Below are 143,147 nucleotides of genomic sequence, written 5' to 3'. Positions count from 1 at the left end.
CTGTTCGCAATTGGCTTGAAGAACATTCTGGACAAATGGACCGAATGATTTGGTCACCCATATCGCCCAACATGAATCCCATCGAACATTTGTGGGACATAATCGAGACGTCAGTTGGTTCACAAAATCCTGCACCGGAAACACTTTCGCAGTTATGGACGGCTATAGAGGCAGCACGGCTCAATATCTCTAGAGCGGCCTTGTTCAGTCCAGCCACGTCGAGCTGCTGTCCTACGCCGGGCAAAAGAAGGGCCGACACGGTATTAGGAGGTATCCCATGAGTGTTATCACCTCAGCGTAATCCTAGCAAACATAGATCCGAAAACCAATGATTTCTCCGATACGGTGTATGTACAAGTGCAGTCATGCCACGGTTACAACACTGTTAACGTATTAGGCTACGTTAATGCTGATGATTTGATGGATAATTGGTACATTCGTGATTGTGCAGTGGCGCACTTTCATGTGACTTTTCAGGGATAGGTAGCACGAACCCTCAAAAACAAATGGTAGAGTGTGACTTTCCAGTACTATTTCCTCACAGTCCTAACAAAATTTTTGAAAATACTTTATCTCAGCGGCAGTTTCCATTCAAGAAAAAGAGTGAGAGACATTATCTACTAACTTCCGTTATGGTACAGGTATCGAGAATACTTTGAAATTTCGTAGTCCATACGCTTCGGCAAAACAGGAGGGTTGGGTCTCTCGACGTGGCAGCTGCCTTCAGGGCGCTACTTGGGTACCTCAACAGTGGTCTCAAGAATGGCTGCGGTCGTACGAGTGCTACGTTCCTCACTACAGCTATTTAAACTATAATCGAACAAGTCCCTGCAAAGAAAAGCCGCTTGGTGGCGATGTGCTTAAAAAAGCACTCCGTCTGCAGGCCACGAGTGGCCTACCGGGACCATCGGACAGTCGTGTCACCCTCAGTGGAGGATGCGGATAGGAGGGGCGTGGGGTCAGCACACCGCTCTCCCGCTCGTTATGATGGTATTCTTGACCGAAGCAGCTACTATTCGGTCGAGTAGCTCCTCAATTGGCATCACGAGGCTGAGTGCACCCCGAAAAATGGCAACAGCGCATGGCGGCACGGATGGTCACCCATCCAAGTGCCGACCACGCCCGACAGCGCTTAACTTCGGTGATCTCACAGGAACAGGCGTATCCACTACGGCAAGGCCGTTGCCCTGTCGCAATGTGCTTGCCGCAACAAATTCTCACATTATGCTTGTATGGATATGGTCTCTGTTCTTTCGGACATGCCCTCGGTGGCTCAGATGGATAGAGCGTCTGCCATGTAAGCAGGAGATCCCGGGTTCGAGTTCCGATCGGGGCACACATTTTCACCTGTCCCCGTTGATATATATCAACGCCCGTCAGCAGCTGAAGGTATTAATATAATTCTAAATTAATTCTCACATTTGTAACCAACGAATTCACCAACACATGAGAGGGGATTATGTCTTGAAAGCGCTACACGACATCGTGGTGCTAAAATTACCATCCAGGACATAATAAATGCCTGTCTTCTGAAGCTGTCTACCTCTAAAGCTCTCGAAAGCGTAACGAGCCGCATATTGTGAAAGGATACAAAAGAAACGCCCCTCGCAACTCGCGGCGCATTTTCTCATGCCGTCTGGGTCTCTCCACCGTGCCTGGTGTGGCCACACTGATTTAGCTATCAATTGGAAGCTCACATTCTGTCATGACCATTAAATAATTGCTCATACCTTGCCTCTACCGAGAAATGTATCTACATTACTACGATACTGAAGTGTCTGTGTTGTTCAGTAGTAGGATGCAATGTTCCTTCACACATGCATGCATGTTGTGACATGTGGACGACGACATATGGAAGTTTTAGTCTGGCCATGATTCGTGCCAAAGTGGTTCAGTCTGCTTTCAGTAGCGGCAGGGGGAGGATGTCTACTGCGTTCCGCCAGTGGGGCCTCACGCGAGTAGTTTATGTTTATGCCCTTGTTGCTCAGGGGTTAGTTTTGTTCTTACGTTCACCGCTCTATGGCAGATCCCTATAGGCAGCACATGATAAAGATCAGTTTTCAACTGGACCACGCCCAGGAGGGCAGGACACCACAGCGCCAGAGCTTTCGATGACCCTGATGACATCTACTGCAAACCACAGACCACCAACAGTCCATGGTTGTATCTCAGAAGGACATGAATGTATACATTATTGTCATGCCAACATGGCCTTCCTTATGGATAACGAGGTACCAACGGAATGTCCACCACACACCAATGCAGAAGTTCATTTCAATAAACAATGATCACCTTGTTGACACAAGGAATGGCAGCGTGCTCCATCTGACGAATTCTTCCTCTGGCTTGGAAGAGGGCGATGATATTGATGGTTATTTGGTACATGCGCTGGATGACGATACTAGAAAACCGGTACTCCACCTTTATCACGTTACTGGTATCGCATCACTCCCCAGCCAGACACCGCAGTATTTGGGCCCAGGACGACGATCCCATGGCGCTGACCAATGACACAGCAGTCTGTGACGAAAGAAACAGCGAGTGACCGCTCAGACCAAGACCAGCTCTTGTCCTGTGGGCTGATGATGTTGAAGTTGTAGTGATGGGGGATGTAGAGGGCCGTGGCACGTCGCGTGCCACCTCTGATCACCAGCCCTGTTAATCGAGGTTGTAAGCTGTGATGTTCAGGGAATTTCTCTCTCCAAGTTATCTGCTGCGGCGACACGTCCAACCGGCGGGCCTAGACAACAGACCTTCCATCTAGCCACTATTGACTTCAATGCAATCCAGATGCAACCTAAGCTGTCCTTTCTTCGACAAATGTTCACTGCAGCAGATGTCGACGTTACCTTCTTAGAAGAAGTCTATGTAGCAAGCTTCCCCGACTTATTTGGATATACATGTTGTTCTCTCATGTGTCCCCCACAGACAGCGGGGTTGCTATTCTTCTCTGTGAGGGTTTGGCTGCCACCGACGTAAGATACCCCCCTAATGCGAGGAGCATGGCCGTTACCGTCATGCCATGCTCCTTCTGGCTCGGGACAATGGAGAGAACGCTTACATTTTTTCGCAAACGATGTAGTGCAACTCTGTCAGGATCGGCTGGATTGCGTGTTGACTTCAGTTGGACGCAGGCAGCCCCATTCACCTTGTTTGGAACTCGAGACCATTATATGAGACCGTCACCTGGTCGACACGTGGCGACACACACATGGTGGCACCTCCGAAATCAGCAAACTTACCAGTAACCTTCGAGAAGTGTAGTGGCGTAGCAAGACAGCCAAGCCACTCGGAGGTAGCCGAAAGGCACGCGTTAAGCTCACGCAGATTGGCGTGAGGTACTGAATATAAACTGGTAATGGCGCCTTGCTAGGTCGTAGCAAATGACGTAGCTGAAGACTATGCTAACTATCGTCTCGGCAAATGAGAGCGTAATTGTCAGTGAACCATTCCTAGCAACGTCGGCTGTACAACTGGGGCGAGTGCAAGGACGTCTCTCTAGACCTGCCGTGTGGCGGCGCTCGGTCTGCGATCACTGAAACAGTGGCGACACGCGGGTCCGACGTATACTAATGGACCGCGGCCGATTTAAAGGCTACCACCTAGCAAGTGTGGTGTCTGGCGGTGACACCACAAGAAGGATAGATCAGTTTTGCATCACAAATGCGCCAGTGGAGGCGATAAGTGGTGCAGAAGTATGGCCACGGCCTTCGCCGACCACATGGCATATATCTGTGTAATTACCCTCCTTCCCCTCCACGTACGGAGAAGTGTACTCCCCTGAAAGATGAACACCGACCATTTCGCCTCATCAGTATGCAGGGACGCAGAGCAGACCACGTGGCACCAAGCTGTCAGCCATCGCTCTCTCTTCAGGTCAGCATTAACTTGGTGGATCAAATCATTCAAGCCTGCTCTCTGGCGGACACTGATGGCATATGGTTGGAACGTAACTACATGGAGACGAAACACAGGGGACTTTTACTATGCCACCCTACGAAAATGTTCCACTGTGCCACATTCACCAGATCACAAGATGCTGATCAACTGCGCTAAAGCTAAGATCGTCACCCTGATGAGGCTTCAGCTACACAATTCCACTAGAAGGGCGCGAGCTCATCAAGAGGTACCTCAGGAACGACCTTCGCTGCGCCACGTTAACGTGATGACAGCCAACTTGTAGAGGTATAACAGGACATTGTTGGAGCCTTCTATGCGCATTACTAGCACCTCTTCATGGAAGAGTGCGCGGATCCTGTGATGGTAGACACCTTTTCCAGATTACCCTGTGGTGCAGTTTCCCTATAGGTAGCAACAGACTTCTTGCAGGAGCTGACGGAACGATGAAGTTCATAATGCTGTCTGTAAGGGGCCAGCTTACAAATCGCCAGGAGCCAATGGGCTCCCACAGGAGTTTTACACATGACTTTTCAATGGCTGTTTGATAGCATGTAGGACTAAGATTTCTAAAAACTCTAGTCTTGTTTTGAAGAGAGATTCGCACGCCACCATTTTCCAGCCACCACGATTGATGAACTCTGGCACAAAGTTGAAGCAGCATGGAATCATGAAGCGGTACCCATCATACAAGCTCAATTCGGCTTGATGTTCAGCGGCATTAAGGTCATTGTTGCTGCCAGGGGTGGCAGCTTTGTCCACTATATTTCGACCCTGTATGCCCAAAATCATGTACATATTTAGTGATGTATTTTACGTACAATACTCTACATGTATTTTAAATAGAGTTTCATTGTCTTTGTATCTTTCTGGTGCTGCAGTTTTAAGGGTTAGCAATGTACGAGTGCTTCCATTTTCACATTAACTACATTTAATAAAATATACCGAGCTATTATGCCATGGTCGAATGTATTTTACATTAAAATCCGACGTTTCGTCCCCATATGCGGAGGGCACTTTCAAGGTGGATCGTAGCATCTTTGAGTGTTTAATTCACACCCTGGCTCACTACTGGCTGCAGCAAAATCCCGTTTACAAGTTCTTCCACGCTTCTAAGCACCGGTATCCAGATATCATTCAATTTCATGTCCTACTCCTTCCCATTTAAATTCTTGCGGTGTTTAACGAACTCAACCACCTCTCTATAAAGGCTTTCTTGATACCCGCTTGTGACTTGTTAAATTTTTATTTTGGGTAATGCCATGGCATTTAATTTAATATATCTGTCTGGGTAACTTCGTAATTTCTTATTCTTTTGTGTATTTATTGTTCATTCTTGTCTACGTGTCTGGCGTTCACATACAAGTTAGGTTAGGTTAGTGTTGTTTAACGTCCCGTCGACAACGAGGTCATTAGAGACGGAGCACAAGCTCGGGTTAGGGAAGGATGGGGAAGGAAATCGGCCGTGCCCTTTCAAAGGAACCATCTCGGCATTTGCCTGAAACGATTTAGGGAAATCACGGAAAACCTGAATCAGGATGGCTGGAGACGGGATTGAACCGTCGTCCTCCCGAATACGAGTCCAGTGTGCTAACCACTGCGCCACCTCGCTCGGTCACATGTAAGTGTTTGGCTTAGGGTTCATAGAATCAATTTCAAATTACTATTCCATTCTCGAATAGTAAGTGGGAAAAATAAGCACCTAACTCTATCCTTGATAGCTTTGCTTTGTCTTCTTTTATTATAATGATCATTTCTCCCCATGTAGGTAGCAGTCAATAAAATATTACGGCATTCGGAGGAGAAAATTGCTGATTGATTGATATTTCGTGAAAAGGTCTCGCGCAAGGACTAACGCCTTTGTTTTGATGGTTGACATCCCAAATTCCTTATCGTATACGTGACGCTCACTGACTGTTCCGCTATAATACAAAACGAGCTGCCCTTCTTTGAAAGTTTTCGATGTCCTTTTTCAGTCCTGTCAGGTAATCAGTATTCCAGACGAGGAGAGACAAACATTGTGCGCAGTCTCTTTTGAGATTTGTCGCACCTTCTAAGGATTCTGCAAATGGAACGCAGTCTTTGGTTCATCCTCCCCACAACATTTTCTACGTGATGGTCCTAATTAAAGTTGTTGGTATTGTAATCCCTAGATATTTAATTTAATCGACAAGCATTGTAATCCGTAGATATTTAGTTGAATCGGAAACCTTTCTATTTGTGTGACTTACCGTGTAATCGAAATGTAACAGAATTTTTTTTTAGTGCTCATGTGGAAGATATCACATTTTTTTATTGCTCCGGGTTATTTGCCAATTTGAGGAGCCCAGTTTGATTGTAAGCAGATGATGCTTTCATTTACCGTCTTGTAAAGTCATGAGAAAATCAAAATCAATTGCAAAATAATTTAGACAAGATATTTGCGTGGTGCGGAAAGTGGCAATTGTCTCTAAGTAATGAAAAGTGTGAAGTCATCGACGTGAGTACTAAAAGTAATCCGCTAAATTTCGGTTACAGGAGAAAACACACAAATCTGAAGGCTGTAAATTCGACAAAATACTTAGGGATTATAGTTATGAATAACTTCAATTAGAACGATCACATAGATAATGTTGAGCAAACCAAAGACTGCGATTTATTGGCTGGACACTTACAGAACGCAGCAGGTCTACTAAAGAGACTGCCTACACCACTCATGTCCGGCCTCTTCTGGAGTAATGCTGTGCAGTGTACGATCCGCTTCAGACAGAATTGACAGAGAGCATCGAAAAAGTTCAAAGCTGGGAAGCTCGTTTCGTATTATTGCGAAACAGGAGCGAAACAGGAGAGAGAGGACCACGGATATGATACGTGAATTGGGTTGCCAGTCTTTAAAACAAAGGCGTTTTCCTTTGCGACAGGATTTTCTTATGAAATTTCAATCATCAATTTTCTCCTCAGAGTGCGAAAATATTTCGTTGGTGTCCACTTTCAAAATGGCTCTAAGCACTATGGAACTTAATATTTTAGGTCATTAGTCCCCTAGACTTAGAACTACTTAAACCTAACATCACACACATCCATGCCCGAGGCAGGAATCGAACCTGCGACCGTAGCAGCAGCGTGGTTCAGGACTGAAGCGCCTAGAACCGCTAGGACACAGCGGCCGGTTGTCCACTTACACATGGAGGAAAGATCATAATAATAAAATAACAGGAATCAGAGCTCACGCGGAAATATTTAAGTGTTTGTTTTTCCCGCGCGCTGTTCAATAGTGGAACGATAGAGAAATAGCCTGAAGGTGGTTTAGTGAACCTTCTCTTAATTATGAATTGCAGAGTAATCACGCAGATGCACACGTAGAAATCATTTTTGAAGAATAGTGCTGTCACAGCCTCATCCTAAATTATAGGAAGACTTAACAACAGATTCAAAACGTTTTTCTGGCATTAAAATATATGTTTACCGAGAATGTCATTTATATATCGACGGAGGAGGAGTGAACATTTCAGTCCAGTACACTTGTTTGGTAATACTGTCGAGAACCTGTACATTTGCCTCGTCAAAGAACGCTCGCGAATGCTCCTGTGTGAATTTTTAATGCTGCTTTTGGGATCGTCGTGCCCAATGCCACCATTTGGCAATGTCTGCTTCTTGGAAACACTTAGATTCGAAAACAAATTCTAGTTTCAGAGTGCGATCTGCAGAAATGAAGAGTGCGCCATTATGGAGGTGCTTAGCAATTTTTCTCTGAAAGATCCGCCGTAAGCAGCTTGCCTTTACAGCACTCCTCTTACAGGTTCCCCGCATGACCAGGCCGACATTTAGACACTGCTGCGGCCCGCACGCGGCTCCTACGCATAAACGTTGGCTCGTTCATGTTGTACAGGCGTTACCTTGCATCCGCACCGCAAGATGAGAACGGAGGGTCTTAGTCTACGCATCATTTCAAACCAAACAGCAATTTGAAGCAAACTCAAGATCTGCTACAAAGAAAGACACAGTAGAACAAAAGGGTCGCTGGGTTAAAGAAGTATACTTGTAACACCAAATGTATTTCTAGATATACAAATCTTTCCAGGAGACCGCGCCTACTGGCCATCATCGACTTCGGCCAAATTTATGGTATGTGCAGGGCTTCGCCGGAAATCAAAGTGGCAGAGGTGAAGCCCCAGCGTTTAGAAAAGAAAGCATTTTTTGCGTGAGTCGTGCGCGACTTGAGCCATTTCTGTTTCCACATTTCCCAGGCAGCGGTTCGTGCAGCGGAAAGAGTACAGAACGTAATACGATGCACGTGGGATTGAGTCCCTACACGTCAACTTCTGTTCCCTTCTCAATTTTTACTTTACTTACACTCCAAAGAAACCGAAATAATGCTTAACACATTGTATTTATTAAATTAAATTACATGGTTCCAGAGGCGTTTTCATGTCTCAGTTATCTACGATGTGTCTACACTGAAGTGCCAAAGAAACTGGTACAGGCATGGTATTCAAATACTGAGATATGTAAACAGGTAGAATACGGCGCTGCGGTCGGCAACGCCTGTATAAGACAACAAGTGTCTGGCGCAGTTGTTAGGTCGGTTACCGCTGCTACAATGGCAGTTTATCACGATTTAAGTGAGTTTGAACGTGGTGTTACAGTCGGCGAACGAGCGATGGCACACAGCATCTCCGAGGTAGCGATGAAGTGGGGATTTTCCCGTACGACCATTTCACGAGTGTACCGTTAATATCGGGAATCCGGTAAAACATCAAATCTCCGATATTGCTGCAGCCGGAGAAAGATCCTAAAGAACGGGACCAACGACGATTGAAGAGAATCGTTCAATGTGCCAGAAGTGCAACACTTCCGCAAAATGCTGCAGATTTCAATTGCGGGCCATCAACAAGAGTCAGCGTGCGAACCATTCAACGAAACATCATTGATATCGGCTTTCGGAACCAAAGGCTCTTTCTTCTACCCTTGATGACTGCACGACACAAAGCTTTACTCCTCGCCTGGAACCCTCAACACCTACAATGGACTCTTGATGAGTGGAAACATGATCTGCGGTCGAACGAGTCTCGTTTCAAATTGTATCGAGCGGATGGACGTGTACGGGTACGGAAACAACCTCATCAATCCGTGGACGCTGTATATAATGGTGAAGGCTCTGTAATGGTGTGGGGCGTGTGCAGTTGGAATGATATAGGACCCGTGATACGTCTAAATACGACTCTGACAGGTGACACGTACTCAAGCATCCTGTCTGATCACATGCATCCATTCATGTCCATTGTGCATTCCCACGGAACTGGGGAATTCCAGCAGGACAGTGCGACACTCCGCCGGCCGATGTGGCCGAGCGGTTCTAGGCGCTTCAGCCCGGAACCATGGGGCTACTACGGTCGTAGGTTCGAAACCTGCCTCGGGCATGGATGTGTATGATGTCCTTAGGTTAGTTAGGTTTACTTAGTTATAAGTCTAGGGGACTGATAACCTCAGCTGTTAAGTCCCATAGTGCTTAGAGCCATTTGAACCACGTGAAGTGCGACACTCCACACGTCCAGTATGGCTACAGAGTGGCTCCACGAACTGTCTTCTGAGTTTAAACTCTTCCGCTGACGACCAAACTCCCCAGACGTGAACAGTATTGATGCCTTGTAACTCACTGTTCAGAAGAGATCTATGGACAGTCCTGCATGATTCATGGTGTCAATACCCTCCAGCACTTCTTCAGATATTAGTCGAGTCCATGCCTCGTCGTGTTGCGGCACTTCTGCGTGCTCGCTGGGGCCCTACACGATATTAGGCAGGTGTACCAGTTTCTTTGGCTCTTCATTGTGTAAGTAGGCTGTTTAGGTTTTTATGTTGGCAACGCCACGTAGCGCTCTGTATGAAAATCACTGACTGTGCTGTGTGCAGTCTGTGGCTAGTTGGACTCATTGTTGGGATATTTGTTTGTGTAGTGTTGGGCAGTTGGATGAAAACAGCGCATAGCGTTGTGCAGTTGAATGTGAGCGGCCAGCAGTGGTGGATGTGGGGAGGGAGATGGCAGAGTTTTGAGAGCGGACGATCTGGACGTGTGTCCGTCAGAAAAAGGAAATTTGTAAGACTGGATGTCATGAACTGATATATATATATATATTATGACTTTTGAACAATATTAAGGTAAATACATTGTTTGTTCTCTATCAAAATCTTTCATTTGCTAACTATGCCTATCAGTTCAAAATGGTTCAAATGGCTCTGAGCACTATGGGACTTAGAACTACTTAAACCTAACTAACCTAAAGACATCACACACATCCATGCCCGAGGCAGGATTCGAACCTGCGACCGTAGCGGTCACGCGGTTCCAGACTGAAGTGCCTAGAACCGCTCTATAGGGGACAAATCTGGCAGGCACTTCAAGGATCGGTACGTTCCCCAAGTCATTGGTGATGTAACTGCAGAGTGGCGTCTTGCGTCACCCTGCTGCAATAAAGGGGAGGGAGTGGCACGTTGCTACAAAAAAGTATTTTATTTTATTTTTTACTTTAAACTGATTACATTTGAAAATGATATTGAGAAATTATATACTTTTACACAGGAAAATCACAATTTCAATTCCAATTCAACCATTAGAATGGCTACACAGAACGTAGAAGAGAGGTTGACATGTGTTCCAAGTTACCGCACCAAAAGGGCACATTGCAACATTACAAAATTTCACTCAAAAAGCCTACTCGGTTTGAAATGTCTGACGTGTCAGAAGTATGTTCATTGTGTCCACAGTCTGCACACAAGCCGAATGGATCATTATTCGCACATGACCAATGAGGCCATAATTTGCATTTAGTACACTGTACCCATTCCTCTCACTTTCTATAAACATCCCCACAGATCAAACAATAACTTTCTTCTTCGTTTTCTTCTTCGGAAGAAGGATGGAATCGTAATTTTCTTTTGCTGCTAGTTGCTGCTTTCTTCTTTTCTTTTTGTGTTCCCATTCTTCGGTTCCTTCGTACCATTTTTTCCTCTCTTTCTTGTTTCTAGGGCCTATTTTTTCAGGCGTATCTGTTAAGATAGCACACTTCCTCTTCTTTCTTCCACGTTGCTTTATTTTATTGGTCCAGCTTTAGGGAAAGGGCGAATATTCTCAGGGGAAAAACGTTTCTCTGCTAAAGTTTCTGGAACAACATTAACAGCATTCGTCACATTCTCGGACTTAGAGGATCTGGAAGTTTTGCTTATGGAACAGACCTATCGCTCACAAAATATGCAGAAAAATCACTTTCTTGGAACTTGTCAGGTTCAAGTGGGAATATCCTGTTGCTGAGAAACCTGAAGTGATGTTTTCTGGTGTGAAAGTGGTGAAAAGTAGCGCCTTACACGTTTATAACTAGTGGCTATAATTTGTGAGAAAGTGGGCAGCAGTTGATACAAGCATTACACCATTGTTCTTACAATTCGTAAGAACTTCTATGGTGAGATAGGAGGAATGATTGTCCAGCAATAGTAGGACAGGTTCTCCTTTTGTTAGTATGGTTTGCCTAATAAAATGATAGAGAAATGTTAAAGAAGATTGATCTACCTTGCCCTGAGAACCCGCGGCAGCATCTATGCATCCAATGGGCCCACCACGAATAAAATAATCTTTAAATTTTTTTCTTAGAAAAATTATGATGGGTGGAATGAAAGCCCTTGAGCACAAATAGCAGCTGCTACTGTTGCCATTTCTCCTCATTAAACACAATTCCAACTTGTTTCACATCTTTCTGTGCAACTATCCTGTCTGGCTTTAACACTGTAGCTACACCCGTTTCATACACGTTCAGATTCTGAAAAGAGAAACAGGTTTACGAAAAGAAATATCTCCTAATTTTTGGAAAAACTCTCCAACTTTTTTAATTAATTCCTGTAATTCTTCCTAGACGGGTGATTTCGGGTTGTCCGATGGAAAGTCATTGTTTCTCTCGAAAAATCCTCAAGGCCAATTGGTTCGAGATATTTCCTTTCATGCCCTAGATGATGTCGCTTCCAATGTCAGATATTTTGCACAAAGATATCCCATTTTTTATACTTCTTCTTTGGTCAACCTGAACATAATTTCGCTGCATCTCACGGCATAATCCCTGAGTATTATTTCCTGACTCTCTGAAAATACTTTCACATGTTTGGGGTACCCAGAAATAACTTTTCTGTCTGTTTCCTTTTACTTTTTGTTGAATTCAGAGATGGTACAGTAACAAATATAAAATTCTTCTGCAATTTTTCTAATAGAATAATCTTCCGTTCCTCCATTTTCCACAACCAAGAAGCCTGCTCTCTGCATTACCTCTAAAGGTGTCAAAAATTCTTCTGCTTTGCGTTTGTATTGGCGCATTTTGTTTATCTGAAAGTAGAAATTTAGACTGAGTAAACGTAAAATACAAGAAGAAGGAAAATGAAAGCATTACATTATCCAGCAGACACAAAAAGTCTACCTAAGCAGGAGCGAAGTACGTTGCCACACTGTGTTGCAAAATGCCTCACTTCGCTCCGCCATCATCAGGTATGATTGTATGTGATTGTATGTTACATGATTTCACAGAAGCAAAGGTAAATGTGACAACAAACCGAAAAATTATAATTACGTTATTGCTCTGTAATGAGCCACCGGAGCCCACAAGTCGCTTCTATCAAAATACTCAGAAAATATTCCTGAACAACGAAATTTTCGAGGAGGAGTTCTTTTTCATTCTGTGGACATTTTCCCCTTTATCGATATACGAGTGAAATAGTACAGAAAATCACTAACACTGTGACGAGTTACTCTTCCGCTACGCAATGCACAGTGGCTTGCAAACAGTGTATGCAAATGTAGAACAGATATTTAGTTGATGAATGAGAAAGTAGAAAGTTTACGAAGAACATGGTTTCTGGACCAGTCACAAAGACCTGTTTCGGCATTCCTCTCTACACTTCTCTTCCAGAAAAGGTTTAGTTTATTACTACGTTCAATTTTTTTCTGGTTGTAAAAAGGAAGTAGCTTCTTTTATGCAGTGTGTGAAGAAAATAAAAAAAAATGCAAAGACGTTTAGCTTTTGGGTGTGAAAAATCTTCGCTAGGAACAGTAGGAAATTGTAGGTTTCATCGTTTCACGGCTCGTAAAGTGCTGTGAAGAAAGAAAGAAGGGGAAGACGGGGACGCCATTTTTCTTCGCCTGAAGTACCAGGGCATGGAAAGCGTGGTCGTTACTTCGTATCAGCTTGTCTTTAAGCCTCCCCTCCCCTGCCGTTATTAATCTCCTGATAGTCCGTCACACACGTTATCTCAGTTGTGAAATCCACGTAGAAACAGTGCGGCAGGGCGAAGACTAGAGGTACAAACAGGCAGATGAAAGGAAAATGACGTACCTCCTCTTAACTCTCCAGTTATTGAAGATAGTGTCATTTGCGGTTTGGGACAGCGAGAGTGTTGTTATTTTACTTTCGGGAGGAAAAAGTTAAAATTTAGTTTATTAGTATCAAGATATTCTCCAAGGATAGTCATAAGGTTTCAAATAGCACCACGAAAAAAACAAAGTTACATAAATAATTTTTTGTTTATTTGAGGTAAATATAGATGGGTATTGTGGGGTTTTCGTTTTCGGCGGGCACGGAAATGTTATAGCTGCGTCGGGCCATATATCATTATTTATTTTGATAGACTACAACTTTAGAAGATAATGGGACAGATGACAAAGACCTCCGGACCACAATTAATCTATATTGGAATCTATATGCTACTGTGAAAATAGAAAAAGAGATATCCGACATATTTAAGATATTCTGAGGAATGAGACAAACTGTATTCAGTCACCACTGAGATTCAGTCTTTGTTCGGAATACATCCACTAAGAACCCCTTGAAAATGACGAAGAAGGAATCGTCTTGAATTGAGAGACGCTGAACAATATCCGCTGCGTTGATGATTTGCAATATTGGCTGACAGCTTGAACAGTCTTTAGTACCTCGTACAACGAATCAACGAAAATAGTGGGCGTTAAGGCCTAGAAATCAACATAAGTAAAACAAAATTAATGGTCATCAACACGAAGCTTATACCAAACAGTCATTTAAACATTAATGGCAAACTGATTAAACAAGTAAACAAATATACACATCTGGGAACGGACATTAAAACCAGTGTGATAATTCGCAAGAAATGGAAGTCTGTATTGAGAAAGTCAGAGCCGTGTATTTTAAAATGACTAATGTCTTCAAGAGCCCTCAGTCGAAGAAAAGTTAAGATTTCTGCGTTGCTACATATTTCCCATCATTTTACGTGGGGCTGAGACCTGGACTCTGACCGAGACGATGTCAAACGACTTTACGCATTTGCGATGTGGCTGTACACGAGAAAGCTAGGTGTGCCATGGACAGACGTTCTCTGCAGAATGAAACAAGAAGTCCTAAACACAGTAAAATGCAGAAAACAACAGCATCTCGACCATGTACTGAGAAAGGGAAACACGAATAAACTGTCGCAGAACACTCTCAAGGAAAGATACCGTGTGAAAGAGGACGAGTAAGAAGAACATCATGGCTCGGAAACTTAAGGACGTGGACTTCACACACGAGTCATGAACATTTTCGAACAAGCGAAACTTATATAGCCACAATGAACATCAGCATCCAGAAGGGGTAGGCAGTAGATGAAAAAGATTTTATGTGATAAAACTGTAAGACTTGCGCTACTACCGGAAACGGATTGCCACACAGTGCTCAATTTTTTCAGTTGGCTGTGGAATTTTGTTTTGGCTAATCTAGTGGTGTGCTGTGGCACCATGGTGTGCAGCTTTTAATGTGTACCGTCACTGCAGACATGTACCTGCAAATAAACAAGTGATAATTAAAACTTTATGACTGCGCCTCATAGCGATGTTCAAAAAAGAAGAAGAAGAAAGATGGTGAGGGTGGACTACACATTTAAACATTAGCAGACACTTGTGTGGCTGCTATAGCCAAAGGCTACACCTTGAAAATGCACTGTTGAGCTTTCCTTAAGTCTATGAGTATCTCTCTAATCTCCCTGCAGCTTCACGAATACTCCATTCGTGTTTCTTGGTCTATAGGTTCTATCTGCTAGGTGTTGCAGGTGCGCATTAATCGGAGAATAGTGAGTTGGAAGACAGTATTCTGGAAGTGCAGGTACTAAGAGCAGAAATTACCCAGAATCCTATCTGCATTTCAGAAGAAGACGCCATTTCAATCCGTTGAAAGCTGGCAGGTCATGTTAATGAGGATGATTCAATGAAGTAACCTCGCTGTATAGGAAGACAAATCATATGGCTCTCACCTATATTGAGATTAAAAATTCCTAGGAAAACAAACTGATAAATTCGGCACTATTAATTTGACTTCATACCTCCAGTTCACCTGTGAGAAACTTCATTGAAATGCTGAATTGCTGAACAGCTGTTACTGGAGATGGGAAAAGTTGTTCATCTTTGGGAACCAGCTCACTGGTGATCGTTAGTTTCTGGGAACCGTTCATTCTCTATCGTTTTTCATCTGATTGCGTCCTATATGGATTTTAGATAAATTTCCAGAAAAATATCAAGTATGAACAAGTAATACTTCTGCATAGCAAGTTCATTAATTAACTAATGTAGTCGGGTTGTTCGCTTTGATTTCCTTAACTGAATGTGTTCTCAGAAAGCATCAGGTTGGCTGGGCGATGTGACAGACAAGTGATCGCTATCCAATCAGAGAGAGGTCAGGACAAACTGAACGGAAGTAAGGACTGCGGAACCTGTTTACGACACAGCGCGGACAACCTCAATCGTTATTCACTTCCGAGGAAGCTCGTAATCGTAGAAAGTATTTCTTGGTTTTTACTTTCCTTACTGAAAATTATATATATTCATGTGGGCATTACTAGCATGAAATAAATGGAAGTAAACTACTATCTGTCAAACCAACATTAATGATTTATTTTTACACACTGTGTGGGAAGTGAATATTTATTTAACAAACTAACGACTTCCGACACAGAAGCTGAACTGCATACAAAAATTAGAAGGTTTGTATCAGCAACGGCGGCGACTACATAAATATGCAGGGAGAACGTCGAAACTGAACAACTGAAAACGTTGACAACATAGCACACGTCATTGCTTTGAAGATCATTTACCATCCCCCTCACCACAGAAGTAACACAGGCGCCACAACCTCTGTCACAAAGCACAAATGCCGCTCCTAACAACACGCCAATACCCGCACAAGCGGCCGCTAACTCCACAACAGCACCTCAGGCTACCACACCCAACACCAACACACCACCTCGGGGAATACTGGAAACACTATTCCCCCGACACACGACCGTTCAAATCCTTACCAAGGTGCTGACGGCCGTCGCTACACTCATCACTCAGCTCATGAGCGCCGAACCCGGGCAATACTGGGCTGTCATACACACTGCCCTCACAACACTCTTTCACACTCTTACATGAATAATATGCCACACCCGGCCCATAACGCAGACCCGCACACACTATCACAGATCCTGTTCTGGAATGCAGACTCGATCCACAACAAAAGGGCAGAATTTGCCGCGTTCATGGAGCGCAAGGGAATCCTTGTCGCGCTACTGAGCGAGACTAAACTTAAACCCCACAAACAATTAAACTTTCCTGGCTATTGTGTCTATCGTACCGACCGACCGGGCGACGCCGTGGCAGGTGGAACTGCAATCGTCATACACAAAGACATTGAGCACACAAACATAGAGCTCCCTGAACTGGAAAAAATCGAGGCTACGGCCGTCAGAGTCAAGTTCAACGGAGCCTACATCACACTGATATCGGTATACAACAGCCCTGTAGGCATCTCAACACGCGATATCAGCACATTACTCAACAGTTCACCGCGAGTAATAGTCGCTGGAGATCTGAACGCAAAACACCCAGAATGGAATTCACGCATACGAAATCCCATCGGCAAAAAACTGTACGAACATTCACTAGGCAGAAACTACATTATACTAGCGCCGACTGAACCGACGCACATTCCCTATCAGAGGGGACACAGGCCAGACGTGATAGACATGGCCCTCATCAAGGGCATTACAGCGCCACTCAACGTCGCCGTTGAAAACGATCTGCCCTCAAACCACCAACCTGTAATACTATACATTGAGGAAACACTGCAGCACACGGAACAACGCAAGATGTTGTACTACGGGCGTGCGAATTGGACATTGTTCAAGCAAACGCTTGATAGCCACATCCCGCCTATACACGAAATTAACGAAACAGCACAAATTGACGTGGCAGTAGAAACCCTCACCAACGCCGTCCAGGACGCAATGGCAGGCACCATACCTGATCGCACCTCACAACAACGCAGTGCGGCCCTGGCCCAGGAAACCCTGGGCCTAATCTCAATGAGGAATCGCCTCAGGAGACAATGGCAGCGCACCAGGCGCCCGTACTTCAAACGGCACATTAACAGACTACAGGGCATCATACACGATAAAATACAAACACACAGAACACAACAGTGGAACCAAAAACTCGAAGGGCTGGACACCACACGACCTGGCGTGTGGCAACTAGCCCGACACTTCACCAGGGAGAAAATATACACCCCAACGCTTCAAGGGCCTGACGGACCAGCATACTCAGCGGAAGAGAAAGCAGAACTAATGGCCCGAACACTCGCAGCGTCATTCACACCGAACCTGGTACCATCAGATCCAGCGTTCACACTTGCTACTGACCAAGAGGTTACACGCATTCTATCCCAACCATCGCGCGACGACATTGGACATGCTAGCACAACCGAAGTCTCCTGGGCTATAATGCATTCTACTGCTAGGAAAGCCCCTGGTCATGATGGCATTCAAAACCGTGTCCTCCAGGAGTTCACGGATAAAGCAACTGAGTACCTAACACACATAACGAATGCCATACTAAAACACCAACACTTCCCCGCCTTTTGGAAGACGGCCAAGGTCCTGATGTTCAGGAAGCCGGGGAAAGACCACAGCCTCCCACAAAATTACCGACCCATCAGCCTTCTGAGCTCGCTCAGTAAGGTTGTTGAGAAGGTGATTCTCAAACGCATCACTAGGCACTGCATAACAAATGACATCCTGAGACCGGAGCAATTCGGCTTTAGGAATCACCACAACAACTCCTACGGGTCGTTGAACATATAACACATGGCTTCAACATAAACAAAGCTACAGGGGCAGTGTTCCTGGACATCGAAAAGGCTTTCGACCGTCTATGGCACAACGGCCTCATCCGCAAACTCAGCGACGCGGGATTCCCCGACGGGCTGCAGCGTCTAATCCACTCATACCTCACAGACAGGAGTTTCAACACTGACGTGCAGGGAAAACAATCAACACGACACGGTATACACGCGGGAGTACCCCAGGGAAGCATCCTAGGGCCCCTACTGTTTAACCTCTACATAAACGATCTCCCAACCACACACAACACAATGATGGCAATCTACGCGGATGACACAGCCATCCTTGCGCAAGATTGGAAACCATCAACATTACGTCACGCCTACAGACTGCACTCAGAGTGGGCGAGCCTTGGTTGGAGAAATGGCGTGTTAGAGTAAACGTCGACAAGTGCGAAGCCGTTCTGTTCACTAAAAGACCGAAGCAACTGCGCAAACACCGCTACTGCAGACCAATAACTCTACATGCACGTCCAATACGTTTCCGCGAGAAAGTCAAATACCTCGGTGTCTGGCTGGACCGGAAATTACTCTGGGGGGACCACATACAACACATGACCAACCGAGCTAGCGCGAGGCTCAAACAGCTCTATCCTATGCCCAACAGGCGTAGCACACTGAACAGAAGGGTGTCGAGGTCCATGTACATGACACTTATCCGACCCCTGATGTACGCAGCTCCCGTCTGGGGATACGCTGCGCCTACACGCCTGCACCGTCTGCAGCTCATACAAAACAAAGTACTCAAAATCATAAGCAATGCTCCACGATACACACGCATCGCGGACCTTCACCGGGAATACCGACTTGAGACTCTCACGGAGGTAATCCACAAACTCACCACAAGACTATACAGAAACTCCAGACATTCGCTGAACCCGTTTATTCTGAATCTGGGGAACTACGACCACAACCATAGATGGAAACATAAAAGACCAAAAGACATACTTGCAAGGACATAACATCTATGGCCAAGCATACGCAAACATAACGGCACAGGCGAGCCCCTGTTAATCAGACGCATTTACCGGATATCCAGCTGAAATACACTGCCGAATAACTGGCACCACACAGGGAAGCCGTACCGTACACTGCATGCAAACAAGCTCCACACATCCCCCACACCGTGAGATGATCTATGGCCGATCTCCCACTACTGCATAACGATCTTGATTGTTCCAGGAATGTAGCAGCTGCAGCAACTGGGACACATCGCCATCGCTTGTCACGGTAATGATGCATGATACCTATACTAACAAATCCAACCTTGCATGAGCTATCGCGGCTAGTAAGCCACTACTGCTCTTACTACCCATCCCACTATCGCAGAGGTTTTTTTTTCCCACGGCACGAGCCATGGCACTTTTTTCCCTCTGCTCTTCAAATCGCTACCCACACTCGCGTTTCGTCCACTATCTATCACCTGATGGACCGTGTTAATGCGTAGCCTTACCCAGACGCACGGACAACATCACAGCCCAGCATCCTGTGATCCACTTACTAGATAACTAACATGTTTACGGAGGTGACAGTAGAACTTTTGGTTTGGTCACCACGTTGGTGCGGGCGTGGAGGGGCCCCCATCTCTTTTTTACAATCGGAAAAGATAACCAGTTTTTGAGTAACTGAAAATTGCTCGAGGTACATGCATGAAATCAATAACCAGTTATTTGAAAAAGAGAACTGCTGAGCGAGCTTAGGCAGCCATTAACAGACCATTATGAAACGAATATAAAAATCAATAGAACAATAATTATGTACTAATGTACTTAAAATATAAATTTTTGTGCACAAATGTATTTGAAAATAAAGGATAAATCTACTACTAGTTCAATGGTGATAATTTTTCGCACATTTCGGTCGTTTAATTTACTACGGAAAAGGGCAGGAGAAAGTTCTCCATGAAACTTGCGCTGAATCGCTTTTCTCTTAAACCATTAGTTTCTGTCTAAATGGCATAAAGTACGATCACTTTTAGAGGTCCGTGCGTTTTGATTGAAAACATTTTGGAAAAAGGTCTCACGTATTTACCTTGCAGCGATGAGATATATGAGACGAAATTATTGATAGTTCTTGAAATAAATGCGCATTCTCTTCTCGACGAACCATCTCATGGAGCATATCTCCGTTCTGCAAAGGGATCCGTCATGCAAGGTGGATGGCGAAAGCCATTTACGTTTTGAAAAAGTTATTTTCCTCGACGAAGTTGAATCACGGCCACAATAACAAAAATGATTCAAATGGCTCTGAGCACTATGGGACTCAACTGCTGAGGTTATTAGTCCCCTAGAACTTAGAACTAGTTAAACCTAACTAACCTAAGGACATCACAAACATCCATGCCCGAGGCAGGATTCGAACCTGCGACCGTAGCGGTCTTGCGGTTCCAGACTGCAGCGCCTTTAACCGCACGGCCACTTCGGCCGGCCCACAAGAACAGATTTCAATTTGTTCTGCTTGTATTTTCCTTACCGCTATATATGTGCAAGCATTATCTTGTGCCGCTTCAGAATCCGAAGCTCTGTTTGGACTTCAGAATTCTTCCGCAACTTTATTTTTGTATATCAGGTCGTCGAAAGTGATATCCCGTGTGTGGGTTTACGTAAACTGAAATATTCCTATTCTGTCGCCTTCACCATCAGAAATTAAAATAGTAACTACATTGAATCGTGAATCAGAACCAACAGACGAAGTTGCACGATTCAAGAAGAAACCGATTAAATCCCAAACATCAGGACTAGTGACACTGAACTGCTCGTTTCTAATAAAGTAGGAGTATATTCAAACAATTTGATCTGAGTGACAAGTTCTTTATGACAGGTTCTTCACAGTGGCCTATATATGAAGATGTCAATTCTCTATACCCAGTGACTAAACTAAACGTTGTAAATTATCGGACTGAGACAGGCCTCAAGTCCGTGTAACACTGTAATAAATAATTAAAAAAGAGAGAGGGCAGAGTCTTATGCATTGATCAGCCGGAACATTATGCCCAGCGACCTACTATCGGTGTGAACCCGTCAAGGCGATAGCAGCGTCACCTGGCGAAGAATGACTTGTAGTCAGACGCACGCACAGTGCGTGCAGTATCAGTGAGTGTGCTGTGCGTGTGCGCCATCTATCTGACAAGGGGAGGCCGCCAATTGTGAAATTCAGATTCGATTCATGCTGCGCATAATAAAAGCTCATGGCCAGAGGTGTACTGTGGCAAAGCACCAAGATGCACTTCTCAGCCGTTGTCGAGAAAATCGACAGTTAAAATAAACCGTTGCGGTGAAATACTCTCTACGATTAGTAATTTTCTACAGCGTCGTGGTGCAGCGGTAAGCGCTCGGGTTCGTAATCCGAAGGTCGCCTGATCGAATCTCACGCCATTCAACCTTTTTTTTTTATTTAGTATTTAATAAGTTGTTGAAAGTCGTTTGTCGTGGAAAAACTGGCGACTTCGAACATCATTATGTTTTCCGCAAACAAAGTTGTATTTCACAAATGTTATTAATTGTCTTCATAATGTTAACCACGTATAGTTAACGGAGGACGTAGAAACGATATTCCGAAACGAATACGTATAGCGTAAGTCAAACGTTCGAATTAGAATAGAGACCCCACGAACACAAACTTGCTGTGGCAGGTATAAAATATAAACTCCGTTACTAGCTCGTTACACTTGAAGGACAGATGTTGAATGGGCCGAAACGAGCCGCCGCATAACAGCGTAGTTGCGTGCTAACTTCGAAAGAAGGTAGATGCGGTCCCTAGCGCAACTTATACCATCGTCGAAAATCAGTGCGGACGGGAGAGCTTTGGTACACCCTGTTAAACAAACGGAAAAATGGAGGCGGTACGATTGGAGAGCGATCCGCCTTCACCAACATGCATAAGCAATTCATTAATAGTTTATAGTTTATATATATATATATATATATATATATATATATATATATATATATATATATATATATTTGAATTACAAAAAAATAATGATAAAAAAAATTGCATGGCGCGAGATTAGATCCGGTGACCTTCGGATTACGAACTCCAGCGCTTACCGCTGCGCCACGACGCTGTAGAAAAATCATTACTCGTAGAGACTATTTCACCGCAACGGTTTCTTTTAACTGTCGATTTTCTCGACAAGGGCTGAGAAGTGCATCTTGGTGCTTTGCCACATTACACCTCTGGCCATGAGCTTTTATTATGCGCAGTATGAATGGAATCTGAATTTCACAATTGGCGGCCTCCCCTTGTGAGCTTGACCGAGGGCAGATTGTGATGGCCCGGAGGGTCGGCTCGAGCATTTCGGAAACAGGACGACTTGTCGGGTGTTCTAAGGCTGCTGCGATGAGTGTCTTCAACAAGTGGCGAAACCAAGGTGAAACCACGTCCAGACGTCTTGGGGTGGGTGGCTACCCATCATTACAGATTTCTGACGTTGTAGTTTGTGCAGACTGGTAAAACTGTGGTGGAACTAACACAAGACTTTAATTCTGGGCAGAGTACAAGTATCTCTGAACGGACAATGCACCGAACACTCCCAACAATTGGCCTCTGCAACCGACGACCCAAGCACGTGGCAATGTTAACACCACGGCATTGGCCACTACGGCTGAAATTGGCACGTGACCATCGGCACTGGACGTTGGCGCAGTGGCAGAGAATCGTATGGTTTGATTAATCCCGATACCTTCATCATACCGATGGCACGGCGTGAATCGGTCGAATTCCAGGGGAACAGTTCCTTGACGTCTGTACTGCGGGACGGAAACGAGCTGGTGGTGGCTCCATTATGCTCTGGGGAACATTCACGGGGGAGTCCACGGGTCCTGTGGAGCTCATGCAAGGCACAGCGACGGCCAGGGAGTATCGCACATTTGTTGCAGACTACGTACACCCCTTCATGACGAACATGTTTCCCGGCGGCGGTGGCATTTTTCAGCAAGATAATGCGCTGTGTCACAAGGCCAGAAGTGTGATGGAGTGGTTCGAGGAACATTGTGGAGAGCTCCAATTGATGTGCTGGCCCCTCAACTCGTCAGATCTGAACCCTATCGAAGACGTATGGGATGCGACTGAACGTGGCGTCAGAGCTCATAGCCCCCCTCGCCGGAATTTACGGAAATTAGGTGACTTCTGTGCAGATGTGGTGCCAACTTACTCCAGTGACCTACCAAGGTCTTATTGCTTCCATACCACGACTAGACACCGCTGTTATCTGTGCCAGAGGTGGTATTAGGTAGATGGTGATAATGTTCTGGCCGATCAGAGTATACATTTAGTTTTGTCTAAGTATCCCCATAAAGTTGCCGGAGAAAAAAATGGTTCAAATGGCTCTGAGCACTATGGGACTTAACATCTGAGGTCGTCAGCCCCCTGCACTTGTTGTTGTTGTGGTCTTCAGTCCCGAGACTGGTTTGATGCAGCTCTCCATGCTACTCTATCATGTGCAAGCTTCTTCATCTCCCAGTACCTACTGCAACCTACATCCTTTTCCCCTACACTTAGAACTACTTAAACCTAACTAACCTAAGGACATCACTCACATCCATGCCCGAGGCAGGATTCGAACCTGCGACCGTAGAAGCCACGCGGTTTCGGACTGAAGCGCCTAGAACCGCTCGGTCACACGGGGCCGGCCAGTCGGAGATGAAATGACTGTCGAAGAATAAGTATGTTTAAAATAAAACGTCATACTCGCGTCAGATTTATTTCGCACACTTAGTAAATAGTAACTTTCTAGGTTGTACTATTAAAGTGAGAGTGAAAAGTGTGTGAATTCCTAAGGGACCAAACTGCTGAGGTCATCGGTCCAAGACTTACACACTACTTAAACTAGCTTAACGCTAAGTCAACACTCACAGCCGGCCAGTGTGGCCGAGCGATTCTAGGCGCTACCGTCTGGAACCGCGCGACCGATACGGTCGCAGGTTCGAATCCTGCCTCGGGCATGGATGTGTCTGATGTCAATAGGTTAGTTAGGTTTAAATAGTTCTAGGGGACTGATGACCTTAGAATGTAAGTCCCATAGTGCTTAGAACCATTTTTGAACACTCACACCCATGCCCGATGGAGGACTCGAACCTCCGGCTGGAGGATCTGCCCGATTCGTGACATGCCGCCTCTAACCGCGCAGCCACTCCGCGAGGCTGTATTATTAAAGTTAATGCTACAATACAGTATGAATAACTAACCTGAAAGTAATAATTTTTTTCGCCTAAACTGTACTTCTTTACGAATAAACTTTAAAGACATGTTATTGAAATCTTCGCCTTTTCTCTTAACAGAACTATATTATATTCTCGTGTGTAATCAATATTCTGGAGATAGTGTGTGGTCATGGCCGTCTTCAAAACTTGAAAATAAGTTGCAGCTGCCTCCAGTAAATAAATTAAATTAGCACCGCAAATTCTTACCACAGCATCTCCTTAGTACTTCAGACTGCATAACGCTTTTCATTGCAAATTAAATGTACATTACCACGACCATTAAATACGCTGCAAAATGTATCTCTGCTACAATTCTACTTTAAATGGCTAACTTAGACAACGAAACACTACGTAATCTTGCGCAGATGACTAACTATTGGAGGTTGAATCGCCCTGCCACCTGAGGAGAAAGTTTTCCAAACTCGAGCGAGGGATTAACTAATCGGTTTCGGCAGAACTGTTGCGGTGCTATCCAGATCTGTGATCAGAAGTGACGTTCGAATTTTTTTTTATGTACAGAAAATGTGTCCCTCATTATTGCAGTTGTCTCATAAACTACTATCAATACAGAAAACATCAATAGGGGCGTCTGTATTTCTTTCCGAAATTCTGCAGGACTAATCAAATTTTGTATAGAGAACTCTAGAACTACAGCATACGTATCAGATTCTCTCAAAAATGTGTATTTCTCGAAAGTCGAGTGCCAACTTTACAGATATACAGCTATTCAAAATTGTGATCATAAATTTTTTTCGTGAAATTCTGAGGAACTATTCAAATTTTGTAAAGAGGCTCTAGAGCTATAGCACATCTATCAAGTACCCCGAAAAAAATTTTATTTCTTTATTTCTCGAAGGTGAGGAGCCTACTTCACAGCCATTCAGCTATTCAGAATTTTGATTCCAATTTTTTTTTCGCGAGATTCTACAGAACTGTTTAAATTTTGTACAGAGAACTCTAGAGCCGTAGCACATCTATCAAGAACGCTGCGTCGAAATTCGACTGTCAGCTTCACAGGTGGTGAAAATGGGTCCCGCATTATTACAGCAGTTACCTCACAGACTATTATCTGCAGAATAAAATGTCATTTGGTTTTCCTGTAGAACCCTTTGGGAGTTATTCAGAATTTTTTTTTTCGTCACTAACCACTCCCACTTCGAGATAGCCCTTTAATTCGTTCATTGCCTTTCCAATATTAAACATTAAATACGAGCCTTCCTTATTTTGGCCTTCTGTACCATTGCATCAATGGTGACAACTACAGGTTGCATTGTTTAAAGAAAATGCATTGTCTTTTATACATGTAGTTGATTTAATCCCCAACGATGTCCAATCAACTCTCACCAAAATGAAAAAATATCCTTTCAGTGTCCTAAATTTCTATCTCCTGCTGATAGCATGAGTGTTTTCTTCTTACTTACTGTGACTGGCACAGTAGAAAATGAAAGACGGGTTGGGGAATCGGTTCAAGTATAGGGAAGAGGCCACCACGAATGTGAAAGTTTGCCGTTTCTGGGGTCACCGCTCGCCTGTGTAATGCAGTGCCTTCCGCTAGCCTTGTGCATCCTCGCGCCGTTTGTCACTGTTGATTCATTCGCTCGGGTGAGAGTTCTCCACCCCAAGGACAATGTCGCCCTCCACCACTCTCCACTCTACCCTCTCCTTCAACAGCCCCACAGCAGACAAAGGGACCATTCTCATACCGAAGGTCATTTTCGCAGGAAACAGCACAACAGCACATCAGCCAGCTTAAATTGGCATGCAGTTGTACGAAAAGTTTACGTTTCTCATCTGCTTCTCGTATTTCTTCTCTGTATAACATCGTTAGTTTATGTTTTCATAATTTCATCTTGAAACAAATTGTATCTAAAGAATATCACAGTTTTTAAATCTCGACATCGATTCTTTTTTCTCCATCTGTGCGTATGTGGTGACCCGCTCATATAGCGTAACACACAGTGCTCTATCTTGCGAATTACGCAGGAGGGCACGACACGTATCGGATCAGCGCGGAGGGTTAATGACCGCAGCTGGTGCATTGACCACACTGAATGTGGTTTTTAGTTAGTTTCCCACTCTCGTTTAGGCAAATGCTGGGTTGGTCCCTAAATTCAGACTCAGAAAATACGACACACAACTAGTTAGAATGCCATCACACACAGAATAAAGTATACACAATTCGCAGACAGATGGTTCACCCGACTTCCTTCCATTGTGTGACGAACGATTGCAGTGACAGTAGGGGCTTCTGGTCGGAAAGTTAGGAGAAAAAATATTGAGTACAACGAACACTGTACCAGAAGGGATTAATGCTAGAAGAAGAAGATCCACGCCTTTGTGTTATGCTTTGTTGGGCCTACTTTTAACTGACGTTCTGGAAATCTCCAGCATTGCTACATACTAAATCACAGTATTGATTCCTCTTCTATATATGTTCCATCTCGTGGTTAGAAATGCTGGTGCTGCAAGTTTTTTCATCTTCGTTTCTTTTTCTGTATCTTTTCTCTTCACATCCGGAAATCTGTCTTTATCTCTCTCTCTCTCTCTCTCTCTCTCTCTCTCTCTTTTCCACTTCTTCATATACACACACACTCTCACACAAGCACACACACACACACACACACACACATATTTTTCAAGCATCTTTTATTTCTTTCTGGACTTTTTACTATTACACTATTGAAATTTGTTGCTCCACTGACACTGAAATAACGAGGCAACGTAATGAATGTCCGATCAGAAGTGCCGTTATCTTTTTTTTTTTTTCAATTACTGATTTAAGTCGCATGAATTTTGAAGAAATGTTTGAAACAGTGGCGCCATTACTGAAAAAAGTTTTGCATTCGTAAGCCAACTGCCTTCGTATCTGACTTTCGTACCTGATAATTGACTTCCACAGCCTGCAATTGAAAGAAATGTCCTCTTTATCTCCAAATGATGTTTGACGTTCTTTTAGACCGCAAGCTTAGAAGAGTATCCTCCTTCCAGCAGGAGAAGCCATCGCTTTCGGTGACTCTGCAATCGGCCGTGCGTTTTAATATTAATGCATTGTTTGTTTGTCAGTACATTACTACTGTATGTCTGTCAATCTAATGCAGTGGCTCTTTACCAGGGGACAGCCGATTCGAATCCCGATGTTGGGACAAATTTTCATCAGTAGGATTTGATCATCAGAGATGTGTCTACATAAAATTCCGCCAATATCATGAATTACATCCCAGCCTTCTCCTTAGCTTAACATGGACTGACAGCTGACTGTTGACAGTGATTAGACCATGGTAGCCGGCCTTAATTTCAATGACCCTTTCGATTATATTGGAGGAGAATCGAACGTGGGAGCACGCCGAGATTTCCCCTCTTCACTTCCTTCATTTTCTTACTCACCCATAACATCAGAAACAAGAACGCACTGCAGAAATTCCCCATTATAGTCACTAAGGTATATAACATAAGGTGTTTCGCAGGTTGTATTACAGGATTCTATGCATTGTAGAGGGGACCTAGTGCATAAAGTTTTGCTGAGGAACACATGTCTAGAAATGTACCATTTGGATATAAAATAAGTTTGAAGATGGAATCACTTTCGAATTTCCCGTTTCACGGTTCGCACACAAACTGACAGGAGTCAGTCAGCGTCAGTCGTTGTAATAATGACGCCACATAGCATTGTAGTACAACTACAAGAACGGCTGCCAGAAATTCGTAGGTTCGCAAGTAGGACGTTTATCACTGATGCTGCATGGACGGTTATCCTCTGGTGCTTCATGGACGCTTGGCATCTTGACCTTGAAGATGACATCCTCCATCACGTAGAAGAAAACCCAACGACAGATATAGAGCACACAGAACAGAGTTCGTTGTGTCCGCTGGGTGTAAGCGTCAAGAGAGAGATTTGAAAGTGATCCGATTTTCAAACTTACTTCACATCCAAACGGGGAGTTCGTGTTGACCTGGATCTCACCAATACTCGCTTAAACACTGAATAGGTCGATGTGATAAGATTACATTTTTATGACAGTTTTTAAAGAGAAGTTATTGTAGAGGCTATCGATTCCTTCAGAATAAGTGTCGCTTAGAACTGGAGAACGCTCAACAACTCTACTGTATTGATTCTACTGTCAAAGAGTTTTCATCAGCTAGGAGAGTCCCTAAGAAATACCATTAGCCTAACGCCGAAGGCTAATCCTATCTAGCACAAGAAACGTTTTTAATTTGCTATACGACAATATGGGAAACGTTGAGATTATTACGGCAAATTGGAGCAACTTAAAGACTCTTTTAATGTCCTCACCATCACACTTCCCTTTTCTTTTCTTTTTTTTAAAAAAATATGATCATCATAATTAGTAAAGACGGAAACAACCTCCCTTTCCAGGGAAAGTTCCACGTACATAAAGCATTAACACAAAATGAACAGTTGCTCAATGATCACATAAAATTGGAAACCAGACACTATATAAAATAAATGAAAAAATTGTGTTAAAAAGAGAAGAGCCTTTTCCATCCTTCACCCTCTCCCACTTAACCCCCTCCTCCCACCCCCGCCCCACTGCCGGCCTGAGTGGCCGAGCGGTTCTAGGCGCTACAGACTGGAACCGTGCGACCGCTACGGTCGCAGGTTCGAATCCTGCCTCGGGCATGAATGTGTGTGATGTCCTTAGGTTAGTTAGGTTTAAGTACACTACTGGCCATTACAATTTTTACACCAAGAAGAAATGCAGATGATAAACGGGTATTCATTGTACAAATACATTATTCTAGAACTGACATGTGATTACATTTTCATGCAATTTGGGTGCATAGATCCTGAGAAATCAGTACCCACAACAACCACCTCTGGCCGTAATAACGGCCTTGATACGCCTGGGCATTGAGTCAAACAGACCTTGGGTAGCGTGTACAGGTACAGCTGCCCATGCAGCTTCAACACGATACCACAGTTCATCAAGACTAGTGACCGGTGTATTGTGACGGGCCAGTTTCTCGGCCACCATTGACCAGACGTTTTCAATTGGTGAGAGATCTGGAGAATGTGCTGGCCAGGGCAACAGCCGAGCATTTTCTTTATCCAGAAAGGTCCGTACAGGACCTGCAACATGCGGTCGTGCATTATCCTGCTAAAATGTAGGGTTTCGAATGAAGGGTAGAGCCACGGGTCGTAACACATCTGAAATTTAACGTCCACTGTTCAAAGTGCCGTCAGTGCGAACAAGAGGTGACCGAGACGTGTAACCAATGGCACCCCATACCATCACGACGGCTGATACGCCAGTATGGCGATGACGAATACACCCTTCCAATGTGCGTTCACCACGAGGTCGCCAAACACGGATGCGACCATCATGTTGCTGTAAATAGAACCTGGGTTCATCCGAAAAAATGGCGTTTTGTCATTCGTGCACCAAGGTGCGTCGTTGAGTACACCATCGCAGGCGCTCCTGCCTGTGATGCAGCGTTAAGGGTAACCGCAGCCTTGGTCTCCGAGCTGATAGTACATGCTGCTGCAAACGTCGTCGAACCGTTCGCGCAGATGGTTGTTGTCTTGCAAACGTCCCCATCTGTTGACTCAGGGATCGAGACGTGGCTGTACAATCCGTTACAGCCATGCGGATAAGATGCCTGTCATCTCGGATGTTAGTTATACGAGGCCGTTTCGATCCATCACGGCGTTCCGTATTACCCTCCTGAACCCACCGATTCCATATTCTGCTAACAGTCATTGGATCTCGACCAACGCGAGCAACAGTGTCGCGATACGATAAACCGCAATCGCGATAGGCTACAATCCGACCTTTGCCAAAGTCGGAAACGTGATGGTACGCATTTCTTCTCCTTACACGTGACATCACAACAACGTTTCACCAGGTAACACCGGTCAACTGCTGTTTGTGTATGAGAAATCGGTTCGAAACTTTCCTCATGTCAGCACGTTGTAGGATTCGCCACCGGCGCCAACCTTGTGGAATGCTCTGAAAATCATTTGCATATCACAGCATCTCCTTCCTGTCGGTTAAATTCCACGTCTGTAGCACATCATCTTCGTGGTGTAGCAATTTTAATGGCCAGTAGAGTAGTTCTAAGTTCTAGGGGACTGATAACCACAGCAGGTAAGTCCCATATTGCTCAGAGCCATTTGAACCCCGCCCCACACATTTTCATTTCACTTCTTGCTCCTCATATTTTCCTACAACCAAAACTCCATTACACTACTATACATTTATGTCCACTCATTACTCCTTCTCCCTCCCCCACCTAAAAAAAGATAAAAAGCACTGTATAATTATTTCTTCATTACTCTTACGCAGTATGTAAATAAACAGTAACATAATAAATAGAATAATACACATATAATTAAGTAAAAGAAAGTATAGGTCAAAGATAAAATAGTGGTAATGTTATGTTGGCAACACTACCAAACACATCACACACTTAGAAGCATAAAAATAAACAGTAAGCAGAGATATGAGAAAAACTATGCTGTGTAAAAAGCAAGAAATGCATAGTTCTGCAGAGAAGCGAAAAAATAGACTACAAGCTTCAGTGTCCAACGAAGAAAAACACCAAAGATGTGCTAGCAGACGGCATTTCCCGATGTAGGCGAGAAACAAAGCATAAATTACCGTAATTTAAAAACGATATATTGTTAACGAACTATTTTTAGACCTTAAAAACAAATCAAATCACCACTGATGATGCTTTATCTCAGTAAAGCGAAACGCGCAGGGCGAACAAAAAGACGCGCGTTTCTTGTAGCCGTAGCGACGGAACGAAATTTAGATTTGCATAGTCCTCCGTCATACTATCGTGACCACCTCCATGTGCTCTTTGTGAACGAGTCGAGTCTATCGCGTTATCATCCCTTAAGATCATCTCTATCCAACATCAATAAACCCTTTACTCATCGTTGAGTAGTTCTGTGTCTAACATCAACATAGCACTTTACCTTGCAGAACAGTAGATAAATCCTTTAGCTCCTTTAGCACTGGTAAGTATTTTCTGTGAACGATCCAAGGCATTTGATTGTGTGAATCATAGTATACTCCTAGGTAGATTGAAGTTTTATGGGACTGATGGTATAGCCGACCAACGGATCTTGTCATATCTAACCAAAAGAATGCAGAAAGTTGTACTTAGAATCCAGGTACAGAATTCTGACTGGGAAGGAATCACGTTTGGGGTTTCCCAAGGCTCAATCTTAGGTCCACTACTGTGCCTCATATATGTAAATGATCTACCGTCTAATGTACAATAAGCAGAATTAGTTCTTTTTGCAGACGACACCAGTGTTGTAATCACTCCCAGAATACCTACAGAAATGGAAGAAATGGTTAACAAAGATCTCGAAAGTGTCATTGACTGGCTTTCTGCGAATGGTCTCACCCTGAATTTCACAAAGACACATCATATTCAGTTCTGAACCTCTAGGGGTACTGCACCAGTGATAAGTGTAATACATGGTGATGAAATAATACATAGGGTGGAAACTTTAAAATTCTTAGGTGTCCATATTGATAAGACTTTAAATTGGAAAAACACATTCTGGAACTCCTAAAACAACTTAGTTGAGCTACATTTGCACTTAGAATCATAGCAAATTTTGGGGAGACAGAAATCAGTAAGTTGACATATTTTGCTTATTTTCATTCAGTAATGTCACACGGAATAATGTTCTGGGGTAACTCATCTTTACGAAAGAAGGTCTTCATTGCCCAAAAACGTGCTGCAAGAATAATATGTGGTGCTCACCCGCGATCATCTTGTAGACATCTGTTTAAGGAGTTGGCCATTCTGACTACTGCTTCACCGTATATTAATTCCCTCATGAAGTTTGTTGTAAATAATCCTCTACAGTTCAAAAGGAACAATGAGCTACATAATTGCAATACTAGAACAAAAAATGACATTCATTACCCAACATTAATGTTGTCTTTAGCACAGAAAGGGATGCACAACGCTGCAACAAAAATTTTTGACCACTTACCCAGTGATATAAAATGTCCAACTGACAGCAAGGTAAAATTTGAAAATAAATTGAAAACATTTCTCCTTGACAACTCCTTCTATTCTGTAGTAGAATTTCTATGTTTGTAATGTGTAAAAGGTGGTGGGAAAAATAATAATAATTATACGGTGAGGTTTAGAGAACAAATAGATGTACAAATTAATTTGCCATATGAATGTAAAATGACTCGTTCCACATCACGACGATTTATCGTGCAAAATGATCCATGGAAGATGACAGTAACTAACTAACACTAATTTTCTGGCGGTTGATACACCAGCATACATAACGGCGTAGTTATACTTAAAAGCCACGCGGGATTAGCCGAGCGGTCTTAGGCGCTGCAGTCATGGACTGTGCGGTTGGTCCCGGCGGAGGTTCGAGTCCTCCCTCGGGCATGGGTGTGTGTGTTTGTCCTTAGGATAATTTAGGTTAAGTAGTGTGTAAGCTTAGGGACTGATGACCTTAGCAGTTAAGTCCCATAAGATTTCACACACATTTGAACTTTTTTTTTATACTTGAAATGTTATACTCTCCGGGTGAAATCCTCTTCCTAATGCAAGTCAGATGTTTTCTGGAGCGCTACATCGCTAACCTGAAAAACTTTACACTGCACAATGACTTTCCCAAGATATTCTACAATCAGATTTCACTCCTAGGGCGTTACAGAACTCACCGTGAAACACGTTAAGTGCCGTCTTCACAAAGTGCCGTGTTTCAGACCAGACCGAAGAGTCGACACGAGCGATGTGATGCTCCCATTGCAAGTATAGCGCTTTACTGTCACAAATAGCTTAGTCGCCTATTTCTGACAGCAACAGTTTCGCGTAGTAAAATATTTCAGTGCTTCGCCGTTTCCTGATTCATGACGTAGAATTATTTGGTTCAAATGGCTCTGAGCACTATGGGACTCAACTGCTGAGGTCATTAGTCCCCTAGAACTTAGAACTAGTTAAACCTAACTAACCTAAGTACATCACAAACATCCATGCCCGAGACAGGATTCGAACCTGCGACCGTAGCGGTCTTGCGGTTCCAGACTGCAGCGCCTTTAACCGCACGGCCACTTCGGCCGGCTAGAATTATTTGTATGCTAATCATCTGAATGGTATGCTATGCTTTAACGTGGCAACATTTTGGGTTTACTGCTCTAGTTTGCAGTACCTTTAACCCGGGCGCTACATCAACTTACGTTGCTCCTGATGTATATGGAACAGCATTGCCAAGAAATATCGCTTCAAACAGGATGACGGACCCATGAATCAAATAATTCAATCAAAGACACACAACATAGTTAGTGAACCACTGGTAGAATTCAGCTGACTTCTATGTCCTTTACTTAACGTAAAACTTAGCCTTGTGAAAATTTTGTTTAGAGGAAGCAGAAGTGAGTCTCACATCATAGCAAAGCGAAATATTACGAACAAGTTTTCATTGGGACGCAGATATGCATCTCGAAAACGTTTACACAGATCATGAGAAGGTTTCGTGTACTACTTATTCAAGTGTCCACTTACTTCGTTGGAAACAAAAAGCCAAAGAACCGTAGGGAACCAACTGAAAGGTTTCTACAGCACTATGAGAAATTAAGGGTCCTTAAAATTAAGGTTTTTACATTCTCACCTGTTCCTTTTTATTGAACATTGTAGTGCTTGTAGAAAAAGCGGTGCTTAACTTTAACTAACCTCATAGCTTGTTTGACTGACCGTGGTCTAGGCGCCAGTTGTAGTTTCCTAATGGCAGACATAATCAAGCCCAAACTTCTGCTTAATCACAATTAACATGATTAAAAAAACCATCAAAAAGTAACATGTGGGGAGGTTACAAAACAACTTAAATAATAGCAGTATCAAGTTCAAATAGAAATGTATATCGAAGTATACAATAACGAAAACAAAGCAACGCACTGTTTGACAAATGAAATCACAGCGAAATATATAACAAAGAGTGCTTAAATTTTTCACTGTCAGCACAGGAAAGCTATCAGGTTAGTTAGTTAGTTAGTTAGAGAGGGGGGGGGGGGAGGAGAAAAGCATAGCGCCAATTTTTCTATAAGTGCTACAACGGTCAAGAAAAATATACAGGTGACAATGTAATAACCTTAACTATAAGGACCATTAGAACAAGAATGCTTAAAGTGTGTTTGTAGAACCTTGGCTAATTGTAGAATATAAATCACACTAATTGAAGAATATTACTAGAAAATGATACGAGCGAAAGAGATATCGTCAGACAGTGATACAACGGCTGCACGGATGAGCTCGTGACTCGTTGACGATCGTACTTTCGAGCTGCCATCTTTAATTTAGCAAAACAAGTTATCAAGACTAGCGAGGAATAAGATGATTAAATTGACTGCTCATTGAAAACCGGTACCTATTATTAAACTTCTGAGGTTTCAGCGCCCATCTAAAGTTTTACAGACATGGCACCAAAACTGTAGCTGCTTGTGATCTGGAGTCTGACTATACCGCAGCAGAAGGGCGTGTTCTTCTCTTGAAGATCAGCTAAACAGTACGAATGAATGCTATTCGTAGATCCTATTTAAAGCCTCTGGCTCCGAGAAAAAAAGGTAGCCTGACCAAAGTGGCACTACTTTTTACGACAAACCTAACTGGGTTTTCGTAGCAGTGTAAGGCAGCCAGGCTGTGGTGACTTTTTACTACAGAGTTCATCTTGCAGGTGTATCCCTGGATGTGGAAGCAGGCGTTTATCCCCACAAAGAATTGGTTTTAACGAAACTCGTCATCTTGGCGATAGTCTGTAACTTATTAATGCCCTTATGTATGGAGTCACAAAAAGTCAGGGGAAAATATCCCTATACCCATGAAACATCGTTACTTTGTTACAGTCTCTTCGTTGTCCTCCCAATGTGCATCAAAATAATATTCAATTTTTTGCATTCATTACATATAAAAGATTTTAATTAATTGTTGGCCTCAGTGGATTCTCTTAATGCCGCGTAATATGTAACATTATACATATATCGTCGCACTTCATATGCTGTTAAGTGCTGAACATGGGGAGGTAATTGCATCAGGAACATTCGAAGACGGTACAAAGACAGGTGACGAAGTGGATTGAAACAGTGTTAGCTGGTTCATGCCAGATCGTCGATAATCACCAGCAACAGTATACAGTAAGCAAACTATACAGGAAACAAAAACAGCGTTTGGGTCTTCATGAACATTGCCCTATGCATTTAAGGTTGATTCTGAGAAACTAGACCTTAGTTTGCTTGTTAACGACAATTTTCGTGTTCAGCGCTCACGACAATATGGGCGGATGCCCATGAATCAGATCCAGTCCTGCAAATTGAAGAGTCTACAGTCCTCCCAACTCTCCGTCATTCTTTTTGTAACTGCGCGTGATACATTCAACTTAATGTCGTCAATAAGGTCGGACCTCGTCCTTCCTGTAGTCCTCTTCCCAGTTAGCAGTCCTTCCAGCGCACCCGTTAATATGCTGTATCTTCTCATGCAGTGTCCTAACCTCTTTTTCTCCTCTTAATTGCTTCCAGTATTTTTGTTTTCGTGTGATTCATCTCATTTACGAGTAACAAAACCTAATTCCTTTTATTTTATCTCTATGCAGCTCTCAATATCCTTTCTTCTCCAAATCCTCATCGCAAAAGAATTCAAGTATGTCTCCTCTCTCCGTCACAGTGTCAATGTTTCGGCACAATACAAGGCAATACTCCACACAGAACACTTCAGTAATTTATTTCGTGATTTTAAAATTTTGCGCGTGGCTGGAGCAGCATTCGTAGAATGAAACTTTCTTATAGAATTAGTAAAACAGCCAATCGGTTGTAAATTGGGAGATTTATTGAAATCCTTTTATCATAGTTTCAGCGTTTATAAGAAAGTCTTTTTCAGAATGAAAATACGGACAACCTAAGCAAGTTAACAGTGTGATATTGATATCTATTATATTACGAATACAAATACGTATTCAGACTTACTGTATTACTTGTTGTGGCAAGGAAACATTAAAATGTAGCATAAAGGCATCGTCAGATATAAAATTTCACCGAAATTTTAAATTAAAACGCACATTGCATGGTTGTGCGTGTCACTATCGCGCACCCTCCTTCCGCGTACTACTAGTGCCCTCTGTTGCTAGAAGCTTTCCTGAGCATAAGCGCTGCGTACTGTACGTTATTGCACTAGTAACACATGACAATAACCATTTTGTGTATGTTTTAATTTAACATAGGTGAAATTTTATATTTTACGATGCTTTTAGGCTATATTTGAACGTACCTGTGCCACAAGATGTAGTCCAGAAAGTCTGAATATGTATTTGTATTCGTAAAGAGATATGATTGTACTTTGTTCCGTAGTTGCTTATTTATCAGACACCAGAAAATATGAAATGGAATGATCACATAGCTTAATAGTAGGCGGATTCAGATCGTTAATAGGATACAGGAAAAATGCAGTGTACAAATGGGACGGCCAACATATCGCTTGTGCATCCCTTGTTAGAATATTGCTAAAGTGCGTAGGACTCATATCAGATAAGACTAGTAGGAGTCACTGGACGTAGAGAAAGGCAGCACAAGATTGTTTGATATGCGGGAGACTGTCACTGAAATGTTGAAAAACTTGAGTGGCAGACTTTCACGTCAGACGCCAATCACGCACCAAAGGTTACTCACAAAGTTTCAAGAAACAGCAATAAGTGAGCAATCTAGAGATATCCATCAGTTCATTGCGTATCACTCCGGAAGGAATCGCGGCGACAGGGTCAGAGTCATTACAGCGGCACAGAGACACGAAAGCCATCATTCTTCCCTCTCCTTACACGTGAGAGTAACCAGAACGAACAGTAACATGTGGTACAGCGCTAACTATAGTCTGTTACGCACCTCACAGTAGGTTGTTGAGTATGAATACAGATGTAATTGCCGGATGATTTCATATTTTAGCATTTTAGTATTTAATAAGATGAGACGCCTTTCTAAGAGAGAGTCTCCAGTCCTTCCGAGCTAATTATGTAAGTGTAGACCAGATATGGCTCAAATTCAAAGATACAGTATCGACAGCAATAGATAGATTCATACCGCATAAGTTAATAAGAGACGGGACTGATCCACCATGGTATACAGAACACGGCCGAACACTGTTGCAAAAGCAACGAAAAAAGCATGTCAAATTCAGAAGAACGCAAGACTGGCTAAGTTTCACGGGAGCTCGAAATTTAGTGCGGACGTCAATGCGAGATGTTTTTAATAGTTTCCACAATGAAACATTGTCACAAAATATGGTAGATAACCCAAACAGATTCTGGCTGTATGTGAAGTACACCAGTGTCAAAAAACAGCCAATACCGTCACTGCACGATAGCGATGGAAATGTTACCGATGATGGTGCCATTAAAGCGGAGTTACTAAATACAGTTTTCCGTAATTCCTTCACGAAAGAAGACGAAGTAAATATTCCAGAATTCGAAACCAGAACAACTGTTAGCATGAGTGACATAAAAGTAGATATCTTAGGTGTTGCGAAACAACTCAAATCACTTAAGAAAGGCAAGTCTTCCGGTCCAGATGGTATACCAATCAGGTTCCTTTCAGAGTATGCAGACACAATAGCAGCTTTCTTAGCAATCATATACAACCGCTCACTTGACGAAAGGTATGTTCCTAAGGACTGGAAAGTAGCACAGGTCACACTAATAGGAGTAACCCATTGAATTTCAGACCCATATCACTGACCTCAATTTGCAGTAGGATTTTGGAGCATGTACTGTACTCGAACATTATGAAACACTCCGAAGCAAATGAGTTATTGATACAAAACAAACACGGATTCAGAAAATATCGTTCTTGTGCAACACAGTTAGCTCTTTATTCCCATGAAGTAATGAGTGCTGTCGACAAGGGATCTCAAATCGATTCCATATTTCTAGATTTCCAGAAGGCTTTTGATGCCGTTCCTCACAAACGACTATTAATCAAATTGTGTGGATATGGAGTATCGTCTCGGTTGTGTGACTGTATTCAATGACTGTATTCAATGGAAAATTGTACTGAAATGCAGGAGGATCTGCAGTGAATTGAGGCATGGTGCAGGGAATGGCAATTGAATCTCAATGTACGTAGACAAGTGTAATGTGCTGCGAATACATAGAAAGATAGATCCCTTATCATTTAGCTACAAAATTGCAGGTCAGCAACTGGAAGCAGTTAATTCCATAAATTATCTGGGAGTACGCATTAGGAGTGATTTAAAATGGAAAGATCATATAAAGTTGATCGTCGGTAAAGCAGATGCCAGACTGAGATTCATTGGAAGAATCCTAAGGAAGTGCAATCCGAAAACAAAGGAAGTAGGTTACAGTACGCTTGTTCGGCCACTGCTTGAATACTGCTCAGCAGTGTGGGATCCGTACCAGATAGGGTTGATAGAAGAGATAGAGAAGATCCAACGGAGAGCAGCGCGCTTCGTTACAGGATCATTTAGTAATCGCGAAAGCGTTACGGAGATGATAGGTAAACTCCAGTGGAAGACTCTGCAGGAGAGACGCTCAGTAGCTCGGTACGGGCTTTTGTTAAAGTTTCGAGAACATTCCTTCACTGAAGAGTCAAGCAGTATATTGCTCCCTCCTACGAATATCTCGCGAAGAGACCATGAGCATAAAATCAGAGAGATTAGAGCCCACACAGATGCATACCGACAATCCTTCTTTCCACGAACAATACGAGACTGGAATAGAAGGGAGAACCGATAGAGGTACTCAGGGTACCCTCCGCCACGCACCGTCAGGTGGCTTGCGGAGTATGGATGTAGATGTAGATGTAGATTCGTGATTTCCTCTCAGAGAGGTCACAGTTCGTAGTGATGGACGGTAAATCATCGAGTAGAACAGAAGTGATAACTGGCGTTCCACAAGGTAGTGTCACAGGCCCTCTGCTGTTCCTGATTTACATAAATGACCTAGGTGATAATCTAAGCAGCCCCCTTAGATTGTTTGTAGATGACGCTGTAATTTACCGTCTAGTAAAATCATCAGACGATCAATTTCAATTACAAAATGATCTAGAGAGAATTTCTGTATGGTGCGAAAAGTGGCAATTGGCACTAAACAAAGAAAAGTGCGAGGTCATCCACACAGGTACTAAAAGAAATGGGTATATGATAAATCGCACAAATCGAAGGGCTGCCAATTCGACTAAATACCTAGGAATTACAATTACGAGCAACTTAAATTGGAAAGACCACATAGATAATATTGTGGGGAAGGCGAAAGAAAGACTGTCCTTTGTTGGCAGAACACTTAGAAGATGCGACAAACCCACTAAAGAGACAGCCTACATTACACTTGTCCGTCCTCTGCTGGAATACTGCTGCGCGGTGTGGGATTCTTACAAGGTAGGATTGACAGAGGACATCGAAAAAGTGTAAAGAAGGGCAGCTCGTTTCGTGTTATCGCGCAGTAGGGGTGAGAGTGTCATTGATATGATACGCGAGTTGGGGTGGCAGTCACTGAAACAAAGGCAGTTTTCGTTGTGGCGACATCTATTTACGAAATTTCAATCACCAACTTTCTCTTCCGAATACGAAAATATTTTGTTGTCACCCACCTAAGTAGGTAGAAATGATCATCATAATAAAATAAGAGAAATCAGAGCACGAACGGAAAGTTTTAGGTGTTCCTTTCTCCTACGCGCCATTCGAGAGTGAAATGGTAGAGAAGTAGTATGAAAATGGTTCGATGAACCCTCTGCCAGGCACTTACGTGTGAATTGCAGAGTAACCATGTAGATGTAGTTGTACACCCAGGAAGATTTTAATGAGATTTACAGGTACAGTACCTGATCAAAATAATAGGAGACCCGTGTGTAATATGGAACTGACCATTTGATTTCATGAGAGGTGGAACCCCCCTCCCCTCCCTTCCAGACACTCAGTATAAGAGAAGGCGGGTAGTATTGTATTGCCAGAAGACGACCAGTAACAGCAGAACAGTTCAGTTGGAAGAGCTCAGAGAACTATTCACTGGATGTCTTGTGAGTAACAAAACCATCAAGGACATTTTATCCCTTCTAAAGCTGCCCAAGTAGACTGTCTGTGATGCAGTTGTAAAGTGGTAAGACGAAGGAACAACCACAGCTGTTTACCTTAGGCACTGACGGACAAGAATCGACTTGCATTGCGGAGTTTGACTGCAAAAATATCGCGTGAAATCAGGTAAGGAATCAATTGTGAGTTCCAAGGTACTAACCAGCAGTGCAACTAACACAGTGACTGCCTGCAGGGAGCTAAAAAGACTGTATTTAAACGGTCGAACGGCTCCACATGTAGTCACTGCACAGAGCGATGACACCGGACAGTGAATGACTGGAAACGTGTGATCTGCGATGATCAGTCATGCTCTGCCACGTGGCAGTCTGATGGATGGGTGTGTGATTAGCAGCGACTAGAACCGTGGACCTTTGCTTTCGCGGGAAGTCCTCTATCGACAGAGATGTCTAAACACTACTCGCAACTCCATACCCCCTCTCACAGCCTGTTTACCGCTGGTACGTTTCTCATATTTTACAAACTTGTTGCTGAGAGAATTTCCAGTGAAAGAAGCATTTGAAGTTCTCGTCTAGAACGCACCATTCATCAGTCGGCAGAGTCTCAGTTTACTCTACAGTAGCAGGATTGTGTCTATACGTGGTTTGCCGGCCGGAGTGGCCGAGCGGTTCTAGGCGCTACAGTCTGGAACCGCGCGACAGCTACGGTACAGGTTCGAATCCTGCCTCGGGCACGGATGTGTGTGATGTCCTTAGGTTAGTTAGGTTTGAGTAGTTCTAAGTTCTAGGGGACTGATGACCACAGCAGTAAAGTGCTCAGAGCAATTTTCTATACGTGGTTCGATTGCTGAGGCTCGATGCTATCGTTTGTGTCGCTAACAGTGAAGTACTGAGGAGGTGGTGTTAGGTTACGAGTGTGATTTTCGTGGCTAGGGCGTGGTGCCCTTATTGAGCTTAGGAGAAAGCTAAATAACGAAGGATGTGAATACATTTTGCACAATTGTGTACTGCGTGCGGTAGAAGAACATTTCAAAGATAAAGGAGTATCTGTGAGGCAATCGTTTTTGGACAGTAGAATTGCTGAAACGCACTATCCTGCCAAGAGTCCAAATGTGAACCCAGTGGAACATTTGGGATAAGTTAGAACGTCGACTTCGCTATCTTCTCTGGTTGCGGCTCTTGAGGAAGAATGGGCTGCCATTCATCCGCAGATACTGAGACATCTCACTGACATTGTTTCCAGCAGAGTTCAAGAAAGGTGGACACACTTCATATTGATGCCTACTAATAGGCGTCTGGATGCTTCTGATCGGACAGTGTATTCGTATCAGCGCCGTACTTTGGTGTGTAAGACGTACGGTTGTTAAGAGCGTGTGGAATCGCGATACAGGAAGTGCGGGGGCCGGCCGTCGGCGGCGCTGCGTCCGGGCCCCGGCCTCGGCGCGGCGGACGCCACTCGCCGTGTTGTGATTGTATAAGGGATGCATGAGGCATCTCCTCTTGTGCAGAATCCAATCGTCGTCTCCAGCAGCCCAGCCAGCGCCACCCCCTGTCCCACCCCCGCGCGCCTCGCGCCGTCCACCGCCCCCTACACCCCGCACGCTGGCACCCACACGCCCACACATCCACACACACCCACACACTCACACACTGGCTGCGCGGCGCCTGGACCGTCGCCTGCACCCGGTCTCGGCCCCGACGCAGAGGAGAGCGGAGGCGTCAACTCCGCCGCTGCTGATCAATATTCGATTTTTGAAATATCAGTTCCTTCGGCCGCCGCCGCCGCCTCGCCGACGCACTCCCCCCCCCCCTTTCCCCCTCTCACCCTCTCCCCCATGGCCAGGCAGCGCCTTGAGCGCCCCCTTCCTCTTCGCTCACACCCCGGTCTTTCTTTCGCGGCTGGCGTTTCCTTTCCTCCGGCCGTCCTAACCTTCGCTCCTTCCTCCTCTCTCGGGCTCTGGCTTCGTCCGTCTCGCGCCAACTTGGTCCTGCGGCACCTACCCCACCCCCGTTCTCCACCCGCGCCACCCTCTCCCTCTCTCTCTCTCTCCCTCTTTCGCTTATAATGAGGACAGAGACAGCGCTGGAACTAAGATTGGATGCTGCCGCCACCGCCGTCGCCGGACCTGCCCGGCTACGAAATGCAAAAGCCTAATCCATAGCCGCCGCCCACCCACCCACACCGCCTCCTCCACCCAGGCCTCCCCCTCTCCTTCCCACACCCCCGCCGCCTGTCTCTCAGCGCGGCGCTCACTTTCTCTTTCTCTCCACGTTCCCTGCTTCCTCCTCCTCCGCTCTCTCTCCCTCGCACGCCTCTCGGACCCTCCTCCTCCGGCCGCTGCGCAAACTCTCTCTTTGTAGAGGCGAGGCGAGGCGAGTCTCCTTAAAAATGAAACCGGCTGCAGGCTGCAGGCAGAAGGCGGGCCGACGCTGGCCGAGTCCGGCCGCCGCGGTCTCCCGGGCCGCGAAGAAAGCGCGGAGACAGAGCGAGAAATTTGCGAGGAACAAAAGCGGCCGCGCCGCAGCCCGCTCGCGGTGGAAAAGGAAAGAAAAGAAATTGATAAGGCTCTTAAAGCGGACCCTAATATTCTGCTCTCGAAAATAGCCGGGTCCCCCCCCCCCACCCCGTCCTACCTTCCATCTACTTTACCCATTTTTACCGCCACCGCCCTCTCTGCCTTCCTCGCCTTTCTTTCCCTTCTTTTGTACTTTCTCCTCTGTCGATTACGGAGCAGAGGCGCACTCTAATTTTCGATCCGTAATTGGATGTTTTTGTTTGACTAAAGAGGGAGGGGGGGAGCGGTGAAAAAAAGAAAGAGTTAGATAACGTTCCACTGTGAAACTAATACCGATATTAAAAAAAAAAGATAACCCTTTTCTGAATATGCAATTTCATTACGGAAATTCTTTATCCCGGGCATGTTTATCTAGCGGTTTCATCTTCGTATTTAATTTTCCACTCGGATATCGGCTGTAGCGGAACTCGGGGGCCAGGATGTGTCTTATATTTTCCGACTATTGATAAAAGAAAGATGAATAGAGATTACAAAAATTTTCATTATCTGTACTTCAAGGAAGGAAGGAATAACAGGAATTCCTTTGTAGTATAACAGTCAGTGCCGATCTACACTAAATCCACCATTACATAGTAGTCTACACACAGCAATTAAACTTCCTCACATACAGATACAATGTACAGTACTCCTTCTCGAACCACGACCCATGGATGACATTCCCAAAATAAGAAAGATATTGGCAGTTTTAAGCTTTGTAGCTTTCCATGTGACAAACTCCGATCATCATGAAACTTACTGACAGATTAAAACTGCCTGCTGGATTGAGACTAGAACCTTCCGCCTTCAATTTTCGCCGGCAAGTCTTCTGCCGATTAAGCCATTCAAACGCTACTCTCAGCCTCCCCTTCCCACACTTATTTCCACCAGTACCTATTTCATATCTTGAAAACCCGTTACTGAGACCATTTACAGTAGAAGAAACAGTCCAAGTCCTTGTCGAAAAAACATGATTAATCAGTCGGTAGGTTCCCAGTTATCGCTAAGTGAAGAGCTCGAGAACCAGGCTAGTGTGTTTAAGCGGTTCGATTGTTAACGCTCGATGCTGGTCTCTCATCAACAGCCGTCTCTCCATTAAAGAACTTATAACTGCTGATCCTCCTAAGGCTTTAAATCAACTATAACAATTAACTCTCAACCATCCGCGTGCCGTCTCCCACACATAGGAAGAAAGAGAATGGAAGATAATTCGCAAAGCTTTTGCGTTTTTCAGTACAAAAAACAGAAGGCTATGAAAGTATTGCACTAGGAGACAGAGCAACAGAGTTCTGTACGAAATATTTACACATCCTTGTTCGGTAAAGCTTTCCTGTTATTGTATATCAGGTTCAAATGGTTCAAATGGCTCTGAGCACTATGGGACTTAACATCTGAGGTCATCAGTCCCCTAGACTTAGAACTACTTAAACCTAACTAACCTAAGGACATCACACACGTCCATGCCCGCGCAGGATTCGAACCTGCGCGGTAGCGGTAGCGCGGTACCTGACTGAAGCATCTAGTACCACTCGGTCATTCCGGCCGACTGTATATCAGGAGTCCTATCCTAGAATACTACTATTTTCAGTACAATCTATGTTTACTCATAAATTATACAGTACATTGTGTATGTTTGTTCCAGGATACCTCTGGTATCCATAGAAAAATTTCATTTGAATCAACTCAGTGCACATATGGTTCAAAATGTTCAATAAATCACAGGAGCAGGCTATTATTAACTGTGCATTACATATGAAATCGGCATGCATCTCGCACAAGGAACTCTTGTGTTGCTTACTCTAGAGTGGAACCATCCAATAACTTATTTATTGTTGCATTTGGAGGGTAAACCAAAAATACTGCCCATAATAAAGTTTTCTGTCAAATTAATATTACAATCAATAGATAAATAATTTAAATTTATAATTTCTATACATTATCTATACTTTTAAAAACTTGTAAGTTAATTTCGGTCCCACTGTATATGTTACAGTCAAAACCCGTTTTTAGTTAGAACGCGTTCTTACTAGTTAAAACTAGTTTATACTGAGCCACTTCGTCAATTCACGTTTTGCCTAGTTAAAACTAGTTTTAACTGACTTTCGCTTTTGACCAGCAGTAAATTCTAGTTGTAACTAAGGCTATCAGTATCAACTAGTTTCAATTAGTAAGAACTGTCTAACTAAAGTAGACAGAACTACTTTTCACTAAATTTATTTAGGAAAAAATATTAAAATTAAGAGCAACTAAGTGTTGACTGAAATAAAAATCAGCATTTTTGTATTGCGCAATGCGATATTTATAGAGAATATTGATCAAACATCTAAGTCATTAATATTAACTACAGCAATACAAAAATAACCATACACTGTTCCTTGTCCTGACCCTAAGGCTGCCATTTTGGTAGCAACTATTAATGATACCTTTGTGTCTGGCACGTCTTCCAGCAGCAAGAATTTCTCTTTGGACACGTCGACTTCGGATCTGGAAGAGAACTTTTAATTAGCTTGTTTGAAAGGCGATTAGGTACTTAATACATATTATAAACTATATTACAATGTAAGTATTAAAACTTAAAATATTAATTAATTACTTGAATAGTTAGCAACATTTTATGAGCATTAAATCAATGAAGTAATGAATATGTTTAACATTTGTCCATAATTATTGGAATCAATACAGAAATACATACCTGCAATACAATTTGTAGAGTATCCCGTATTTCCTTCCAATCTTGTGCAAGCCCTGTTCATCTTTCTGAAGAAAAACTCCAGTAGTATTGGGGAGGTCTGTCGATCGGTATAATTATATTGTCACTGGTTTCTACAGTGGCATGTATTGAATCTGAAGCCATCTTCATTATTTTTCTAGTTGAAACTAGTTGATACTGATAGCCTTAGTTACAACTAGAATTTACTGCTGGTCAAAAGCGAAAGTCGCTTAAAACTAGTTATAACTAGGCAAAACGCGTTTTGACGAAGTGGCTCAGTAAAAACTAGTTTTAACTAGTAAGAACACTTTGTAACTAAAAACGGGTTTTGATTGTAACATACATCCACGTTGCATGCCCTTTCCTAACTGATACGAGGTGTGGCTAGAAAAAAACCGGACTAGTACTGGTGAAACAATAAAACGAATGCAATAAGGCTGAAAGTCGCGTAGCCTGTCACGTGACTCTCGCTCCGCCTACTGCTCGAGTTTCATCTGCCTCCTGCACTCAGTCTGCCCGTGGCGTCTGTTTTAAGTAGTTGACGTTTTGTCTGTGCGTCGGAAAATGTTGAGTGTACAGAAAGAACAGCGTGTTAACATCAAATTTTGTTTCAAACTAGGAAAATCTGCAAGTGAAACGTTTGTAATGTTACAAGTGTACGGCGATGATTGTTTATCGCGAACACAAGTGTTTGAGTGGTTTAAACTATTTAAAGATGGCCGCGAAGACACCAGTGATGACACTCGCACTGGCAGACCATTGTCAGCAAAAACTGATGCAAACATTGAAAAAATCGGTAAACTTGTTCGACACTTTCCTTGTCAACTCCTGTTAACTCAGACACTGCTCTGATTGTTAAACGGCGATCTTGTCGAACAAGTTTACCGATTTTTTCAATGTTTGCATCAGTTTTTGCTGACAATGGTCTGCCAGTGTGAGTGTCATCACTGGTGTCTTCGCGGCCATCTTTAAATCGTTTAAACCACTCAAACACTTGTGTTCGCGATGAACAATGATCGCCGTACACTTGTTGTAACATTACAAACGTTTCACTTGCAGATTTTCCTAGTTTGAAACAAAATTTGATGTTAACACGCTGTTCTTTCTGTACACTCAACATTTTCCGGCGCACAGACAAAACGTCAACTACTTAAAACAGACGCCACGGGCAGACTGAGTGCAGGAGGCAGATGAAACTCGAGCAGTAGGCGGAGCGAGAGTCACGTGACAGGCTACGCGACTTTCAGCCTTATTGCATTCGTTTTATTGTTTCACCAGTACTAGTCCGGTTTTTTTCTAGCCACACCTCGTACTAGTTGGATTAAATATGTATCTGCAAGGTAACTACTTTACTATACACATACACTGCTGACTCAAAACGTTCTAAAAAGTAAGGCGGTAAGAAAAGATTATAAGCGAAGAGGAGGCGAATGGGGGATGGCTCTGGCAAGTGAGAAATCCACTGACAACGACAGATTGTTGTGGCTCGACCCTGCGGAAAGAGCACCACGGAAACGACAAAGCTGGCCGGCTGCTCGCCTACTACTGTCATGAGCACTATGGAAAGTGGTTGAAGGACGGCGAGACCACGAGAAAGCGACAAGGTGTTGGACACGACCCCTCATATCAGGACGTGAAGGCTGGAAGCTTCCCCACTCTGTAGTGCAGGATGGGTGGCAGTCTGTGGCACATCCGACGACAGATTACGGCGCTAGTGTAGGCACAGCTGTTTTGGACCACTCTGCTCAGGGTACATTGTGAAACATGGGACCCACAAGGGAACCTCCCCATCGCACCCCCCTCAGATTTAGTTATAAATTGACACAATGGATAGGCCTTGAAAAACTGAACGCAGATCAATCGAGAAAACAGGAAGAAGTTGTGTGGAACTATGAAAAAATAAGCAAAATATACTAACTGAGTAGTCCATGTGCAAGATAGGTAACATAAAGGAGAACGATAGCTGATGAGCGCCGTGGTCTCGTGGTTAGAGTGAGCAACTGCGGAGCGAAAGGTCCTTGGTTTGAGTCCTCCCTCGAGTGAAAATTTTACTTTCTTTATTTTCGCAAAGTTACGATCTGTCTGTTCATTCATAGACGTCTCTGTTCACTGTAATAAGTTTAATGTCTGTGTTTTGCGACCGCACCGCAAAACCGTGCGATTAGTAGACGAAAGGACGTGCCTCTCCAATAGCAACAGAAAACATTTGATCGCAAGGTCATAGGTCAGCCGATTCCTCCACAGGAAAACACGTCTGATATATTCTTTACGACACTGATGACGGCATGTGCGTCACATGACAGGAATATGTTGTCGACCCACCTAACTTGCACACTTGGCGAACGGGTAAAAAGATTCTTCTACCTTGCCCGATTTAGGTTTTCTTGTGGATGTGATAATCACTCCAAAAAAAGTGGTGAAAACATAAGAGTTTGCCACATAAACTGCATCAAATGAATGCAACAGTTTCAGAGTCGCACAGTTTTCCCTGTGCTCTGTCAAAACATGTTTTTTACGTTTTCAAATGTTTCCGTGCGTAGACCGTCAAATTCTGTATATGTCCAAGCAAATATGAACATGTCCTGGAATTTTGGAGAGCGAAGTTGATTATGTGTGAGAGCCTGAACTTTGATAATTATCTGAAAATAAAAAATTAAAATTTTCACGCGAGAGAAGATTTGAACCAACGACCTGTCATTCCACAGCTGCTCACGCTAACCACGGGACCACGGCGCTCGTGAGCTGACACTCTCCTCGATGTTGCCTACCTTGCGCATGGACTACTCAGTTTGTATATTTTGCTTATTTTTTTCATAGTTCCACACAACTTCTTCCTGTTTTCTCGATTGATCTATGTTCAGTTTTTCAAGGCCTATCCCTGTGCCAACTTATAACTAAATCTGAGGAGGGTGCGATGGGGAGGTTCCCTTGTCAGCAGCTGCCGGCCACTCCGCATTTCGTAGTTGAAACAACGATAGAATCCTATATAGTGGACCGTGGATCAATAAAAACGTGTCGCCAGGTCGGATGAATCACGTTTTCTGTTAGAGCAAGTCGACTGTCGTGTTCTGATACGCCTTCATCCAGGCGAACGGCTGCTGGAAACATACAGCGCGTCAAGGACGCAGGCTAGTAGATGCATTATTATGTAACGGGAAGTCATTCATTTTGGTACCGTCGGATCCGTTGTAGTAATCGAAAGCGCCATGGCAGCTGTGGACTAAGTGGACATTATTGCTGAGTAGAATGAATTTTCACGCTGCAGTGGAGGGGAAGTTTATCTGTAAGAAAAATGGTTCAAATGGCTCAGAGCACTATGGGACTTAACTTCTAAGGTCATCAGTCCTCTAGGACTTAGAACTACTTAAACCTAACTAATCTAAGGACATCACACACATCCATGCCCGAGGCAGGATTCGAACCTGCGACTGTAGCAGTCGCTCGGTTCCAGACTGAACCGCCTAGAACCGCTCGGCCATCGCGGCCGGCTTGATCTGTAAGTTCATGGAAGATTAACACTGTGTGTCCTTTTGGGACTCGAAGCCATCTTCATCAGGTACAACTTAAGATATACTTCCCCCCCAGCCGCGACAGTATCTAATATGATAATATGAATTTTTATTTCCGAAATTCTCAAAAGGTCCGTTTCCTATTTACGATGTACAAAGGGCGTTCAAAAAGTTTTGCACAGTCATCTCTGTTGTGGCGTAACAAGACAGCCACGCCACTCGGAAGTAGCCGAAAGGCACGCGTTAACTCACGCAGGCTAGTAGATAGGTCTGAAACAGGATACGTAATGAATGCTATAAAGAAAAATACGTAGCTCCTGGAATACTTAACTTTAATCCATCCTTGTGGTACATCGCTCTTGACGATACAAGTGAGACTCTTTAGATACAAGCTATGTAATGCTAATGGCGCCTTGCTAGGTCGTAGCCATTGACTTAGCTGAAGGCTATTCTAACTATCTGCTCTGCAAATGAGCGAGGCTTCGTCAGTGTGCATCGCTAGCTAAGTCGTCCGTACAACTGGGGCGAGTGCTCGTCCGTCTCTCGAGACCTGCCGTGTGGTGGCGCTCGGTCTGCGATCACTGACAGTGGCGACACGCGGGTCCGACATGTACTAATGGACCCCGGCCGATTTAAAGCTACCACCTAGCAAGTGTGGTGTCTGGCGGTGACACCACAATCTCTATTTATTTTTTATTTTTTGCATGACGAGAATGAAATTTTTCATGAACATATTTGGAACATTTATCTATACATTGAACCTACTCAATGTAGCCTCCATATGCTGTGTAGCAACTGGCCAAACGTTCTTTACGTGATGTACATGCACTTTGGTAAAATTCTGGGGATTGACTTTTACACCATCGCTTGACACAGGAAATAAGGTCTTCCACACTATCAAATATTTATCAAATGTTTTACCGTGCAGGTGGGCCTTCAGACGACCAAAGAGGTAAACATCAGACAGAACCAAGTCTGGACTGTAGTGAGGATGAGGAACAATTTTCCAACCCATTTTCCTGATTTTCTCCTGCGTCGTAAGAGCTGTATGGGGTTTGGTATTGTCATGGTGTAGTCTGATGAGCTGGCCCCGAAGCTTTGGTCTGTGGGTCTTGATGGCACGTCGCAGCTTGTCCAATGGCAAGCAGTACTAGTGCCGCTTCACTGTGGAAAATTGTTCAAATGGCTCTGAGCACGATGTGACTTAACATCTGAGGTCAACAGTCCCCTAGAACTACTTAAACCTAACTAACCTAAGGACATCACACACATCCATGCCCGAGGCAGGACTCGAACCACGACCGTAGCGGTCGCATGGTTCCAGACTGAAGCGCCTAGAACCGCTCGGCCACACCGGCCGGCGGTTAACTGTGGAGCCAGGTTCCAAAAAGTTGATGAAAATAGCACCATACTGATCCAAGAAGAAGGAGGCCATTACCTTTCGGCCTCCTGTTCGTGAAAGTCTTCGTTTCTTCTTCCGAGGGGAACCCGGATGACTCCACTCCATGGATTGGGTTTTGCCGGCCGCTGTGTCCGAGCGGTTCTAGGCGCTTCAGTCCGAAACCGCGCTGCTGCTACGGTCGCAGGTTGTTGTGTGTGATGTCCTTAGGCTACTTAGGTTTCAGTAGTTCTAAGTCTAAGGGGCTGATGACCTCAGATGTTAAGTCCCATAATGCTTAGAGCCATTTGAATCATTTTTGAGGTGTGCTGCTACAACCTTCATTATTCTTGCACGAATGACCGATTATTACATCACTATAGCCACATAAACCTCAACACAGAACTGAAACATTATTTAAGGTCAGTTTTTTCTCAGGATCCCGATTCGCACTGAAAACTAGAAAACTGAGTACGAAGAACTTACTTAAATTACCTGGGAATTCGCCTGGAAGTCAATAAAAGAAAATTAAGAAAAACAAGAAACTCAGCCCATCAAGAAAATGAAATTCGCGAATGATTATTGCTTTTGCCGAGCACTAAAAACAATCAGAAACTTTTTCATAAACTTCCAGTTCTATAAACCAGATGTTAAATCATGAGCGATAGCTACAAAAATAGTGAATATAGAGCGTAATGCACTTTTTCCGGTACCTGAAACTGTAGCCCACACCATTTTAATTTGAACATTTCGGTAGAAATGCATTATGAGGGATTGAAATAATCGACAATAGTGGCATTCCGTGACACACTAGCGACTTATCGTCTCGTGCGCTCTTTTATTTGGCCACGAGACAGTCATAGGACATTTCACATCTCGTCTGGTTTATCTTGCAATCTACTGGAAATTATTCCGTAATGCCGATGTCCATCATTCCGCTTTAAATTTAGCCCGTAGCTGTTCCATCGGCTGCCCTAAGCGACCTGGAATCTGCTGCGTGGCTAGCAGCAGTTAAGACTCCTCGCTCATATACATTTGATAGAGCCATATAGGATAGCGTACAACGTTTCCCTTGCTCTTGGCTTGTTGTCTGCCCCTGCCTTAGCTTGCGTCTTTCAAGTCTTTTCCCGACGATATCAGTGCAAAGACGTGCAGCTATTCTAAACTGTTTATGAAACTGTTCCGCGACACATCAAATCGGAAAATACGAAAATTCTTTCGTGAGAAGATGGCGGTGGAATTTCAATTTGCTAACTGACTGAAGTAATTTGTCCTTTAAAAAGCTTTGTTACTAAGACTGAGAGTCATTCGCCACAATTACTCGCGTGTTTACAAAAATTATCCATTGTAAAAAATTCTATCCCATGAAATTAATTATTGAAAATAGTAAAGGAGTGGTAAAAGTAACTTCCGAACGCAAGCCGTGTGAATAGACAACTTTACTTAACCACATCTGAAAATGGAACCAATGAAGAAAAATTCTGCTAAATCCTTCCGTTATTCAAACACATCATGATTAAGATCAAGCGAGTAATGCAGCAACAGCTGTGCCTGGTAATCTTCCTTCTAAAATTAATCCTTACCAAAAGAGATTTCAAAATTTATCCTTCCCTGTATCTTTATTTCTGTGCTCTGAAAGGTATTTCAGACCGCTCAGTAGCACAGCCAACATCCTCAACATCTGACATTCTTACCAGCTTCTCTTACAATGCTGCCACAAAGACAATACTACGAGGAAAGATCGGGAAGTAATGCACAATAATTTTATTATTACAAAGTTTAATAGGTAACAAAACAAGACAAAATCGCAAACAAACTTACATCTCGTATCTACTTTTCTACATAGTCACCAACGTTCTCAATACATTTCTTGCATCGTGGTACCATTTTCGGTATGCCCTCTTCGTGGAAGTGCGTTTGGTTGGAGTACAGCCATCTGCGGGCGGCTGACTTCACTCCTGCATCTACCGCAAAGCGTTTGACGGCCAGCAATTTCTTCTTGGGACCAAACAAATGAAAGTCCGACGGTGGAAATTAGGGATTGTATGAAGGATGGAAGAGCACCTCCCACCCAAATTTGGTGATTTTCTCATGAACATGAGCAGCAACATGGGGCGAGCATTGTCATGAGGAAGTTAGACACCGTCAGCATTAATGTTGTGGCGTTTGTCACGAAGGGCCAACGCTACATAACCAAAGTTTTAATGTACGCTGCAGTATTCATAGTGTTCCCTGTTCAGCAAAGTCCACCAATAACACATCATGCGTATCTCAGAACACTGTCACAAGTACTTTGCTAGCACACTCAGTCATTTTGATTTTTTTTCCTACTGGAGTTTCCACTCCATAGAGACCCGTTTGGTTACAAGGGCGTAGCGCTTCGCCCACGACTCATCGTCAGTGACTATTCCTTTCAGAAAGTCATGCCATTCTTCTGGGTAGCGCGTTAAGCGATCCAAGCTTGTCATTATTCGCTGCCCCTGGTGGTTGTCTGTCAGGTTCTTAGGCACTCAGCGAGCAATAACTTTACGAAATTTCCACGTGTCATGAACAATATCGTGCACAGCACCACAGGACATGTCTAACTACTGCGATAAGGATCGCAGTTGCGTATGCCGGTCGTTCAAAATTGCTGCCTCAGTGGCTCCGACATTCTGCGGGCTTGCAACTGGTACCGGGCGCCCTGAGCGTGGTGAATCACTAAGGCCTTCCTGGATCAATGCACACCACCCAGTTGGACACCGTCAGCATTATTGTTGTGGCGTCTGTCATGAAGGGCCTACGCTACTTGACCAAAGTTTTAATGTACGCTGCAGCATTCATAGTGTTCCCTGTTCAGCAAAGCCCACCAATAACACATCATGCGTATCTCAGAACACTGCCACAAGCACTTTGCTACGGTCCATACAGTAGTCCCCATACATGCCACGCATGTCCCTTGAATTTTACTCGGTTTATGCCCTTCGGCCCGCAAATATCGAACTACACTTCACTGCTGTTCACAAGTTGACGACAGTAACATGAGCGCCATGTTTGTTTTGAAGAGCAAGTTTCACTCACTAGAGCTGCACATGGAAACAAAATGTCTTCCGTGCTGCAAACTTTAACGTATATCGTCATTAAATTCTATCTTTCCAGCCTCAGTACCACGGTAGAAAAAAAATATTGTACGCTACGTCCCTCGTACTGGCAACCACAGATTGCAATGCTTGTACTAGGACCTCTGTGGCGTAACATACAGACTGTTGAAAACTATCTTTTGAAAAATGTTTAGTGTGCAAATATGAAATATGAAAAAACCAATGAAAATCGAACTTTCTCAAATAGAAGCTAGAAACATTACAGAGCTTATGACCGATGTTGAGTAATTTGACTAGCGATATCTGCCCGCTGCTACCATGACGTGGCTACGTGTCTGAGTGGTTAAGTACCATACTACGGATCGAAAGATTATAGGGTCTATCACCGGTCAATCGTACGATTTTTGTTCGTCACCTATCACTTATTTCGACATCTTTCCAACAGATGGTCGCCTACTCGCGGTTTTATCGACCTTCAGCCACTTTCCATATATGCTCATGATAGCAGCGGCCGACAGCACCCCACCAGCTACACCGTTCCCGACATGCTAATTTCCAAGCAGCGGACCATAACAATCTACCCTCTGCCAGTGCCCTCTGTCAGTGGATTTCCCTATTTAGGGCACATATCGTACCTAGGATTGTTCCCCATCCTTCTCTAACCGCGTCGCTTGCTCGTAAGGGGTCTAGGTGTTATTGTATTCAACTTCGCGGTGGGTAGTGGTAGTAATATTATGTCTCATCAGTGTAATATACTTGACAATTAGATTTTGACACACGATAAAATGCAAGAGGGATCACAGTTATTCTCTGCTTAAACTGAATGGCCATTACCAACATTACTAAAAACACCTCAGTAAAGCATCCGTACTAATAAGGGGGACCGTACGAACTACGCCTTACTCATTTGATTCATTTTGACAGGATGTGTATGACACGACTACGACTTCAACATATGTGAACAGGAAGACGCAGTTCTCAACTGTTTTTGAGAAAATGGAGTATTTATGTATTCTGTATAATCGCTAGCACCCAAAACGTCCGTAGCCCAGCGTCTTACGAGAATAGTTTCAGGAGCGCGAAGTCCATGTATCGAATATCCCTGCCAGCACTTCTATCTTTTTCTTCCAACGTAAATATTGTGACAGTGCAAACTGTCATTATTGAATGGCTCAAATGGCTCTGAGCACTATGGGACTCAACTGCTGAGGTCATAAGTCCCCTAGAACTTAGAACTACTTAAACCTAACTAACCTAAGGACAACACACACATCCATGCCCGAGGCAGGATTCGAACCTGCGACCGTAGCAGTCGCGCGGTTCCAGACTGTAGCGCCAGAACCGCTCGGCCACCAGCGGCCGGCCATTATTGAATGCTTCATTTATTGTTTTCATAATCATTACCCTCAAAAACGTAGAAAGAAGTTTTGGTATTGAGATTGGAAAAAAATGGAGACACAAAAACTTTCAATCTGATCAGTACTGTAATTATATTTACATTATTTTATCTACATGTGTGGCAACTATAATGTGTAACCTATCTATCACTGTACGAATCACGATGATACTGATCATAGAAACATGGGAAACAATAATTATTGCGGCACACAGCACATGTAATGAACGCCGACTCTTTGCATGTGCATGGTTTTTTCAATGTATTGTAACTTTCATTAACAATGATTTGCATAATAAAATTTACGATTCCGTTGAATGAAGTCTGTGGAATGGGTTCAGAACTCGAATTGTCGTGTTGTAAGTGCATGTGGTGTGCTTGCTCTGTCTTATTGTTAGAAAAACTGTACGAATCGATTGGGCAATGCAACTCCCAATGCCAATAAAGAAATACAGTCACTGCAAAATACATTCAGCTCCTTAAGCACTGAATCCTAAGGTCCTGTTCAAAACTCATAAGTTTGGTCCCTGTGCTCATAACAAATAAATTAAATTGTCTTACCTCTAGAGCTGCAATGGTGGAACGCGATATATTCTAGTCTCTCACAAAAAATATTAATGCTAGCTACAGGCTCAGCAGTGAGCAATGCTGGCCATAATACACTACAGGCCATTAAAATTGGTACACCAAGAAGAAATGCAGATGATAAACGGGTATTCATTGGACAAATATATTATACTAGAACTGACATGTGATTACATTTTCACGCAATTTCGGTGCATAGATCCTGAGAAATCAGTACCCAGAACAACCACCTCTGGCCGTAATAACGGCCATGATACGCCTGGGCATTGAGTCACCCTGACCTTGGATGGCGTGTACAGGTACAGCTGCCCATGCAGCTTCAACACGATACCACAGTTCATCAAGACTAGTGACTGGCGTATTGTGATGAGCCAGTTGCTCGGCCACCATTGAACAGACGTTTTCAGTTGATGAGAGATGTGGAGAATGTGCTGGCCGGGGCAGTCAAACATTTTCTGTATCCAGAAAGGCCCGTACATGACCTGCAACATGCGGTCGTGCATTATCCTGCTGAAATGTAGGGTTTCGCAGGGATCGAATGAAAGGTAGAGCCACGGGTCGTAACACATCTGAAATGTAACGTTCACTGTTCAAAGCGCCGTGAGTGTTAACAAGAGGTCACCGAGACGTGTAACCAACGGCACCCCATACTATCACGCCGGGTGATACGCCAGTATGGCGATGACGAATACACGCTTCCAATGTGCGTTCTCCGCGATGTCGCCGAACTCGGATGCGACCATCATGATGCTGTAAACAGAACCTGGATTCATCCGAAAAAATGACCTCTTGCCATTCGTGCACCCAGGTTCGTCGTTGAGTACACCATCGCAGGCGCTCCTGTCTGTGATGCAGCGTCAAGGGTAACCGCAGTCGTGGTCTCCGAGCTGATAGTCCATGCTGCTGCAAACATCATCGAACTGTTCGTGCAGATGGTTGTTGTCTTGCAAACGTCCCCATCTGTTGACTCAGGGATCGAGACGTGGCTGCACGATCCGTTACAGCCATGCGGATAAGATGCCTGTCATCTCGACTGCTAGTGATACGAGGCCGCTGGCATCCAGCACGGCGTTCCGTATTACCCTCCTCAACCCACCGATTCCATATTCTGCTAACAGTCATTGGATCTCGACCAACGCGAGCAGCAATGTCGCGATACGTTAAACCGCAATCGCGATAGGCTACATTCCGACCTTCATCAAAGTCGGAAACGTGATGGTACGCATTTCTCCTCCTTACACGAGGCATCACAACAACGTTTCGCCAGGCAACGCTGGTCAACTGCTGTTTGTGTATGAGAAATCGGTTGGAAACTTTTCTCATGTCAGCACGTAGTTGGTGTCGCCACCGGCGCCAGCCTTGTCTGAATGCTCTGAAAAGCTAATCATTTGCATATCACACTATCTTCTTCCTGTCGGTTAAATTTCGCGTCTGTTGCACGTCATCTTCGTGGTGTAGCAGTTCTAATGGCCTGTAGTGTACTTGAAATGGCGATAAACGAGAAAATTTAAGAAAATTCGAATTCTTTAAAAATTATATGATCTTGACTGGGAGGCGGTACTGATTATGGTAAATTACTGACACTCCGTTTTTCTTTTAGCAAAATTATATTGCAAGTTAAGCTTGGCTTTTCAAAAACATCTGACAGTTGAAGCTACATTACTCACAACTGATTCACAAACAATGAGATTTAAACAGCAAGTATTATCTGACTTCATTAATCCAACATAAATGCAAATCATCAAATAACAGATAGCTCTTTTAGCAAATCTTAAAAGGATAACAAAAATTAAATATCTAACTAGTCTTTTTCTCAAAACAGTTTACGTACATTCTGGGGTTACTCAACAATAACAAATTATCAGCCCAGTCATCTATACTAACGCGCTGACAAAAACAGAAATCGTAGTTATTTAAATATTTACCTTATTTGCATTAACACTTCTGCTTCCATGTTCGACAATATTGACATACCTACATTAATCTAACTCTTCACTCAGCACACAACAGAAGCTGCCTACTCCATCGTCTTTCCCTCACGGACAGCTACCTCCGACTGTGCGCCCAGCACTCTCTTATCCCAACAAAGCAGTATCTTTGGCTCTGCGGTTGCGCAAAGTCAGCGATCCGCATTATCGAGCCTATCAGAGACATTTATCGTTTATAGTATACAAGTTTCATTTAAATTTATTAATATTCTTATCTTATTCTGGTGCCACATACGAGTGTGCCCCAGTATACTCCTTTCAGTATCTATTGGAAAACAAGCTTGAGCTACATTCGTAAGCGGCGCCCGGTGAGCACACAATTAGGCGGCGTACCACGCATATCTGTTGTTAGAATTGCGTGGGAATGAAATTAAAAAACATTACCGGCAGCAAAGTTCAATCCATAGACCTTGCCCTCAGAAAACAGGGCGCTTACTCACTTGGGTGCGGAATGCTTGGTTTCTAGGGACCATGCGAAATATGTAAGCACGCGTAAAATGATCAAACTCGATTTTGTCGAAAACTGTTGAGAGTTGTGTCTTGCTACACACCTGGAAATTGAAATAAGAACACCGTGAATTCATTGTCCCAGGAAGGGGAAACTTTATTGACACATTCCTGGGGTCAGATACATCACATGATCACACTGACAGAACCACAGGCACATAGACACAGGCAACAGAGTCAGCGGCACTAGTACAGTGTATATCCACCTTTCGCAGCAATGCAGGCTGCTATTCTCCCATGGAGACGATCGTAGAGATGCTGGATGTAGTCCTGTGGAACGGCTTGCCATGCCATTTCCACCTGGCGCCTCAGTTGGACCAGCGTTCGTGCTGGACGTGCAGACCGCGTGAGACGACGCTTCATCCAGTCCCAAACATGCTCAATGGGGGACAGATCCGGAGATCTTGCTGGCCAGGGTAGTTGACTTACACCTTCTAGAGCACGTTGGGTGGCACGGGATACATGCGGACGTGCATTGTCCTGTTGGAACAGCACGTTCCCTTGCCGGTCTAGGAATGGTAGAACGATGGGTTCGATGACGGTTTGGATGTACCGTGCACTATTCAGTGTCCCCTCGACGATCACCAGTGGTGTACGGCCAGTGTAGGACATCGCTCCCCACACCATGATGCCGGGTGTTGGCCCTGTGTGCCTCGGTCGTATGCAGTCCTGATTGTGGCGCTCACCTGCACGGCGCCAAACACGCATACGACCATCATTGGCACCAAGGCAGAGGCGACTCTCATCGCTGAAGACGACACGTCTCCATTCGTCCCTCCATTCACGCCTGTCGCGACACCACTGGAGGCGGGCTGCACGATGTTGGGGCGTGAGCGGAAGACGGCCTAACGGTGTGCGGGACCGTAGCCCAGCTTCATGGAGACGGTTGCGAATGGTCCTCGCCGATACCCCAGGAGCAACAGTGTCCCTAATTTGCTGGGATGTGGCGGTGCGGTCCCCTACGGCACTGCGTAGGATCCTACGGTCTCGGCGTGCATCCGTGCGTCGCTGCGGTCCGGTCCCAGGTCGACGGGCACGTGCACCTTCCGCCGACCACTGGCGACAACATCGATGTACTGTGGAGACCTCACGCCCCACGTGTTGAGCAATTCGGCGGTACGTCCACCCGGCCTCCCGCATGCCCACTATACGCCCTCGCTCAAAGTCCGTCAACTGCACATACGGTTCACGTCCACGCTGTCGCGGCATGCTACCAGTGTTAAAGACTGCGATGGAGCTCCGTATGCCACGGCAAACTGGCTGACACTGACGGCGGCGGTGCACAAATGCTGCGCAGCTAGCGCCATTCGACGGCCAACACCGCGGGTCCTGGTGTGCCCGCTGTGCCGTGCGTGTGATCATTGCTTGTACAGCCCTCTCGCAGTGTCCGGAGCAAGTATGGTGGGTCTGACACACCGGTGTCAATGTGTTCTTTTTTCCATTTCCAGGAGTGTATTTACACTGATGAGAAATTTGGAAATTTGTGGTAAGATCTTATGGGACCAAACTGCTGAGGTCATCGGTCACTAAACTTACACACTATTTAGTCTAACTTAAGCTAACTGACGCTAAAGCCAACACACACACCCATGCCCGGGGAAGGACTCGAACTTCCGACGGAGGGAGCCGCGCGCACCGTGCAAGCCGCCTAGACCACGCGGCTACACAGATGAGCCAAAACATTATCACCACCTGCCGGATAGCTTTGTTGTCCGTCTTTGGAACTAAGTACATCACTGATTCTGCATATCAGTAATGCGACAGTTTGTTGGTAGGTTAGTGGAGGTTCGTGGCATTAGAAATCTAACAAGGGAACCTCCCCATCGCACCCCCCTCAGATTTGGTTATAAGTTGGCACAGTGGATAGGCCTTGAAAAACTGAACACAGATCAATCGAGAAAACAGGTAGAAGTTGTGTGGAACTATGAAAAAAATAAGAAAAATATACAAACTGAGTAGTCCATGCTCAAGATAGGCAACATCAAGGTACAAGTGCGCTCACGAGCACCGTGGTCCCGTGGTTAGCGTGAGTAGCTGCGGAACGAGAGGTCTTAGGTTCAAGTCTTCCCTCGCCTGAAAATTTTATTTTCGCAAAGTTATGATCTGTCCGTTCGTTCATTGACGTCTCTGTTCACTGCAATAAGTTTAGTGTCTGTGTTTTGCGACCGCACCGCAAAACCGTGCGATTAGTAGACGAAAGGACGTGCCTCTCCAATGGGAACCGAAAGCATTTGATCGCAAGGTCATAGGTCAGCCGATTCCTCCACAGGAAAACACGTCTGATATATTCTATACGACACTGGTGACGGCATGTGCGTCACATGACACGAATATGTTGTCGACCCACCTAACTTGTACACTTAGCGAATGGGTAAAAAGATTCTTCTACCTTGCCCGATTAGGTTTTCTTGTGGATGTGATAATCACTTCCAAAATAGTGATGAAAACATAAGAGTTTGTCACATAAACTGAAAATAAAAAATTAAACTTTTCACTCGAGGGAAGACTTGAACCTAGGACCTCTCGTTCCGTAGCTGCTCTGTCTAACCACGGGACCACGGCGCTCCTTGTCTGCCAGTGTCCTTGATGTTGGCTATCTTCGCATGGACTACTCAGTTTGTATATTTTACTAATTTTTTTCATAGTTCCACACAACTTCTTCCTGTTTACTCGATTGATCTGCGTTCATTTTTTCAAGGCCTATCCACTGTGCCAACTTATAACTAAATTTGAGGGGGGTGCGATGGGGAGGTTCCCTTGTGAGTACAGGTCATGCAGTTCACGTAAATAACGGACTGCTGATTTGCGTAAGGGACATAGTTCGATTCCATAAGATCTACATCAGGCTAATTTGATCCCCGAGACATCAATGTGAGTACACAACAATGCTCTCAAACCACTGTAGCAAGTTTGTATCTTCGAGACACACACAATTATACTACTGAAAGATGACATCCACGTCGGAGAAGACATCAAGCACGAAGAGATGCAGGTCGTTCGCAGTTGTCAGCCTGTCTTCAATTAATAGCACAGGTCCGATGCAAGCACAGGAGAATGTCTCCCATAGCATAATGCTGCTCCCACCAGCCTGCGACCGTGGCGCGTTGCACGTTCCTCGCCGCCGTTCACCTCGATGATGGCGTTTGTGGGGGTAACCAAAGACTCAGTGTAGCAAAAATGTGATTTTCTGAAGAGCCGGCAGTTTACAGTGATCGACGGTCGAATCCCGATAGTCCCGTGCCCACTGCAATCGTAATTGACGATGTTGTTGAGCCGACAAGTTCAAAATGGCTCTGAGCACTGTGGGACTCAACTTCTGAGGTCATCAGTCCCCTAGAACTTAGAACTAGTTAAACCTAACTAACCTAAGGACATCACAAACATCCATGCCCGAGGCAGGACTCGAACCTGCGACCGTAGCGGTCTTGCGGTTCCAGACTGCAGCGCCTTTAACCGCACGGCCACTTCGGCCGGCGAGCCAACAAGTGAATATATGAAGAGGTGTGCTGCGGAGCTTGAAACGTCCCCTTAGAAAAATTATAAATGACTGTGCTTAAACTGACACACAATATTTTTAGCGCAACGCAATCTGACTTTTAATAATCCCTACAAAAGAATGGCCCTGACTAACAATAACCAATACCTTTCATGAATCACTTACCTCACAAAAATCTTCGTTACTCAAACTATTGCAATACAGCGAGCGCCAATACTGCCAGCTAAATAAAAGATTCTAACTACTGAAGGTACTAACTACTGATAGGCATAGTTAGTAAATGAAAGATTTTGATAAAGAACAAACAATGTATTTACCTTAATAGTGTTCAAAAGTCATAATATATATCAGTTCATGACATTCAGTCTTACAGATTTACTGCTTCTGTCCAGACCATCCTCTCTCAAAACTCCGCCATCTCACTCCCCACATCCACCACTGCTGGCGGCTCACCTCCAACTGGGCAACGCTACGCGCTGCTAACAGCCAACTACCCAACACTACAATAGCCAACAACAATGCAAACCAGCCACAGGCTGCACACAGCACAGCCAGTGATTTTCATACAGAGCGCTATGTGGCGGTGGCGTTACCAATAAGAAAAACCTATACAGCATACTTACAAGCTCCATGTTCAACAATTTATGATGAACTGTGTGTTCCGAAACACTATTGCGTTCACCAGCACTGTGCTCTTTCCCAGAGATGACACAGATCACTATCTACCCTACTTTACAGAACACACAAGTTTCCAAAGAATAACTCTTCCTTCAGCCACTCATAGAACAAAGTAGAAGCACTTTGAACTTCCCCTCACCGATTTGGTTCATATTGACACGCTATGTGGGGTACGACTAGGACGTCAACATATGTATAGTTGTTCTTGTTGTGGTCTTCAGTCCTGAGACTGGTTTGATGCATCTCTCCATGCTACTCTATCCTGTGCAAGCTTCTTCATCTCCCAGTACCTACTGCAACCTACATCCTTCTGAAACTGCAGTGTGTATTCATCTCTTGGTCTCCCTCTACGATTTTTACCCTCCACGCTGCCCTCCAATACTCAATTGGTAATCCCTTGATGCGTCAGAACATGTCCTGCCAACCGATCCCTTCTTCTAGTCAAGTTGTGCCACAAACTCCTCTTCTCCCCAATTCTATTCGATACCTCCTCATTAGTTATGTGATCTACCCATCTAATCTTCAGCATTCTTCTGTAGCACCACATTTCGAAAGCTTCTATTCTCTTCTTGTCTAAGCTATTTATCGTCCATGTTTCACTTCCATACATGGCTACACTCCACACAAATACTCTCAGAAACGACTCCGTGACAGTTAAATCAATACTAGATGTTAACAAATTTGTCTTTTTCAAAAACGCTTTCCTTGCCATTGCCAGTCTACATTTTATATCCTCTCTACTTCTACCATCATCAGTTATTTTCCTCCCCAAATAGCAAAACTCCTTTACTACTTCAAGTGTCTCATTTCCTATTCCAATTCCCTCAGAATCACCCGACTTAATTCGACTACATTCCATTACCCTCGTTTTGCTTTTGTTGATGTTCATCTTATATCCTCCTTTCAAGACACTGTTCATCCCGTTCAACTGCTCTTGCTAGTCCTTTGCTGTCTCTGACAGAATTACAATGTTATCGGCGAACCTCAAAGTTTTTATTTCTTCTCCATGGACTTTAATACCTACTCCGAATTTTTCTTTTGTTTCCTCTACTGCTTGCTCAGTATACAGATTTAATAACATCTGAGAGAGGCTACAACCCTATCACACTCCCTTCCCGACCACTGCTTCCCTTTCATGTCCCTCGACTCTTATAACTGTCATCTGGTTTCTGTACAAATTGTAAATAGTCTTTCGCTCCCTGTATTTTACCGCTGCAAATCATAACTGTTGTAAATAAAGATCCTCATGATAATAGAAAGAGATCAGCGGTAGGTAGCGGTCACACGGGTTAGACGATAGCCGTCTGCACTTATCATTTAACAAACCTTCCCTCGTCCAGTTGTCGTTCATTCTAAGTATACTGTTATACTTCGAAAATGTTCGAGGTATACTTTACAGTGCGTCAATGTCACTGTTATTTTCCTAAATACTTCGTTTGCCGTCACGACCAAGGCTGTGGCCGGCGATGGAATGTTGGACCTCCGAATCAGTAACCAGAGAAGCTAACCACGGAGGTTGTCAAACTCACAGTGGGCGCACAGCATTCCCAAGTCGGAGCTGTAAGTGCTTTTAATAGTTTTGACAGCTTCACAGTATCTGCCCTGCGTGACTACAGATTCCCTCATTTATTCTCCACATCTTGATCAGGGCTTATCTGGCAGCGCTCTTCTGGCTTGCGCACTATCGGATGGATGTTATCGGTGGCTTTCGGCTGGCGTGCTTTCGGGGTGGCCACTGTTGTTGCTGTCTTCCCTGGCACAGCCCGTGGGAATGTCCGTGGAAGGGGAGGGAGAGGGGGTGCTCCGGCCGCGACGCGGGTGGGGCATGAGGCGGAGGAGAGGATGGCGCGTGTGAAAGGGTGTGGGGTGGGGAACAGGGTGGAGGGGGGTGGCGCGGGATGGACACGATACGACAAGAACAGTCCGCCTTAATAACACCGACACCCTTCGGGGAAATATAATTTAATTTCTTTCCTTCAAACGTGAATTGAATTCTAGGCTGCTTTCTTCCCTTTCTTTCGCGGCCCTTTGCCGGCCTGCCTCTCTCGCGTCCCTTTGATCCTCATCATCCTCGTGCCGCTGGTTATTTACCTTCCACTTACACCGCGCCTTCGCGCCGCGCCGCGCCGCGCCGCCCCCGCAGCGGACACCACCGCATCTTCCCTGTCCCTTCTCGCTCCTCTACCTTTCCGCCTCCACGCTGCTGTCGCGGCCAGGGAGAGGACTCGGCATCATACGCTCACCTCAGTACTCGTCACAGAGAAGGCGCACAGCGATCGCTATTACCCAATGGGGAAAATACAACTGACCCGGAAAATATTTGCAATAGCGATGACACGGCCTGACTCTTGTTAACGAATATCGCTGAGAAGTACCAAGTGGGCTGAGGCCGGAATGAGTATTTGGGTTGCATAGAGCGGCGTACTAGGCCAGTCCGTGCAGTAGTCCAAAGCCACTGTGTCACGGTGGCGTAGTGATTAGAGCATTTCCTTCGTGAGCAGGACACTCGAGTTCGAGTCCCGGCATTGGTATAAATTTTCATTCGTCACTTCAGTCTGTGTACAGACGTCATAGGTGTTTGAACCTTGGAAAGGCCTCTGGAACCATCTAGCAACATTTGATTAAGGCACACAAGATGCTGCAAACGGGCATTGTTGACGTCTATGAACGATGTGCTAGATTTGTCAAATTATCAGACGCCCTCAGCATCTCTGTCTGAGGAACGCGGGGTGGCCGAGCAATTCTAGGCGCTACAGTCTGGAACCGCGCGACCTCTACGGTCGCAGGTTCGAATCCTGCCTCAAGCGTGGATGTGTGTGATGTCCTTAGGTTAGTTAGATTTAAGTAGTTCTAAGTTCTAGGGGACTGATGACCTCAGATGTTAAGTCCCATAGTGTTCAGAACCATTTGAACCACTTCATCTGAAATGGTAGAAAGAGGCCATTACTAACCAACATGGTACTTAGACTGTATTACACATCCAAATAGAGCATATCACTTCGTTCCACGTACTACAAATTATTTTCACCAGGCTCATTGTGTTACATTTTCTTTTTCTTTTTTGTTTCTTTTTCTTCGACATTCGCATTATATAAATTATATTGTCATCAACTAGGTAGTAACAAATCATATGGAACCATTTTAACAATTTTTAAGCATTCAATTCGCTGTAACCTCAGAGAAATCTTTATATATTATGTTCTTTATATTATTTAAAAACAGCATCAACAACTGCATATCAATAAGACTGTAACAATGAGAAGTCTTTGCTATTATATTCAGAAGCATCCGATCCAACTTATATTTCAAGGCGGTGGGTTACTCTGTACTGGTAATGAAATAAATAAGTAAATAAATAAATATGCATTCATTAGCTCATTTTCTATTAGCTGATCCACTTATGGATTAAGCAATTTTTGGTCATTGCATGTGGCATTAACAGCTGCTACTTCGAGGACACCAAACATACCGCGACCAACTACCAAAATATAGATTGTGAACGGCTCTTCAAAGTAGGGCAGATTGTTATACCTGTAGGACAGTGTACCTAGGAACACGTGTTGTTTCCTGGTCGCTGTTCAAATTTATTGACCTATTTTAAAATCAAGTGAAAGAACCCACCCTAGAGACAGCCACAAGTAGTTTTCCACTGATTTTATTGTGCGACATGAGGTTGTGTTTTGTGCAGCATTTGTAAATATTACGACTTCCACGTATTTAAGTGCTATTTTGAGGATATTGTTAATTCTTCAGTTACAGGGTTAAGTGACGAGTAAACTTCTGTATCTTTTTTATAACCAGTTACCCAAAGTGTGGATAGTTAAGTCATATGGGTTTTGCGTGCTGTCCTTAGGTTAGTTAGGTTTAAGTAGTTCTAAGTTCTAGGCGACTGATGACCTCAGAAGTTAAGTCGCATAGTGCTCAGAGCCTGTCTCGTAAATGGAATAGCTGCCAATAGCTTCTATTTCAAAATGTTTCTAACTTGTAACTGGTTTTTGATAATAGTTCTTCCTCATTTGATTTCACTTACTAATTATTGATATGATGTATACTAATAAGGTAACACGTAGATTAATATCATGGTTATTCGGGAAATAAATTCCAATAGGTTGAGAAACGCAAACGACAGATAAAAGCCGCTGAAGCTTTGTAAAGATGTATTCGGCAGTATCTCTAGTACGCCTGCCGGCATATCGCTATTTTCTGTTGTAAGCACACAGTGAGCACGCTAAGGAACTTAGAACAATAGTTCCTCCTACAAAGTATAGGTCCCCGCTGCGAGGTTTCGCCTGATGTCATTCAGCCCACATAAAATACCGTCATGCATTTCCTTCTTCATGAGAGTTCTCGGCCGCACACTGCACGGGCAATGAGGACGCCCCAGCAGTGATTCGATGGAAGGTGTTTGATCAATCACCATACAGCCGTGACTTGGCTCACTCTGATGTTCGTCTCTGCCCACATGAACCGCTGGCTATGTAGACAACATTTTTACGCAGGCAACGACCTGCAGACCAGCGGAGAGAAGTGGCGGTTCAAAAAATGGTTCAAATGGTTCTGACCACTATGGGACTTAACATTTGCGGTCATCAGTCCCCTAGAACTTAGAACTACCTAAACCTAACTAACCTAAGGACATCACAGCCATCCATACCCGAGGCAGGATTCGAACCTGCGACTGTAGCGGTCGCGCGGTTCCAGACTGAAGTACCTAGAACCGCTCGGCCACAGCGGCCGGCAAGTGGCAGTTCAGATGGCTCTAAGCACTATGGGACTTAACATCTGAGGTCATCAGTCCCCTAGAACTTAGAACTACTTAAACCTAAGTAACCTAAGGACATCACACAGATCCATGCTGAGGCAGGATTCGAACCTGCGACCGTAGCAGCAGCGCGGTTCCGGACTGAAGCTCCTAGACCGCTCGGTCATAGCGGCCGGTAGAAGTGGCGGAACTCACAGGTGGCTGCCTACTATGACGAGGGTATTGGAAAGTCAGTACAACGCAACGACAAATGTGTAAGTCGGAGCGGCGACTGTACAGAAAATAGCTGGAAAATGCAGCAGACTGTTGCAAATAAAACAGTTTTGATTTTCACTGTGGTTTCCATTTCGCGACAGATCAGACCTTACTTTCCGAATAGCGCTCGTACAATATCTTCTCGATTGCAAATACTTTTAAATATCAACAGAATATTTGTTCCCACATATTCCTACATGCTGCACTTTGAAAAGAATTCATCACATTTGGAGTAACCTCACTTCTCAAGAATAATTTTTGTAATTTCAGAAAAATACTGTACAACAAATAAAATGAATCTAGAACGATCTGCCAGGAAGTTTCAAATAAAATGAATGTTATTGCGAAAACTTTTGATAAAGGGCTGGGTAGAGGCCAAAAACAGGAAAGTGTTTCAAGGTACAACAGTCTCTCCTACTGTAGGGGATTTTCTGATGCCTAATGGAGAATGATCTGTGAGCTCGCATACCCTGCCAGATTGAACCAGGCCATGCCTCATCTGAAAAAATGAAAAACTGAGGATCCAAAACTCTTCATTACACTTCACTCAGATACCAGTGGCAGAATTGGAAACGCGAGAGGTAATCTGGGGGCTTCAACTCATACATTTTCTGTGATGTTCAGTTCTCCTGCTCGATGACAAGGTTTAATTACGGATCTTAATTACTCAGACTTAGTTTCTCCAATGGTAAGCAGCATACCGGGTAACAAATTTCCTCCATCGAATTTGATCAGCTGCCACGTTTCCATCTGCCTACCAGTTTACGTGCATCCACTGAGGACTCTTTGCAAAAGTTAGTTTCCAGGTTTTACGATATCTCCCTACATTTCTGTAGCCATCCGTTGCTTTGCACAGCAGTGTTGATTTGGAAGGTCTTCCATCTTCCATGCGTAGAAAACGCGCCGCAAGCTTTCAGTCTTCTTTCAGCAATGCCTTTGCTTCTTCTCAGAATCTCATCGTTTGAAAAGCAGTCGTGATTGTTGATCTTCACAATTCGCCTTAAGCATCGTTGGTGAACTACGTTATGCTTGTGTACTGATTTTACTGACAATTTACAGGTCTCATGTGTGTATATGGCCGTTGGTAGGATGATAGAAGAGTACAACCGAAGCTTTGTGGACATGCTTACGGAGTCTCATTGGCATATGGATCGCATTCGTTGCAACACATTCGTTGGAACACTGCAGAAAATTTCCTATTTCTACTGCTGATGTCTGCATCTTCAGGGTTTGGACACAAATACGGAAACGCCAAAAAGACAACACTTTACCATGCCTAATATGGTGCAGGAAAACAGTTCGCATTCACAACAGCTTTCAGCCGTCTCGAAATAGTTAAATACAGTTCGTGTATGGTTTTCAAGAAAATCTCTTATCATTATTCCTGCTAGACAGTGGCACTTTCAGGTATGAGGTGGATAGCGAACAAGCACCCCTCTCTCCAAAGTAGAACACAAAGGCTCAATACTGAGCGAGGTGGCGCAGTGGTTAGCACTCTGGACTTGCATTCGGGAGAACAACGGTTCAGACCCACGTCCGGCCATTCAGATTTAGGTTTTCCGTGATTTCCCTAAATCACTCCAGGCAAATGCCGGGATGGTTCCTTTGACAGGCCACGGCCGATTTTCTTCTCCATCCTTGACACAGTCCGAGGTTGTGCTCCGTCTCTAATGACCTCGATGTCGACGGGACAGTTAAACCCTACATACACAGACGGAGGTATTATCGCGTACACAAGATATAAAAGGCAGTGCACTGGTGGAGATGTAATTTGTACTCAGGTGATTCATGCGAAAATGTTTCCGACGTGATTATGGCCGCAAGACGGGAGTTAATTGACTTTGAACGCGGAATAGTAACTGGAGCTCGACGCATGGGTCATTCCATTTCGGAAATCGTTCGGAAATTCAGTATTCTGAGATGCACAGTGTCAAGAGTGTGCCGAGAATACCAAATTTCAGGCATTACCTCTCACCACGGACAACGCAGTGGCTGATATTATCTTTTAACGAACTAGATCAGGGCTTCACAACATACGTGCTCGCGGAGCAAGCTGTGAGCAGCAAGGCGCGAGCACGGAGCAGCGCGAGCACGCTACCCCCACTATCGGACCAGAGCGGAGAGTGGGGAGAGTCACGTGGGGTACACAACAGCTGCCGCCAGTCGATGTAAATCCGCGGCCACCTGCAGGGATATCAATCACGAATTATTACTGCGACAAATGAAACAAATAAAGGAGAATGTACACGTGCCTCATAATTTTATTAGCTTAGTGTATGTCTCTACCATCTGTAGACACTGAAACTAAAGAATTCCACGACAATCCTATATTTTCAACACTTTCTTCAACACTACTTAAAATATCACCTCCGGTTGTAGTGTTCTTCATGGCTACTACATCGAGGAGCTCCTCCCTCACCTGAAGATCTCTATTAACACCTCTAATAAATATGGCAAGCTGCGCTGTTCCAGTGATATCAACACTTTCCTCTAGAGCTAGAGAATACGCCATAAAATCTTTACAGATATTTGCAAACTGGCTCTGGACGTCGTCTGCCATGTCCTATATGCGACGCATAATGGTCATGTCAGATAAGGGCACAATCCGAAACTGTTCAGCTTGAGATAGACACAAATGTTCCGCTGCAGCTACAAAATCATCTTTTATTAATTCGCCATCAGTGAAGGGGCGCAGGGATTTTGCTAAAAATAAAGCAATTTTGTAACTCACTCTGAGAGCTGCCTCAGTTGATTTTTCTTCGTCGTCCAGATCTTCTTCGGATAGCTTCCTTTTAAGTTTAATAACTTCCTGTGCACGATCTGGTCAATCACATTTTCCACGTCCGTAGCCTTTCGCGTGGTACGACATATAATGTCGCTGCAAATTAAATTTCGTAAAAGAATTCAGCGTTTTGTGACATACTAATCATTTTGCAACACCATCTTTTTCAGTAAACAGATACAATTCCTCCCAATAGGGGTTGAACTGCGAAAGCATGGTTGGGGTTACACAAAGGCGACTTCACATGATTCTTAACCAGCGAAGTGACTGTTACGAGCTGATCGTAGTACTTTAAACGTTACACAGTCGGCGCGAATTCAATAGGCACGCTGCGGCCCTATTCAAACGTGCACGCGCATTTCCCCTCCCTCCCCTCCCTCCCCACTCCGCGACCTTGCAGCTGCTCGCGAGCAGGTGCCTGAGCAGACGCGAGTACTCGTGCTCAAAACCGGCCAGTTGTTAAGCCCTGAACTAGATCAACGGCGTTTGTATTTGTCAGTGCTAACAGACAAGCAGCACTGAGTCTAATAAATCATCGTGGGGACGTACGAAGAATGTATCCGTTAGGACAGTGCGACGGAATTAGATGTTAATGGGCTATGGTAGCAGGCGACCGACGTGAGTGCCTTTGCTAACAGCGGGACAACGCCTGCAGCGCCACTCCTGGGCTCGTTACCATATCGGTTGGACCGTACGCAACTGGAAACCGTGTTCTAGCCAGATGAGTCCCGATTTCAGTTGGTAAGAGCTGATGCTAGAGTTCGGGAATTGTCCAGACCGCACGAAGCCATAGACCCAAATTGTCAACAAGGCACTGCACAAGCAGGTAGTGTCTCGACAATGATGTGGGCTCCGTTTACATGGAATGCACTGGGTGCTCTGGTCCAACTGAGCCGATCACAGACTGCAAAAGGTAACGTTTGGCTATTTAGAGACCATCTGCAGCTATTCACGGACTTCAACTTCCCAAACTACGGTGGAATTTTTACTGATGGCAATGTGCCATGTCACCGGGGCACAGTTGCTCGCGATTCGTTTGAAGAACATTCTGGACAATTCGAGCGTATGATTTGGCCAGCCAGATCGCCCGACATGAATCCCATGGAACATTTATGGGACATAACCAAGAGGTCAGTTCGCACAACGTCCTGCACCGGCAGCACTTTCGCAATCATGTATGGCTATAGACACAGTATGGCTTAATATTTCAGCAGGGTACTTCCAACGACTTGTTGAGTCCGTGCTACATCGAGTTGCTGCTCTTCGGCAGGCAAAAGGAGGTGGGGCGCGATATTAGGAGGTATCCCATGACTAAATATCACCTCAGTGTATTTTATTTTGCACATTTGTTTTTCTGTCCTGAACATTTGTTGTAATCTGTCACGCAGATCATTAACTGAATGTGCGGCACTCCATCTGATTAAAAATATCTGGTCACTTATTAGTGGATATTAATATGGGATGTTTCCACCCTTCGCCCTCCTGATGGCTTGAGTTCCTCTGCGTGCACTTTCAAGAAAGTGCTTGTATGTCTTTGGAGGAATGGCGGCCCATTCTTTCTCAAGAGGAGAAACCAGAGAAGTTAGTAACGTCGGACGCTGGGTCTGGAGAGATGTCGACGTTCAAACTTATCCATTGGGTTCAGATCTGGACTGTATCAAGGTCAGTCAGTTTGAGGAATATTACCGTCAGATCACCGAAGTTAAGCGCTATCGGGCTAGGCTAGCTCTTGAATGGGTGACCATCATGTCTGCCGAACGCTGTTGGCAAGCGGGGTGCACTCGGCCCTTGTGAGCCAAGATGAGGAGCTACTTGACTGAGAATTAGCGACTCCGGTCTCGTAAACTGACACGCGTCCCGGAGAACGTTGTGCTGACCACATGCCCCTCCATATACGTATCCACTGACGCCTTCGATCTGAGGATGACACGACGGCCGGTCGGTCACGTTGGACTTTCATGGCCTCTTCGGGTGGAGTTTTTTTTACTGTCCACAAACCATTGCCTCACACGTGCTGCTTTATGACAGGGTGCATTGCTATGCCGACACAAAGAATATCTTCATATCCTTCCGCATTTAGCTTTTCTTAAGCGCAGTATAGGGTACACGTCCTAACCACGAAAAACACTCCCCACCCCCCCTACCATAATACCATCTCCTTCGTACTTCACTGCTGACATTATATATAATGGCAGGTAACTTTACCCAGGAACCCGCCAAACCCAAACCCTTCCGGTGGATTGCCACAGGGTACTGCGTTATTCATCAACGCAAATCATTCGTTTAGTCACCCACTGTCCAGTGGCGTCACTCTTTACACCTCCCCTATTGTCGCTTAACATCAACTACCGAAATATGTGGCTTACGTGTATCTGCTCGACCATTGCACCCCATTCTTCTTAACTCGCTACGTAGAGTCACTGTGGCAGTTGGACTGCTGGTGGCACTTCTGGAACTCGCGAGTGATATCTTTCGCTGATTTTACGCTATTTTTTACAGCCGCCCGCCGCAATGCAGGATGGTCGGTGTCCGTCAGTACATGAGGTCTTCGTTTAACTGTGTTTGTTCCTTCATGTTTCCACTTCACATACACATCACCAACAGTCGATTTAGGCAGCTGTAGAGTGGATAAAATGTCCCTGATGGATTTGTTACTCACGTGACACCCAGTCACTATTCCACGTTAGATTCACTGAACTCTGCTGACCGACCTATTCTGCTGTTCCTGCATCTCTACTAACAATAAAAAACTCCCTGCCTCCTTTGATACTGACCGCCTCTCTTGAACTGTAGTGGTCAACTCCGTATCATATATGGGCGTCCAGACATTTTGATCAGGTAGTTTATAACGAATGTTAATTGTTGTCATCTTTGATAACCAGCTCAAAGGCTCTTTGGATGCAGTTTTGTTAAAATAGTTGAAATCACAAAATTGACAGGCAGACTATTTTGTCTTAGTTCCTGATGGCGGCCTAACAGTCGAAAACCGGTCGGTTAAACAATAAGTGTGTAGAAAAATGCACAAGTGATGTACGGTTTTGAATCATGACATTCGTGAGACATTGAACTGGAAACACCTAATGAGTGCTGCGGACCCATCTTGATTCATGACTCCTCAACAGCCTCCCAGAGCTCACGGCGATCGATTACAGTTGAGCTAAATGTGCGCAAAACACGACGGTAACGAACCAAATGCGTCCATTAACACTGAGCTGCCACAAAAGCTTCTGTAAAGTTTGGAAGGTAGGAGACGAGGTACTGGCAGAAGTAAAGCTGTGAGTACCGGGCGTGAGTCGTGCTTCGGTAGCTCAGCTGGTAGAGCACTTGCCCGCGAAAGGCAAAGGTCCCGAGTTCGAGTCTCGGTCGGGCACACAGTTCTAATCTGCCAGGAAGTTTCATATCATGTCCATAGAGTGTTCCCCAAGCCATTCTGATGCAGTTCTGGAGCGATCACGTGGCGCATTCTTTTGATGAAGGTTTAGTTCTCTTAGATGCTGCTATAGGCGAATGAAGGAAGTCACCGGACAAAAAAATGGCTCTGAGCACTATGGGACTCAACTGCTGTGGTCATAAGTCCCCTAGAACTTAGAACTACTTAAACCTAACTAACCTAAGGACAGCACACAACACCCAGCCATCACGAGGCAGAGAAAATCCCTAACCCCGCCGGGAATCGAACCCGGGAACCCGGGCGTGGGAAGCGAGAACGCTACCGCACGACCACGAGAGTCACCGGACAGCGCAGTACGAGTAAGCGGACTGCATTGCCTTTTTTGGCTTCTGACATTTGCGGCGTGTACTTTCATGAATCGAGAAACATTAGCCCACACGCTCTGCTTCTGTGAGTCGAGCGCCGACTTCTGTGCATACAACAGCGTCATCCGCAAAAAGTTTCATGGCAATTCTGACATTCTTCATCAGGCCATTTATGTATATTGTGAAAGTTAATAGTGCTGGAACACTCCCATGGGTCACAACGTAAGTTACTTTTGTCCGAAGACTTCTCTCGGTTCAGAGTAACACGCTATGCTCTGTTTGCTGGAAACTCTGAGCTCTGAGCACTATGGAACTTCACTTCTGAGGTCATCAGTCTTTGCTGGAAACTCTTCAATTCAATCACACAGTTGGGCCATATAAGCGATGTTACAGTCCATTATAGCCGACGACGATCCGGTTCAGCATTTGCAACACATTCGTACCAAATTTCAAAAGTGCATATGTAATGCACTTTAAGAACTTACGAACTGTAGTAGCAACAAGCTATCAAAACTTTGACAACGTCAGAATTTACACAATGTCGTTGTGGTTTTGACTGGTTTGCTGCAGCTCTCTAAGCTACTCTATTGTGTGCATGTCTCTGAATCTCCGAATAACTGCTGTAACCTACATCCTTCTGAACATGCTTTCTGTATTCATCCCTGGGTCTCCCTCAACAACTTTTACCCGTCACATTTCCCTCCAGCATCAAACTTACATATCCTTGGGCCACAGACTGTGTCACATCAACCGATCCCTTCTTTTGCTCTTTTCTTGTCTCCCAAATTCACTTGAGTGCTTCTTCATTAGTTACGTAATGTATCTATCTAACCTTCAGCATTCTTCTGTAGCATCACATTTCAAAAGCTCCTATTCTTCTTGTGTGAACTGCGTATCGTCCACGTTTCACTTCCGTACAAATCTACACTCTACACTAATACCTTTCCAACACTTAAATTGATATTAGACATTAACAAAAATGGTTCAAATGGCTCTGAGCACTATGGGACTTAACTTCTGAGGTCATCAGTTCCCTAGAACTTAGAACTACTTAAACCTAACTAACCTAAGGACATCACACACATCCATACCCGAGGCAGGGTTCGAACCTGCGACCGCTACGGTCGCAGGTTCGAATGCTGCCTCGGGCATGGCTGTGTGTGATGTCCTTAGGTTAGTTAGGTTTAAGTAGTTCTATGTCTAGCGGAGTGACGACCTAAGATGTTAAGTCCCATAGTGCTCGGAGCCATTTGAACCATTTGAGAATCTATCGCAGGATGCCTTTTGGCACCTTCATGACCATTTGCACGTGAAAATAGGCGACTCAGTTTCCATCACAGGGGGGTACACCATGCCTGTTTCGAAATTTTTTGCTATATGTTAGTTTCATTTGATATGAATATTATAACGTATACTCGTACAGTGATGAATAACGTGTCACATCACTTGTTAATGAAATGACATTGTCCCTGAGTGTGCTACATTATTTACCGGCAGTGTACGTAAAAATGGAACCGCTTCTACCAAAATAATTTCAGCCGGAGCGAGAGGGGCGTAACGAACGCCATGACTCCTCCGACCCTCCACCACCCCTCTCACCGCCTTAGTTGATGAACGGACGTCACGTCACCTTCGCAGAGCCATATGGCGCGATTGACGATATACTGTGGGTCAGATCGCTACCGATTGCCCCATAAACTGCCTGACAAAGTAATTAATCAATTTGAAGGAGAGGGAGGAACGAAATAAAACTTCGTGTGTTGCGAAGATATGTGATGGTATTTCGTGGCTTCAGTAACGAGTCAAATTTACAAACAACATGGCAGTATAAGCCCACTTAACCATTATGACGTTGCACGCCTATAACCCCACTTACCATTGTGACATTGCACGCCCTCTGGACAGTATGCATGCAGCGATTCGACTGGAAAGAGTGTCATAGAAACGTTGAATCCTCTCCTGAGGCAACCTGACCCACAACTGTTGTAACTAGTCCTTGATATCTTGCATACTGTCCCTCGGACGGAGTTGCCATGCAAGCAGTTCCCACATATTCTATCTGGGACAGACATGGAGCTCTTGGTTGGGTGGTTGGTTGGTTGGTTGATTCGGGGGAGGGGACCAAACTGCCAGGTGAGCGTCCCATCGGATTAGGGAAGCATGGGGAAGGAAGTCGTTCATGCCATTTCACAGGAACCATCCCGGCATTTACCTGAAGCGGTTTAGGGAAATCAGGGAAAATCTAAGTCACAATGGCCGGACGCGAACCGTCGTCATCCCAAATGCGAGTCCAGTGTGCTAACCACTACGCCATCTTGCTCGGTGGAGATCTTGCTTGTCACGGAAGCACCTCAACATCACATAGTCATTTCACAAAGACACATGGTACGTTTGGACGAGAATAGCTCTGTTAAATTTTGGCACCACTATTCTGCCGCATGAGAACTAAATATGGGGACGGAGGATGATCGTTCTGTACCACTGTGCAGTCAGAGGTCCCTCAAATTCTACCAACCATTACCTTAAGTCATACCCAATGGCTCCCCACTGCATGATACCAGGATTAACACTGCTGTGCCTCTCCAAATTATGGGCAAAATGGAGCCTCTCCCCAGGTCGTCGGAATAATCGCTGACGATGGCCATCCACACTAGTGCAGAACCGCAGTCCATAGGTGAACACAATGCGATGGCATTCATCAGTAGTAGCTTCCCGGCAACGACATCACTCTAAAACAATATGTTTGTCTTGTTGTGCTAATGGCAGCCTACGCATGCCACGGCTGTTCTCTAGTCCTGTTGCTGTTAGCCTCTACCCCGAGGTACGGGATGACACAGAATACTGCAAGTAGTCCATTACGTATTCTCGTAGCTCCAGATGTAGAGGGGTTACTATGTGATAGGCGCACAATGTGGCGATCTTCCCTTGAGATCGGCTGTGGTCGACTGGAATATTGACAACTATTATGCCTGCCCTCACATTCACATGCAGTCCAGCATCGGGCCGCTGTCGTATCCGCATACCCCACAAATCTGGACATTGTTCGACTCGACCAGCCAGGCAAATGGAGACCCACAGAGATGCCCCTTTCAGTTGCTGATAACGCTGTCTCACACGAGTACACAATATCTCCGTGACCTTCACACTGATCACCCAGCTTCTGACGCTCTTCACACTCTTTATACACCATACCAGGGCTGGCTTCAACACTAGACACGAAAAACACTAATGTAAAGGTCCCAGGTTCGAGTCTCTGTCCGGCAAGCAGTTTTAATCCACCAGGAAGTGTCATATCAGCTCACGCTACGCTTCATTTGGAAACTATCGCCCAGGGTGTGGCTAAGAGTCGTCTCTGCAATATCCTGGACTGCTAGTGCTCCAAGTTCCGCAGAAGAGCTATTGTGAAGTTCAGAATTAGGAGAGGAGGTCCTGGCAGTAGCGCACAGATGACGGGTCGTGTCTCGAACTCGAATACCTCAGTTGGTTGAGATCCTGCCAGCGAAAGGCACAGATGCCGGGTTTAAGTTCCCATCTGGCATGGAGTTTTAATCTGCCAGTAAGATGCTTATTATGTCAATGGACACTCCGTTGCAGCGCGAATGCGCTCTGGTAACCTTGGAATTCACAGAGAATTGCAACTCTGATTATTTACATCCCCGCCGATAGTGGCTCTGAGCACCATGGGACTTAACATCTTAGGTCATCAGTCCCCTAGAACTTAGAACTACTTAAACCTAACTAACCTAAGGACATCACACACATCCATGCCCGAGGCAGGATTCGAACCTGCGACCGTAGCAGCCCCGCGGTTCCGGACTGCAGCGCTAGAACCGCACGGCCACCGCGGTCGGCCGCCGATAGTGTATTTGTGTAGGAAGTTAACTTGACATCTGACCATGTCTTGTGGGTGCTTCACTTATTTGTTAGGCAGGACAGTTGGGCACTTAGAGGCCAAATTAAAATAATAAAGAGAGAAAAATCGCTGTCGATTTGAATGTGGGGCATTATGAGCCAGTACCTACAACGACTGTGCGGAGCCAAATATGCTGGAAAGGCTTCAGTAGTTGACAACAGACGCCTGTCCGTTGCCATCCGATGACTTTTGGCCACTTAGGGCAGATGGAAGCGATAAATCACCATATACCACGTTGTTATAATCATTCATGATCAAATGCCAGCATGTGGAAGATTAATCCTCCGAAACTGGTAGACTTTAACAAAGGAGGCGAATTTTACTTAGTGTGATTCATTTTAGCAGCTGTCGGTGGTTTCTGCATGTCTTCTTTAAATCTTTAACAGCTGTGCTTTATCGAAAATGTTCAACAAGTTTCACATTCACCTCAACATAAGACGTAGCTAGATTCCTTGACCGTAAATAAGAGCTTCGGGTCGCGTCGGTACCAAGGAGTATCGTAAAAGCACGCTCGCGCGTGTGGTGTGTGTGTGTGTGTGTTTGTGTCTGTGTGTCTGTGTGCGTGTTTGGCGCGTGGGTATGTGTGCGTGCGCGTGTGTGTCGGGTCAGCGTTTAGGCCGTGCTTTTCCCGGCGTCGACGGAGCAGGAGGCGCGGCGTGGGCTCCGCTTTGTGAATATTAATGCCGCTAGATGGCACCAGTGGACAGCGCGGAGGGCGTGGCCGGCGGCGGGGGCGGGGGCGGGCTCAAGATGGCGCGCAGCATCCGCCCCCTCGGCCCCCTCTCTCTCGCTCTCCTCCTCCTCCTCCTCCTCCACCTCCACCTCCACCTCCGCCCCCGCCAGTGTCGCCCCCCACTTCCATCCCGGACAGCACCAGCTGTCTCTCTCGCACAGCAGTCGCTGCCGCGGCTCAGGGCAGGCAGCATCGCCGCTGCAGTGACACGCGCGCGCGCCCGGACCGCTAACTGAAACAGGACGCCGTGCGGTCGCACTCTGCAGCTCGTCTCCTGAATCCGCTGCATCCCGTAGGAAAGGGCGACAGCGCACTCTGTCTCCAGGGACTGCGGATATCTGATACTATCTAGCACTAACTCCAAAATTGTTCCGCATTTATAGCATGATTTCATCGCCTCCTGAGGCAAGTCGTGTCAAATAAACTGTCGTGTACAGGGCGGGCAAGATAAAACTGGGGGAGGGTAAAAAATATTTCATGCACAAGAAGGCAGGCAACCCAACTTCCGTCATCCGTCCCGGGGCCAGATAATGCAAGCTGGGTTGCCTACCTTAATGTGCACGAAATATTTTCTTCTCCCAGTTTTATTTCACCCGGCCAGAACAACTCCTTCGGCATTAACTGCAGAACATTAACTCTGGTTCACAGCCCTCAAAAGTATTTAGCTCATTTGGTTAACATTCTGTTCTACCAAAGAGTCGTTACTGGCTGTAATGAGTAGAGTACTGGCGATGAGAGAGAAGGTTCTCTTTCACATTTTACGTTATACGAAAAATGAATTGCCGCTTTCTGTTGTCAACCCATAACACGGGTCAATAACCATTTTTCTTACTTGATTTTAGAATCTAAAACTACTCCTAGAAATATGGTAGGAAAAGTTTTAGAGATATTTAAAATTATGTATAATCTGCTTACATTTTCAGTCGATTTTTGTCGTTTTATTTCTTTGTATATTGATTGCAGGAAAATTGTAATTAGGAAGTTACTTCCTTATTTTTTGTGTTACATAGCCTCAGTTTTGAAAATAGCCGCTAAGCAGCAAATGAGTCGCATTTGCCAGACTCTTTTGAGATGGCGGTACCAGTTCGCATTGAGAGGTGAATTTTTATAAGTCTGGAGATCGTAACACGTTCCCACATGTCTTCGTTGTAGGAACTAAAGTAAGCTGAAATAAGATGTGTTTCTCGCCCCAGGAAACAGAAGGTTATTGACGTTAAACTTATGCTATTGATGCTAAACTTATGAATATCGAGTTACGTGCTTGGACTTCTTTTAACGCCATCGTCTATAACTTTTGTATAACAGAGTAGAAGAGAATGATGTCGCTGTAATGACTGAACCGATGGAGAATACAAAAAATGGGATGTAGCATTTCACTGGAAGCACACTTTCTACACTCGCATTTTGAAATTTTCCCTCAAATCTTGCATGCTGTAAACGATGAACTACATAAACGCTTACATCAAGACATTCTTACCACGGAACGTCGATATCAAGACCGACGGAACACTTCAATGACGAACGATTACTGGTGCTTTTTTCTCCTTGGAGAGACTGATGAATGAGACATCTTACAAAAGAAAAGCATCTTCATCACCCTATTTCTCCAAATAACCTGGCATTAAACATTAAAATACTTTAACATTTCTAATTATAGTCACCTTTTTGTATAATACGACGGCTGTTTTGATGTTCTACCTAAGTGTTTGAATAACTTTCGGGTTAAGTGTGTATTGAATACTTTTCGGGTTAAGTGTGTTATCTTTGGTATTATTAATGGCCGCCATGTATAGTAAATACTGTAAAATTGATACGAATTTTTATCATTTTGTATCTACACATGTGTCGTGTTTGAAAAAAATCTGATTGCAGCTGTGAAAACTGCGTCCTAAAACATAACCAATCCACCCATTTAGAAACTAGACGCAGAAAATAGTTTCAGTGTGCTGATCAATAAAATTATTGTACAAATACACTAGAGTGCAAAACTTAAGGTTGAAATTACCTTCCACATGATGTTTCACTGCAAAGTAACATAGTTAGATTATATCTGAACCATATATAGAAAGACCCGCTACACTATAGTGCAGAAAGTAACTGAAACAAACGCACAATGAGAGGAACAGGACTGACTCTGACTAATTACACTGAAGCCATTGTGTTTTATAATGGTCCCTTGCCCATTACAAAAGGCGGAACATGGTTGCTTATAGGATGTGTGATCACCGCGGACGCCAATGCACGCTCTACAACGTGCTCGATGCTGGCCACAACGTCCCATCACCAGCGCGATTGACGTCTACGAGTATGTAAGGGGAACGGGTAGGCCTTTCCATTCGTCGAACACCCTCTCATTCCAAGAGTTACTTGGCCTGCTCTGTTCGATGCAGTCACGCATTGTCGTTCATAAAAAAAAAGAAGCCAGCACCGTTTATTGACACACATCAACACGGATTTAGAAAACATCGTTCTCGTGAAACACAACCAGCTCTTTACCCACACGAACTGCTGAGTGCTACTGACAAGCGATTGCCAATTGATTCCGTATTTCTAGATTTCCAGAAACTTTTGACACTGTACCTTACAAACAGCTCGTAATCAAATTGCCTGCTTACGGAATATCGTCTGTTATCCTATTGGATTCTTGATTTCCTGTCACAGAGGTCACAGTTCGTAGTAATTGACGGAAAGTCATCGAGTAAAACAAAAGTGACTTCTGGCGCTCCCCAAGGTTGTGTTATAAGCCCTCTGCCCTTCTTCAACTATACAAACGATATAGGAGACAATTGAGCAGCCATCTTAGGTTGTTTGCGGATGATGCTTCCGTTTATCGTCTAGTAAAGTGATCAAAAAGTTAAAAGAAGGTGCAAAACGATTTGAAAAAGATATCTGAATGGTGCGAAAACTGGTAGTTGATCCTAAATTATGAAGAGTGTGAAGTTGTCCACATGAATGCTAAAAGGAATCCATTAAACTTCGGTCAGGCGATAAATCAGTCTAGTTTAAAGGCCGCAAATTCAACTAAATATCTAGCAATTATAGTTACGAACAACTGAAATTGGAAAGAACACATAGAAAATATTGTGGGAAGGCGAACCAAATACTGCGATTTATTCCCACAACACTAGGTAAATACAAATGATCTACTAAAGAGTGCCTACAGTACGCTTGTCCGTCCTCTTATGGAGTATTATTGCTGCGCGGTATGGGATCCTTGCCAGATAGGATTAACAGTGTACATCGAGAAAGTTCAAAGAATGGCAGCACTATTTGTATCATCGAGAAATAGGGGATATAGTGTCACGGACAGGATTTGGAGTTGACATCATTAAAACAATGGCTTTCCTCGTCGCGGCGGGATCTTCTCAAGAAATTTTAATCACCAACTTTCTCCTCCGAATGCGAAAATATTTTGCTGACGCCGACCTGCATAGGAAGTAACGATCATCATAACAAAATAAGGGAAATCAGAGCTCGCAAGGAAAGACATAGGTTCAAATGGTTCAAAGGGCGCTGAGCACTATGGGACTTAACATCTGAGGTCATCAGTCCCCTAGACTTAAGGACTACTTAAACCTAACTGACCTAAGGACATCACACACATCCATGCCCGAGGCAGGATTCGAACCTGCGACCGTAGAGGTCAAGCGGTTCCAGACTGAAGCGCCTAGAAGCGCTCGGCCACAGCGGACGGCAGACATAGGTGTTAGCTTTTTCTGCGCGCTATAAGAGAGTAAAATAATAAAGAATAATTGTGAAGGTGGTTCGATGAACTCTCTGCACGCACCTAAGTGTGATTTTCAGATCATCTACGTAGATGTAGATCAATGCACCCTTGGGGACGGAGTGCAGTGTCATAATGGCGTTGACCGATGATTGTACCGAATCTAAAGATTTGGAACTCAATACTCCCATGCAACGTCAAGCCTCCCCACACCTTGACCACCAAAACGTTCATGTTCGACAGTGTTCCTTGGTGCATTACGCATTCTCGTTCTCCGCATTCAAGGGTACGCAATACACGCAGCAACGTTTTCGAACTATTCCAAGTGTTAGAGTGAGGGGTGCCATAATGTTGCATGGGCGTATCGACCTCCATATCTTTAGACATGGTACAATCACTGCTCAACGTTACCGTGAAGCTGTATTCCTTCCCTAGGGTGCATCGGTTCTGATTTCTTTTTAGAGTTCCGTAATTCAATAGACAAAAACGGAATCCGTATAATATCACTTTGTTGTCTATTAGTGTCTGTTTATCTCAGAATCTGTGGAGATATCAGGTTTAAGGTTATATCGTATAGGAGTGCTACAGCGTACAGTCACCCGGCGGTGTAAATAATTTACCCTTCCAAGTCAATTGAATCAAAAGATACGGCCATTTATATTACATATTTTGACACTCGCAAACTCACTCGTTAAAACCTATAGAGTACTTACTTTTGACCTAGAACCATGAAATTTGGAAATAAGTTAGGTTCTACAGTGCAGAATAAGGAAAAATTTTAAATCAAATTTCTAATTATATAAACATATAAAAAAATACCTTTTGCCGCTTGTTGTCAGTATATCTAAGCGTGTTAAGTTCACTTTTTCTCAGGAACTGGTAGAGATGTTAAGTTGAAATTTACGTCAAATACTAAGGTCTATAGTCCCTTGGCAGCCTAAAAAAATTTAACCCTCTATGTCAGTGCTATCAAACGATACGGCCATTTATGTCACATATTTGACTGGAATACTCTGTTTCGAATTCTGAAGGTGGAAGGGGTAAAATACAGGGAGCGAAAGGCTATTTACAATTTGTACAGAAACCAGAAGGCTGTTATAAGAGTCGAGGGACATGAAAGGGAAGCAGTGGTTGGGAAGGGAGTGAGACAGGGTTGTAGCCTATCCCCGATGTTATTCAATCTGTATATTGAGAAAGCAGTAAAGGAAACAGAAGAAAAATTCGGAGTAGGTATTAAAATCCATGAAGAAGAAATAAAAACTTTGAGGTTCGCCGATGACATTGTAATTCTGTCAGAGACAGCAAAGGACCTGGAAGAGCAGGTGAATGGAATGGACAGTTTCTTGAAAGGAGAATATGGGATGAACATCAACAAAAGCAAAACGAGGATAATGGAATGCAATCGAATTAAGTCTGGCCATGCTGAGGGAATTAGATTAGGAAATGAGACACTTAAAGTAGTAAAGAAGTTTTGCTATTTCGGGAGCAAAATAACTGATGATGGTCGAGTAGAGAGGATATAAAATGTAGATTAGCAATGGCAAGGGAAGCGTTTCTGAAGAAGAGAAATTTGTTAACATCGAGTATAGATTTAAGTGTTAGGAAGTCGTCTCTGAAAGTATTTCTATGGAGTGTAGCCATGTATGGAAGTGAAACGGACAATAAACAGTTTGGACAAGAAGAGGGAAGAAGCTTTCGAAATGTAGTGCTACAGAAGAATGTTGAAGATTAGATGGGTAGATCACCTAATTAATGAGGAGATATTTGACTAGAATTGGAGAGAAGAGAAATTTGTGGCACAACTTGACTAGAAGAAGGGATCGGTTGGTAGGACATGTTCTGAGGCATCGAGAGATCACCAATTTAGTGTTGGAGGGCAGCGTGGAGGATAAAAATCGTAGAGGAAGACCAAGAGATGAATACACTAAACAGATTCAGAAGGACGTAGGCTGCAGTAGGTACTGGGAAATGAAGAAGCTTGCACAGGATAGAGTAGCATGGAGAGCTGCATCAAACCAGTCTCTAGACCAGAGTTTCCCAAACTTTTGTTTGTCACACCCCACTTCTGCCGAAAATAAAACTTCCGTGCCTCCCCCCCTTAAAAAATATAGAGATTTTTATTAATTATCAAGAAACTATTGAAAAATTTGTGATGGTGACGTTATGTAACATGGTGGGATGTTAATGTATCGAGTCGCAGCTAATACGTCATCAGTCTAGTCTTGTGATTATAAGCCACTCCGAAAGTAAAGAAAGTCCTTGGTAAAGAAGGAAAAATATTTGCCACCTTTGCAGATTAGCGGATGCGGGCTATTATTTTAAGTTGAGTGTAGCTTATTACTTTCACTCATTATCAAAAATAGTACTCAGTCACGGTGTTAACGAACATCACAGATTTGTACGCCTATAGCGCTCCCCATTGTCATTGCGCATAGGTTGGCATTTCTGTCAACGACGACAGCTACCGAACGGCGACAAAGGCCCAGTTCCCAGAACCAGACAAAAAATAAAAAATTAGTTTTACGCAATAATCGTGCAGACTACACAGAACTTTAAAAAATATGGATAAAACAACTTCCTTACCTTGATTACATTCCCTTGCTGCACACCATTTATTCACCCATATACGATTTTAGGACTAGTCTTCGCTTGCCATATCTAGGATAAACTTTCACTGTGTCTTCATCCAGAAGAAATACTATTATTAGTTGAAATAACATACCACACGTAACATCAGAATCCATAAGGATCACATGTAGTATTTATATTTAAATCAGATTCACTATGTTTATTTTATATTGTTTCTTCGAAATAGTTTTTTATAATTTTACAGTATTACCTACATGAAGGATAGTTAGGAGGAAAATAACAAGTTCTCTTATAATATGACGTATTTATTATAAAAATATTGTCTCCACACACATATGGCAAGAAACAAACAAATAAATCAATGTGAAGGATGAGCTTGCATATTTTCTACAAGATTTTGAATTCTTGGCAGAATAGTAGAAACTGCGCAACGTAAAACATTGGCAATACTGAGTTTGCTTCTAAGCTTATTTTTTATCGCCACTACCGCTGAAAATGCTCTTTCGCACAAATAAGTGCTTGAAAATGGTAAATACAGTTTCAGTGCTTGTTCTGCTGTGCTGGGATACACCGTGAGATATTTCACCCAAAATAAAGGCTTATCCATCTTCTCAAAGTCATACTTCGCTGCAGAATCATTTTTAATTTCTAAGACTTCCTCTTGTAGTCTGTCTGGCAACACATCCACGTCAACGTGAAATGGATCCGCCGCTAACCTATAATAAATTTTATGATCACAACTGTTAGGGAAGTATCGTTCGAATCCATCAGTGACGTGCTGCAAATGGTTTGATATTTTACTATTAGTATCAGTATCCTTAAAATCGTTTTGAAATCGGGCTTCTTCCAGGATTCCAAACAATCTGGGAAAGCAGGAATAATTGCAGGCTAAAATTTTACGTTTCCATAGTTGCAACTTATCAGTAAACGCTTTGATGGCATCCCGATGAAAAATTATGTTTGACTCTCCACCTTGTAATTTCAAATTCAATGTGTTTAAAGATTCGAAAATATCTGACAGATAAGCCAATGCAACATGAAGACCGGGCTTTCTAAATTCCACATACAATTCAGTTTGTTTGTTATTTTCCAAAAACTGCATCACTTCGTCTCTAAGTTCAAATAATCTTCCTAGCATATTTCCTTTTGAGAGCCAGCGTACTTCTGTATGACGTACTCTGTTCAGAACGAACACTTGTACTAGTTTCGCATTCATTCACGTCGTGCACATTTTTCTGGTGACAAAGGACATAACCCTGGCGTCCAAATTACGAACGCGCCAGTTCATTTGAATCGTATACAGTCTATTAAAGTCACTGTAATCGCATCACATGGGGATCCGTGGGTTGACAGGGTAATAAAACGGCATTTTTGCAGTTATGCAGTATAAGTGATTATTACTCTGATGAACATAGCCTACTACGGCTAAAAGTTATAACATGATTACGTTCAGCTCATGTGTACAAATGTACGGAATAGTTAATACCTGACTTTTCTGCTTTCCAATTGTCAGAAGTAAGTTGTTTAAAAATCTGATATATTAGAATTAACGCATATCGCCTTCGTAATTTTGAGAGTTTCTGTGTGTGACATTCTAAACGTGATCTTCAAAAGCTGTATGTTCTAGGATAGGTTATTGAGATATGATTGCGGGAAGTGGGACGCCAAACGATTGCATTTAGCACCATAATCTATCATTAATACCTGCACATTCATTTTTATTAAAATATCGATATTAAAAAGAAATATCAGGTTTATACCTCTAACTCCACCCGCGCCCCCCTTTCAACATCATCACGCCCCCCCCCCTCCAGGGGGGCGCCTCCCCCAGTTTGGGAACCTCTGCTCTAGACTGAAGACCACAACAACAACATGTCACATATTTTGATGTTGGTAAGCTCACTGATCAAAAGCTATAGATGGGCTGTCTCTAGTATATGTCAAGTTTTACGAGAAAACTCAGAGTGCGAGCTCTACTCGGACGTATCCCTTTTTTATGTATGACAATGCGTGACCAAATCGAACAGCGGAGGTGGACGAGTTCTTCCAACGAGAGGATGTTCGGCGAATGCACTGGCCTGCCTGTTCCCCCGACTTAAATCTCATCGAGCACGTGTGGGATGCGTTGGGGAGACGAACCGCAGCACGTCCTCATGCGCCATTCACCATCCAGCAGTTGTTAACCGCGCTGGTGAAGGAATGGAACGGCCTACCGAAAGCACTTACCTGTCTTGTAGCCAAGCGTGGGAACGCGTTGCAGGACACGCATCGCCATCCGTGGCGATCACATACCCAGTTGATAACCACGACCTGCCTTTTTTAATGTCCAGGGGACCATCATGATTCGCGGAGACTTCAGTGCAATTACCGTGTTTGATTAAAAGTGTCATCTCTGTTACTTCCATTGCTGTACTGTAGCAGTTCCTTCTATGTATGGTCCAAGTTTATCGAGCCATGTTACTTGCCAGATACACATCATATAAAAGTAACCTTCTTCCTTACGTTTTGCAGACCATTGTATTTATTAACACACATGTATTTCCTTGCTCTTCATTTCTAATTTAACTTTCATTCATGTACCTAGATCTAAACCCTGGAAACCACTGTGAAGAGCCAGCCACAAGGTGCTTGCCATTGACCCAAATTTATTTATTCCCGGCAAATTCACGATTTCAGTTGAGAGAGGAATGCGACGGTAAGACCCTGGACTCGTGTTCGGAAGAATAGCAATTCAAATCCGCACAGCCGATTATCCCGGTCAACACGAAGACCAGGATGGCTTTTCGAAAGGGCACAGCCTACTCCGCTCCACGTCCTACTCCAATCTGAATTTGTTCTCCGTCGTGTCAAACGGCCTCGCCGTCGATGTGACGTTAAAAGCCTAATCTTTCTTCCTACTGACTGCTTAAATACCTCTGTGCTCGCTGTAATTAATCTCGTCTCCTCTTCGCGGCCCTATCGGTGTGACAAGTGCGCACACTCCTTGGTACCTTACTTAATGGTTCAAATGGCTCTGAGCACTATGGGACCTAACATCTGTGGTCATCAGTCCCCTAGAACTTAGAACTACTTAAACCTAACTAACCTAAGGACATCACACACATCCATGCCCGAGGCAGGATTCGAACCTGCGACCGTAGCAGTCCCGCGGTTCCGGACTGAGCGCCTAGAACCACTAGACCACCGCGACCGGCCCTTACTTAATGCTGTTTCTTGAAACTTTGGAGGTAGGTTTTCTCGGGATAGTTGGGTTCTATCTTCAAGCACCTGCCGGTCTAGGTCTTTCAGAATCTACGTCTAAATCTACATAAATAGTCCCCAAGTAACCGTAGGATGCATGGCGGAGGATACCTTGTACCACCACCAGCCGTTTCCTTCACTGTTCCGCTACAAACAGAGCGATCGGAAAACGACTGTCTGTAAGCCTCCGTACAAGCCCTATTTTCTCTTACATTATCTTCGTGATCCTTACGCAAAATATATGTTTACGGCAGTAGAATCGTTCTGAAATCGGGCACAATTTCTGTTTCTCTAAATTTCCACAGTAGTCCTTCGCGAACCCCACCAGGGTTTCGTTCAAATGGTTCAAATGGCTCTGAGCACTATGGGACTCAACATCTTAGGTCATAAGTCCCCTAGAACTTAGAACTACTTAAACCTAACTAACCTAAGGACATCACCCACACCCATGCCCGAGGCAGGATTCGAACCTGCGACCGTAGCAGTCCCACGGTTCCGGACTGCAGCGCCAGAACCGCAGGGTTTCGTATTCCGAGTTCAGTCTACGCAATAATTCCGTGCTGAGAGAAGCTGCCGGTAACAAATCTAGCAGCACGTCCCTGAAGAGTTTCAGTATCTTCCTTTAATCCGACCTGGTACTCGTTAATATACTGCAATAGTGTTCCCTACGCGGTCTCCTTTGTAGATGAGCTACACTTTACCAAAATCCTCCCAATAAAAAGACGTGGATCATTCACCTTGCCTACTATCCAAACTGACGTACTCATTCCATTTCACATCTTTTTGCAACGTTACGCTTAGATATTTAACCGATGTTACTGTGTCAGGCAGATCACCTACTAATGCTGTATTCGAACGTTACAGGATTCCTTTTCCTACTCCTCCGCATTACCTTACAGTTTTCTACATTTAGACCTAGATTCCATTCATCATACCAACTAGAAATTTCGTCTAAGTCATCTCGTATCCTCCTACAGCCACTCAACGGTGGCACCTTTCCGTATACCACAGGGTCATCAGCAAACAGCCATAGATTGCTCCTCACCCGGTTCGTCAGATTATTTGCCTATATAGAGGTTAGGGGCCGACCTAACACACTTTCCCGGCCGTTGTTCAAATGGCTCTAAGCACTATGGGACTTAACATCTGAAGTCATCAGTCCCCTAGACTTAGAACTACTTAAACCTAACTAACCTAAGGACATCACACACATCCATGACCGAGACAGAATTCGAACCTACGACCGTAGTAGCAGCGCGGTTCCGGACTGAAGCGCCTAGAACCGCTCGGCCACAACGGCCAGCAATTTAAGGACATTAATAAGCGGAGAGTCCACCGTTCGCCTTCTTGACGGTCTCGTACCGTAACACCATCTCTTCCGTAATTCAGTGTTGCACTACACATGATGCTAGGTATTGTTCTCCAGGCTTTAGTCAAGCACAAAATACAGGGTGATTCAAAAAGAATACCACAACTTTAGGAATTTAAAACTCTGCAACGACAAAAGGCAGAGCTAAGCACTATCTGTCGGCGAATTAAGGGAGCTATAAAGATTCATTTAGTTGTACATTTGTTCGCCATTTCAGCCAATAAAGTTTTTGGTCCCTTTTTCTTCGAAGGTGCTACTGTAACTGGACTACAGTATCTGGAGATGTTAGAGAATTGGCTGTTCCCTCAGCTCGAACAAGAAGCACAACAATTCATATTTCAGCAGGATGGAGCGCCACCACATTAGCACTTATCTGTCCGTAACTACCTGAACGTCAACTACCCGAGGCGATGCATCGGCCGCCAGGCAGCCCGTGACAGAGCACTTCATCACTGGCCTCCAAGAAGCCCTGATCTTACCCCCTACGATTTTTTCTTATGGGGCTATGTTAAGGATATGGTGTTTCGGCCACCTCTCCCAGCCACCATTGATGATTTGAAACGAGAAATAACAGCAGCTATCCAAACTGTTACGCCTGATATGCTACAGAGAGTGTGGAACGAGTTGGAGTATCGGGTTGATATTGCTCGTGTGTCTGGAGGGGGCCATATTGAACATCTCTCAACTTGTTTTTGAGTGAAAAAAAACCTTTTTAAATACTCTTTGTAATGATGTATAACAGAAGGTTATATTATGTTTCTTTCATTAAATACACATTTTTAAAGTTGTGGTATTCTTTTTGAATCACCCTGTATACCGTCGTATTGCCATAGGGTATAGCGAGATTCTTCACTGCCAGTCAGTCGTTTCAAGTGATCCACTTTCCAGGGGCGTCGTTCTTTACGCCACCTGAAGCGTCGCTTATTATTGACTACAGAAATGTGCGGTTATGAGGAGCTGCTCGACCATACATATTGTTATATCCTAGCCAGTAATGCCAACCGAGCCCGCTGCCAAAAAGGTTGGCAGCATCAAAGTCCGGACGCCGTCCGCATAAGCAGCGCCAGCGATACAGGAAATCGCCGCAAGTCTGCGGGCGCCACCGCTGGCTTCTGGTTTTCTTAAGCGCTGGAGTCGCGAGCGCTAGGACAGTTCTGTATTCGCCGCTGAGTTGTATACTCGCCACCGAATTGTGTACCTGCTAGTCAGTTGTGTGTTCATCGCAGCAGAGTTGTTGTTTGTCGTCAGCCGACGCTGACCTAGCCGCACCGACTCGAACTAGACAGATTTCTGTAGACCATGTTCACCACTGTGTTCTGTATCATCGTTAATAAAGATAAGTACCGACTTTTATTTAATCAAAGTGTGTGGGTTTTCATCTTTCTGTTCACTGTTCCAGCGGACCGGTCGGCCCGCTATTAAAAGTGTGGCGGTGACTTCGTAAGCCGTTTCTACAGCGAAGTGTTTGTCGTTACGAAGACCGTCACAAAACTGGCGACGAGGACTTCCGAGCTCGTGTGCAGGGCTGGTTCAACTTGTTTCTTGAGATAGAATTTTGGGGGCTGGTTTAATTTGTGTTCACTATGTCTGCCGAATTACAACAGTTGATCTTGTTACAGAGTCAGCAAATACAAAGTCTGGTGGAAGCAATCGCCAAACAAGCGGCTAATCCACCACCACACAAGGAACAAGCACAGGCAGCACCGCCTTTTCGTGCTTTTGAGGCATCACGAGAAGAATGGCAAGAATATTTCGCGCAGTTGCAGGCGCACATGTCAGTCTACAAAATCACAGGTAATGAGCGGCAGCTTTATTTAATTTCCACTGCAGGCGTGGAAGTCTATAGACTACTTTGTAAGTTTTCCCGGAATCCAAGCCAGAAGCTTTAGACTATGACGTTGTTGTTAACAAGCTTGCTGAGTATTTCGAGTCGCGAGTTCATGTGGCAGCAGCCAGATTCAAGTTCTTCAGATTAAAGAAACTGCCACATCAATCTAATAAACAGTGGTTAACAGATTTACGGGGCCTCACCCGTCAGTGCCGATTTAATTGTGTGTGTGGAGCTTCCTACAGTGATGTCATGTTACGAGACGCTATTACTCAAAACATTGCAGACTCTCGTATTCGTGCTGCTATCTCAAAGTTGCCTGACCCGTGATAAGAGACTGTGATGAACATTATTGAAGCCCAGATGTCATGTTACGAGACGCTATTACTCAAAACATTGCAGACTCTCGTATTCGTGCTGCTATCTCAAAGTTGCCTGACCCGTGATAAGAGACTGTGATGAACATTATTGAAGCCCAAGATACTTTTGACTATGCTGAGTGTGAGTTAGATCAGCCATGTATTTCTCAAATTGCCTGTGCTAAGCAAGTTACGTCACGCCCGCGGCCCCACCGGCAGAGTCAGACTGTAAACACTAGCCGGCCGCGTCATGTTAAACACATTCGTCAGCCGCGTGTGCAAAATGATCGACTTAAGTCTTGCCCTAAGTGTGTTCTTGCTCATCCTCGTGAACGTTGCCCGTTACGCAACGCGGTTTGTCACTTTTGTCAAAGGAAAGGACACATCCAGACTGTTTGTTTGCGTAAACGCAAGAACAATTCTAGTGCTGCCCAGCCCATGGATATTCATGTTCTTCACAGCCAGCCCGCCCAGCCGGTCGGCTTTAAAGACTCTTCCACGGTTCGTGTGGGTAATAAACTTGTTCGCAATAAGCCACCCACCCAGCCCTCTGCTATGCGCCCCATGCGTAATTCAAACGCTGTAAAACGTAATGTACAGACTGCCAGTGAAGCGGGAGTTGTTGCTCCACCCTCCCCAACCCACGAGTTGTCGTAAGCAGCGAACACGCGCTAAACGCGCTGCTTTTGTGTCTTCCGCCTCCACTGCACCGATCCAGAGACAGTGTAATAAACTATTTGTGAAGCTACGCATCCAGGATAAGACCTACAATTTTCAATTAGACACTGGTGCGTCTGTGACTCTCATAAATAATGCTACGTATGCGGCTATCGGCCGCCCTAAACTTTCAGCGGCGAAACATTCTTTGGCTACTTATAGTGGCGAACACATTCCTGTGTTAGGTGTATGTAGCGTGCCAGCCACATTCCGGGGCAACACAAAACAGTTTCATTCACAGTGCTCCGCGCTACAGACAGTGTAAACATTTTCGGATTAGACTGTTTTGACTTGTTTGCCCTGTCTATCCAAGACAATGTGTTGCAACTTAATTCTGTTGTTGTTCCTCAAGACAGCATAACCGATTTGTGTAAACGATACAGTGACATATTTAAAGACGAACTCGGTTGTGCTGCGAACTTTGCCGCTCATATAACGTTAAAAGATAATGCTCAGCCTCGATTTTTTCGTGCTCGTCCAGTGCCTCACGCCCTCCGGGCACCTGTAGAAGATGAACTTCGTCGTTGGCAAAACGACGGTGTTATTCAACCCGTTTCAGCGAGCCAGTGGGCTTCTCCCTTAGTTATTATAAAGAAACCGTCTGGCAAGTTACGTTTGTGTGCTGATTTTAAGTCGACAGTTAATCCTCAGACTGTCATTGATTCTTTTCCTTTGCCTAGACCGGACGAGCTGATGGATAAGTTAGGGGAAGCTCGTTTCTTTTCCAAAATTGATCTCCGTGAAGCATATTTGCAATTGCCCCTCGACGAGCAATCACAACAGTATTTTGTCATAAACACGTCGTTGGGGTTGTTCCGTTTTCTGCGTTTGCCTTTTGGTTGTGCGTCAGCTCCAGCTGTTTTTCAGCGTTTTTTGTCCCAACTTCTGGCTAATGTGCCATCGTGTTGCAACTATTTAGACGATATTGTTGTGTCCGGTCGGACGCCTGCTGAACATATCCGTAATTTGGAGTGTTTGTTTACAGTGTTGTCTCAGGCAGGCCTACGTTGCAACATCGATAAATGTTCATTTTTCCTTACGGAGTTGGAGTATCTGGGACATGTTATTAATGCTCAAGGCATTCATCCCTCCCAGTCACATTTAGCAGCTATTCGTGATTTGCCCGCCCCTCGCAATCTGCATGAATTGCAAGCAGTTCTTGGCAAATTGACATATTATATTAGGTTTATACCTAATGCATCACAGATTGCTGCACCGTTGCATCGTCTCCGCCGTAAGAATGTTCCGTTTGTGTGGTCAGCTGATTGCCAATCAGCCTTTCAGCAGCTAAAAGAGGCTTTATTGAATGATCGTTGTCTGGTCCATTACGACCCTAACAAGCCTCTGGTGTTAGCTTGTGATGCTTCTTCTTTCGGTCTCGGTGCTGTGTTGTCTCACCGAGTCGGTAACACCGAACGTCCTATTGCGTTCGCATCTAAATTGTTAAACAAAGCTCAGTGTAATTATAGCCAATTGGACAAGGAAGCGTTGGCTATTGTGTTCGGTGTCACAAAATTCCATCACTACCTCTATGGTAGACCATTCTATTTAGTCACAGATCACAAGCCCCTGACGTCACTGTTTCATCCGTCTAAACCAGTTCCTCAGCGGACAGCTCAGAGACTACAACGTTGGGCTCTTTTGTTATCACAATACCAGTATGAGATACTGTATCGCCCTACAGCTCAGCATGCTAACGCTGACGCGCTTTCTAGATTGCCGATTGCTGCGGATGATGTCTTCGATTCCTCTGACGACTCTTGCCATCAGATTGACGCCGATGAGCATCAATCCCTCCGGGATTTTCCGATTGATTATCGTCAGGTGGCACGTGAGACAGCTACGGATCCTCATCTGAGTTTACTATTACGTTTTGTTCAACGTGGTTGGCCGTCCAAGGCAAAGGACATATCGGATCCTGTGGTTCGTCGCTATTATTCGCAACGTCATCTGTTGTCCGTTTCGCACGGAGTTTTGCTGTTACGCACCGAGAATGACCAGCTTCGTGTAGTGGTTCCCCAAGTACTCCAATCCAAGGTCCTCGACTTGTTGCATCAAGGTCATTGGGGAGTGGTCCGCACCAAGCAGCTTGCCCGCCGTCATTGTACATGGATCGGCATTGATAAGCAGATTACGCAGATGTCTACAGATTGTTCGACGTGTGCCGAACACCAAGCTGCTCCGCCTCAACGCTATTTTGAGTGGGCACGCCCTGCCGGTCCCTGGCAGCGAGTACATATTGATTTCGCTGGTCCATATTGGAATTCTCGTTGGCTCATCGTGATAGATGCATTTAGTAATTTTCCGTTTGTTGTGCCCATGCAGTCTACAACGTCTGCACAAACTATACAGGCGTTGACTTCAATTTTTTGTATTGAGGGTCTTCCAGAAGTTTTAGTGTCTGACAATGGTCCACAATTTACCTCTGCTGAATTTGAAAGTTTTTGTTCTGCCAATGGCATTCGCCATGTTCTTACTCCGCCGTTCCACCCTCAATCGAATGGTGCACATTCAAGGATCATATGGACCGCCTTCGTGCTACGCACTCTCGTCAGCAGGCCCTCATCACGTTCCTGTCGTCGTACCGGACCACGCCACGCGACGGCCCTTCGCCTGCGGAGCTTCTCCACGGCCGTCGTCATCGCACCCTACTACGGTTGTTGCACCCCCCGGATCGACCCGCCGCTTCTGAGCATCGCACGCGTTTTCAGCGCAACGACGCCGTTTTTTTCAGAGTTTATCACGGTCGCCGTCGTTGGGAACGTGGTACCGTGATAAGTGTCCAGGGTCGCGGTTTTTATACTGTTCAAGGTGCTACTGGGGTGCACAGGAGGCATCAGAACCAGTTGCGCCGCGCTGGCCGCCCGGATTCTGCCGCTCGTTCTTTGTCCACAGATTTGGTCCGCGGCGAGTTCCAGCCGCGCCTTCCGACTTTGCTGCCGCCCCCAGGGCAGCAGCAGCAGCCGTCGCCGCTACCACGCCGACAGCCCGTCCCGTTGATGCCTCCCGCGCAGCTTCATGCGGGAGCGCCCCGGGTGGTCGCTCCGGCGCCTGCGGTCCCTCTTCAGTCGCCACCGCCTTCGGAGCTGATGGACGTCGACCCCTCAGCCGGGCCGCCTTCCCAAGCGGTGGCTGTGCAGCCTGTACTGCAGCCGCTTTCCTTGGGCACCCCCAAGGAGTCTGACACCGCAGCGCCTTGTCCGGCGCCCACTCAGCAGCCGTCGACGCAGCGTCAGGAGACGCTGCCTCTCTTCGTGGGTCCCGACGCCCCGTCGCGTCCAGTACCAGAAGCTGCGCCCGTGGTCATAGGCGTGCACCCTGACCTCGGTTTTCAGTCGGTGTTTCCCGAGGCCCCACGCAGCCAATGCTGGGGTGCGGACCGGGGACTGCCACCGACAACAGTCTCCGCCCCGGTCTCTTCTGCTACGTCTGCGGCCAGACCCCTCCCCCACCGTCGACGCTCGCCACGTCATTATTCAACGACGGTGCGGCGATTTGGGGGGGAAGAGTGTTATATCCTAGCCAGTAATGCCAACCGAGCCCGCTGCCAAAAAGGTTGGCAGCATCAAAGTCCGGACGCCGTCCGCATAAGCAGCGCCAGCGATACAGGAAATCGCCGCAAGTCTGCGCGCGCCACCGCTGGCTTCTGGTTTTCTTAAGCGCTGGAGTCGCGAGCGCTAGGACAGTTCTGTATTCGCCGCTCAGTTGTATACTCGCCACCGAATTGTGTACCTGCTAGTCAGTTGTGTGTTCATCGCAGCAGAGTTGTTGTTTGTCGTCAGCCGACGCTGATCTAGCCGCACCGACTCGAACTAGACAGATTTCTGTAGACCATGTTCACCACTGTGTTCTGTATCGTCGTTAATAAAGATAAGTACCGACTTTTATTTAATCAAAGTGTGTGGTTTTTCATCTTTCTGTTCACTGTTCCAGCGGACCGGTCGGCCCGCTATTAAAAGTGTGGCGGTGACTTCGTAAGCCGTTTCTACAGCGAAGTGTTTGTCGTTACGAAGACCGTCACAAAACCTATTAACTCGTTACTCACGGTTACAGTGGCAGCAGTTTAGCGAAATATCGTGGAGAAATTACAAAGTGACCTGCGCGAACAACCGAGAAAACTACGAGACACAAATTGTACCCGCTCGTGCACGCATTATTATACCTCCCCTCTCACCATGTCTGCTCCCCTCCTACAAACATACAAACATTTTATTGATCATGCTCTTAGTTTCTATCGCAACCAACAAAGAAAATTTCGTGAGCCGAGTTGTATCTGCTTCCTCAGTCGATATTACGAATGTATTTGAAATAAGTTGAGCAGCTGGGATGTCTTCACAGTCGTGCTCCTTCATGGCACCAAACTGAGAGTCCAAATCGCAAAAGTTGTGTCTATCGATATGACACATAGTCATGCAGACTATCAGTCAAGTTCTGACATGTCTGCTGGTCTAGCGCTAAAGAGCGTGGCTGAAAACAGAAAGGTCGCGGGTCGATTTCTGGTTGGACCATGGAAACGTTGAATCTAACACCGCCTTCACCTTTCAATGACGTGAAGACTCACAGGGAAGCTACATGTGGTTCGGATTCAATACTAAACTGTAGGTCCCTTTCCCCTGTGGGGTAAGGTACATGCAAGTCACCTAAGTGCCAACGGCCTTGCAGCAGTGGTAACACCGGTGCCCGTTAGATCACCGAAGTTAAGCGCTGTCGGGCTGGGCTAGCACTTGGATGGGTGACCATCCGGTCTGCCGAGCGGTGTTGGCAAGCGGGGTGCACTCAGCCCTTGTGAGGTAAACTGATGAGCTATTTGATTGAGAAGTAGCGGCTCCGGTCTCGGTAACTGACATACCGCCGGGAGAGCGGTGTGCTGACCACATACCCCTCCATACCAACATCCAGTGACGCCTGTGCGCAGAGGATGACAGGGCGGCCGATCGGTACCGTTGGGCCTTCATGGCCTGTGCGGGAGGAGTTTCGTTTCGTTTCAAGTCACCTAAGTGACGTCCAATTCAAAGTCTTGCACCTCTTCCCACTGAGCTGTACGAAATATACAGACGGTGCTACAGAATGATGTTTTAAACATTTGGGAGATGACAGAGGATTGAATTCGGAACGTTTAGATGTCACCAATCTACAGCTGGTGGTGTGAAATAAATTTTCTACGGCTACCACTGGGCTGGTGCATATCCACGCTCTACCTATACGAGGAATTACCAGATGATATCCTCAGTGAACATTTGGACTGGAATTCTTGGAGGTCATCTTATTGGACCAGTCATTTTGAATGGTGCATGGTATTTGAACTTTCTGGAGAATATCTTGCATGAACTTCAGGACGAAGTTCCCTTGCGGCTGTGTCCTACTTTGTGGTTTCAGAACGACGGTGCTCCACTGCACTGTTATCGTCGAGCTAGCTATAGCGTATCTCAAAAATGGTTTCAGACAGAGAGTAACTGGAAGAGTACGCTCAGATCCTTAGCTTAGGTGCTCTCCTGATCTCGCCCCTCTTAAGTTTTTCCTCTGGGCTTATGTGGAGCCCTTGCGTGTTCAGCACAAGTACGAACAGTACCACAGCTTACTGAGCGCATGTTTACAGCGGTTGATGCCATCAGATGAGAGTGTGTAACCTTGAATCAGACAAAACGCAGTTCGCCATTGCACATTATGTAATGAAGCTGGTGGTCGTCGCATTGAAGATTTATTCTACAGCATTGAATTCAAGGATTCCGTTTATATATACGTCAAAAAAAGTTTTGCATCACGTCAGTTCCGAGAGTTCCGAACCTGTACAGAAAATTGGAATAGAGACCAACATAAACATCATTTCCGCCCTCTTTTTATTGCTCGTGAAAACGACACATGGTATATTCTACCACCATACAGCGAGACCTTCAGAGGTGGTGGTCCAGATTGCTGTACACACCGGTACTTCTAATACCAAGTAGTACGTCCGCTTGCATTGATGCATGCCTGTATTCACCGAGGCATACTATCCAAAAGTTCATCAAGGCACTGTTGGTCCAGATTGTCCCACTCCTCAACGGCGATTCGGCGTAGACCCCTCAGAGTGGTTGGTGGGTCACGTCGTCCATAAACAGCTCTTTACAATCCATCCCAGGCAAGTTCGATACGGTTCATGTCTGGAGAACATGCTGGTCACTCTAGTCGAGCGATGTCGTTATCCTAAAGGAAGTTATTCACAAGATGTGCAAGATGGGGGCGAGAATTGTCGTCCATGAAGCTTGCTGCACTCGCCGGATAGTGTGTCTAAGACGTTCAGCCTGACCGGGTTGCCTCCAAACACGTCTCTGCCAATTGTCTGGTTGAAGGCATATGCGACACTCATCGGTGAAGAGAACGTGATGCCAGTCCTGAGCGATCCGTTCGGCATGTTGTTGGGCCCATCTGCACCGCGCTGCGTGGTGTCGTAGTTGCAAAAATGGACCTCGACTTGGACGTCGGGAGTGAAGTGGCGCATCATGCAGCCTATTGCGCACAGTTTGAGTCGTAACACGACGTCCAGTGACTGCACGAAAAGCATTATTCAACACGGTGGCGTTACTGTCTGGGTTCCACAGAGCCACAATCCGTAGACACCGCTCAACCACTGCAGTCGCAGCCCTTGGGCGGCCTGAGCGAGGCACGTCATCGACAGTTCCTGTCTCTTTGTATCTCCTCCACGTCCTAACATCACTTTGGTTCACTCCGAGACGCTTGGACGCTTCCCTTGTTGAGAGCCCTTCATGGGACAAAGTAACTATGCGGACGCGATCGAACCGCGGTATTGACTGTCTAGGCATGGTTGAACTACAGACAACAAGAGCCGTGTACCTTCTTCCTGGTGGAATGTCTGGAACTGATCGTCTGTCGGACCCCCTCCGTCTAATAGGCTCTGCTCATGCATGGTTGTTTACATCTTTGGGCGGGTTTAGTGACATCTCTGAACAGTCAGAGGGACTGTGCCTGTGATACAATATTCACAGTCTCCGTCTATCTTCAGGTGTTCTGGAAACCGGGGTGATGCAAAACTTTTTTGATGTGTGTAGTATTTGATTATAATCTACTGTCAATAAATGTTTTCCAAACTACAGTATTCTGGGATTTCATTTAGCCTACCTAATGCGTAGAAAGTGCATAGAGCTGTAGAAACTTTATTTCACATTTCCGGCTGTAGGTTCCTTAATGCGAAATGTTCTGAATTTCATATTCTAAAGTCTCACAAAATTATAAAACATAAATCTGTAACAACCTATATACCGTCAAGTGCTCTGTACCACAGTTTAAAATCCGCCAAAGACTTTTTTTACCCGAGAGCGTCAGATGATCATATAAGATATCTTACGTAGAAAGCTACGCTCAATAAACATCACACAGTAATTCGAGCTAACAGTGTTAACACATAACAGACTGAAGTTTTCATTCCTAATGTAAATATCTACACGTACATCTGTATTCCACAAGCCATCTTATGGCAAATGGTGGAAGGTACTTTGTGAGTCACTTCACCACTTTCGGTTTCCAGCGGCAAATGGTTCGCTGGAAGAACAATTGCTGGTAAACCTTAGTGTGAGCTCGAGCTCTCTGATCTTACCTTCATGGTCTTTTCGTGAGAAATACCTGGAGAAATATTGGCTGACTCATCTAGGAACATAGGTCTACACTGTGGGAAATTTAATGGTAAACCGCACTGCGATGCCGAACGACTCTTTTGCAGCGTCTGCCTCTGGAGGTGATTTATCATCTCTGTGACGTTTTCGTGCTTTCTAAATGAACCCATAAAGAAACGTGTTGTTCTTCTTTGGATCGTCGCTGTTTCCTCTATCAAAATTGTGTGGTACGTGTCCCAGACTGTCGAGCAATATTCAAGTGCTGCTCGGACGAGGGTTTTGTAAGTTACCTTATTTTTGGGTGGACTACTCTTTCTGAGGATTTTCCATTAAAACTCAGTCTGTGATCTACCTTACCTGAGATTACTATTATGTGGTCGTTTCACTCTAAATTGCTGCGTGCACATACCCCTGCATATTTTGTCGATGTGACTCCTTTGCGTGGTTGTTCTGTAGGAGTGCAATCATACAACAACGGATCTCTGTACCCGTTTATGCGGAATGCGTTACATTTCTTTATGTTGTGGGCCAACTGCCAACGACCTTACCGCAGTGGTAACGCCGGCTCCCGTCAGATCACCGAAGTTAAGCGCTGTCGGGGTTGGCTAGCACTTGGATGGGTAACCATCCGGGTCTGCCGAGTGCTTTTGGCAAGTAGGGTGCACTCAGCCCTTGTGAGGTCAGTTGAGGAGATACTTGAGTGAGAAGTAACGATACCAATCACGAAAATTGACAACGACCAGGAAAGCAGTGTGCTAACCACATGCCCCTCCGTATCCGCATCCAGTGATGCTTACGAGCTTAGGATGACACGGCGACCAGTCGCTACCGTTGGGCTTTCAAGGCTTGTTCAGACGGTGTTTTTGTTTGTGGGTCAACTGCCAATATCTGCATCACCCTCCGATCCTCTCCAGATCTTTCTGCATTTAGCTTGGGAACCTTGAAGCTCCTAATTATATCCTAGAAATATTAGGAGGTGCGGAAAACATTTGTAAGACTGACACGGAACTTAACACTGTTAATGAACAGCGGAAGTGACCGTCATAGAAAATAATGGAAACTGTGATTTCGATGCCGCCATCGGTTGTGGTTACATGCCTGCGAATGCGCAGCCCCAGCATGCTCTGTCCCGAGTGCTTCGCTGTGTCAGTCCGTTTGAGAGAGTCAGAGGAGCAGACGTGTTTAGAGACTAGTTGAATGCATCACAAAATGGAGCTTAAGATAAAACAGCGCATGTTCATTAGCGAGGGTTACGTGCTGCACAGTTCTTGGATATGGTGTGCGGTACTGTTTGCGCAAGAGCCTAAGGCTGGAAACGTTTTGGCAAACATCCAGAAGGGACTGCAATGCAAAACCTAGTAGCGGAAAGGCTCGAAACGGGCTCTGTAGCGAATCAAAACCGTAACTATCCAAAAACGTCTTATAATTAAATGTTTCCCTGAGACATTTATGTCTTTTCATTATCTACGATAATTTATTTATTTATTTATTTAATCGTATGGCTACGCCTCCCCGCCGGGCAGACCGTTCGCCGGGTGCCGGTCTTTCAACTTGACGCCACTTTGGCGACCTGCAGTCGACGATGACGATGAGGACAGCACAACACCCAGTCCCTGGGCGGAGAAAATTCCCCTACCCAGCCGGGAATCGAACCCGGGCCCAGAGCACTGACAATCCGTCGCTCTGACCATGCAGCTACCAGGTGCGGACATCTACAATAATGATCGAAGCAGGAGAAATGAATTAAAATTTGTGCTGCGGCCGGGACTCGAAACCGGGTCTTTTTGCTTGCTAGGCAGAAATGCTAACCCTTACACCACCGCAGTACGATCAAACAGTGTTAGAGCGAAGGAAAGTCCAACGAATTCTGAACGCTGTTTATTTATTCGTTTCGGAATTAAGAGATCATCGTGTCCAAACATTATCAAACAGAAGCTGCATCTGGTCCCTTGCAAGTCTACTGTGGTGAACGATTTAAAAAGTTCAGAAGAACTTTCGCGTGTTGAGGACTGCCGTCGATTCCTGAGTGAATTGGAATGAGGGAGGTTTTTCGTCAGCTTTTTATCTGTTCAGATGAGGATTGGGTCAGCGAACTAAGAGGCGACGAGCCTTTATGCATCAAAAAACGAGCTTCAGTACTTCGAGGAGCCGTTGCATAATCTAAAGCTGGTGTTTGGTGCGCATGTCTGATGTCCACATAATAACACTAATCATTCAGCAAACTGTTAATGCTGACTGTTATGTTAAAAAAAAAACTATTTAATCCACACAATGAGGTGGCGAAAGTCGTGGGATAGCGATAGGCACATATACAACTGACGGTAGTATAGCGTATACAAGTTATACGTTTGTACTCACGTGATTTATGTGAAAAGGTTTCTCATATGATTATGGCCGCACGATGGGAATTAACAGATTCTGAAGGCAAAGTGGTAGTTCGAGCTAGACGCAGACATTCCGTTTCGGAACTCATCATGGAATTCAATATTCCACCATACACATTGTTAATCGTGTGCCGAGTAAACCAAATTTCAGGCATTAACTCTCACTACGGACAACACGGTGGCCGACGGCCTTCACATAACGACCGAGAGCAGCGGCTTTTGCGTAGGGTTGTCAATGTTGACGGACAAGCAACACTGTGTGACATAACCGCAGAAATCAATTTCGAACGTACGACGCACATAGCCGGTCGGGGAGTACGGCGAAATTTGGACATCGCCTGCAGCGCCTCTCTTGGACTCGTGACCAAATCGGTTCGACACTAGACGACTGGAAAACCGTGACCTAATCAAATGAGTCCGTATTTCAGTTGGTAAGAATTGATGGTAGGGTTCGAGTGTGGCGCAGACCCCACGAAGTCATGGATCCACGTTCTCAATAAGGCACTGTGCAAGCTACTTGTGGCTCCGTATTGCTGTTTACATGGAATGGACAGGATCCTCTGACCCAGCTGAACCGATCACTGATTTGAAATGGTTATGTTCGGGTACTTGGAGACCATTTGCAGCCATTCATGGACTTCATTTTCGCAAGCAAAGACGGATTTTTTATGAACGACAGTGCGCCATGTAACTGGGCCACAAATGTTCACGTTGGGTTTGAAGAGTACTCTGGACGATTCGAGCGAATGATTCAGCAACCCAGATTTTCCGACACAAACCATAAAATCCCATGGGACACAATCGAGAGATCAGTTAGTGCAGAAAATCTTGCATCGGCAACATTTTCGCAATTATGGACGGCTGTAGAGGCAGCATGGCCCAACATCTCTGAAGGGGTCTCCCAACGACTCGTTAGGTGCATGCTACGTCGAGTTTCTGTACTACTGCCGGCAAAAGGAGGTCAACAGCTCATTGTATGTGGATCAGTGCACAGAAGACGAATGACTGCATGAATATTTCGAGCAAAGCAGACTAACGACACACATAGCCTTGAAAACCTTGTCACGAGTGCATGAAGTTTTCTGTGAGGACTGGATAGTCAGTAGAGGCAGTGCAATCTCCTGGCCACACTAATCACCTGATCTTTCTTCCTGTGATTTTAACCTCTGGGGTATATGGAAGCGTGGGGTGCACTCAGACGACCGAGCGAGGTGGCGCAGTGGTTAGCACACTGGACTCGCATTCGGGAGGACGACGGTTCAATCCCGTCTCCGGCCATCCTGATTTAGGTTTTCCGTGATTTCCCTAAATCGCTTCACGCAAATGCCGGGATGGTTCCTTTGAAAGGGCACGGCCGATTTCCTTCCCCATCCTTCCCTCACCCGAGCTTGCGCTCCGTCTCTAATGACCTCGTTGTCGACGGGACGTTAAACACTAATCTCCTCCTCCACTCAGACGATCTTTACACTCTGCAAGAGCTACAGCGGAACACTGAAGACGCTACTGCTGCTGTGCCTCAGGCAGGGCTGCTACACATACACTATGTGATCAAAAGTATCCGGACATCCCAAAAAACATACGTTTTTCATATTAGTTGCATTGTGCTGCGACCTACTACCAGATACTCCATATCAGCGAACCTCAGTAGTCATTAAATACCGTGAGAGAGCAGTATGGGGCGCTCCGTGGAACTTATGGACTTCAAACGTGGTCAGGTGACTGGGTGTCACTTGTGTCACACGTCTGTACGCGAGAATTTCTCGCTCCTAAACATCTCAAGTCCACTGTTTCCGATGTGATACTGAAGTGGAACGTAAAGCGACACGAACAGCACAAAAGCGTACAGGCCGACCTCGTCTGTTGATTGACAGAGACAGCCGACAGTTGAAGAGGGTCGTAATATGTAATACGCAGACATCTATCCAGACACAGGAATTCCAAATTGCATCAGGGATCCACTGCAAGTACTATGACAGTTAGGTGGGAGGTGATAAAACGTGGATTTCATGGTCGAGCGGCTGCTCATAAGCCACACATCACGCCAGTAAATGCCAAACGACACCTCGCTTGGTGTAAGGAGCGCAAACACTGGACGATTGAACAGTGGAAAAACATTGTGTGGGGTGACGAATCAGGGTACACAATGTGGCAGGGTGTGGGTATTGTTGAGTGGTACTTAAGTAAATAAATTAGTGAAATCAAAGTGAACTAGAAATTAGAATATAAATGGAAAACTTGGTTTAGTTTAGAGAGTTACATACTGGCATTCAGCGGGCAAAACAGCAGAACAGAAGAGACAATGACCATGAAGTCAGCGAGTTCCACATAAGCGGGCGCTGTCGATTCAGCCGTCAGGGCATCGCCCGACCGGCTCACGTGTTTCTCAGTTGTCGTATGTGAGCAAGGGCCCTCGCCTACATCCCAAGAGCCAATGACCGACGTAAAGAAGATTCTTCGAGAAGCTATTCAACGTGACAGAAGAGGCAATGACCGGCTCACGTGTTTCTCAGTCGTCACATGGGATCAAAAGCCCTCACCTACATTCCAAGAGCCAACGACCGACGTTAAGAAGATTCTTCGAGAAGCTTTTCAACGTGACAGACGAGGCAATGACCGTGAAGTCGTTCACCTCCAGTAAACTGAAGTGAATAAATACGCGAGACGCAGTGGGCCAGAGGGAGGAAGTCAGATGAAGACGGAGACGGAGACGGAGACGAAGACGGAGACGGAGAGAAGAGACGAAGAAGACGAAGAAGTTTTCAGTCAGTTTCGGTGCTGAAGACCGTCATGCAAGAAGAGACTGCATCATGCACAGGCGCACCAAGTCCGCCGCTGTAATGGAATAGCAGGCAGCAGCCGCGGTGCCAGAAGACAGAAGTTAAAAGGTATTTAAAGTCTGGTTTTTACATACCCGGGTGACTCGTGAGGACGGGAAGGAGACGGCCTCACATCAGTAGTCACCTGTGAGCTGGGATGAAGACCTGACAGCCGAAGATTGGCAAGCGGGAGTCCGTGGTTCGAGTCCGGGACACTGGCCTTCCCCCGCCGCGCCGCTCCGCTGGTCGACGCACAACACACGCGGCCGCATAGAGAAGAGAAACACTGGGACGCCACACCCAAGGTATCATCCGACGCACGACTTCGCTCGCAATAATTAAACCGGCCACCTCGCGCTGCGCGTCTCCCGTCAGCTGGGCGAGACAGCGACACGAGATACACACCGCTACGCGTAATCAGACGCCGCCGCCGCCGCCGCCGCCGCCGCCGCTGCCGCAGCAGAAGACTTCACAAACGACACAGCTGCCGCTCTCCGAACCAGAACATCCCGTAAGATACAGTTGTACAAATCTTCAATAAAAGTTATCTTATGTAAAAATGATGTTTCATTCGACCTCATACCCGAGCCAAGGAAGAACCCACCCTGCCCACATGTTGTTAAGAGAGAAAAGTTAATTTATTTAATATTTTCACCCTGACAGAATGCTTTAGAATGCTCATCCTGACAATTGACTTGCATCAAAAGAGAAAACCCAGTTACATTTAGTGACAGAAGTGTCACATTTAGTAACACAATTGTTACATTTGATGTCAGAAGCCGTTATAGTTGTTACAGTATGGTGAATGCCCGGTGAACGTCATCTGCCAGCGTGTGTAGTGCCAACAGTAAAATTCGAATGATGTGGTGTTATGGTGTGGTCGTGTTTTTCGTGGAGGGGGCTTGCACCCCTTTGTTTTGCGTGGCACTATCACAGCACAGGTGGTACTCGCTTTGGCGGTACATATACTAAAATTGTAACGATACAGAGAAGCACAGCACAGGCCTACATTGATGTTTTAAGCACCATCTAGCTTCCCACAGTTGAAGAGCAATGCGGGGATGGAGATTGCATCTTTCAACGAGATCGAGCACCTGTTCATAATGCACGGCCTGTGGCGGAGAGGTTACACGACAATAAAATCCCTGTAGTGGACTGTCCTGCACAGAGTCCTGGCCTGAATCCTAAACAACACCTTTGGGATGTTTTGGAACACCGACTTCGTACCAGGCCTCACCGGCCGATATTGGTACCTTCGTCAGTGCAGCACTTCGTGAAGAATGGGCTGCCATTCCCCAAGAAACCTTACAGCACCTTATTGAGCGTATGCCGGCGAGAGTGGAAGCTATCATCAAGGCTATGGGTGGGCCAACAGCATATCGAATTCCAGCATTACCGATGGATGGCACCACGAACTTGTAAGTCATTTTCAGCCAGGTGTCCGGATACTTTTGATCACATAGTGTATCTCTCAGTTTGATAAATCGAGCACAGCGCTGTATCGTCGTTAACGGTGTAACGGTGGACATCTCCAGCATCTTCTACCGTGTTCGTTTACGACAGTCACTCCAGCGTCAGTTTTAGAGGAAATACACTCAAAGGATAAAAACAACGACGCACCAGGGACGAATTACCCGAATCGGACAGGAACTAGGCAGATGTGATGTCCATATACAGACAAACAAATGATCACACTTTCAGAAAAATTGGATGATATATATTGAAGGGAAAGAGCCTCCCAAATTGAGGAAGTCAATAAAGCATTGGCCCACCTCTGGCCCTTATGCGAGCAGTTATGCGACTTGACACTGGTCGGTAGAGTTGTTGGATGCCCTCCTGAGAGATATGGTGCCAAATTCTGGCCAGTGGATGGGTTAGGTAGTCAAAACCCGGAACTGATTTGAGGGCCCTGCTTGTAATGCTCCAAACGTTCTCCATTGGAAGGACACACAGCGACGTTGCTGGCCAAGGTAGGGTTCGGACAGTACGAAGACAAGCAGTAGAAACTCTCGCAGTGTACGGGGGGGCATTATCTAGCTGACCTTCATCCCTGGCGGGCAACAGTCAGGTGTGTATCCCACCACTGATTGGGGCGTCACCAGATACGTCTTCGTCGTGGAATTTGGTTGAATGGAATAGCATTGTCTTCGGTGATGAGTCCCGCTCCAAACTGAGCCACTGTAACAAGCGAAGACGTGTCTCGAGATGTCTCGGACAGCGGTGGATCCCGATAATCAGGAATGTTGCTACGAGGAGCCATTTCATTTAATAGCATCATTGTCATCTTGAAGCATCCCCAACTCTCTTGTGGTTCCCTTTTTAGGTACTCCACGTCGACGTCTGCTCGTAGATACGTATCGTCGGTAGGTTTTCCGGCTTTACTTTCCGACGTGACAGTAACGACTCTCCGATGAGGTGCAGGTCTTGCGTTTTGCTATTACCGCGAGTCTTGTAAATATCGCTTTTATTTAGTAATTTGCCCGGCTAAAACTATCCCCTTTTATGATTAAGACAGCCTGCGCCACCTTTCGGAGGGAGTGGGGACGTCAGAGAGTCACAAAAGTTCATATTAAGCAGTCCGTAAAACACGAAAACGTTCACTTCAGTTAGAGTCTTAGTTAATGCCTACGCTTTCCGCTAGATGGTACTGACTTACTGCTTAATAGCTTTGGTTCCGTAAAACCTTCACTGATTAGTACTAGGTAAATGAAATGAGTACAACACTCTTGTACACTCCTGGAAATTGAAATAAGAACACCGTGAATTCATTGTCCCAGGAAGGGGAAACTTTATTGACACATTCCTGGGGTCAGATACATCACATGATCACACTGACAGAACCACAGGCACATAGACACAGGCAACAGAGCATGCACAATGTCGGCACTAGTACAGTGTATATCCACCTTTCGCAGCAATGCAGGCTGCTATTCTCCCATGGAGACGATCGTAGAGATGCTGGATGTAGTCCTGTGGAACGGCTTGCCATGCCATTTCCACCTGGCGCCTCCGTTGGACCAGCGTTCGTGCTGGACGTGCAGACCGCGTGAGACGACGCTTCATCCAGTCCCAAACATGCTCAATGGGGGACAGATCCGGAGATCTTGCTGCCCAGGGTAGTTGACTTACACCTTCTAGAGCACGTTGGGTGGCACGGGATACATGCGGACGTGCATTGTCCTGTTGGAACAGCAAGTTCCCTTGCCGGTCTAGGAATGGTAGAACGATGGGTTCGATGACGGTTTGGATGTACCGTGCACTATTCAGTGTCCCCTCGACGATCACCAGTGGTGTACGGCCAGTGTAGGAGATCGCTCCCCACACCATGATGCCGGGTGTTGGCCCTGTGTGCCTCGGTCGTATGCAGTCCTGATTGTGGCGCTCACCTGCACGGCGCCAAACACGCATACGACCATCATTGGCACCAAGGCAGAAGCGACTCTCATCGCTGAAGACGACACGTCTCCATTCGTCCCTCCATTCACGCCTGTCGCGACACCACTGGAGGCGGGCTGCACGATGTTGGGGCGTGAGCGGAAGACGGCTTAACGGTGTGCGGGACCGTAGCCCAGCTTCATGGAGACGGTTGCGAATGGTCCTCGCCGATACCCCAGGAGCAACAGTGTCCCTAATTTGCTGGGAAGTGGCGGTGCGGTCCCCTACGGCACTGCGTAGGATCCTACGGTCTTGGCGTGCATCCGTGCGTCGCTGCGGTCCGGTCCCAGGTCGACGGGCACGTGCACCTTCCGCCGACCACTGGCGACAACATCGATGTACTGTGGAGACCTCACGCCCCACGTGTTGAGCAATTCGGCGGTACGTCCACCCGGCCTCCCGCATGCCCACTATACGCCCTCGCTCAAAGTCCGTCAACTGCACATACGGTTCACGTCCACGCTGTCGCGGCATGCTACCAGTGTTAAAGACTGCGATGGAGCTCCGTATGCCACGGCAAACTGGCTGACACTGACGGCGGCGGTGCACAAATGCTGCGCAGCTAGCGCCATTCGACGGCCAACACCGCGGCTCCTGGTGTGTCCGCTGTGCCGTGCGTGTGATCATTGCTTGTACAGCCCTCTCGCAGTGTCCGGAGCAAGTATGGTGTGTCTGACACACCGGTGTCAATGTGTTCTTTTTTCCATTTCCAGGAGTGTATTTCACTTTCACTCTATATTCAAGGATTAAGATGGTGATGGATGAATGGTCTATTTAAAAGGTTCCTAGCCTGGAGGAATCTAAATAGTCCGCAAATTCCGATATGCACGTGCTCTACCTCCAGATTCGCTACTAACGGCACACGACACTTTCAAAAGTCCACGCGTTAATATCTGAATACCAGTACCTCTGAATTCACTCGTATCAGCAGATAATTTGAGTTTCTGTCGTCTATATGTCCATAAAGTTCCAATCTAGCACTAAAGTCCTAAAATCCCCTTAATACTTCGTTGCTACCAACAGTCAGAGATCGTACAATACATCACTTTTAATCTCCGTGATATTCTGACAGTTTAACGTAAATCTTAACACGATAAAGTTCAATCTAATTATTGTCTCGCTGACTGACACGGGTTCCCCACCCTTTAACGAAACAATCAAGGAAAAAAGGCGGCAATAATGACGATCAGGCCTTTTTATAAGTTTTTCATCACAAGAGTTTATCGTCACTGCCTTCTCCATGACGGAGCTTCCGTGGCTTTGCTGTACTTAGACGTTTAATTACTTGCTGATATACTATAAATTTGATCTGCAATTACCGAACTCTGATTCTACACTATTTTCCCCTCTAAAAATTCTATTCTTAATTTTAAATTATTCTTTCTATAGCTTTTATCACTGTAAACTGAACCGAGGTGTTACAATCTGCAGCACTCTTACAGCAGAGAGCACAGCGGTTAGTCGATTCTACGTCCCGTTTTGTTGCCGTTCATGACAAGCCAAGATAATGCCCGCCTGCACACAGCGAAAGTTCCTATTGCTTGTTCTCGTGCTTGCCAAAACATTCGTTTGGCCAGCATCTAAGCAAACAAGAAAGTAAGGAGCAGTATGATCAGGGTCCTCCAAGCAGCTACAGGGTGTTTCAAAAATGACCGGTATATTTGAAACGGCAATAAAAACTAAACGAGCAGCGATAGAAATACACCGTTTGTTGCAATATGCTTGGGACAACAGTACATTTTCAGGCGGACAAACTTTCGAAATTACAGTACTTACAATTTTCGACAACAGATGGCGCTGCAAGTGATGTGAAAGATATAGAAGACAACGCAGTCTGTGGGTGCGCCATTCTGTACGTCGTCTTTCTGCTGTAAGCGTGTGCTGTTCACAACGTGCAAGTGTGCTGTGGACAACATGGTTTATTCCTTAGAACAGAGGATTTTTCTGGTGTTGGAATTCCACCGCCTAGAACACAGTGTTGTTGCAACAAGACGAAGTTTTCAACAGAGGTTTAAATTAAAACCAAAGGACCGAAAAGCGATACAATAAAGGATCTGTTTGAAAAATTTCAACGGACTGGGAACGTGACGGATGAACGTGCTGGAAAGGTAGGGCGACCGCGTACGGCAACCACAGAGGGCAACGCGCAGCTAGTGCAGCAGGTGATCCAACAGCGGCTTCGGGTTTCCGTTCGCCGTGTTGCAGCTGCGGTCCAAATGACGCCAACGTCCACGTATCGTCTCATGCGCCAGAGTTTACACCTCTATCCATACAAAATTCAAACGCGGCAACCCCTCAGCGCCGCTACCATTGCTGCACGAGAGACATTCGCTAACGATATAGTGCACAGGATTGATGACGGCGATATGCATGTGGGCAGCATTTGGTTTACTGACGAAGCTTATTTTTACCTGGACGGCTTCGTCAATAAACAGAACTGGCGCATATGGGGAACCGAAAAGCCCCATGTTGCAGTCCCATCGTCCCTGCATCCTCAAAAAGTACTGGTCTGGGCCGCCATTTCTTCCAAAGGAATCATTGGCCCATTTTTCAGATCCGAAACGATGACAGCATCACGCTATCTGGACATTCTTCGTGAATTTGTTGCGGTACGAACTGCCTTAGACGACACTGCGAACACCTCGTGGTTTATGCAAGATGGTGCCCGGCCACATCGCACGGCCGACGTCTTTAATTTCCTGAATGAATATTTCGATGATCGTGTGATTGCTTTGGGCTATCCGAAACATACAGGAGGCGGCGTGGATTGGCCTCCCTATTCGCCAGACATGAACCCCTGTGACTTCTTTCTGTGGGGACACTTGAAAGACCAGGTGTACCGCCAGAATTCAGAAACAATTGAACAGCTGAAGCAGTACATCTCATCTGCATGTGAAGCCATTCCGCCAGACACGTTGTCAAAGGTTTCGGGTAATTTCATTCAGAGACTACGCCATATTATTGCTACGCATGGTGGATACGTGGAAAATATCGTACTATAGAGTTTCCCAGACCGCAGCGCCATCTGTTGTTGAAAATTGTAACTACTGTAATTTCGAAAGTTTGTCTGCCTGAAAATGTACTGTTGTCCCAAGCATATTGCAACAAACGGTGTATTTCTATCGCTGCTCGTTTATTGATTGGCGACTCCATGTTTTGTGCACAACGACCAGATAACAGGTATACTTGAAAAAAGAGACAGCATTGGTCGTATATTTTTTTTATACTATTGCAAAATCGATTTTCTGTCACTGAGTGACCATCTTCAGTGCTATATTGTATAACTTAAATTGGGATTCACAGTTGTCACTATGCTTACGGCGATCGCCGTAAGCATAGTGACAACAGTGCATCCCAATTTAAGTTATACAATATAGCACTGAAGATGGTCACTCAGTGACAGAAAATCGATTTTGCAATAGTATAAAAAAAAATATACGACCAATGCTGTCTCTTTTTTCAAGTATAGCTGCTCGTTTAGTTTGTATTGCCGTTTCAAATATACCGGTCATTTTTGAAACACCCTGTAGGTATTAAAAGTATTTAATGCTCCAGTTGGACCCAATTTAGGAATATATCCCTCAGGAGGACCTGGAACGACTCTATCAGTTAATGCCAAGCCGACTAACAATTTGCATAAGGGCCAGAGGCGGACCAACATGTTATTGACGACGTGTCATTGACTTGCTCAGTTTGTGACGCCCTTAGTCTTGAATAAATCGTCCATTTTTCTCTGAAATTTTAGTCATTTCTTTGTCTGTAAATGTATATCACTCAGATGCGTATTACGATTAATCAAGGAAAACCCCCAGTTGGGAAACGGGGCCAAAATTAGTTGGTTACTGTCGAGTTGCACTTTACAATTTCTTTATTGATTACTTCAACCATTAAAAGTCATTTCTGTACCACTTGACCAGGAACAGATCCAAAAAAGCTAGTAGGCATGAGTGCCTTTTCAAAACAATTTACTTTACAGTTAACGGCCAAGCCATTTTACTTAAAACCGACTTTGATAAAACATTTGATAACAAATCAAAATTTTCGAAGTAATGAAATTAAAAACTTTTCTTTGCCGTTAATAGCCAAGCCATTTTACTTAAAACAGACTTTGATAAAGCATTTAATAACAAAATTAAAACTTTCCAAGTAATGAAACAAAACCACCAATTTGCAAACAATTTCGCTAACGAACATGTAGGGAACCAACTTCTTTTAAACTTTGGCACAAAAAGATATTAAATTACAAGGGCTCGCTAACATGAGGGCAGAACTAGCATTTCCAAAGGATGCCAAGTACATTAAAACAATCAAAGTAAAGATACAGTTATTCACCTTTTACAATAACTAGCAATTTTAACGCCACGTAATTTTAAAAACCCACTAATGAAAGGCAAACTTAAGCTTTTTAAACCGTGGCAAAAAACAATCAGAGTAAAATACAACCATTTAACATTTTACAATAACTAACAACTTTAATACCATGTCCTGCCACCAAAATGTCCTGGGGTAAAAATAATTAACCGACCTGGTGTAAGGGCGGCCACAATCGTTTCCCGAAGGATGCTCAGGCTAGGAGCGGACTAACAGACCCACAACGCCTCACATTCAGCAATCACATCAACCTCACGCGAGGCCAGGGGAGGAGGAATCAAATCAGGAACCATAATCCCTGCCCAAAAAAACACTTCCTTCCACACAGTACTAATAAGAAGCCAAAACATCACTGTCTATAATTACACCGGCGACAGGGATAGGAAATCCGAAAGCAGGAGGCCACAAGGCAGGAAAAAATGTAATCTAAAACAATAATCACTGCCCAAAAATAAATTTCCTACCGGGCAGTACTAATAAGAAGCGGAAAAAATCACTGTCTATAAATACACCGGCGACAGGGACAGGAAACCCGAACGCAGGAGGCCACAAGGCAGAAAAGACGCTGGTTGCACAAACCAAAATTCTTCAATTACCATCTAAACCTTTAACCAACTTAACTTCCAGTTTATCAGAGAAACAGCAGGTGAACTCCGGTGCAAAGGTTCCTCATACCCGACCGTTTACACGTCGCCAGCGTACCCGACTGGGCACAGTCACGCAGCCACGCGCTCTGTCACCGGAACCCTCGTCTCCTCTGCACCCACGGCGGCGAAATACCACTCCTCAGGTCAGGCGAGTTACTAGTCCATCATTCGCGCCTCCAGACGAAAAATTTTAAGACATCCGTTGCCGCTCCCACCAAGTAGTGACTCGGAACCACAACCGTGGCCCCCGGGTGCTCACAGCCTTACAGCATTGTCCCGTCAACTCGTCCCACTCGTCTCGCACCGCCAGGATAGACCACGCGGCTTCTCGGAACAACAGCCAACTGTCCACCGCCACGCCACGCCGCTGTCTTATCGTACGACATTCTCTAATTCCCGATTTTAAAAACCGTCCGACCGACTCGTCACCGCTAGGCAACCAATCGGCCATCCCCGCAAAGATCTTATTCCCTTACACAAGGCTAACAGGAAGCAACGTCTCGAAGATCGATAAGACCAGACAAGCCGCCAGAGAGGAATCTAAACAGAATCGTCCGCAGCATAGCGATAAATATGAAAGAATCAATTAACGATGTAATGGAAGGACTCAGAACAATCTTTACAAAGCGATATACAGGGTGCTACAAAAAGGTACGGCCAAACTTTCAGGAAACATTCCTCACACACTAATAAAGAAAAGATGTTATGTGGACATGTGTCCGGAAACGCTTAATTTCCATGTTACAGCTCATTTTAGTTTTGTTAGTATGTACTGTACTTGCTCGATTCACCGTCAGTTGGTCCAATTGAAGGAAGGTAATGTTGACTTAGGTGCTTGTGTTGACATGCGACTCATTGCTCTACAGTACTAGCATCAAGCACATCAGTACGTAGCATCAACAGGTTAGTGTTCATCACGAACGTGGTTTTGCAGTCAGTGCAATGTTTACACATGCGGAGTTGGCAGATGCCCATTTGACGTATGGATTAGCACGGGGCAATAGCCGTGGCGCGGTACGTTTGTATCAAGACGGATTTCCAGAACGGAGGTGTCCCGACAGGAAGACGTTCGAAGCAATTGATCGGCGTCTTAGGGAGCACGGAACATTCCAGCCTATGACTTGCGACTGGGGAAGACCTAGAACGACGAAGACACCTGCAATGAACGAGGCAATTCTTCGTGCAGTTGACGATAACCCTAATGTCAGCGCCAAAGAAGTTGCTGCTGTACAAGGTAACGTTGACCACGTCACTATATGGAGAGTGCTACGGGAGAACCAGTTGTTTCCGTACCATGTACAGCGTGTGCAGGCACTATCAGCAGCTGATTGGCCTCCACGGGTACACTTCTGCGAATGGTTCATCCAACAATGTGTCAATCCTCATTTCAGTGCAAATGTTCTCTTTACGGATGAGGCTTCATTCCAACGTGATCAAATTGCAAATTTTCACCATCAACATGTGTGGGCTGACGAGAACCCGCACGCAATTGTGCAATCACGTCATCAACACAAATTTTCTGTGAACCTTTGGGCAGGCATTGTTGGTGATGTCTTGATTGGGCCCCATGTTCTTCCACCTACGCTCAATGGAGCACGTTATCATGATTTCATACGGGATACTCTACCTGTGCTCCTAGAACACGTGCCTTTACAAGTACGACACAACATGTGGTTCATGCACGATGGAGCTCCTGCATATTTCAGTCCAAGTGTTCGTACGCTTCTCAACAACATATTCGGTGACCGATGGATTGGTAGAGGCGGACCAATTCCATGGCCTCCACGCTCTCCTGACCTCAACCCTCTTGACTTTCATTTATGGGGGCATTTGAAAGCTCTTGTCTACGCAACCCCGGTACCAAATGTAGAGACTCTTCGTGCTCGTATTGTGGATGGCTGTGATACGCCAGGGCTGCATCAGCGCATCAGGGATTCCATGCGACGGAGGGTGGATGCATGTATCCTCGCTAACGGAGGACATTTTGAACATTTCCTGTAACAAAGTGTTTGAAGTCACGCTGGTACGTTCTGTTGCTGTGTGTTTCCATTCCATGATTAATGTGATTTGAAGAGAAGTAATAAAATGAGCTCTAACATGGAAAGTAAGCGTTTCCGGACACATGTCCACATAACATATTTCCTTTCTTTGTGTGTGAGGAATGTTTCCTGAAAGTTTGGCCGTACCTTTTTGTAACACCCTGTATGTTGAGAGCCGACACACGGCTCAATCACATCTACTGATTTCCGTCCCATTCGGGTAATTGCTTCGTGGTGCGTCGTTTTATTTATTTATTTTCTCTTAGAAGGTTTTTTTACGGTCCCGTTGAATTTTGCTTACCCCATGTTAGGGATGTTAAGAAGAGGGAGGCTTTTTTTTTACGCTGCAGAGTCCACATCGTTAATGCCGAGAGCTACAAAGTGTGGCGAGAGGCGGTCCGGCAGAGGCCTCCGCCTGAAGAAGCGAGCGCCGGCCTGCGACGTAACGAGGGCCGCGCAGGCAGCGAGGCAGCCGCCGCTGGCTGGCTGGATGGCTGGATGGCTGGCTGGCGGCCGTCTCTTGCACATGACGTCGGGGCGCGGCGCTACGGCGCTACGGCGCTCGTTAACGCCCGTGTATCCCCGTGACGCGCGAAATGCAATATCGCTGTCGCCGAGCGGAGGAGCGGAGCGCTGCCTAGGTGGACTGGAGAGAGAGGGAGAGAGCGTGCGAAGGGGACGTGTGGCGAAACGAGGACCCACGTATATAAGGTCGCACGCGTGCTGTAGCTCCTTCTCCCTAGAATATTTTTAATCGACCCAAATACCTGCACCTACGCCACGTTCGTACTCTGCAAGCCAACGTACGGTGTGTGCTGGAAGTTACAACAGTGTACGACTACAAGTGCTGAAACGCCCTGCTAAACCCGCAGGACGGGACAGGTAGTTTAAATTGTGGAAAGGGGCCAAAATAAGGGGCTGTCAGTTACACTCGAACATGCAACTTAATTATTTGATCGAACATTACAAGAGCCAAAAAAATATTTTTTTAAACACACAGCTTTAATCTTTGGGGCTCAATTACTGGCTGAAAGCCCCTATAATTCTAAAACGGCTGGAGGCTAATAACTTAAACCTCAAACATAATCAGAAATTTAAAAGGCAAGCCTTATCTTACAACAGTTCTTTATCTAGGCTCAAATGGCTCTGAGCACTATGGGACTTAACTTCTGAGGTCATCAGTCCCTAGAACTTAGAACTACTTGAACCTAACTAATCTAAGGGCATCACACACATCCATGCCCGAGGCAGGATTCGAACCTGCGACCGTAGCGGTCGCGCGGTTCCAGACTGTAGCGCCTAGAACCGCTCGGCCACTCCGGCCGGCCCTTTATCTAGGCTGAAGGCCCAGAGAATCTGAGATTTACACAGTAAACAATTTGAATACAAAATCAGCTGAAAGCCCAACGCTTAAGGCTAAACAACATTAAATTTTTTTTAACGAAGGCCTTACGTAAAACAGTCCTTAATTTGGCAAAACAGAAATTTAAAAGGCAAAGCCTTATGTTAAAACAGTTCTTTAGTTAGGCTGAAGGCCCAAAGAATCAGACACTTCAAGAGCAAACATGTTAAATTCAGATCGGCTGAAGACGTAAGACTTAAAACACCACAACATTAATTTTTTTAAATAGCAAAGGCCTTACGTGAAACAAAAAATGGCTCTGAGCACTAAGGCCTTGACAGCTAAACAACTCAAACTCAAAATCGGCTGAAGGCCCAACACTTAAAATTCAACAACACTAAAACCTTTAAAATGCCAAAGATCTTACGTGAAACATTACCGCCGGCCGGTGTGGCCGTGCGGTTTAGACGCTTCAGTCTGGAACCGTGTGACCGCTACGGTCGCAGGTTCGAATCCTGCCTAGGGCATGGATGTGTGTGATGTCCTTAGGTTAGTTAGGTGTAAGTAGTTCTAAGTTCTAGTGGACTGATGACCACAGATGTTAAGTCCCATAGTGCTCAGAGCCATTTGAACCATTTTGAAACAGTACTTCAAAGTAGGCTGAAGGCCTAAAGAATCTTACGCCTTAACGGCAAAACAACCTTAATCTAAAAATCGGTTAGGAGCCATAAGTACAAACAAGAAGAACAAACAAGAAAAGACATACACCCAGGGTGCTCAGAAGTTCCGAGGGTCGTCCTAACACTAACGCTCGCTTACATGAGCCATGCAGTCGGCCCAACCATTGTCGATCTGACGACAACCCAACCGACAGACAGTCAACGAACCCACCGACAAGAAAACTTTTTTATTTACTCAACTATCGTGTCCAGGGTCGGTGAGGGACGGACCTCGTAGCAATGGGAACTGCCCCACACACTCTGACACCGCGTAGAGACCGCCGGCGGCCTCGGCCAAACTACGTCCCTAGGAGAATTCCTCGCTGCTGCACGCCAACCGACCGACTCCCCAGGCCCGGAAACGGTGAAAGGACCAAGTATACGTCGGCCGATAAGACGACGAACCGAACGATCCACTAACGGTCGTCCCGCTCCAATCTCCCTCCGTTGGACAGTTCATGTGTGTCGCCAGCGGACGGCGAGCACTGACTGTCGGCGCCTCACCAGCGCTCCGTCCCCCGACTTCACTGCTGCTGCGTCCCGATTGCACTGCTGGTCCGTCCCGAACTGACTGCCAGGCACACGACGACCCGGAAATACTATTGGTCGCTCCGGAGATGGTACAACAGTGCACTTATCGATAAGCGCTGCTGCTGCCGCTCGCGGGCAAGTGAGGCAGGAAGTTAGTGACACCAGTAAATGGAGTAAGAAAACGAGGCGGCAGTACCATAATAGAAAATGACACACAATAAATGGGATAAACGCGAGCCGCGCACGGCTCAAGTGCTCTATACACTGATAGGGTGTACGCGGAAAGAGAGAGTGTCGGTACCCCGTCATCAGTAGAAATTCTCGTCGTGCGCGGCGGGCATTATCTTGCAGAAATGTGAGCCCAAGATTGCTTCTCATGAAGGGCAACAAAACGGGGCGTACAATAGCGTCGATGTGCCGCTGTGTTTCAAGTTGCTGCGCGTGAAAACCAAAGGGAACCTGCTATGAAAAGAAATGACACCCTAGACTGTCCCTCCTGATTGTCTGGCTGTACGGCTGGCGACAGGCAGGTTGGTATACCGCCTCTGTCCGGGACGTCCCCAAACACGTCTTCGCTGGTAATCAGGGTGTTCGAAGAGGGACTGATCACTAAAGACAGTTCTACGCTACTCAATCAGACTCCAGACCGAAGATGTGTCTGGAGACGACCAGGAGTGATGATCTGGGGTTCCACTGCTTTTCATAACAAGACCTCTTCGGTTTTCATCCGCGGCGCCCTTACAGTACAGCGGTACGTCGACGATGTTCTACCTGCTGGCCGGGGTCGCCGAGCGGTTCTAGGCGCTGCAGTCCGGAACCGCACGACCGCTACGATCGCATGTTCTAATCCAGCGACGGGCATGGATGTGTGTGATGTCCTTAGGTTAGTTAGGTTTAAGTAGTTCTAAGTTCTAGGGGACAGATGACCTCAGACGTTAAGTCCCATAGTGCTCAGAGCCACTTGAACCATTTGATATTCTACCCCCTTGCCCTTCATGGCAAGCCATCCTTACATTTCAGGAAGATAATTCCCGCCCACTCTGGGCTTGAATTACTGCTGCTTGTCTTTGTGCTTGGCAAACCCTACCTTGGCCAGTAGGGTCGGGTCTCTCCCCAACTGAGAACGCTATGATCATTATGGGCAGGCCCTCCAACCATATCGAGATTTTGACTGTCTAAAGCGCCAATTGGACAGAATTCGACAAGCTATCTCACAGGAGGAGATTCAACAACTCCATGAGTCAATGTCCAGCCGAATAACTGGTTGCGTAAGGACCAGAGGTGGGTCGAAGTGTTACTGACTTGCTCAATTTGTGAAGCTCTTTTTCTTTAATAAAAGAGCCAAATTTTTCTGAAACTGTAATCATTTGGTTGTCCGTATACATATAACGGATTTACCGATCTGCGTTCCTTTTGAATACTTCCTTCGTGGTATGTGGTTTTTTTCTTTTTTACTGCATGTTTGGAAACCAATACCTGCAGAGACATGGGGCAATCAATCATCTCAATCCTCTCATTACCACCTCTCTAATACACAGACTTCTAAACCAACTGAAAAATGGAAATGAGCGTTTGGCGTCATTGGCCGGCAGGCCCCTTACAGGGCAGGAGCGGCCGCTCTGGTGGAGGTCTTATTACATTGGACGCCACATTGGACGACCTGCGCACCGGATGGGGATGAAATGATGATAAAGACAACACAACACCCAGTCCCTCGGCGGAGAAAATCCCCGACCCAGCCGGGAAACGAACCCGGGCGCCTTAGGACGGCAGGACGGCAGTCCGTCACGCTCACCATTCAGCTATCGGGACGGACTGTAAACCAACTACTGTGTATTGTTCTGAGTGCGTAAAAGTTATAAGGCGCGTTTTTAAAGCAAGTAACGGCTTGAAATTCGGTCGTTGCAGCTCCGCGGTCGCCATTTGGCGCATGAGGGTTGTGTACTGCACTCTGCTGCGTCGTCACAGAAGCCATTATAGACTCATTCGGCGTGTTTACGTTTGTTTACAAGTACTGTATTTGAAATGCCTCCTCCAACTGACAATCTCGCTGCCTGTGAAATATGACCTGTGATTCGTTTTCTTAGTCCCAAACACGCGAAAGCGGTTGAAATTCATCGTTAAATCAGTGGAGAATATGGAGAAAACTTTATGAGCGATGGGATTACATGGAAACGGATGAGAACTTTTAAAAGATTTTGGTACGAATGTGCATGATGAGAAACGACGTAGGCGAACTTGAGTTACTACTGATGATTCGTTGCAGGAAGCTGATGAAAAAGTGAGTGAGAACAGAAGATTTACGATTAACACGTGTTCCTGCATTCGAAGAAGCGTCAGGGTGGTCAGGGCCAGACGGCGATCAAGATGTGAAAACGACGTGTTGCAGTGGTTGTCTAATAAGGCAGCAGATTTCTACAAGGATGGCATTCAAACGCTGGTTGTATGACGCGACAGATGTGTTAACGTTGGTGGGAATTATTTAAAACATAGGTTAAAGTACAGGCTTTCTTGTAAAAATAAAACTGCTAACAAAAGTCTACTTGTTTTACTTTTATTCCAAACGGGTACTTACTTAAAGAACACGCCTCGTGTGTCTTTAGAAAAAGGCTTCGAATAAGCGCCTCTTTCTGCACATATTTTTGAGCGAAGAAATGAATTATAATGCAATCTAACAGTATTTCCAAAACATATTCAAGAGTAGTTGGTCCTTTCCTCTCAGAATGGAAAGGATTATGCACATAATTGAATATTTGAGTGAGTTTTTAAGAGAACAGTTACTTCTAGGAGTTTCATATTCGGATTCGAATAACGTATATAGGATCCAACTTATAGGTGAAGCATATGCAATGCGCATTCGTGGTGTTGTCCGATAATCTAACACATTTCTGAACCAAGTATGAAGTACGAAGATCCAAAGCCGCCTCGTCGAACATAACATGATGAGTAGCAACTAGTCTCGGAATGAGATTTTCACTATGCAGCGGAGAGTGCGCTGATACCAAACTTCCTGGTAAAGCGCGAAAGGTGAAGGTCCCGAGTTCGAGTCTCGGTACGGCACGCAGTTTTAATCTGCCAGGAAATTTCATATCAGCGCACACTCCGCTGCAGAGTGAAACTCTCGTTCTGGGGACATCCCCCAGGCTGAGGCTAAGCCATGTCTCCGCAATATCCTTTCTTCCAGAAGTGCTAGTTCTGCAAGGTTCGCAGAAGAGCTTCTGTGAAGTTTGGAAAGTAGGAGACGAGGTACTGGCAGACCTGAAGCTGTGAGGACGGGTCGTCAGTCGTGCTTGGGTAGCTGAGATGGTAGAGCACTTTCCCACAAAAGGCAAAGGTCCCGAGTTAAGAGTCTCGGTCCGGTACACAGTTTCAATTTTCGATTAAGTTTCTTCGTCTCGGAATCTTCGTACCGTCACTCCTGTTAACCTCAGAATCAAAAGAATAGTAAAATGTTTCTGCTGGTTGCAATTCTGAAAAGAGTTTTTAGTGATTTCAGCTGTGTCTCCAATCGACTAATATTCCTGCGGAAAGCGGAAGATGGATCATAGTTCATACTCGAAGTTATGTGCAGATTCCAGAAAGCACACAATACCACGTTAATAGTCATATCTTTACACATGAGTTCATCAGTGATACGGGCATTTAGTCCGCAGCTCGTGGTCGTGCGGTAGCGTTCTCGCTTCTCACGCCCGGGTTCCCGGGTTCGATTCCCGGCGGGGTCAAGGATTTCTCTGTCTCGTGATGACTGGGTGTTGTGTGATGTCCGTAGGTTAGTTAGGTTTAAGTAGTTCTAAGTTCTAGGGGACTGATGACCATAGATGTTCAGTCCCATAGTGCTCAGAGCCATTTGAACCATTTGAACGGGCGTTTAAATACCACAGAAACTTCATTTCAGCGTACAATTTTTACGAATCAAACCACAATCTCGGAGACAGGAAAGAGTACAATCGTCCTTGCGTTCTCCACGTAGCATGCAGTGCCACTATATAAGAAAGAATAGAGTAAAAAAGGAATTGTAGGCACATTAGAAAATCCTGAAATAATTTAAATAAACGAGAGAGCGAAGTATTCAGCACGCTTATTGTTCAGATGGATTAATGAAAACCAGATTCTGTACCATGCGCATTGAAAGTAAACATCTTCCCTGAACAATGAACGTCAAGTTTGAACACAATTTAAAGCACATTAAAGATCTGAAAATGATGCGAACAAATAACACGTCAATCTGCGAATACACTAGCCTCAATAACGTTGCATGGGAATGAGCAACGGAAAGCATGTTCAAATCAACTTAGTATAACAGTCGTGCGTAGCAAAAACTTGGAAGCAACGGCCAGAGCCGTACGCCGAAGACCAGCCGGAACCACAGACAGGTACAGACTAGAATACTTTGTGTCGTTCAAACGTGTCACAACGCCGAGACCACGTGACCGGGCTGGTCTACCACTGTCTCTCACATGTAATCGCCAAAACACTTCTTATCAGACACTCCTCAACTAGTTAAAGACTGTGATAGCTTTAGTAATCTATCACTAGATACAGAACGTTTTTGCTTTATGCTAGTGATTCACAGCACAAGGAAGAAAGAATAATTTTGAAAGTTGGCGCGGTAACAATCAACGGTCCCAATACAGACAGTAGTGCAGGTGGTTAGCACGCAGGTGGTTAGCAAGTGTTTTCAGCCCTTCTTCGCACTGAATCACGAACTCTTTCAAATACACTTAGTTCCACTCGAATGGCGTCACATGCACTGGTCGCACATTTTTGTAACGTCTGCACATTGTCGATGGGTTTGGGAAACTCAAATGTCATCATATCCGGAAATCTCGTGGCTTCAGATCGAGCGAAATCGAGTGAATGGGAGGCCATGCCACCAAACCTTCTCGAGCAATCCATCGCCCTTGAAACCTTACGACGAGGTAGTGTCGAACGATCCGTAGAAAATGGGGTTGCATCCCTCCGTACAAAGCCAGATTTGTTGTCTTTCTGTAAAGGTAACGTTCTCCAATGGCGCTGGTAATTCATCCACCTGTTATCTGTTGGACAAATCGTATGGCCCTTTGAGCCAATTCGTGTCCATACACTGATACTAAAGCAATCCTGATGCCTTACCTTCACAATTGCTCGAGGATTTTCATCCACCCAAACGTGTATACTATGGTCATCTCTTGTGAATGCTGCCTCACCTGTAAATAAAATGCAGACTTTGAACGGCGAACCTTCATCAGTATGTTGTAAACTGAAATTTAATCGGGCATAGTGGTTTGCTGGCCGAAGAGTTTGCAAGCGTTGCGTACGACAGAGACAAAACAGCTACTCGCGCAACACTGGCCACGCAAGAGCGCTGTTGATGTCTACGACAACTTTAATTCTTTAGACACTCGTTTCAGAATCATTGTCGACATGTCACAATACCTTTTCCTCCATCTCCAGCGTACGTACCATGCGACGCCTGTCATGGTCTGTTGTACATGCTGCGAATGATCCAGGCTCGACAAGTCGCTAGAACAGCCTGCTGAACATTTATGCAGATGGAATTGCGCGTTGTTGATGTCGTTCGACATACAGTTCACGAGTCTGGCGATTACTTCCAAAGGCTAAACCATAACAAAATGCCGTACCAGCCATTTCCCTTGTGAATTGTAGCACTTCATTGCACTATTTATTACGGGAGATTGGATATTTTCTGGATCACAATCCACTGTAGCCATATTTCCGATGACATCACTAATGATGTATCCATCCCATGTTACCAGATTCCCCGCCACTCCCCCTCCTCCTTTGACGTCACATGCCAATTTCACTATGTATAAAGCGACGGAAAAAACAATAATGGCGGGAAATTCAAAATAGCTCAATTGTGGTACAGGCCTTTCCCCCATCCTCTGATGTCACCACTCAGAGCCAAATCCTCCTAAGTGTAAATTGGTGGAAAAACTCAAAATGGGCAACTGTCCCATTTGTGGACAATCAAAATAGGTTAACTGTACTAAATATAGAATCCAAGATGGATACTGGGACAGTCTGCATCGTTGTGAGATTTCCTCAGCCCTGTGATGTCAGAATCTAAGATGGCGGACTTGGTGGATACTCAGACAGCGTGCATGGTTGCCAGACTGCTTATGCTAAATTTAGAATCTCACCATCAGTTTAAAATGGCGAAAAATTCAGAATCATTGGTTTTCTCCCACTCCTACGATGTTACAGTCCACTTGTGCTACGAGCCCACTGTCCCTAAGTTTAAAAACAGTGCAGCCTGCATGTTTAAACATTTTCTTCTGAAGTCACAATTTGCTGAATGCGAGCATAAGATTGGAACTAAAGAGCTGGCATGTTCTGAGTATAAATTCACTTCTGCTCTGTTTGGATTTAATGCTGAAACAAATTCCTCCACACGCTTGCTCCTCCTCTTGAGACGTTACCTCCATCACAGGGATAGGATACGAACAATTCCGTCTTTATTTAAGCAAAAATGAACAGGGGTCTCTTCCTTGGTCACAAAGTTCAAGTATGCTGTGATGTCTCCACACATCTCTGATGGTGCGTTTCTCGCTATTAAAACTATTATGTGTTTTTTTATAATTCCTGCCATTTTAAACTTAAGAGAAGTAGGATTAGAATGTAATTGTTAAACAGTGCAAATAGGTTGGCAACTGGGGTGGGGGGGGCATTTTTTAAAACGTAAATATGAGCGTAGCACAAGTGGACTTCAGGTTATACAACAGCTCCTGGGTTCAAAACTTAGGCTATCAATTGTTTAAATATGCGAGCTGTGATGGGTATGGGGGAAATTGTTTTAACATCCAGGCAGCACTGTTTTAAACTTAGGACAAGTGTACTCTTAGCTCAAAAGAACCAGGTTCTGAAATTAAGACAAGCGGCCTAGCAACCAAGCAGGCTGTCGCATTACCCATGAAGTCTGACGTCTTAGATTCTGACATCATAGGGCGAGGAACTCCGACAACCATGCTCGCTGTCCCTATATATGCAGGTCAGCCATCTTGGATTCTGTGTTCAGCACAACTGAGTTCCTTGGATTTCCCACCAATAGGACAATTGTCCATTTTTAATTTTACGCCAGAACGGTGGTGGGGAAGCCCTAGAACACAACTGAGCTATTTTGTATTTCACGTCTTTTTTTATTATTATTCACTCGCCCTTTTATATTTAGGGCAATAGTACTTTGATGTCAGAGGGGGAAGGGGGAGGGGTAATCTGGTAATATTGCATGGTGACATCTTCGTTCTTGTCATTGTTTATCTGGTAACAATTCTGACTGTTCCAAAACATATCATACTATCTCGACCCTTGTCCTGCTCAAGTGATGCGTGGACAGCACAACCTTCACTGATTACTGTGGCTGTTCATTGTACAGGAGTGGTATCCCCAGTAAGATATGCACTATGAACTGCTGCAGTAAAACGGCCTATACCATCGAATACTACACATTAATCGTCACAAGCTGTAGGTCCTTATCTCAACGGGCATATGGTTCTGGATAAATAGGGACGTTTCTCCTACTTTTGACCCGTAGACTACTTCCTCCTGTAAGAATAAATTTCACTTTTTTTCAACAACCTGTAAAGTGTGGTCCATTAGTGTGGAATGGCCGTTCTAAAACAAAACTAGGCAGTTAAACTGAAATTTAAAGTCAAATAGTATGAGATGGGAGAGAGAAAACTTGTGAGGTTGCGGTACCAATGGTACCAATTTTGGAAGCCGCCATTTTCGATGAAACTCAAATGGTAAGGGGATCACGTGACATATCAAATAGACAGAGAGTTCCACAAGAAAAAGAACAGTGCCTTTTATTTGAACATAGCATTATTCACACTCGTGTTTTAACTGATGTTGCTACCTTACAGATAACGTGGAAGTTGATGGTGTTAATGTAAGCTGAATGCATTGAGTGGGAGAGACGAGAGAGGAGCACCCGTGTTATCGCAATAGATAACATTCAACATGAATTCCTGAAATCATTATACGCATGTTGGTCTACAGAAGATATGTACTTGCGATATACTACTAGACTTTCGGAAAATTATCCACACAATTCCGAAAATTAGCAATCTTTGCCGACAAGTGCGAGAACTCTCACTCGATTAGGTTAACAGCCGTGCATTCAAGACGCTGACAAGAATAACATACAGAGGAATAGAAAAGAAAATTGAAGATTTGTTAGATGACGATCACTTTGGCTTCAGGAAAGATAAAGTTACCAGAGAGACATTTCTGACGTTGCAGTTCATAATGCAAGCAAGACTGAAGAAAAATCAAGACTCGTCCAGAGGATTTGTCTACATGGGAAAAGCTTTCAGCAATATAAAATGGTGCAAGATGATCGAAATCCTGAGAAAAATAGGGGTAGGCCATAGAGAAAGACGGGTAATATATAATACGTACAAGTATCAAAAGGGAACAACAAGAGTGGAAGACCAAAAACGAAGTACCGGGATTAAAAAACGTGTACGATAGGGATGTAGTCTTTCGCCCCTGCTGTTCAATTTACACCACGGAGAAGCAATGACGGAAATAAAAGGAAGCTTCAAGAATGGGATTAAAATTCAAACTGAAAGGATATCAATGTTTAGATGCGATGATGGCATTGTTATCTTCAGTGAATGTGAAGAATAATTACAGGACCTATTCAGTGGAGTGTACAGTCTAATGGGTATAGAATATTCATTAAGAGTAAATCGAAGAAAGGCCAATGTAATGAGAAGTAGCAGATATGAGAGCAGCGACAAATTTAACTTTTTGGTGATCACGAAGTAGATGAAGTTAAAGAATTCTGCTACATAGGCAGCAAAATAACTTACGATGGACGGAGCAAGAAGGGCATAAAAAGCAGAGCAGCACTGGCAATAAGGGCAAAAGCAGATTAGCATTGGCGGAAAGGCTATTGCTGGCCAGGAGCAGTCTACTTATATCAAACAGAAATCTTAATTTTAGGACGAAACTTCTGAGAATGTACGTTTGGAGCACAGCACTGTTTGGCAGTGAGACATGGACGGTGGGAAAACCGGATCAGAAGACATTTGAAGCATTTGCGATGCGGTGCTAAAGAAGATTCTTGAAAGTTAGGTGAACTAATAAGGTAGGGAATGAGAAGATTTTACGCAGAATCGGCGAGGAAACGAATATACGGGGAAAAAAACAAGAAGAAGGGACAAGATGATGGGAAATCTATTGAGACGTCAGGAAGTAACTTCCGTGGTACTAGAGGGAGCTGTAGAGGGTAAAAACTGTAGAGGAAGACAAAGGGTTGAGATACATCCAGCAAATAATTGAGGACGTAGGTTTCAAGTGCTACTCTGAGCTGAAAAGGCTGGCACAGGAGAGAAATTCATGGCAGGCCGCATCAAATCAGTCAGAAGGCTGATGACTCAAAAAAAAAAACTAGGATTGACAACATCTTTGTCTCTGAATCATTAGCTTTGCACAGGCGTGGAGACCAAGTGCTGCCAGAGCGTTATCACTCTGTTTTAGGTAACGCGAGAGGACATATTTTTGATGATTAATTTCTCTCGTAGGTTTTTCTGTTATACTCAGTAAACCAACGACAAACGGTATAATACAAACGCTTTTCTAATAGCAAATGAACTATAACTTAGTATGATATCCTTACGACTAAAGTCTAATATAATAAAACAAATGGTGTTCGTAACGCAAGCCTGTTCAAAACTTTACTTATTATTGAGATATTACGAATTTTTGACATCGATATGGTCCTTGTCTACGTGAAGTCCTATGCCCTGCCCAGGAAGTTCTTTGGGACTAGCACGAAAATATGTAAATCTGGTAGTGAGTGTAGATCCAAAAAGAAAACGAGTTAAAAAATTTTGTAATGCCACACATAAATCAATATTCACAAAAAATTAAGAATGTCTTTTTGGGGAAGCAGCCTGTCAGCAAGGGTGCAGTGTTGCAATTTCTTAAATTTTTCATCTTTAGATCAAGACTGCGAGGAGACTGATGGTGGAGAGATTAAGATTTGCTTATTGATTTCAGGACTGGAAGCTTGTAACTCGATAATAGAAGCAGTAAGAATCTGACAAGTTATCAAGGTCTCCAACGAGCTTTAGACTTGGAGAAAAGGCAACTTCCCGTCACAAACCAGCCGCATTACCAATTAGCTATCGACCTTTTACTGCAGGAAGAACGCTCCATTGCCGTAGTGTTCCATAACACAGATAATTCGCAACGCAAAATATAAAATTATCTGCAGATGTAGCGTAGAATTACCTTTTTGACATCAACCCATAAAACTAATAACCCAGTATTACTCATAATGTAAGAATCACCAAAATCATTTATTCGAAATGACAACAAAATATCGAGTAAATTCAGCAGGATACTTCTGAACTACTCTTGGAAGTTCCAAACGCATTCTACAGTGCTGCCATTTCTCCATTAGACTAGCAACAGGAAGAACACATCTGCTTAGTCGATGTGTTTCTTGAGTTGGTTAGCATCTGGGAAGATCGTGCGTCGAAGACGCGGCGGCATCGGCTGTCACCACGTTCACGATTATCCGAAATACCTAACGTGTAGCCCAATGAGTATTATTAGCATCTCTGTAGTTATAATTAAAACCTAAGCGTAATTACGAATAATATCCAGATGTGCCGACTGCAACTCGAGCATCATAGACAAACAGCGGGGGGAATTATATGGGTCCTGTCTTAAGCGTGCTTCAGACTAAAAAGCTCATTTACGGAAGCGATTCCGATTCGTTTATTTAGCATCACCAGGTACTATTAACACCATAAGTAAATTACATTCATTTTAATGTCACACTTAAAAAGAATTTTCCATGCTTTGATTGGCACCACCTCTAATACATAATAATAAAAATGAAAAATAACACGGATTACAAAACGCGAACATCAACAGAGGAATTTCATAAGCTGCGAACAACGTTTTCAAATCGAAGAAGCAACATGTGCGAGAAAATATTGCCTACCGTCCGAAAAGTATAACTCAGAAAGCCGCGAAGAAAATGAAATACGTGAATGAGTACAGCGTAAGTTCAATTACAGCTTTGACAACTTGAATGGAAAAGCAGTTGAAATGAGAATGTGGGACACAAAACGCTGATAGTAATGTCTCTAATAATAATAATAATAATAATAATAATAACTGTCATTCGTCTATGAGAACCAAAGGAACGAAAAGTTTCATGTTCTCATAACCAAAGTAACAGGAAGAAGTTCAGCTTGTTGAGTGAGGGGCGGAATTGCTATGCATCTCTTCTCAGGTGTCGCAGTTTGCTCGTACTTTATTTCCTTGTTGCTTCACACTGACAACGTCTCTACGCTACCATAACATTCATATCAGAATTATCGGGGACAATCCTGTAAGTACTCGGGAAATCAATAAGGTAACTGTAAAGCTTCCTCCCTTTTGGATAGCAAAGCCCTATATTTGGTTTTGCCAAGCCAAGGCTAAGTTTATAATCGCTGCCATAGCAACGGAAGCAACTAAGTTGAATTATCTGCTGGCCCAGCTTGAACCGAAATATGTCGAAAACATCGGTGATGAAAATAACAAATATTCGCTGGCAAAAGAACGACACTTAACAATTTTCAAGGAAAGTGAGGACCGCAAAATAAAAATAACTGTTGAGTGGGTTGGAACTTGGCGATATGAAACCTAGCCAGTTATTACGAAAAATGCGAAACTATACTGGTACCAACTTGTCGGAGAACGCTTTAAAAACACTGTGGCTCGATAAACTTCCTAGTAATAGTCGAAGTATATTAGTGATATCGGAAGAAACGATGGACAAGATTGAACAGATGGCCGATCGTGTACTGGAGATGCAGTATGCGGAGAAGCTTCAAATTACCTCATTCAAATCAGTTCCTTCCACATCCTTAACAGTCCAAGATCATCTTGTAAAAATTAAAGACGTAGAAAGTGAAGTTACGACGCTTCGAGAATCAAATAGATCCAGTCGCGCAACAGAAGTAGAAACAGAACACAGTTGAAAAAAATGGTTAATATTGTTATTATCACTTCAAATTTGGATCACTGTGTAAACCTGAAGAGTGTGTATAACCTTGCCAATGGAAAAATAAGGAAAACAAGGAAGGGTAGAGTGAAAAGTCGCTGATTGTTGTACCCTAGTTCCTACAGTAAGCCGCCAATATCGATTATTTTTTAAAGACAGAACTTGTGGACGATCGTATCTGGTAGATTGCTGCGTTGCAGATTTGTCTGTTATACGAGTGGTAAAAACTACGAAGCTTGGACCCTCTGACTTTAGACTCTATGCTGCAAATGGTTCTGAAATAAAAACTTACGGGTCAAAGCTGTTAACTACTGATTTAGGTCTTAAACGTTAATTTGAATGGCCATTTATAGTAGCAGATGTATCAAAAGGAATATTGGGAGCCGATTTTCTTCATCATTTTGGTTTACTCATAGATCTGAAAAATAAAAAGCGTATAGATAACATTATTAAGTTAAAAATTTCCGCAGAGGTAACCGCTTTGGATGCTAACAATTCAGTAAGCTCACTCTATGCAAAATGTCAGTTCGAGAAATTTCCTGAGCTAACAAAACAATCTATAATACCAAAGGTGTTAAAGCATAAAGTACAGCATTATAGCACTACTTCTAGTAGTCCAACAGTGTATAGTAAAGCTCGTAGGTTGGACCCACGTAAATTACAAACAGCTAAGAAAGAATTTGAGTTTCTGCTGGATAATGGTTTATACGTTCACCACAATCGCAATGGGCTAGTCCACTTTACCTTGTTATGAAGTCCAATGGTCAGTGGCGAGTTTGTGGAGATGATCGTCATCTTAATGACAGGACTCTCCCAGACCGGTATCCAGTCCCTCGAGTAGATGATGTAAATTTGATGCTTCAGAATAAGAAGATATTCTCGAAGATTGACCTACTAAAAGTGATTCAATTCCTTTAGCCGAAGAAGACAAACCAAAGTCAGCGGTTATTACTCCTTTTGGTCTGTATGAATTTAATCATATGTCCTTCTGACTTCGAAATGCACCTAGCACATTTTAGTGGTTTATACACGAAGTTGTGAGAGAGCTGGATTTCTGCTTTCCCTATCTGGAGGATATTTTAATAGCACCAGAACCTTCCGAACAACATATTGAGCATCTAAATTTACTCTTTAAACAATTGAATCAGTATGGTCTAGTAATAAATGTTGCAAAAGCAGTATTTGGAGTGCAAGAACTCACATTCTTGGGCCAATTAATCACACCCTCAAGAACTAAGCCGGATCCAGAAAAAGTGTCTGCGCTAATGAACTACAAGCGACCTGAACCTGTTCGCGAACTTCGAAAATTTTTATTGTAGATATTTAGAACTTGCTGCATAAAACCAAGCCTTATTGAATGATTACCTAAAACGAACAGCTAAAAATGACCAAAGACGTATTGATTGGACAGAAGAAGCAATTTCTCAGCCCCAAAAATGTAAATAAGATCTCGCAAATGCAACATTTTTAACATATCCGGGTTTGCACAGCCAATTCGCATTATTTGTGGATGCATCCGAGTTTGCAGCTGGTGCTATGTTGCAACAGTGGCAAGATGAACAATGGAAACCTATAGGATTCTTTTCAAAAAAGTTCACGAATGCACAGAAAAAGTATTCCACATATGGCAGGGAACTATTTAGTATATATATGACTGTCAAGTATTTAAGATATCTGTTAGAAGGTAGAGACTGTTTTATTTATACTGATCATGCCCCTCTAACATATGCATTCAAGCAGAAAAATGAGAAATCAACGTCAATTCAATTACGTTATCTCCAATATATTCCACAGTTTACAACAGATTTGCGACATATTTCTGGTAAAGCAAATGTTGTGGCTGATAGCTTTTCAAGGCTTGAAGAATTGGTTCCAATTAACTATGAAGAGATAGCCCAAGCACAAGAAAAGGAGTAAGAGCTTCATCAACTGCAGTCTGGCAATAACACTTCGCTTGAGTTAAAATACTATTTGACTCAGACAGGAAAGCAATTGTGATGCGATGTCTCGACACAAAGTATTCGACCTTACATTCCTGAACAATGTATTGTTTTTGAGTGTTGTAAAATGTATCGTTGCCTAAGCAACACGCCAATTCACGTCTTATAAAATGTTATAATAAGGAAGTTTTAAGTTCTTATTTGTGTGCGTGTTTACCTGTGTTAGAAACCACCGACACCTCTGTGCACATCTACTTGCCTCCTGATACTATCGTTCATCAGAACCTACTCCCAGTCCCCCGTGGAATCTGGAGTACAGAGTTTTTATCCATATTTTGATTGGATAACCATCAATTCTGTGGGGTATAATAAATTTTTTGCGTCACTTATAATATATAGTTACTGTAGCATGACATGTCTCGAGACTGACCTAGTCAATATCAGACATTGCAGTTTTCGAGTCTTGTTCCCCATCCCTCGCACCATTGAAAAATTGCTGCCGACGCCCGTGGCTCCATGTAATGCATGTAAAGCAAATTGTGGAGGTCCCTTTTTCAGACGGAGAGGTTAGCTAATGGGCCTGTCTTGTCAGGATAAATAAATAAATAAAAGAGGAATACTACAAAAAGAAATGGTGTGTAACGGCTAATGGCTTCCAGAATTGAAAGAGTGGATTGGATGAAACTAGTTTCATGAACAAGCTAATGAACACACTATATCACCGAATCCAAAAGCCGGAAAACTAAACAAAAACAATATTTTAAAGCTTTGAGTGTTGTGTGCCACAATTACCGCACACTGGCGCACCTGAAAAGGAAAGTCTGTGTCAAAGAAATGTGTTTAGATCATTTCATTCAGTTCCAGCACATAGAAAGGGCTACGTGAAAAGTTGTGTGGTTAGCTGCACCAACTACAGCGTATTATCCTTAACGTCAACTTGCCTATAATACAAGATCAGCTGCACGAAAAGCGAGACGAGCGAGGTGCCGCAATTGTAAGTTGCTAGAATCATACTTGCGTGAAAGATTCCTCAAATCATCGTCTGGCCATCCAGATATACATTTTCCGGGGTGAGCTCTACTTCAGTTTCGGTGTTTTTGCATAAAGGGTGAGCCCCATCGGCGGACTCTCCAATCCACAACTTCCCTGGACATATTAATGCAGAGTAGGTAAAATAAAATTGATCCGAAAGAAAATTTCATGCACTTTAAGGTAGGCAACCCAACTTCCATCAGGATAGCCTCGGCGTATTATGTAAGATGGGTTGCCTACCATAAAGTACACTCTTTGACATAAAACTTGACCGGCGGCCGGCCGCTTCAGAGGCTAAGTCCGCGCCGATCGCGACATGGGACAAAAAAACTGGCCAACTCGCTAATTCTCTAAGTCCGGTTATCTGCACAATCTGGCAACACTGTAGACTGCGGCACTTCCTGGAAGAAAACTTGTCCCATGATAGAGAAACTCTATGCTGATTACGCCTGTGGTCTAGCGGTAGCGTGCGTTCTTTCTGTTCATAATGTCAGTGGATCGAGAGCAGCTGGCATAAAATATTTTTATAGCCTCTTCTGTCTGAATGCTGAAGACGTGAATGTAATGGTAGCGCAGATTCAATCTATTTCGCTTTGTGACACACCGATATCAAAATTTTATCCGGTAACGATTTTGCGGCAGATTTCCTGCAGACTGTCCTCCTCTGGACGCCGTATGCGGCAAAGCTCCGGGATCCATTTGCTGGCTACTGGCAGCGGCCGTGGCGACAGCAGCGGCGCTGCACTCCCACGTTCTTTATCGAAAGCGCCTGCTACCGCTCATCGCTTTTGATGATTTAAAACGCTTTATTATTAAATGTTGCCCCACAGAAAATTTCTACAATTTCCATTCACGCTCGAAAGCAACGGAGACAGACGCCCTGATTAGTAGGCGGGTATTATATTACATTAATCGGCAAGAGCTGAGTATGGCCCGATATTAATTTTATAGACTGGGACGAAATTAAACCACCTCACTACATTCGATTAATTTATAAATGCTTCATACCTCGTTTCTTTTCCTTTCAAACTCAATTATTTGTGCAACTTTTGGACAAAGTTGGGATGTTTTCGTCAAGCCAGAGTGAGCGTCTGTGGTGTAAAGTGTATTACAGTTCTTGTTTCATTCCTTATGGTAAGTCTATGCGATAAACTGTGTGAATACCTTGCAATGCATGCTCTGTAGCAGTGCAGGAACACTGCACATTTGGAGTTCCATGTATGGGTTCATGAAGTATTTATTGTTGATCGGAAGTGATAGTTAAGGTCATCAGATTTAAACCAGAAAAATTTGTCGTTTTGAAGGTTTCAGAGAACGGAAAGGAATTGCTAACGCCGGTGTTAGAAAACGTCTACAGTTAAATGCTATTGCAAAAATTTAGAAGAAGGGAACTATATTAATGAACATGTGCACTTCATAAACAACCTTATGACATGTTAGACCTATATGACGAACAAAGCTCAAATTTATATCCTTGACAGTCGGCTTGAATCTTTTCAGGGTCTATTTTACAGTGAAGCACCTTGGAATTTGCAAAGCAGAAATCCATGATATTAACTTAATTTACTAAGTCGAAATCGGACGAAGATTGATGTTTAAAGGCATTCTTCAGATTTCGCTTAAGAAATTTTTACTAGCAGTTTGCAACTCCATTAATTAAAATGGAAAATGAAAGGTTGTAGTCAGCGTCTTCTACCGTGATTCGAACTGCTATGTCTTATAGTACAAGCACTGCAACGCACAAGGGAACCTCTGAGCTAACGACACACTGGCGGCCAGAGGCGGAATATAGTCACTGCGATGTTGCCTGAGCCTCAAAACGTAACCTTAAACACACGAACAGAGGAGGTGGAGATTACTGTTTTAACGTCCCGTCGACAACGATGTCATTAGAGACGGAGAACAAGCTCGGATTAGGGAAGGATGGGGAAGGAAATCGGCCGTGCCCTCCTAAGGAACCATCCTGGCATTTGCCTGAAGCGATTTAGGGAAATCATTGAAAACCTAAATCAGGATGGCCGGGCGCGGGATTGCACCGTCGTCCTCCCGAATGCACACACAAACAGGTGTTACTTATGTGAAGAACGCCGTTCTTGGAGTCCAGAAATTAAATATACTTTCTAATTGTGTCATCTTGCAGTGGATTATATCGTACGAGTCTTCGATGTGGAAAACGAATGTCAAGTGAATTTAGCGAGGTAACGCCGACCTACACCCGGAAGTAAATGCACTATCAGAGTGTTGACAAATACTTGCTACGACGCTGCCATTTCTAGGCTCTCTGACGAGGCAGCTCTTCAACGAAATGCTTGCCGTGATTCTCCGATACGGTTCTTCAGAGTGGGGACGCGCGCGCACGTTTGGTTTTTATGCGGCGTTCTCCCCTGATGGTTTCTGACGTCGCCTTGTGGGCTATGTATACATATGAGACATTCAATTATCATTAATCCAGAATCATACAAGTTTCAGCTTCCGGCGTGGAAGAAGGCTGTTGACGCCGACATTATATCATTTCAACGTAGGGAAAGCAAAACGGATCATTCAATATTTCTCATTCAACATAAAGCATGTGAGATAATTTTCCGTAACGTTCATAATCATCTAAAAATACAAACGAAGTAAAATTACACCGGAAGCTTATTCGAATTGAATATAACGCTTTGCACCTCGATGTCGAATTTGTCCACTTGCAATCTTTTGCAGCATACACATAGAATGTCATGATTACCACGAGAATGAAGAAATATGTTGGTAAGGATGGAAGCAAGAAGAGACGCAGTCAACAAATATTCTATTCCTCATGGCATTCATTTCATTTGACACGTAAGAAGAGGTAAAGCGGGAATTTACTTTCGTTAACACGAAAGATATGCCGCACATATTGATAACGAGGAAGTCTGCGTCTTCATACGTTTCCTCCTTGAAATCTGTATGCTCTATTATATACTAAGTAGCCCGATCATTGTTTCAGTAATGTTACCCTCTTGTTTGACCCCGTAACGATGAACAGATTCCAAATGCATGTCTCCCTTCCTGGGTTGTTTTTTGTGTTTTATTGCTTGGAATTCCTGAAGCAGACCACTGTGCCTTCCCCCCTCGTGGGTTGGTCTCAAAACTAAACCGCTTTGTATCCAATGGCATAATTTATTCAGACAGCATCAGCATAAGACTATCAAACAAAGCCTTCCATTTACAGTTGCAGCACTCTAACCAGCACTGACCAAAGTGTAATCCACGGTCATGGTCCTAAATTACCAGCTGTCTGCTACTGTGGCAAAGTCCGTACTACACTTTCGATTCCGCAGCACCATTTTATCTGGTAACACTGTGTAGTTGCACAGTTGTGCTACCAGGTCTGTCCTCACACTGTCAACTTTATGTATCTCACTTCTCCTGTAGCGTAGATCACGAGGAGCCGAAGTAAATGAGTGTATTCTGCATGACATAACATTCAGTATTCCCTTCTTTCATAGCCACTCTTCATGTGCATCGATACCAAATAGGAATAAGAAAACTCTTGCGAGTGAGAGAATGACAATAACAATCGTAACAAGAACAAGCAAATAATGAATGATGTTTATTCCAACGCAGAACGAGAATGGCTTTAAATATAAAAATCTGTATCTATATCTATATCCATATCTATTGATCTTTGAGTTGGCACAATGCAAATATATTCTTAGCATTTAGTTACTGAATTTAGTTCTGGATGTTTGCAGAGAAAAGGAAAAGTCGGTACTTCTCGCTAGTGTAATATAATGTGAACCAGCAACTACCCTTTCCTTAGAACACGACTCAAGCAGGTCCTCAAGTAGGTAGCAAGGCACTGCTGCATTCTGTTCCATGACATTGCTCTGATGACGGTTAATGCAGATAGTTCCGATTATGAAATACAAAACGTATTGCAGGTTAGTTCCTAGGATAGTAACATTAAATTTGCGTTGTAGACGGCACATGAACGTGACGACTATCCATATTACTCATCAATATAAAAAGACAATATTTTGGGAATTTAGCAGGATTACTCAAAATGAACTCTGAAATTGGGTGACTGACTGCACAGGTGCTAAACGTCGTCAAGAGTATACGATGTCCTAATCGCATTAGGAATATGAAGATAGTCTTCGACAGCTCGCAACTTTCACATTGCTATCTCCACCCTACTCCAGACAGCCCTCGGTGGAGTTGCACTACGTTGCCGATGTTATGGAAGGCCTTCAAACCGACAACAGACCACATATTGAAAAATACAAGCGAATTCTCTTGCAGCGTAAGGTTATTGTAACTAATCTAACAATTATTGGAGAGGAACATTGTCCTATTCAAAAAAAGTAAAATGTTACACACTGTTGACGTCAAACGGACATTATCTATGTCCTGTCTTGTGTCCTACTCATCTATAATATCAAGTGTACTATGAAAATGATTATATATAATGGATGATAGGGTAATGCATTGATACCAGATGGCGGGGGCCGGCCGGTGTGGCCGTGCGGTTCTAGGCGCTTCAGTCTGGAACCGCGTGACCGCTACGGTCGCAGGTTCGAATCCTGCCTCGGGCATGGATGTGAGTGATGTCCTTAGGTTAGTTAGGTTTAAGTAGTTCTAAGTTCTAGGGGACTGATGACCTTAGAAGTTAAGTCCCATAGTGCTCAGAGCCATTTGAACCATTTGAACTATTTAACACAAAATGACATTAAAAATTAAAGTTATTCACGAGCAGCTAGTTGAGAATATGTATGAACATTAAATGACACGACGAACTGAAATAATATGACGAAGAGTTCAGCGCTCACTGGGAATAGAGCCCCACACATATCGTTGTTGACTACACACAAAGAGACGTCAGCTACCGAATTTTTATCCACCAGCTGCTCAGAATAGCATCTTGAACTTACAATCATCTCGCAAATAGTTCAGTGTCTCACTGGGAGTTAAAAACGTCAGATATCGTTAGTGTTGACAACGAATGAAAATACATTAAAATCAAAATTATTATCCACCAGCAGATAGGTGTTCTCATGATAGAGCTTGATAATACATAATTAAATCTTTAGTGCCGGGCCAGGATTCGATCCCATTCACGCGTAATATGTGAAGGTGTTGAGGAATCTGCAGTTTTGAGCAAACAACAAATTGTAGCCGAGCTGTATTGCCACGAAGGGATCAAATTCCGCGTTAAGGGCGGTCTGAGTTGCATTCCCAGTTTAGAACCAATTTTATCGACATACAGAAGCTCAAATAAAAGATGGAATAAGTGTCCTGTGACCATACATAGCGTTTGTGTCGTCACTTGAAATAAATAACTAGTATAAGAAAGGTTACTGGTGATAGAGTTTCTACATGTCGCCACTCCAGACTTTATTGTGGTTCAACCTACCGTCTACTTGGTAAAGAAGGAATATCATCTTTAATGTGAATTTTCAGACCACGCAGCCATTATATCTCCTTCACTTGGTGTAGCCAGGAGAGAATGGAATCTGTCTCTCCCTATCTAAAATCATTGACGGAAGTGGGAATCGAACCCATACCATATGTATAACAACCTACCATCCGTCCAACAGCCCACGAAATCCTCTTCTCTGCGAGTCATTTTTCTATCGTAACGCAGTTGCGCCACACTGGATGAGAATTCTGACACACAGGCTCCCTGTAGTAATTTGCAGCATGTTCAGTAAATTCATTTACTTGTTTGACCGAATCACCATGAACTAGCTGCCTCGGCTACCCAGTGCATACATTCGACTATTTTGTAATCACAGAAATAAAATCACGTAACTGCCACCTACACACAACTGCCAACAGTGTAGGATGCAGAAGTTTAAATAGGAAGTGTTCCTTTCCACTTGAGCTACTCTATTGCGCTATCTGTTACTAGAAAACGTCGTTCAGTCCAAAAGAAAAGCTGTAACTGTTTGTCTCTCAGAAGTCAAGACCTGGCCATATGCATAATCTCACAGTGCTGTGGAATCCAAAAGTTCTGGAAGAATAGTTGCCGAGCTCTGGAGCTGCTGTAGCTACGTGTCAGCTTGTAGCATAGATAAGATGTCGCGAGTTCGAATACATTCAGTGCTACATTTTTTAAAACGCAATTCTGCTCTCTGCTGAAGGTATCAATCTAATGGAACTTTGAACATAATTCCCTTCACTTCTCAACCCAAAGTAGTCGCATGTGGAAAAAGGGCTAACTACTGTGACATTTTGTTCTATTCAGGTTTAATAGACAGCAGGCAGCAGATGCATCTCGAAGATGTGCAGGGAGAGCGCATCGTGCCATAATATGTCAGAAAAGTATTTTCTACATTAGCCGTCGTGTGGTAATGATATTTTATTCTTCTTCAAACTTTGTTTGACAGCTTTAACTCAGAACAAGTTTTCTACATGCATGTAATCAATAAACTGCATGTGCATTGTCAGACTGTCATAGGTAACATCAGAGAATTCGCATATATCGTTGATGTTTAATTTCTCTCTCATGTTTACTATTGTTTTAACAACACTAAAGGAAACCTTACGAAAATTGTGCACTGTATTATAAGAAATGAAATAAAACTAACCATGATAACCTTACGACGAAAGTATCTGTACACAAGCATGCCTCTATCGACACGAATTAGTAAAATACTACTCACTTAGATTTTGATTGGGTCTGTGTTTAATTGGTATGCTGTGTCATACTCAAGAGGTATACAAATGTGGCATTTCATAAATATAGTTACGTATTCCTAGAAACCCAAAATTCGCTTGGCAGCAGCGGAAAGAGGCCTTACCTGTTGTGCAGCATTGTAAGTTTTTCAACATTGCACTATGAGCTGAAAGCATTTTCTTGCGATTTCCTTATTGATGTTTGATCTGACTGCTTGTAGCTCTTTCACAGAAGGGATAAAAACGTTACAGTCAGTGAGACTGGAACTGCGAACCGTAACAGACGCTTTTTCACAGGTCAGCACGTTACCACAGAGCTGGCGAGGAGGCATGGGTCTTAGCTTCCTCTTACGAGGGCAATAGTAACTAGAACTCGTAAACCGCTATTTGAAGGTCGAGATTAGTTGCGGTTTCCACCTGCAACGACTTTCCTGGGCTGAAAACCGTAAATTTTCAATCTTTTGTTACCCTTCAAGCGATAATAACTCAGATTATTCAATGGAAATGACAGGTAAAATCAAGTGAACTTTGAGGCTTAATTCCGTGCACACCAGGAAGTAACTCGTCGATCACAGAGTTGCCAAACATACGTTGCCTTGTTGCCAAATCTCAGTTACAGTACCAGCAGGAAGAAGACGAACCGATGTGATCCTACAGCGGTCTGGGAAGTGACCATAGCTGGTGTCTCCAAGTCGCGGCTGCTACGGCCTGGAATACGTAATGCGTCTGATTCGCTTTCTGTAACTAGGTTTAGGGACTGGAGCGTAGTTACTAATAATACTCAGAACTGACTGCAAACTGAGCATCATAAATCAGTAACTCTCATTGTTGTTTTTATATTTCTTTCGTAAGTGTACTCAAAACTAAGAAAGTCATTCACAGGCGTTTTCGTGCCTTGCCGATAGTCGAGCACAACATACAAATAAAAATAAAAAAGAATGTGTGTGTGTGTGTGTGTGTTTGTGAGAGAGAGAGAGACAGAGAGAGAGAGAGAGATAAATAAAAAGCAATGAGAGAGAGTGTAAAAAATTGTTGTAAAGAAATTGAATCATGGTATTTAAAGAAATCTTTCATTAAAATGACACGTTCCACATCATTACGAAATCTCGTATTCATGATCTATGGAACAAGAGTTAATCTAATGTAATCTAATCTAATCTAATCACATCATATTGATGATTAGCCATGAAGAGTCATGAATTACCGAAATTTTGGCCAATACCAGTAACCAAATCTAAACTTGAAAATAAAAGACGACAATTTTTGTAATAAACCGTGACTCCTATCAAGACCCTTTCGTCCCTGTTATCTAACCACGAAAGATGTCTGATATACCTCCATTCTGAAGTAACAAAGTGTGCATGCATTTAAAGATGAAGTGCATGATGTGAAGTTCTGTGATGGAGATACGAACCCAACACGTAATCCGATTGTTAACTAAGAAAAATCAAATGTTAGGTATCGGTTTTTCTTACGAGCCGCTAGGTGTCTGAATCTAAAATAAGGATACAAACTTTTGTGCCTAAGCGACAATCGAACTGCACACCTACCGTGCATCCACGAATATAGCTTAAGTATCAGTTGCTTACTCATGAACAGTAAGATGTGTGCGTGTTTGACCAGAAATAACGACACCTGTTGCGATTGTTGGAAACACATGAACAGACATTGAAATTGCGCGTTAATTTTCACTAGCAGGTGGGTGTGCACTTGATAAAGCTAGAAATGAAATTATGAATATTTTTGTACTGGATCAGGTTTCAGACCCACATACTTACCTTTGGAGGAGACCTAGAGAAGATTGCAGTCTTGGGAAAAGGAACGAAATGACTGAACTATACTGTTCCGAGAGATTCAGATCCTCGAAAGAGGAGATACGAATTCGAATCACAGTCCAGCACCAAATTTTTAAACGTCTCTAGTTCAATCAAGTACAAGTAAAATAAGAGCCCTGTCCCTTTAAATGGCTATCGATTCATCAAATAAAATAAAATTTCCTAATGTAAGTAAGCTTACTGGCGACTGTATTTCTGTTTACCATGACTTCCGCTGTGTCATTTCCCAACGTAAACCGGCTCTGCCCAGTTGGTAATGAAGGAACGTGATGTTTAATGCGGATTCTGGATTATAACGTCTTTCTCTTGAGGTTACCAGAGGTAAAATAAATCTGTTTGTGCCTCTTAAAAGTAAATGCCTGAACCCACGCATTGCACCTGTGATAGCTCGTTCCACCATACCATTGTGGCCACATTACCCAGCCCCAAGAGTGTGCTGTAACGGATGATGTGCTTAGCTTACAAAATTAGTCACGGTGGAAAAAATGCGAGTCTATTAAATGGTCAAGTAGAAGCAAGCTTCTGACGCAGAGATTATGCTATTCTCATGTCAGCAGGATGTAAACACTCTTCTAGGCATCATAGGCTGGATGTGAAGCCATTTTGATTTTTCACAAATTCAGCAAATTTCTTAGTTCGAGAAAATCCACTGTGAAGTGTGAAGTTGCCGGATAATTCGATTATTACTGTTATTATTAATATCATTCTATTCATACCGCTGCTGTAACACAAGTGCTTGAACATCATTTAATGCCTTTTGGTCACTATAGATGTAGTTTCCCAAGAACAGGTTCTTTCCCTGTCTACGGAATCCTTTTCATGTTAATATCAAACACCAGCAATTACTCGTAGATTACTTTAAAACTAAAGTAATTGACGAAGACGTTACTTGGTAACAAAAACGCACTGCCTTTCTTCATTTACTTTCGCCTAGAAATGGCTATCGAGTACTGACAAACCAAAAGGCAAGAGATCTTACTGCCTTCCAATATACGTTGCTGTTAGTTCTTCCACATGATTTGGTGGACATGACCTGTTTCAAGTTGTGTATGGCAGTGTTTTAGAAAATCTATTGTTTCCCTTTGAAATAAACAGAAGTATTTTCATTCGAAGCTGTCCAAGTACAAAATTTTCGCAATATTAGTTCAAATTTACTATTCGCTTCTATAATGTAGGAAAGTATTTCACAGTCGCAAAACTCGCATCCGAAACGTTGACCTTACACTTAGTCGCTGACCATACATTCTAGCTCAGAGTGACACCAGTTTAAATAACCTAATGTAGCGAAGACTGTTTGCCAGTGCTCTTTCTCACCGGAAAATACGCAATTCACTCATTTGGCTCCATAAGTACACTGTAACAGTAATTTCTGTGTGAAATTTGTCAGTATGCTTTTGCGTTCCAGAGGAAGTCTTGACTCCAGTCTTAGTACATTACTCTTGACTACGACCGTAGTCTTGAGGTAAAACGCGAGACCAGCTAATATGATATTGTAGATTCGCTTGAATTACACTCATAGCTTCAGCACCGAGAGGAAAGGGGCGATAAAAATTTTGTCGATATGTGCTTTCGGTCGCCAG

The 143,147-nt window shown here is 44.5% G+C and overlaps 1 protein-coding gene across 1 annotated transcript; it reads left to right on the top strand.

Annotated features, from left to right (window-relative positions):
• Window positions 1–78,339: 78,339 nt before the first annotated feature.
• LOC126252192 (uncharacterized) lies at window positions 78,340–116,095 on the top strand. Its single transcript, XM_049953062.1, has 3 exons — window positions 78,340–78,424; window positions 95,104–95,542; window positions 115,858–116,095. Exons 1-3 carry the CDS (start codon window positions 78,340–78,342, stop codon window positions 116,093–116,095), a joined length of 762 nt encoding a protein of 253 aa, XP_049809019.1.
• Window positions 116,096–143,147: the final 27,052 nt, after the last annotated feature.

Source organism: Schistocerca nitens, chromosome 4 (genome assembly GCF_023898315.1).
Source record: "Schistocerca nitens isolate TAMUIC-IGC-003100 chromosome 4, iqSchNite1.1, whole genome shotgun sequence".
NCBI classification, from domain to species: Eukaryota; Metazoa; Arthropoda; class Insecta; order Orthoptera; family Acrididae; genus Schistocerca; species Schistocerca nitens.
Note: the sequence above shows the minus strand (reverse complement) of the source record. Positions and strands in the feature narration are given on the sequence as shown.

What these genes read in the sequence shown, in the direction of transcription:
- LOC126252192 (XM_049953062.1), top strand. Translation starts at nt 78,340, where the DNA reads ATGGCACCAGTGGACAGCGCGGAGGGCGTGGCCGGCGGCGGGGGCGGG. An exon ending in GCGCAGCATCCGCCCCCTCG is followed by an intron (nt 78,425 to 95,103) that starts GCCCCCTCTCTC and finishes CTTTGTCCACAG; the next exon opens with ATTTGGTCCGCGGCGAGTTC. An exon ending in CACCCTGACCTCGGTTTTCA is followed by an intron (nt 95,543 to 115,857) that starts GTCGGTGTTTCC and finishes TTTACGCTGCAG; the next exon opens with AGTCCACATCGTTAATGCCG.